Here is a 142163-nt window from a genome sequence, read left to right as displayed (position 1 = left end):
CCCAGCCAGATGTTATCTTCTCCTCGCCGAAGACCCCGGCATCAGACCCTCTCACCCCCAGACCCAGGCATCAGCCCCCTTGCCCATCAGTCCCAGACTACTGACTCTTCTCGTCCCAACCTGAGGTCCCAGAGCCCCTCACCCTAGCTCCAGAACCCAGCCTTACTCACCTCAGAAATGGAAAGTGGGCTGAAACTGCCAGGGACTGAGCAGCCAAGCCCAGGGCAGGCCAGCTTCAAGTACTTGCCTCTTCCCAAATGTACCCTTGGACAAGGTCACACCCACCCCAGGCTCAGCTCTTGGAAGCTCACTGGTTTCTTAGACAGCTCCCAAGATTGTCAGTGACCTTCAGATTCCTCAATCTGCTTGCTCGGTCCAGCCTCTGCCTCCACTGGGGCTCCTCCCAGATCTCATATTCCTGTTCCTTCTCCTTCCCAGACAAGATTCTACCTCCTCCTGCAGGCTGTCTACCACTTAGGTACACACACATACACACACACACACACACACACACACACTTGATTCCATGCTAACCCACTCTGCTAACATCCTGTTGAGCACATACATGTGTCAGGCTCTCTCTGCCACTGCTGTGGCCACTGGCAGCAAAGCTACTTCCTTCACCCTCTAGCACCTTCCCATGAACCCAACATCCCCAAACTCGAGCTCCATGAAAACAGAACCTGGGCCTTGCTCACCCCTGGACCTCAGTCCCATAGCTATAGCATATAGGCACTCAGCACTAGTGAAGATGTCCCTGTCATACCTGCGGGTGGGAGCCCAGCCAAGATCCCTGGGAGTAAGATCTGTCTGACCTCAGAGCAAGGGGTCCTGCACCAGTTCTGATCTCCAGTAACAACCCAGGAGCACCGCATCCCAGCACCCCTCATCTCGGGGAGAGGGTGGATGGCTCTTGGGTCACTTGTGTTGTTCATCTACTGCCTGCAGGCGATGCCAGGACATCTGCCCTCCTAGTGGTCCAGCAAATGTGGTTGGTGGGCAAGCTGGGGACCTTTTCTGCACTGGGCAATCCCTGGAGGCAGGCTGAGGCAGGCTGGGGTGGAACCGGGAGCTGCGCAGCTCTGGGATCAGTTCGGCAGACATGGGGTTGCCTCGTCGGCCATGGCTGCTTCCTCTTCCCTCTGATCCTCTGAACCGCACAGCTTCTGAGAGGCCTGTTCTGCCAAGGCCCTGGGGTACCCATAGCACCTAGCCTGTGACAGGCACTTACTGACAGGTGACAGAGAAGATGGGATGCCAGAGAAGAGGTGTCGTTTGTTCCCTCGAAAACCAAAGGGAGAGCACTGCCATGCTATTGTGCGAAGCTCCCAGCCAGGTTGAGTGACGGCTTGTTGGCGAACACAGAGGGCAGTGGCCGGCTGCTTGGGAAGAGAGAGCAAGCTGGAAATAGGATCAAGTGGGGTCACAGGGACTCCTACCCCTGAGGCAAGGGCCGGTGGAGGGACAAGGGCACACAGAGCCATTGAGCTCCTGCTCTCAAGGGGAAAAGGCATAGGAAGGAAAGGATCCGAGAGGGTTGAGTAAGGCACAAAGGGAGAGGCCTGAACCCCGGGCAGAGCGGGAGCTGTGTGGACATCCTGACCTCCAGGCCAACCCTTGCTTGTGTGTCCACAGAAGCTGAAGGATGAGATCGCAGACGTGTTCGCCCAGATCGACTGCTTCGAGAGCACCGAGGAGAGGTGAGGGGCCCAACCTGTGGGAAGACAGTTCCTGGGTGCATCTCAGTCCCCGTGTGCCACGGATGATACCCCAGCTCCATCTAGACGGTCTGAGCCACTCTCCACTGACTCTTAAGTGACCCCCACCCTCTCCCCCTGCACCCCACCTCCCCACACAACCACCCTACACATTATTGATCAGGGGCAACTGGAACCAGATGAGCAAAGAAACTTCCCTTTGGGTGAGGGTAAAGAAATACTGGTACCTGGGGACCAGAAACCTGGCCTGGCGTAGGCTCTACTGCCTCCACCCCATCCCCAAGTCCCCCATCCCTCACACAGGACGGCTCCTGCTGGCTCTTTGTCCTAGGACAGGGCCTTCTCCCTGGGCCTCAGTTTCCCCATTTGTATAAGGAGGTTAGGTTCTCACACAGTCTCCTAGACCACAGCCTCTCAACACTGTAAAACCAATATAATGACATTTCAGCTACAAACTGGAAAAAAAAAACCCTCAGTGTTTTAAGTAAATTTATCTTTGTGTTGGGGGACATACATTGCTCTCCGGGGCCAAATGTAGCCAGGCGCGGTCAGTAGGCTGGACAGACCCACTAGAACTCTAAGATACTGAACTAAAGAACTCCATATGGTTTGCCGGATCCCTGCCCCACCCGCGAGGCCTCTGCTTCTCCACCATCCCATGCCCATGCATGTATGCACATGAACATACACAACCCCTGGGTGAGGGCAGCAGACGGTTCTTACAGTGAAGGAAACTGAGGCCTGGGAGGGATGAAGCGACTCCCCTCTAGTGGCCAGGTCCCAGAGTATAGCAAGACTTATGCTTGGAAGCAGCCTCTGGGGCCCATGTTCTCGCTGCTCCCATCATTCCCCAGCCTTCTGCATCCTCCCCAATGAGCTCTGCTTGCTCCCTCGATGCCCCCCACCCCGTTCTTGCTCTCCCAGGTGGTCCAGACTCAGGGGCTGGGGATGCATGTAGAGTTCCAAAGGCATGTTGACCCTCCCGAGGAAGGCCCCCTGAGGTCTTGTGGGGGATGGCAGCAGCCGGAGCCACCATGCTTGTATCTCCCCGTTCACAGCCGGATGGCGCAGAGAGAGAAGGAGATGTGTATTGGGAGGAAGAAATTCAACATGGACCCTGCCAAGGTACACATCCAGGGGAGGGGACATGGATCCCACCAAAGTGGGCATCTAGATGACCACAGGAGGGGGGCATGGGCCTCACCAATGTGTCCAGCAGAGCTAAGGGAGGAGGCTGTCTCCACCCAACAGAGGAGACAGCTGAGACCCCTCAGGGCCAAGACTTTGGTCCTCAACTGAGGCTAGTCTCTGTCTACACCACTACAGCACTGCAGTCCCAAAATGGGAGGCTGTGAAGTCCTGTCCCCCGCCCCCCCCCCCGCCGCAACTTGAACCCATTCCCTTTCTTCCCTGGCCCTATGCCCTCCTCTGGAACAGGCTTGGGCAGTGAGGCCCTTAGATGGTAAACTCTGTCCCTAGCATGTCTTCCAAGCCCCGGCTGTAGAAACACTTTCTAAAGCTTGGTTGCTCATGATCTCAGAGCCAGCCTGCAGCCCTTCACTCTGCCAGGTGGCCATGGGCTCGCTCTCCAGCAGGGGCAGACAGAGAAGGAAGCCACACACTGAACTAGGACAAGGGTCCAGGCAGCCACAGGGAATGCCGAGCTCTGGCTAAGACTGTCTCAGCTGCACACAGTCCCCTGGCACAGCCACAGGTCCTGGACCACTGCTCCCCTTACTGGCCCTCATACAGACGTGCACATATGTTCCCAGCTCTGGCCACAGGATGCCCAGCATCCTCAGCCTTCCCTCTGGGAGCAGCAGGGACACAAGGAGCCAAACACCAGAGACCACCCCATATCCTCCACACACGGGGCAGGGTGGTGACTCTTTGGGCTTGGGCAGCAATGAGAGGGGCTCAAGAGCCTATCATATGACCAAAGCTAGCTTCAAGGAGACAAGAGACAAGGGTATGCCCTCCCATCTCCTAGAGAAGGGGCGTAAAGGTCATTGCCATGGAAGCTGGCTACCTCCCAGGTGGGGTCTGTACCGTCTCCTCCCCTTCTGATTTAGCTGGTTTGTGTGACTTTTACACAAAGGGCACCGACTGCTAGTGTGATGAAATGAAACTATTTGAAATAATATGCGTTTGGAGGAAACAAAAGGAGAGGCTGAATCACCGAGTCTTAGCACTGCGACTCCTGGCAGCCACGGGAGGTTGTAGTCTAAGCGTGCCAGGCTAGAGGGACCCTGGGAAGCACATGGCACGAACCTATGTCACTTAGCACACCTCCAGAGATGGGGAGGCCACCACCTTCCAAAGGCAGCTCCAGGGCACCCCTCCTCCCCAAGGAACCAGGGGCCTATGCTACTGGGGGCCACACGTGATCTCTGTGTCACCTCCAGGGCATCCAGTATCTCATTGAGCACAAACTGCTGACCTCTGATGTCCAGAATATCGCCCAGTTCCTGTACAAGGGCGACGGCCTCAACAAGACAGCCATTGGCACCTACTTGGGGGAAAAGTAAGAGGACCCCAGACAGGGAGCGGGAAAGTGGGGGTGTGCGGGTGGAAATGCCACTCAGGGTGCTTGGAAAGAAAGCCATCATGCTTAGGACTGGAAATGAGCACCGGCTCCAAGGCTGGACCATTCATTCATTCATCCATTCAGTATGCTGTTTGCGTCTCCTGTGCTCTGAGCTCTCTTCCGAACGGCAGCTGTATAGAGGAGATGGTCAAGCTCCTGTCTTCAGGGCCAGGAGCTTCCTGCAAGAGAGAGGGGCAGAAATGAGCAGCTCTGTGCGGTACACAGAAGGAAGAAAAGAGGCAAAGACGGGAGGGTTCTGAGCTGGAGCTCTGGTTTCTGACCACACGGAGGTGGAGGCAATGCACACTGGAGGATTCCAGGGAGTGAGCTCTGTCAAAGCAGAGGCCCTAAGGCAGAGCAGCCCATCTCACAGCAGGCTGAAGAGAATGAAGGAGTGTGAGGGAGGAAGGAAGGAAAGGGACGAGGCAGGGGGATCCATAGAGACTCTAGACAGGAGCACCTGACTGGCAGAAGGGATAGGCCACAGGTGAGGAGGCTCAGGGAGTCACAGCCCTTCTCCCACACTTTCTGGGTGACGTGGCACACAGGTTCCTGACCCGAGAGCTGCGGGGAGAGGAAGGAAACAGAGAACCCTACTTTTCCTGCAGCTGATGAGGAAACTGGGGTGTGGGGTGTTCAGGAACTCGAGCAGAGTCACCAGGCAGGAAGTAACCAAGGGAGGCCCAAGAGGTCCAAACCCAGAGCCTACGGTCACTCAGAGCTGACTGTGTGTGTGCAAGCTGACAAGTGTTCCCCCTTCTCCTGTCCCCCTCTAGGGACCCCATCAACTTGCAGGTCCTACAGGCCTTTGTGGACTGCCACGAGTTTGCCAATCTCAACCTCGTTCAGGCCCTCAGGTGAGTGGTAGGGGTGGGGGTGGGGATCCAGCCTAGGGCTGCATGCTTGAGTTGGGGGAGCTTAGAAGCCTACAGCTGCCTCTTATTGCTCTGCCACCATTATTAAGGCCTGAGAGACTTGCAATGGCTTTTCCTCCCGCCCATCTGGGGACTCTAGTACCGTGTTCTAGCACTTTCTAGGCTAACACATGTACATATGGACTTTATCCCCGCACCCAGCTCTGTGCTATGTGGCTGCCATGGCTTGTGATTGCCCGATTCCAATGCTCACCACTATTTGTGTTTTCGCATCCCTGGGCCCAGTGTGGGGCCTGAGTTAGCAGCATGAGCCCCCAAACCATAATATCCTCGTTCCCCCATGTGACCCAGGGCAAGGCACAAATAAGAAACCTCACAGCTGGGTGTGGTGTTTCACACCTGTAGTCAAGGCACTCAGAAGTCTGAGGCAGGAAGATTGCTGTGAGCTCCAGGCCAATTTGGGTTACATAGTGGATTCCAGGCTAACCTGGGCTACCCTCTCTTTAAAAAAGAAAAAAAGAAAGAAAACAAGACACAGAAAAGGAAAAGGAAGGAAGGTTCCCTGAGCCAAATCAGTACCAAATCCAGACGGCAGAAGGACTAAATGAGGAAGGACTTGTCACCAGCCATAGCTGGCCACTTCCACGAGTCAGTTGTTAAGTCTTAGTAAAACTTCAGGCCTCTTAAGGAGTCCTAAAGCTGCTGCTGAGAAGGCTTGGAAGTCTACTCCCAAGAGAGTCATTTGATCTGGGCTTTGAAGGCGAGAAGGAAGAGGTCACTACCATCCATCCAGAGAGTATGGCTTCTTGGAGGAAGAGTTTAGGAAGCACTCATCTCCAGCCATTCATTCATTCATTCCCTCTTTAACTCATTCGATAAGCTTTAAATGAGCAGGTTTTAATTGACCTGTGGAGACAAAAAAAATATTTAGCTGACACCAAATCACAAGCTTCCAGAAGTGAGGGAAGATTAGGTCCCAGGACAGGGAGGTCCATCTAGGAGAGGCGCTGCCCAGGGCCCCACAGCCAGAGCCTGTTGCTCCACACCAAGTCTCTGTAAGAAGTGCGACTCCGTGACCTCCTGTGCTCCTGGCCCCTTCGCATCCGAACCCATCTGCCATGTGTTGGAACCTAGAGGAGGTTCCCATTCGCAGGGGCAGAGGCAGGGCACCCCGTGTTAGGGCATAGAGGAGGTCATGGGTTCCCATTCACAGGACAGAGGCAGGGCACTGCCTGTATCACTGAGAGCCCCATCTGCTTCACTGACCATGGCCCTGTCCCCCTAGGCAGTTCCTGTGGAGCTTCCGGTTACCTGGTGAGGCCCAAAAGATTGACCGCATGATGGAGGCCTTCGCTGCTCGCTACTGCCTCTGCAACCCAGGTGTCTTCCGGTCCACAGGTGGCAAAGCTCTTCATATTCTCTACCACGTTAGCCGTTCAGGTCCTTACTAAACCCTCACTGAGCACAGACTCCATGCCTGTCTAGGGCGTGGTCGTGGGGAGAGGCAGCAGGGAGGACAGACCAGCGTGTGGGAGTGTGGAGTACAGGAAGGCTTCGCAGGGGAAGGCCGGTCTGGGTGAGGTTCGCAAGGATAGCTAGGAGCCCTCTAGGAACTTATGCTAAGGGAAAACACTTCCGCGTCTCACTTAAACAAAGGCCCCGGGGCATCCTTGGAAGGTCAGATAAGGGGCAAAGAGCAGAGCACCTGCAGGTGACCAGCAGGCTCAGCCACCCGTACCTCCGCCTCCAAGGGTAACCACAATCAGGACAGGGACAGGATGAGGGAGGGGCCGCCACAGCCAACTGGCTGTGCCTCTTCTTTTGGCTCTGGAGTTACCACGCAGTAATAGAGAAGGTTCCGGTTTTCGCAGCGCTCTCTATGCGCAGAGCCTTTAGATCCTCTTGTCAGGAGCATCAGATCCCAACATCACTCTCTAAGCTCGGCAGCAGATTGTCCCTGGTGAAGCATGACTCAGAGTCTGACAGGAAGCAACTTGTCCCGGGCAGACTGTTCCCTTTCTGCTACATGGAGGGCCAAAGCCCCTGGAGCTCCTGACACACTTGGCCACAACCTGAGAACTGGCATTTGCTTGCCTGCAGGTTTCACACACCTTAACCATTATCTGCGACTTTCAGGGGTGGTGGCCTCCGTCTCTAACATCAGCCTTAGGGAAGCTGAGGCAGGAGGATTGCTGCCAGTTCAAGGCAGGCTGGGTTTTAAGTGAGACCCTATGTCTGACAATACAGTCAATCAGTCTGGGTAGAATGGAAGGCATTTAAATCAATCAGTTTGTCACTGTGTGACCTGGAGCACGTGACTCGACCTTGTGCCTCAGTGTCTCGTCCTTAAGACGGAGGTGTAGTCGCACCTGTCTCCCGGAATAGGCCTGGGGGTGCCGAGAGCTGAGCACAGGTCGGGACCCCGGCTGTGGGAGGGAGAACCATCGCTTCCTAGAACATCAGCTTTCGAGAGTCACATGAGCAGGCTGAAGGTCAAGGGGTTGGAACTGGCCCCCTCAGGTTCTGGATCCTCAGAAGACCCAGAACGGCAGCCACACCCCTAAGCCTGTGGTCTGCCCAATGCAGCAGGCTGCTGGCAGCGTGACCCACCAGGCAGCTCAGAACAAGCTACTAACTAGCAGGGCAGCTAACAATGAGCTCCCGTTCCCAGGAGGCAGAGAACAGAGTGGGCGGGCCTGGAAGGGCCGCAGCTGATGGAAAGCTGGATCTGAAAGGGAAGGAGGGCGCAGCCGCAGGGGGGCAGAGCTGCAGAAGCTGCAGCTGAAGTTCACAAGGGTGGGAGGGGGAGGCTGGGCCCTGAATGTCTGCCAGCCTCAGCCAGGGACAGGGTGAACCTTCAGGGCCTTGCTAGGACTGGGATGGAGGAGGGGACGGTAACCTGGGCCCGGATGGTGACCAGCGCTAGGTTCCACAGACACCTGCTACGTGCTGTCTTTCTCTGTCATCATGCTCAACACTGGCCTACACAACCCCAACGTCCGGGACAGACCGCCCTTTGAGCGCTTCGTGTCCATGAACCGCGGCATCAACAATGGCAGCGACCTGCCCGAGGAGCAGCTGAGGGTGAGAATGCTACCATCTTTCTGGTCCTCTGGGAGTCCCACCCCTCTGAGGCACAGCCAAGGCAGAGGGCATGAGGGTCCACCAGGCTAGTCGCTGTTGGGAGGTGGGCCTCATCTCTACAAGGATAGCTGCAGGTGGACTGCAGGAAGTCCTCCAGATACAGAATTTGGGGAACCCTGGCCAATCGCTATTCATACTTCCCCCAAATGATACTTCGGGCCGGGAGTGAGGTTCAAAAGCCTGCACAGGCCTTAGGATCCATCCTGAGCTGCCCCCCCACCAATAAAAGGGGGCAGTGCCTCCTAAGCTCAGAATCCCAGAGTCTCTGCAAGTCAGGAGGAGAAAATGCTTGGCTGGAGTCCTCAAAGGAAGTCAGTTAGTCTCCCACAAGCCCCCACTAGCTCTACCTCAAGGCTAGGCCCAAGTCTCGTGTTCCATTATCCCAACACCCCATCCTCACTACACTGCACCAAACTCTGTTCTGGGCACAGGGACCCAGGGATGATTTCATGCTGGTCCTGCCTAGAGCAAATCAGAGGTCTGGTAAGAAGGGATCTATCTACATATAAATTGCATCAACAGTCAACTCCCGAAGCTCACTGATGTCATCCATGCTGACTGTGAGAGCTTTGCTACAGAGAGATCTTAGGGGACAGGCAAAGGTGTCACCCCAGTAACTTGGCCAGAGCAGGTGACTTCCGCACTGGGCTTAGACACCCGGATAAGAATTGTCTTAGGACTTCTATTGCTGCAACTGAACACCATGACCAGAAAGCAAGTTGGGGAGGAAAGGGTTTATTTGGCTTACACTTCCACATTGCTGTTCATCACTACAGGAAGCTAGGGCAGGAACTCAAGCAGGGCAGGACCCTGGAGGCAGGAGCTGATGCAGAGGCGATGGTGGGGTGCTGCTTACTGGCTTGCTTCACATGGCTTGCTCAGCCTGCTTTCTATAGAACCCAGGACCACCAGCCCAGGGGTGGGCACCACCCACCATGGCTTGGGATCTCCCCCATTACTCAACAATTGAGAAAATGTCTTACAGCTGGATCTCGTGGAGGTATTTCCTCAATTGAGGCTCCTTCCTCTCTGGGGACTCTAACTTGTGTCAAGTTGACACATAAAACCAGCCAGTACAAGAGTCTTCCTGGAGAAGCGGGGCAAGGGCGTTCTGGGAGGAGAAAGTAGGGTTTAGCTGGGAAGGGTCAGCATCCAGTGTAGTCCCCTGAGATGCAGTATACGTGAGCAGGGTGTCCGAGTGGTGAAGGCCAGCCTCAGGAGCACATGGAAGCCAACGGCTGGCAACACCAGACGCTTGGCCTGGTGAGAAACAGTCATACTGTTCAACAACGAGAGGCACCCTGGTACTCAGAGCACCGAAGTCTCCCCAGGATCAAAGTCCTCAGAGAGGTGAGCAAGGACATAGCCCCCAGATCAGAGCCTGGCCATCCCCTCAGCCCACAGAACACAGGTCCTGAAGGAGGCACTCAGCGTATAAGAATTGCTACAGCGCCACCAGAGCACTGGTCAGCCCCATATCCCCTATCGCCTGCTGAGTAGCCTTGGGTGGTTCCCTGGGGTTCAATCCACCGTGCCTTCTGAGACTGGGGGTGAGCAACCTAAATCACGGCTGCTGTAAGCAGTCTTTTAAAAAAAATGTTTAGGGTAGGGCCTGCCCTGTTCAAACCCAGACTTAAAGGCAGCTCGTGTCATCAGAAAGAATAATTCAGAATGTGCTGACATTGCGGCTCAGCTGGTAGAGTCCTTGCCAAGCATGCACAAGGCCCTGGGTTCAATCCCCAGTATTAAAACAGGCTTTGTAGCACACACCTATAATTCCAGCATGGAGGAGTTAAAAGGCACCATTGGTTACACAGCAAGTTTGAGGCTAGCCTGGGCTACAGAAGATGCCATCTCAAAGCAAGTAAGTAAAAAAGAAGTCAAGAAACAAAGAGAAAAAAAAACAAAAACAAAAAACCGGAAACAAACAAACAAAACCAACCCTGAGAGCAGGCTAGAAATACAGGCATTTCATCACACTTGGAGGCAGAAACAGCATGTGTCTGACATGTGCCCTGAACGTGCAAGGCCTCCCGCTGACCACTGACCGACCATTTCTACCTTTCACCCAGAGAGCCTTCCTCCACCTTGTCCCCTCCTCATGCCCTCAGGCTGGAACTACTTGGTCATCTCCACGTAGCTTCCGCCCTGCCCAGGAGGCCTGGGAAGGGTCCCATGTTCTGGTCAGCAACACAGAGCCAAGCAAAGAGCAGAGCCAAGCAGAGCCTCAGCCAGCTGGCTGCCTGACTTTCAGCCAGGAGCTGGACTCTGGAAGCCCTCGAGCAGGGAGGACAGCAGAGGGAGTGGCTGGTGGACAGGAATCTCCCTCCGCTCTGTCACAGGGTGCCCAGACCTGCTCTAAGAACAATCCCAGGTTTTCATAGGCAGCCACATGGACCCAGGATCCTCTCACTTTCTCCCTGGCTTCATTTGAATATTTTAGAAGCCAGAACCCAGGGTCATATTATCCCGCTGCAGAAGTGAGTTCTCCATGGACCACCGTTGCTCAACTACCTAGAAAGCCCCAAAATGCTTTAAAGTACACCAAGAGGCAGAATAAATTTACACAGATATATGTCCCAAGAGGTCACCCCAAGGTTACACAGCCCTGGAGGGTGTCCTTGTAGGATAGACTAAGAGAGATGCATTGTGGCAGGCTGGGACACAGTACTTAAAAGGTTCTAGGTACAGAGGAGATGAACCCCAGCTCCTCCCTGGGCCATCCTGGGCCTCCCTGTCAGAGCAGGCTGTGTCCTAGGCATGCCGCCATTGTGTCCCCCCTATTCCCAGGGTCCAGCTAAGGTCACAGGGCACCACTGGAGGTAGCTGACCTGAGGCTTCGTGTTTGTAATAAGAGAGTCCTAGCTGCTGTCTGACTCTGGAGCTCTGCCTCCTGCAGAAACTAGAAGGTAACATCTCGGGGACAGAGGACCTGAGCATGCTACCTCCCCGTCACAGAGGAGGACCTGAATCCACAAGGCATATCCACTGATTTCCAGGCTCTTGTGTCCTGGAGCAAAGAACTGGGTCAGGGACACAAGGATAATGGGAAAAATAGAGTTTATTAAGGAAGAAAAAAAGCATTTCTGAGAAAGGAGTGGGGCTGGAGATCTGAGACAAGACTGAGAGTCACGAGCTGCCGGACACCGGTCCTCATCCTTTGGGTGCCTTTGTGTTCCTCACACCTTCTCCAGCATTTGGAGGTGGGGGTTCTTCTATGTGTTGTGTCCCTTACGTGTTGCCATAGTTCACATGTGACAGTCATAGGACAACTTGCAGGAGTTGGTTCTCTCCCCCCAAAGACTCGAACTCGGGTCATTAGGTTTAGCAGCACCTCCGCCCACTAACCCATCTTGCTGGTCCATCATACGTAAATTTTGATGTCTCTTTCTTCATGCCTTTCTGTCCTGCCACACTGGGTGGAAGAATCACAACTAATATCACTAAAAAGAACAGGGATCCCTTTGCCCTTAGACTGTCGGCTTTGGGTGTGGCTAGATCTGGGAGCTTGATGGCTCGAGGGGGGTTCAGGTCACAGTGAGCCTGTTCTGCACAGTGGTTATCTCTTAGACCCTAGCTACTGGTACTGGTTGGAGTCACGCACCTTTTCTAAACTAGTTTCTATAGCACAGAGGCTGAAAGGCTCTACACAGCCAAAGGGGAGTTACTGTCCCTTCCTGGAGCCTGGAGATGAAAGAGGGTACCCAATTCACTGAACAACCTAGACAGAAAAGAGAGGAGACGGGATCCTGGGACAGGGCCCCAGAGCCCCGGGTAGACAGGCCATGCTGTATACCCAGGGCCCCGAGAGGTCTCTATGCAGTGGTTTGTTTGGTGACAGGGACTTCAGGGTGTTTTCAAGACACAGGAAGTGCGGGTGTGCTGCTGTTTGTACGCACCATGATACTGTGACCACAGAAACTTCCAGGTACCCCTGTGGGTTTAGCAGAGGCTGAGGCCCCATCTGCCACCCCGACGCCTCCTCAGGCCTCCCTAATACTTGTCTGAGCTGGCAGCTCAGCTTCTGCTCAGGCCTTCCTGTCTCGGATACTCATTGTACCAGTCAGCCACCTGGGGATTCCTAAGGCAAAGCCTGCTACCCACGCAACCACGCGGTCCTCCCTCCACCCCAGCCCCAAAGAAGCTGGTCCCCACATTTCTCTCACCCCCACACCACAGTGAGATCGAGAGGGGATGTTAAAGGCTTAGCTGGAGGGGGCTCCAGCCCCACCTCCATAGACTCAGGAAAACTAGCATTAGGTCTGCTCCCCGTGGGGACCCCTGGACAAAGGACAGGATGGCAGTAAATAGTGGGAGGCAGGCATTCATTCATCTGCGAACCCATCCATCTACATGCCCACCCACTCATCTATACATCAAGGTGTGAAATCATCCATTACGGTACTAGGAGACATCACTGTAAAGCCAGCTGCAGTGAGAGGTAATGGCTGCACACTGCCTTCTGTCTTTAACAAGCAGGAGAACGTTAGGATGTTAGAAGTCTAGTTTCAGCACTGAAGGAGACCAGTGCCCTAAAAAGATTCAAAACACTCTGGGGGGTCTGCACCCACACCTTGCCCTAGAGTGGGAGCCATCTTATCTCTGGCTTGCGTACCTACCCTGACAGAGAGTGCATCACCCTCCAGGGTCATTTCTTGTATACTGAAGCAGTTGTTTTACAGTCATCTATGAAGGACTGAAATCAGCCCTTGGGGGGCCCTCTCCATCCCAATCCCTGTAATCAGAGACCATGCTGGATAGAAACTATGGTCAGCACCCACTACGGACCTCCCCTGCTGGGCCTCTGGGCCTGAAGCTGTCAATTCCCTCCTCCCCAGGACCTCATCTATTTTCACCCAGCATGTGTTATCTAGAAGGTTCTACAGTCTGCCTAAGTAGAAGAGGGGTGTCTCCCATCATGAGCACTGCCTGAAGTAATCCCTACTCCCGCTATTGTTCCCCTGGGAGGGTGGGTACCTGCGAACCTAAGGCAGGAGTCCACCCTGCTCACTCTGCCCTGAGGCCACACGGGGGAGGGGACACAAAGGTATGGGTGGGGCCAGTGCAAAGGAGAGCCCAGTCACCTAAGGGACAGGGAAGGATTTCCTAAGAATGGCCCGAGAGGGGGTTTACCAGGAGGAGGACAACCTGCCCAAGGCCACCCAGGCCAGGCGGCTCAGGCCCCAAACTCAGTGGACTGAACCCATCTTTCCCATCTTCCTGGACAGAACCTCTTTGACAGCATCAAGAGCGAACCCTTCTCCATCCCTGAGGATGATGGCGGTGACCTCACCCATACCTTCTTCAATCCTGACCGTGAAGGCTGGCTACTCAAGCTGGGTAAGACCTCTGTGCACACACTGATAAGTTCACTTGCACACATGAGGCTGACACACGCACATATTCCTCAGGAGGGGACCTGCACAGCACTGGGTTACCTGAGCCCCGGCCCAGTAGTCTGCTTGCCCATTCTACCCTTCCTCTCACCCACCCTCCCAGTCATCCAGCTCCCCACCCATTGCCCTGCCCATCCATTCATCTGCCTGCTCATCCATCCACCTAGCCAGCCACTCACCTGTCTACCTACCTGTCTCATCGTCTACCCACCTATATGCTTATGTATCCATCCATCCACCCACCCTCCACTCATTCGTCCATCCACTCATCCATCCTCCTACCTACACATCTACCTATCCCACACACCTTTTATCCACCCGTCCATCCTTTGATCTGCCCATCATCCATCCATCCATCTATATATGCTCACCCACCGATACATACATAAAAACACCTACCCTCCGGCCCATCCTTCTGTCTTGGGATGCAGGTGGTGGGGGAAGCTGGATGTAAGGGAGCAATGGGAGGCAGGAGGTCCATAGACATCTCTGTTTCCTCCCAGAGGGTTGGAGAGAAAAGTCTAGCAGACTAGTAGTCTATCAGGACTACTGAACATGAGATGCTGGTCCTCCAACAGCCTGACCTTTGGGTGGCCATTCTTGGGAAGCCAAGACTCAGCAAGGTTAGGGCGACTTCTCAAGGCCGCACAGTCAACAAGTGTCATATTTAGGGCAGCAGAGGGCTGGATGTACCTGAAGTAAGAGGAGGGAGAGATGGGATGTAGCTCGGACAAAGGGTCATGGGAAGTGCAGTGGTGGATGCGCCTTTGGTTGAGGGAGGCAGCCAGCCCTGCCTCTTCCAGGAATACTCCCAGGAGCCTCCCCAGCAGGACCAGCCAGTCAGGGACTGTGGTCTTCCAAGGTGGGGGAGGAAAAAATGCCTCATGTTGGGGGAAGGGCCTCAGCCAGGCAGCTTCCATTACTTACCATGTACCTAGACTATGGCAGACTCACCCGGGTCCCAGATGCCCCCCAAGCCTTCTGTGTGCCACTGTACCCCAGCCTCTCTTCCTATAGGCCTCAGGGCCTCACATGCTGCCCCAGACACTAGCTCCCAGCCCCGCAAAGTATCTCTAAGCCACAAAGCCAGTCAGCAGCGGGGCATCAGGGCCTCATGGCAGAGCCCACAAGCCACACTTCAGCATCCATTTCTGCAGTTGGACGGTGGAGACAGTGACCCAGAGAGTACCAGCCACACAGCAGCATGGCTGAGAACCTGGGTTCCAGGGCAGTGGCGCTGGACTTTGAATGGACAGGACACGGACATGGCCTAGCTTTTCCTAGCCTTGGTTTCCTCATCTGTAAAAATGGGGTCGCCGGTGGCCCCCCTCCTTCTGGATGGCCGCAGGGATTCACTTCCTCACTTTTTCCCTTGCCTGGTGAATCAATGCTAGAATGCTGTGTCAGTTACTGTTTCCAGGGCTGCACCTACACACCCAACAAAAGCAGCTTCAGCAGGGAATGGTGCGTTTGGCTCTGAGGGAAGAGCTCCTCCTGGCAGGAACTTGAGGTGGCTGATCACATGGTGTCCACAGTCAGGAAGCAGGGAGCGATGAAGGCAGTCTGGGACCCCAGCCCCTGGGATGGTGCTGCCCATATTGAAAGTGTGCCTTCCCACCTCAGAGTTGACTCAATCTAGAAACTTCCTCACAGACAGGCTCCGAGGCCCACTTCCAGATGGTTCTAGAGCCTGTCACCCTGACAGTCAATACTAAGCACCATAAAAATAAAGAAAGCCTGAGTCTGGGTGGCTTCCAGTGGGGTCAGGTGACAGCGATCTGGAAGAGCAGGGAACTGTGCCACCGTACCCTCTATCTAATCTCTGAGAACCCAAATATGAGTCAACGGGGTGATGGAAGCCACTAACACTTGGAGTATAGAAAGGATGGATCTGGAGGCTCAGGGAATGGGGGGTGCGCGCATGGCAGCCCAGAAGGAAGACTGACTTACCGGGCTGCCGGCGTCTTTCAGGCGGCCGTGTGAAGACATGGAAGCGGCGCTGGTTCATCCTTACGGACAACTGCCTCTACTACTTTGAGTTCACCACGGTGAGTGTGGGGGAAGGTGGGGCTGGAACACAACCAGCCACGACAGGCCCTCCGGCTGCCGCCGCCACCTGAGAGAGCCGGCCATTGCAGAGTGCTCAGCTCCTCTCTACTCCCATGTCACAGAGGAGGAGAACTGAGGGGCAAAGGGGAGGAGGGGCTGGGCAAGAGGGAGCACTCACTTAAAGTTGGGTTTCCTGGGCTGGGGCTGTAGGTCAGGGTTAGAGGATGGGCCTAATATGTGTGAGGTCCTGGCCAAATCCCAGCACTGGAAAAAGAAATAATTGTTCAAAGATGGATATATCACCTAAAGGTTAGGCATGGGGACTCATACCCATAGTCACCACACTGAGAAGGCAGAGACAGGAGGGTGCTAACATGTTCAAGGCCAACCTGAGCTACACAAGACTCTTTTTTAGAAGATAGATAGATAGACAGACAGACAGACAGATAGATAGACAATAGATAGATAGATGAGCTGGAGAGATGACTCAGCAGTTAAGAGCACTGGCTGCTCTTCCAGAGGACCTGAGTTCAATTCCCAGCACCTACATGGCAGCTCATGCCTGTCTGTAATTCCAATCCCCAGGGGAGGGGATCTGACACCATCTTCTGGTCATTGTGGGCAGTGCACACATGTGATGCACATACATGCATTCAGGCTAAACATCCATACACATACAATAAAAATGAAAAAAAAAAGTTTAATCGTGTCTCCTAGATCCCAAACAGGGTTCTAGTGCTGTATCCATCTGTGGCTGGGTAGTTTGGAGAGATGGTCTGGGGAGGCCCCAAGCTCACACATCCTGTCCTTGACTTCACTTCCTCAGGACAAGGAGCCTCGAGGGATCATTCCTCTGGAGAACCTCTCTGTGCAGAAGGTGGATGACCCCAAGAAGCCGGTGAGAATCCGTCTGGGGATTCCCAGTACAGAGGGAAGGTGTCCACAAGGTGCCCTCCACGAGGCCGGGCTATTCTGTAGGGTCGCTCCAGGAGTTTTGGACACAGGACGGTCAGTGTCATTTTAGCGGCAAGCCTCAGTTGTCTTGTGGGGCTGGACTCTGGCACTAACTGGGGGACTTCTAAGTCACAGCTCTTTAATGAGCCTTGGTTTCCCCCATCTGCTACATGGGATTCTAGGGAGCCTGGTATATAGTAGGTGCCTGGGGTCCTCTCCCCCTGAACAGTTGGGGAAGGGCATTCTGCGGGAGTGCTGCTCTTGCCTCCAGGGGTGGCCTAGTCTTGCTCCCCAACCTTGCCCTCATCTGGCACCTCCCACAGTTCTGCCTGGAGTTATACAACCCCAGCTGCCGGGGCCAGAAGATAAAGGCGTGCAAGACTGACGGGGACGGCAAGGTGGTGGAGGGGAAGCACGAGTCCTACCGCATCTCAGCCGCCAACGCCGAGGAGCGCGACCAGTGGATCGAGGCCATCAGGTGAGGGCAGCCGGGACACTGAACACTTCCTGTCATCTTCCTGCCTCTTTGGGGTCTTCTATCCTTGTCTGTAAAAAAGCAAACGCCAGGTCTTTCTCCTATTGGTGGCCCTTGGTGGGCAAGTTCTTGCCCAGTCTCCATGTCAAGCCTAGGGAACACAGAAGGAAGACACCAACTTCATGGGTGCAGTGGGATGCCCCGCACTTGGTCCTTGCAAGGAGCTCAGTCAGAGGGGAGACTTGGGCAAGTGGTAGACCTGTCAGCCAGAAGGTACGTGTGGCTACTGGACAAAGACCATATCCTAGGAGCTGGAAGAATCCGAGGCCCAGAGATGGCAGAGCCTTGCCCAGAGCCACACAGTGAGGGGCCCAGCTGACTTCAACACTAGCTCTCTCATTACTCCTGGTTCTCTAAAGGGGCCAGAAAAGGAGTCTCTGCTGGGCTCTCACCTCCAAACCCGAGGTCTTGCTCTTGCTGGGTCTGCCTAATGGACAAGGCTATCAGAGTAGGATTTCTCTACATCAGTCCCTGGCCTTTCCCGTGCAGCGGGGTGAGCCACCACCTCCCTGGAAGTCACACACCCCAAACCACAAGTCCAGAGGACCTATGCTCCAGCCAACCCTGAAGTCTCATTTTCTCCCATACCCCCAGGGCCAGCATCACCCGTGTCCCCTTCTATGATCTGTTGTCTGCTCGGAAAAAGAAGATTGCCAGCAAGCAGTGAGCTCCCAGGAGTGGCTCTGGCAATCCGGTGGGACCTGTGGTATCTGGAGCACACCTCTCACCCACTGCACCTGTTCTTGCTCACAAACCTACCCCTCCCCATCACTGGAACTGGCTATGGGGATGCAGAACCTTGAACGACCCAGAGCTCACAGGGAAAACCCTGATACCAGGGCTGCAAGCCAGGAAGAACCTCTGAGGCTCCACCCTGGACCACTGCAGCCGAGGGTAAAGATGGGGAGATGAGCCAGCCCAGAGCACACTACCAGTGTGCCCCACCCTCTCCCTCTCTGTCCCTGGAAGCTTCCAGTTCAGAGGCATCCCACCCCTCAATTGGACCAGGCTCTCCCTGCCAACACCAGGTATCAACAGACACCCAAATCCGAGCCTGAAGCTTCAGACACACCCTTCTGCTGAATCACAGCCTTCTCTGGGTCTTACAGAAATTCAGGGTTTGGACAGGAAACATCTTGGCCTTTGGTCAGCTTGACTTCTGGGGGAACTGGGACACCAGGTGACTGAACCAGACAGACTGTGCTGGAAGGTTCTGAGGACACCACTGTCACCATTCTCAAGGCCTTTGACCTGAGAAGAGATGCAGGGGAGCCTCTCCAGGCAGCAGCAGTACCTGTGGCTGGCAGATCTGAGCTACAGCTGAGAGAAATGGGAGAGGAGAAAACGTTGTAGGCTCTGCCCACCAGGAGGGCTGCCTGCAGGCCACGGTGAGCCAGCTGGTAGCAGGGGACTCACACTTGAACAGACTCTTGCCCATGGCACCACTACTAGTTGCCTGGCCAGCAGAGCTGGGCTAGGGAGGGGTTACAGAATGGGCCCTTGTTCCCGAATCCTGCCAGAATGAAACCAGCTTCCCATGCGCAACAGGCCCCCGTGTCCCCATGGAGCCCTCACCTGGAGGAGGCTTCTTACCCAGGGCACATGTTTGAGGAGCACCCTGTCCAGGGAAAACTCCACAGTAAAGTTGCCAAAAAGTGGGGGGGGGGGCTTCCTGTGCTCTGGGCCAGCCTGGGCCCTGAGCAGGAGCAGGTAGCCAGGCTGCCTCATCCCCCGAAGCAGCCCACACGTGCACACTTCTTACAGGGTGTGTGTGGCAGGAGGGGTGAGACTCCTGTCTCTGATGGGCACACGCCTGGGAGCTGGGGCAGCAGCAGACAGAGCCCTTGCTGGACAACTGGGGGCTTGAGCTGAGCCCACTTCAGCTGCCCCCATTTAGGAGTTAAAGGACCCTAAAGTATTCCTCTGCCTCTGGCATGTGTTGTGCACAAAGGCTGTGGAACCATTGTTGTCCCCCTGCCTCCCATCCTCAGCTTCTTCCCCAGCACCAAGATGGTGGGGTCAGGGTCATCAGTTTATTTCCTGTCCTGACACTTAGAAGCAAGAATAAAGCTCATGATCCAACTCCTGGGCAGAAAGCTGTCCTTCTGCGATTGTGTCTGCCATTGCTAACTCCTCCCTGGTCCTCCCCCTTCATCCAGGAAGAGTGAGCACCCAGGGGTCCCTTGAACCTTATTTTCAGGACGCTGGGGGAGGTGCCAGGCTGGGCAGAAGTTCCCCCAGGATTTGGGCTTTCTCTGGGCTTCTTCGGGGCAGGGTTAGGGGCTAAGCTGAGTTAATTCTGCTATGGCCAGGGAAAGATAGAATTTTCCAGAAAACAGCACTGTCTACAGATTGAACAGCTGACATGGAAGATAGGTACTGATCCCCCTGCCTCTGGAGGGATGAAAGCACAGGCTGGCTCAGGGACCAGTGTGGGCAGGGTTGTGTAACCTTTGCTGACTGTCTTCCCACAGATGTTTATATAATGTCCCTGCTGTGCCGGGCCCTGTCCCAGGCACTGGCAGGCCAAGCCAGAATCCCTGCCACCTGGGCTCATGGTCCAGCGCTCCTGAGTCCCAAGGCCACCTCTTGCTTCCTTCACACAGCCCCTGCCTAAAAACCAACCATTGGCGTCTTCCTTGAGGATCCTTATGGCTGAACTAGCTCAATTTGCCTATGCTTTCCTTCTTTTCACCCATGTACTGAGTACCTACTGTGTACCAAGATCTCTGTAGCAGAGCCGGGGGTCAAAGAGCCCTGGGGCCACAGTCACATCCTTGTCCTCAAAACGAGTTCAAGTCTGGGGGCTGGAGAGATGGCTCAGTAGTTAAGAATACTTGCCGCTCTTCTCCATTCTGATGGGAGAGACAGGTGAGATGGGCCCAGACTGGCATGTGCAGGGTCAGTGCGGAACTGGGCCGGGCTGACAAACAGTCGGAGAGGAAGGTGCCTAGGCTAGGCATCCAGGCCTGTACCACACAGTCACCTCATCCCGCCAGACTGTGAGATCCATGCAGGTCTGACTGTGTGCTTGCTGAGCACCTGGCACACACTGGGTTCATAATAATTGTTTGTTTGACTGAAGTTACTTGATTAAATACAAAACAAAGCACCAGGCCTCAGCATCAATAGGTTCCAGGGTCTGGCAGTCCCTGAGACTCTGAGACCAAGAAGACAGATATTTCGAGGGACAGGAGAAGGCCCAGGACCACATCGTTCATTTGGGAGGTCCTCCAACTCTGGTCCAGATCTCCCTAGGAGAGGGTGGCTATCGTCCCTTCCTGCTTCTGTGTAGTACTAAATATGGCCAGCAGGGAGCGCTCACCACACATAGATGAGCACTTTTTCTCCACAGCTGGAGGGACAGTTTGGACCCCTATCAGCACAGAACCTGGTGTGGGCATGGTGTGTGGGGAGACACCTGATTGACTAGGGCCTGGGGCCTTAAGCAGTCCTATAAGGGCCTCCTTCCTCACAGGGACTCCCTGCCTCTCCCAATGTCTTTCTGGCTGTGCACCTCAGAACAGACTGCCGCTCCTTTGGATTAGATTTTCCTTGCTGAGAACACTTTTAATAGCACTAACCTTTAATGAAGATATCTATAGGCAAGGAGGTCTCAGGCATGGACCTGGTCCATAGTCTGGAGCGGTGGGAGTGGGGTGACAGCAGGTCACTTACTGTGAGAGGCTGTAGGGGCAGCCATGAGAACCACGCAGGAGGGCTGGCTCTCTCCATGTCTTAAGTAATTTCTTCAGCATTCAGAGCTTCAGACTGCCCACTTGTAAAATGAGAATAACTGAGCATATATGAAATGCTTAGTCCAGTGTAGCTAGCAATGTATCTTAATAGATAAAGCACTTGCCACCAAGTCCGAGGGTCTGAGTTAGATCCTGGGGACCCACACTGTGGAAGAACGGACCAACTCCTGAAAGTTGTCCTCTAACCTCTATATATGCTGTGACACACATATATGCCTATATGTGCAAGAACACACATGCACACATGCATACATGCATGCATACATGCATACATACACAGAAAGCTGAAAATAATGGTATGCAGCTCCTTGGAGTTATCCTACATGCTGTTTATTGCATTGCCTGCATGCTGTCACGGGGAGACAAAGGTCCCCTGGAGGAGGGGAGACCCTCTAAGGAAGGGAAGGAGTCAATCAGGAGACTTCCTGGGAGAGGTGTCATGAAATACAAGACCAGTAAAGGCCTGGAGCCCTCCAGCCAACCTGACCTCTAAGAGACAGGATGAGATAAGGTGTTTGGGGAACTTCCCTGGGCCCCAACACAAGCCCCCATGGGGCCGAGAGGGCACTGGGTCACAGGATAGCCGGGGTCAGGGCTGAACTGTGACGGATGTTGCTAATCCCTGCATCCATGCCAGGCAGCTGCTAGCGGCAGGAAGCTCTGAAGGGCTCCAGGACCGCAGCTGTTGAATGCAGGCCAGGCCAGCACGAGGAGGCCTCGCCTGGCCCAGAATGCTTGGGGAGAGAGAGGAAACAGCAAAGGGACCACTGCCAGGAGCCTGGGGGCTGGAAGTCTCTGCAGTGCCCAGATGTCAGGCGACAGGAGCTGGGGGCAGGCAGCCTGGAGTTGGAGGCAGGTATGAGAGACCTGGAGAAGTTGATTTATTAGGGACGATGAAAGAAGCTAAATATGTTTGCAGCTCAGCGATGACTCAGTCGTTCCCCAGGGGTTCGAGAGAATGAGCATCAAAGAACCAAAGGCAAGCCTCCTCCTACCAGGGCACTGCCAGGTTCCTCCCTCCCCCGCCTCCCAGCAATAGAAAACAGCCACTCTGGCCCACAAAGCCCAGGCCCAGCTGACCTCATCCAGAATGACTGAAGGAAGACCCCTCAGATAAAGAGGCAGTTATGTCCAATCCTGGATTTTCCCCAAACTGCTGTGTGTTCTTAGTCCAGTAGCTGACCCTCGCTGTACCCTCGTTCACCAAAATGCACTCATCCACAATGGACCAGGCCCTGCCTCCTTCTCTCTTCCCATTGGCTTCTCCCAGAGGCTGACGGATGTTTCCTTTACCAGAAAAGCTCCCAACTGCTCTCCAGGAGAGAAGCCAGACTCTACAGAACCTGCAAAAGGGAGGGCGGCTTTTCAGTGCCAAGATGCAGGCCTGGCGCTGGGACCCAGGATGAACTGTGTGCAGACTAGATGTCACAAGGGTGGAAGAGCAAGAAGGGAGTGGTTGGGGGGGGGACATCCCAGCCTGCAGGAGTACCCTAGGAAGTGTGGAAATACCCCCAAACAGCGGCTGGACAAGGGTGAGAAGTAGGGAGTGGTTTGGTGGTCAGTAAGGACCTATCTTAGAACAACAGGATGTGGAAGCAACAGAGAGGCCTGTCTAGCCAGGCGTGCACAGTCTTAGACTGTTGGGTAGTGTCCAGAGCCTCTCTGGGGATGCTCCATCAAGACTGATTAAGGAAGACGCGGGGAACTGGCAGGTATGTAAGGAAGCTGGTGACTAGGTTGGGCAGCAGCCTGAATGTCAGGGGGCCCCCAGACTCCCCAACAGCCTGGTACCGGGCTAGGTTCAGGATGAACAGGTCACAGTCAGTGGAGGGAGCTGCAGGTTCCCGTATTGGGACTGATACCTAGGCTAGACCAGAAGACCTCCCCTTCCTTCGCTGTACTCCCTTTTGCCTTCCTGCTAGTCCCCTCTTGATCCTGTCCTGTCTCCCCTTCTTGCTTATCCTGCCCTGGCCCAATGGCGTATTGTAAGTAATTGCATACCTGGGTTTAAATTCTAGCTTCTCAATGGTCGTGTGGCTCTGGGCCATGTCAACTCATCTCCTGCCACTGGAAGCTGGGGATTCCCAGCTGTAATTCTGGGACCCAGAGCCCATAGCTGGCCAGTTGGCTCGGGACAGCTCCAAGAAAGAAGTAGAATGTCTATGGGTCTCAGAAGTCCCTGGCCCTTCCCAAGCCCACTGGCTTCTCTGTGATGTAGCCTTAACGACTTTGCCACTAATGATCCTAGAAGGTCCCTTGATTTTCATTTTATTACTTAGGAGAACTGTTTTGTGGTTTTGGTTGCTTGAAACAGTCTTACAATTCTAGACAGGCCTAGAATTCATGGGCAGTCCTCCTGCCTCGACTTCTTGAATACTGGGATTACAGCTATCTGAGACAGGGCCTCACTCTGTAACCAAGGCTGGCCTCAACTCATGGTGATTCCCCCTCATCAGCCTCTGAAATTCTAGGGTCCCCAGTATGCATCTACTCATTTAGCCTCCCCTTCGTTTCTAGAAGACCCAGTGTTCTATAGTAGGCACAGACAGCCCAGCCCACCAGGGTCAGCACTGATGTCACAGCCCAAGATGCCAAGCTCATACCAGCCACTCTGCCAGGGCCTCTGCCAGCATGTCCTGTTCCTCCTCCTGCATTCTCCAATGCGGGGACAGTTATCCTGTGCCATAGAGTGCCAGTCTAGCTCTTCCCAAAGACTCCGGGCTTTCTCTTGCCCCAATAATGTGCTCATAGCTCAGTTTTTAGTGCAATAGCATGGAGGTTTGGGACTTCCCTCAAGAAGGGTGAAAGCACTGTGTGGCTGGCTCCAAGGCACTCCATCCTATCTCCTGTTTAACCACAGCCCCATCCAAGGATGTGTTAGCCAGCAACAATAGCCTGCTTTCCATCCTTCCTTCCTTCCTCCCCTCATTTCTTCCCTCCTTCCCTTCCTCCTTCCTCCCTTCCTCCTTCCTTCCTCCCTCCCCTCCTCCCCTCCTTCCTTCCCTCCCTCCCTTCTTCCTTCCTTCCTTCCTTCCTTCCTTCCTTCCTTCCTTCCTTCCAGAGGAAACAAAAGCTCCTCATTGTTAAGGCACCAACACACAGACCCCCTTGAGGAAGCCAAATGCAGAAGATTGGCCCATCTTCTGAACACATTGCTTTTTCCCAGGAGCCCACAGGGAGACAGGACCATTCCCATCCAAAAGATGACTGTTGGGAATTGATTGCTTAATATAACTGTGCCAGCCACATACGGACTGGGAGGAAGCTGAGGGTCAGGTCCCAACCTCCACAGCCTGCCCATACACTGAGACTTAAATCTATCCATCCCTTCTCCCTAAAGCAGTGGTTCTCAACCTTCCTAATGCTGTGACCCTTTAATTCAATTCCTCATGTTGTGGTGACCCCCCAACCATAAAATTATTTTCATTGTTACTTCATAACTGTGATTTTGCTACTGTTATGAATTGTAATGTAAATATCTGTGCTTTCCAATGGTCTCAGGCAACCTTTGTGAAAGGATTGTTCAACCCCCACCCCCACAGGGGTTGTGACCCCACTGCCATAAACGCTATCCCCTGAGTAAATAAAGGCCCAGAGAGGACCCATCTCTGCTGCAAAATTATCACTTTAATAAAATATCCACCATCCAAAAACTAATGACATTCTCCATTGAGAAAACTGGACAGTGTAATAGAGAAGAAAATAAAAGTCATGAGACTTTAGTACGGCTGATATTGCCAGCATTTCCCAACCTGTCCAGCACGCCCACACGTGTAGCAAGTTAGGTCTCCGAAGTGATACTGCGGATACAATTTAGTGGTCTGTATCTGCTTTAGTCCTGTGGCATTCCCACATCCCAGAGCATCCTGCAGTAACAAGCCCTAATGCTTGCTATTGTGTAGTAATTTCCTTTCATACCAGCGATACAATGTTCCATCGTGGAGGGCAGCTCCTTAAGACACAGGTTGTTCTAAGTGATACAGTGTTCCATCCTGGAGGGTAGCTCCTTAAGACACAGGTTGTTCTAAGCGATACAATGTTTCATGCTGGAGGGCAGCTCCTTAAGACACAGGTTGTTCTAAAGGGAGATCAAAGGTTCCATTCTGCCAGGACGACTCCTTAAGTTCAGAAATAAACACTCAAAAGCTTCAGGAAGTCCCTGAAACCAGCCAGATTCCCTTGGCCCCTCCTTCAGCATCTCTCAGCAGTGAGGACTGTCCCCCAAGCTGAGCTGTCTAAAAGAGGCAGGTAAATGACTGGAAGAGGCTTAGCCCAACTGAGCTACCTGGAAAGGACACTCTCAAGCCCGATCAGCTGCCTACCGACTGTGCAGTGTGTTCCAAGTTGTCAGTTTTTGTGAGCTGTCACCCGTGCTGGAATGGACTCTGGTGAGGCGGCTGTCTTTGAGTCATTTCTGTCCCTGTAACTCTTCACCCACACTTCTGTAAATAACCACGATAAACTCGTTGGCTCACCAACTGGACTAGACTTTGGTGGTAGCCATACTTTGGTCTGTCATTGGTTTCCTATCTGGGATGAATAGGCCTTTGTCCATATCTTCGCAGGAACAGTATCACACAGCACTAGTGATAAAGGGTGTGTCTAATGCTACCATGCAGGGAGTAGAATAAGGGAATCTGTCACAGGAATTTGGGAACCCAGTCTGACTCAGTGCCATCCTGGCACAAACCACCAGGAGCGTTGTCTGGGAAGGACAATCATTCCCTATCATTTTTCACTGGCAACCGAAGGTCATATGGTCACCTAGCTTCAAGAGGAGTGAAGTACCATACATAATACTCCCTGCCCAGAGGGAGGACAGAACGGAACAATTCTGCCTGCAGCATTACCAGCACTTACACCTCGGGTGGCCGTGTGTCCGCATTTGCTCAGGACTGAGATGGTTCTAGGATCAGAATGCCCTCTGATAACCCTGGGGAAAGCCTTGGGCAGAACTGAAACTCACTGTGCCATACTGTACAGTCTTCACAAGCCGCCTCTTTACTATACAGCAACCATACTACCCGACCCCAAAGCTCTCATGGCTTGAGACTTAGGTCGCTTCCAGTCTTATATGTTTCTAAACCCAGTGCCAGGCTACAGAGATGGCTCGGCAGGTCAAGGGATGTGCAGGAGAGAGGGAACTAAAGTAATCAGACGGGCATTGTTTAACCCCATTGCACACTCCCCCAGAAGGCAGAGGGAGCCGTCCCAGCCACATCACCCAATGAGAGCTTGAACAAAGAGATGCGTGGTCCCAAGGTTTCCACTCAGTCTTGGGCAGAACCTACCAACATGGTTTCTAACATGTTCCTAGGCCATGCTGAGGGTTCTGAGTCTAAGACCACACTTTTGAGAACTACCAACTTAGCCATTCTGTGCCACCTGCTTGTCACCTGACAGCTGATGGTGAGGTGACTCATCCCTTCTCAGTTTCCTCACCTGTGAGTTGGGGCCCAGCTGGGAAGTATCACATGGCAGGCTTTGAGGGGACGCCCAGGCTTGTGACGAGCGGTTGAAGACAGTGAGTGTTCTTCAGTGGTAGATTAAATAACTGCATGTTTTAAAATATTTGTTCATTTGAATGGAATTACATTTATTAAAATTTCCATGGCTTTCAGAGCTGAGTGGGAATGAATTATCTCTGTGCCGTGGCTAAGCGCGTGCGTTCCCTCTCACGCGTGAATCACCAGCTCCTGCCTTTTGCCCGTTGTCTGCGGAGCCCCTGCCCTTCCCCACCTGCTCCATCCAGAGCAGACAACCCACCCCCACAGTCTTCCTGCTTGCTGAGATGTGCACAATGCAGGAAGCCAAAACCACTCGCCCCGCGTCTGTGTTTATTTCCCCTGTCAAGGTTAAGCTTAGTGGAGGACGTGGTCCAAAATACGACAAAAAGAAAGAAAGTGGATTTGAAGGATGGGGCTTCCTGACTCATGATGGCAGAAAGAGGAAGAGGGTGCCCTCTGACTCCCTCCAAACTATCTGGTCATGACAGAAGACTAAGTCAGGAACTGGGGTCTCTCCATTCTCCACCCACCCCCACAGTAGGCTCTGCCGTATACTGCCGTGTCTTCTCTTTCCCCCCTGGAAGGTTCCTTCCAGAAACCTCCTGGGAGGTCCCATTGCCCATTACCAGCTGGAAGCAGGGGCACAGGCTTTAAGAACAGTCTCCAATTGTTCCACATTCAGAAGACAGAGGCAGGCGGATCTCTGGGGGCTCTGGTCAACATAGTGAGTTCCAGGCCAGCCAGAGCTACAGAGTGAGGCTGTCTCAAAACAAACAAACAAAGAGACAACTGGCCTCCTAAGCCAGTATGGTGCTGCATGCCTGTAATCTCAGGAGACGAGACAGGAGGTGGTGGAGAATTAGAAGTTCAAGGTCACACTTAGCTACATAGCAAGTTCCAGACCAGTCTGGGCTAGAGGAAACCCATCTCAGAACAAACAAGAGTGGTCCCAGTTTTAGACAAACCAGTTGAGTTAGCTGACTCTCTAGGTCCCTGTTCTCTTGTGTATACTATGTCCAAGGGGCTGGAGAGATAGATGGCTCAGTGGTTAAGATCACTGGATGCTTTTCCAGAGGACACAGGTTCAATTCCCAGCACCCATGTGACATCTCACAACCCTGTTTGCAATTCCAGTTCCAAGAAATGGGATTCAATGCCTCTTTGGCTTCCGCAGACACCAGGGAGATAAACATACAGGAAAATTGCCCATACACATAAAATAAAATAAAATAAAATAAAATAAAATAAAATAAAATAAAATAAAATAAAATAAAATAAAATAGTAAAAAATGTCCAGGTCAGCAGAAGGAGTTAAATAGATCACAGCTCCACAGCTGCTAAGTAGGGTTTGCTGCTCTGTCCAGTTCTATTCCCAGGGTGATGGCCTTTTCCTCTATATGAACTGATAATGGCCAACCCTCCAGGCTCCCACAGGGTTCCCTGCCATGCTGCCACCGCTGCCACTGAGGGAGTCCCGTGTTTAAAAGCATTTGAAACGCCACCCAGAGGCTACAGAGAGGATAGGATGCCATTCTTTAGTCATGAAGGAAGACAAATGAAAAGATGGGGGGGCTGAGGCACTTGGGAAGCGGGCAGTTTCCCAGGCACACCTCTGGTGAGAGCTCACAGTGACCCTGCAGATGGAGTAGTCTTGAAGCTCTCAGGTTCCCCACTGGGGAGCGGTTGGGGGAAAACCCTCTTCTAGATGGGGGACTCGGGTTGATTTTCTTCTGACTGAGCTGGGTATCCTCTGAGCAGGTTCACTGTGTATACTTCCCAAGGCAAGAGAAGGAGCTACCCAGTACAGACAAGACTAGGGAAGGGGACTCAACCTTGGACAACACTTCAGACAAGTCTACTCTGGGAGACAAAGACACCTGTGAACCACCACCCAAGGAGCCCCAGTCCTGTTGCCAATTCCTTGGGATAACCACCAATCAATCATTCTTTTTAATAGCTTGGCAGTGGTGGTGCACACCTTCAATCCCAGCACTCGGAAGGGATTCTAGGTCAGCCTAGAGGTCTCTTTGAGTTCTAGGCCAGCCTGGTCTACAGAGTGAGTTCCAGGACAATCAGGGCTACACAGAAAAATCTTGTCTTGAATAAACAAAAACAAATCATGCTTTTTTTCCCCTTTTAAGACAATTTGTTCATTTGTTTGCTTTGGGACAAGCCATCACACTATAGCTCAGGCTGGCCCCAAGCTCACTACATAGCCCAGCCTGGCCTCGAATTCAAAGTCATCTCCTATTGCCTCCGCCTCGCAAGCAGTTTCTTTCATCTTATTGCATTTATTTGGGGGGGGGGGGCGCCACAACCCAAGGCCAAGCTTTGCTTTGTTTTTTCTTTTCTTTCCCTTTTTCTTTTTAGACTGGATCTCATTATGTAGCCCAGGCTGGCCCCTATTTTTCAGTTATTTCTCCTGCCTCAGCCTCTGCATGTTGGGATTACAGGTATGCACTGTTATGTTCAGCTCAGAACCTTTGTAAAGAGAAAGAAAACAAACAATTCCTGCCTTGTGGAATTTGTATGAGATTGGGCTTTCTGTGTTCGGGCTCGCACCTGAGTGACTGTTTTGCAATGCAGAGGGTGGAGCCCAGGACCTCTGTGGTGCTAGGCTGCCACTGCCCACTGAGCTTCATCCCCCACCTACACACACACACACACACACACACACACACACACACACACACACTCCATGGCTGTGTTTAAATACAACCCATTTGGTGGTGGTGGTGTTTCCATGACAATAGCCAAGCTGGGTAGTTTAGCCCACAAGGTATAACTCCAAAACCCAAAATAAGAATTGTCCAATCCTTTCCAGAATCTGGCTGCCATCCCTCACTAATGGCACAAGTGGCTCATTTCCAGCCTCAGTTTCTCATCTGAACAAATGGGAATGCTGGTCAACGAGAGTTAAGCGCGAAGTCTAGGAAAGAGACCAAGACTGAGCCCTGTGCCCTTTCAACAACTCCCTTGAAAACACCTGTGATCTCCAACAGGTGCCAAGCACCCACTCATGGGCGGCCCTCACTCCTGACCACTGCATAGGGGTGAATATCTTTCTCAGTCCCTGCTCCCTAGCTCCATCATACTGTGCTGAGCCTCCACCGTGACGTACCTCGTCTATGGCCAAGCCTGGCTGCCTTCATCTCCAGCATCCAGCATCCAGCATGCATTTCCTGGATGGTGCGGTTGTGAGAGGCCTGGCTGGCTGCCCTCGTCTCTGCTCACGGCTCTTCCTTCTCGCGTGTCTCTTGTTTTGGTGGTAGTGGTGGCTGGCCGGTGTTATTTTGCTGTGATTGCTTTGGTCCCATGTAACCCAGTCTGGCCTCAAACTTGCTGGGTAGCCAAAGATGACTTTGAACTCCTTGGCCTCCTGCCTCCACCTGCCTAGAGTTGGAATTATCGGTATTCACCCCTACATCTTATTTATGTGGTGCTGAGAACTGAACCCATAGCTTCACGCATGCTAGGCAAGCACTCTACCAACTGAGCCATGTGTCTGGTCACTTTCTTTTTCATCCCAGACTCTCAAGATAGATGGCCTGCAGGCTTCTGGCTCCTCATTCCCCTTCCCATGGAGGCCACAACCTCAGTCAGTACCTAAATGTCAAAATACAATCTTTCTCTGATCTAACCACTACAGTCTGCTCTTCCTGCGCCAGTGGATGGGTCTTTGTCCTTGAATTCTCTTCCTTATCCATAGTCCAGTGTGGGCCCACATCATCTGCTTGCCCCTCCCCCAAGTCTCATAGCAAACCCCAAGTCCTGGACACCTCTATAGATCTGCTGCAACCTCTGGCTGCCCCTGGTGAGATCTTGCTGTCTTTATGAATATGCATAAGCCTCTCCTGTTGCCCTTATGAATATTCATGTGTATCTACTGGTGCTCCTGTTAGCCCAGGGAGCACCAAGACTTGAATTGGTTTTTCTGAACCTTCAGTCCCAGCAAAAGTGTGGACCAGACTTAGCTAAATATGTAATAAATGAAAGCCAGATGGGGGTGGCGCATACCTGTAATGCTGCATTCCGGAACTGAAGAAAAATGTGACTTGGAGGCCAGCCTGGGCTACAGAAGCAAGGCAAGCACTCTACCAACTGAGCCTTGTCTCCAGGCACTTCCTTTTTTATCCCATGCTCTCAAGATAGGTGGCCCACCCCCTGTCTCAAAAAGGAAAAACTAAATGAAAAAGGATGAAATAAGTAACTAATACAGCTAGGATCCCCACTCCCCCTCTTTGGCTCAACAACCTTCCGAATCTTCTGGCTCCTGCTCTGAAGGCTTCAAGCTCTATGCTTATCGTCCTTGTTCACCCCTGTTTGTACCTGTGGGGGCTCTGGTGGGGGCTCTGGTCATCCTTGGAAGCTTCACAGCACTTCAGGAATCCAGGAATATCAGAGAGTATGAGAATATAGAGAGCTGTGCTCCCGTGTCAGGATGTCAGGCTGGGTGGATCCTGCCAGCTCTCCCACTAGGAATGGGCCTCACCTCCCCAAAGAAGACCAGGAGGGCCTCCCTGGCTGCTGGGTTTGATGAACAGAAGTTTGAAGTTCTGGGTCGGCAGTGCTCAGCAGAAGTGTGATGTGCTGTCTGGCCAGATCTGGACTAACCTATCCTTCCCCAACCCCAGACTGAGACTCAGGCAGCCACCCCGGAGAACCCCCACAGCCCCCTCCCAGCCCTCAGCCTAACCTCTCTGCCTTGCTCCTTCACCCGAGTAGCTCCTGCAGCTAGCCTGCGACTGAGGCCGCTGTGGGTAGAATGCCAATGAGGCCAGGCCTAAGGCGCCCATCTGGAGACCAGAGACCAGGCAGAGGTTTAGAATGAAGAGGGTGAGGAGGCGGGGCCAGGACAGAGGGCAGGGCTGGGGCGGGAACCACAGTCCAGGAAACAGGTTGGGACCAGGACCAGGCTCCCTGTAAAACTGCCCCCAAGGTCAAGAAAGGAGACGGAGGAGAGAGGGGCCTGTTCCAGAACAGAGGTGGGGGGGGGAATCTTAGGGGTTGGGGAGACAGAGGGATGCAAAAGCATAAAAAAGCAAAGAACCATACCAGTGTCTGAGTATCTGAGTGTACCAGCCTTCCTCACCTGTGGTTAGGGAGGCTAGAGATTCTGCAGGCCTAGGCAAAGGAAACCCCATTCCAGGCCTGGAGGAAGCAGGGCAGAGGACAGGACAATTAAGAAAGCAGGTGTAGCCAGAGCAGGCAAATCAGAAAGACACCAGCCTGCCATGCTCACTGGTGACCTTATGACAGCTCGCGAGAGACTCCTGCTGGTCACCCGCCCTGCCTTTGCCTACCCTGGTGCCCTGCCTGATCCCCTCCCCTCTCACCCCACCATTCTCTCAGCCAAGATGTACCCTGCTTCATCCATCTCTCCAGCCTAGCCTCCATCAGCAGGGACTCTCTTTCCAACCTTAGGGTTCCACGATACTGTCGTGATGTCCTGGTGGGACAGAGGTGTAAGCTTATCCCACTGTTTTAAGAACTCACAGTGCCTCCCCAGAGAAGCCTCTGGGCCTACTGGTGAGGCGTCTAGGCTTGGGATGTGCCTGGGCCAGGTTCAGTTCAAGGCCTTGGGACTCCAGCCGCACACAGTAGGTGCTTCACACATGCCAGGGCTTTCCTCCTGCTGCATCTTCACATGTGCACCTAGCAGGTGCCAAAGATGGCTCTTGAGCTGAGCTAAGGTGACTCCACTGGGGAGGCATAGGTGCCACCGCTCTTGGTGGTCTCCCAGGCAGCCCAGCTTGGGAGGCAGCTCATGCTCCTTGAGTCTGCAGCTGGGGCAATCAATCGGTTGCCATGGAAACCGGCCACGAATCAGAGGCAGGCACTTCTTGGCTAAGCCAGCACCACCTACCCACCCACTCAGGCCTGGCTGCGAAGGTCCCTCACTCAGATCTGATGGAGAAGGTACAGAAAGGGAAGGAGTCGGGCTCTGATATGACTCAGAACTTCAGTCTGCACCCCCAGTCTCCGCGACCCCCAATGACTAGGTGGTATCTTGCAGGGACTGACTCTCCCAAGTAGTTCCCTCCCCTCGGGATTTTACAAGGCTCACCCCTTACATTACAGCAGCAGTTCTCAACCTGCGGGTCATGAGGGGGGGGGGGTGTCTGTATGTCGCAAGGGTCTGTATGTCAGATATTTAGATTATGATTTATAACCGTAGCGAAATTATAGTTATGAAGTAGCAACGAAAATAAGTTTATGGCTGGGGTCCGCACAACATGAGAAACTGTATTAAGGGGTCACAGCACTAGGAAGGTTGAGAACCATTGCATTATAGCCATTCCCGATGTTACTTAGAACAAGACCTGAGGGGAGGGGCCATGGGCCTGTTGGGCAGAAGGGAAAGCTGAGAGACAGTTCCGGAGTCCTGGCAATGCAGGTCTGAGCCCTCTTCCTGAGCCCCAACTCCCAGTCTCCCCTCCCCAGCCTGAGAGATGAAGGCAGGGAAAGAGGAAGGGACAGAGGAACTCTGCCTTCCCACCAGATCAGAACTGGAACTTAGCACTTCCTGTTCCCATTCATGTCAGGCCTACCAAGGGCCATTAGCCAAGCCTGTGGGCCTGCTCCCTCCTGCCCACCCACGCAGCTGCAGCCTCTGACTCCAGCAGAGAGGCCAGAACTGGACAGAGCCCTGGCTCCGTGTCAACCCAGTCAAGCCCATCCCTAGGCTCCTCGCTGGGAGAAGCCTGAGGTCCTCCCTTTGCAAAATGGGAGTGATTGTCTCTGCCTCACTGAAGAGTAATGAGAAGCCAACTCAAGGGCAGAGAAAACTTGACACGGTATCAGGAATGTCATCTAGATTTCTTGGACACGAGCATGAGGCCAGTTCACCCACTCAGAACTGTCCCTGGGAGCTGACCTTCCCCAAGGCACCCACCTCGCTGGAGGGGCAAGGAGATGAACACTACCACTATCCACAACCAGCCAGGGACAAGGAGAATGGCAGGTCCATGTAGAGATGCCCAACAAGACTCCAGGCACAGCTAGCAAGGGGTCCGATGCCACACGAGTCTGTCTGGTTGCTGCCACTGCTGAGCCGTGCACAGGTGACAGGAGGGAAGCTGAGTGGAAGAGGCTAACCAGACTCCTAGAGAACTGCAGAGGGTCCTGTTACCCGGGGGTAGGCTGCAGCCTTGTGCCTAAAAGCCATAAACCCCAACCCCAGCTCTGTCTGCTGGGAATGACCCAAGCCTTTCTCAGCAGGGTGCTCGGGCCCAGTCCCACCCTAACTGACAGCCCTTTCCTCTTCCCCTCAGCACGGACCTACTACATTTTGGAACAGTCAGAGGCACATTTTCAGGGCATGGGGCAGCCTCAAGCTGCGTTGTCCCCTTCTTAGACATGAGGCTGGCACAGAGACCTGTGGATTTCTCATGGTCATGCTGCTGGTAAATAAATGGCAGAGGCAGGGTTTGGACCAAGGTATGAGAGGCTTCAAAGCCAATCTCTAAGGAAGATGCTGGGGTCTTCTTCCTGGGGCTTTGCTCTCTCTGTTCCTCCTCATGGCTCCCGTAGAGCAGGACCCAGCAGCCGCCCTCCACGTCCTGCTCCTTTCCTTCAGAAAACAAATGGATGCACCAATTATACTTTAGTCTTTGCGGTGGGGGTGGGGGGTGCTGACTGGCACTCCGGTAGGAAGCAGGTCTGTAATCAGCCCCAGGGCCAGGTGCCCTCCCCAGCCAGGGCACTTTTCCACATTCTAGAACCTCCCGTGATTAAACACTAATTGCTGCCACGCTCTCAAATTGAAGACTTTAATTTTCCCCCAAAACGAAAAGTACATTTCAATCAGTTCCCTCTCCCAAACCATTCCTCCTCAGGAGCCAGGGTGGAACACAAGCCCCCGGGGACCAAGGAGGAAGCTCACCCCTCCTCACACAGCTTGCCAACCCCCCCCCCCCCCGCACCTTTCCCCTGTCTACAGCAGGGTCCTATGCACTTGGAGTGTAGGAAGAACACTAGAGAGACCCGGGAGCTGTTGGAGGTAGCACAAACCTGTGACCCCAGCATTCGGGAGGATGATGCAGGGAGATTGGTTCTAGACCAGTCTGGGCTACATAACCAGAAACATCACCTCTGGCCTCTAAGAGTAAAGCTGGGCAAGGGATTCAACAGGACAGAGAGGCTGGGCCATCCTCACCTGTCAGGGCCGAAGCTGGACCCTGAGTCAATAGCCTGGGATTCTTTGTTCTGCAGTTTCTGGGCCTGCAGATTCCCTGAGGTGGGGGTGGGGGAGTGAGTGTTCTGGCTCACATTGGGTATGAGGAGGGGTCAGGAATAGGCATGGTGCTGACATGCAGTTAGGATTTTAAAACTGCTAAACTGGGGGATAGGTGTGAGTGAATGTGAACCCAGAGAGGGTGAGTATACATCCCAAGGTCACACAGCAAATCAGAGGGTCAGGCCTGATGGAGGCTAACAATCTCTTTCGTTTCTGGACATTTTCAGAGAAGCTGGTGAGCAGAAAGAATGACCAGGCATAATGGCAGGTGCCCAGTCCCAGCTGTTCCAGAGGATGAGGGGGGAGGATCCCTGGAGCCAGGAGTTCGGGAGTCCTTCTGATTTTATATGGTGTAGGCATCAGGAAATTAAGAGAGAGCTGGGAATTCCTAGTGGTCTCTCCAAGGGTCTCCAGCATCAACCACAGCAGCGACTGACTGGGCCCCTGCTAAAGCCAGGAACCACACTGGACGACCATCGTTCAAGATCACTTCCTCCCAGACACTTCTCCTTCCTAATCTGGCTCTCTTGCTCCTACCCAGTTCACAAAGAGGAAAACATCCCTGCAGGAATCCAAACCTGCAGTGACTCTGTCAGACCACTGGCTAGGACCCAAGGTGGGCTAGCCCAGGGCCCAGCTAGGTCCCAGCATGGGTGTGCCCAGAACTCAGCACTCAAAAGCTGTGCTCTCACACTTCAGTGAAGCTGTACTAGGTCAAGGGATCCCGGGACCTCCACAGGAAAGGACAGAACGTTCATGGGAAGGGCGAGGATGACGCCACCTCTCGATTTTCATATTCTGATACCGTCTGCCCCCACTATGCACCCATTTTCCAGACGGCACATGCCAGCTCCAGTGGCCTGCCGGGGAACTTGAACAGGGATGGGGTAGGCGGGGTGGGAGGTGTGGTCAGCCTGTACTCTACTCCGGGGAGAAGAGGAGAGCAGAGGAGAGCCCACCCTCACCCACCTCCCCACCCTCAGCCATCCCTCTTGCTTTTCTTTTTCATCCCTTACCTCTCTCTGGAAAATTACCCTGACCGTGCTAGCCCACACCATAGGTATATTGTGATGGCTGAACATCCTGCCAGCAAGCATTGTGACTCCAGACCAGTGTTTTAACCTCTCTGGACTTTTAGTAGTGTTCTTGGTTATTAACTTAATGCTGATGGGAAAACTACCCTGGAAGCCCCCAGTGATCGAAGGCTGCTCTCTGAGTTACAGGGGAGAACATAAGGTCCTGTTTGCTTTTCTCTGCCTGTGTTTGTTCCTTTATGCGAACACCTTGGAGGGGAAGTCGTTGGCAAAGCAGGCTGCCTCCAGGGAGGGAGTCTGGTCCCTAGGGGAGGGGAGGGGAGCCTCCGTATGGCACACTTACCTTTTAAATATTGAATGCATAAATGCGCCGGTAATTCCAGTGAATAAACAAAGCACAAACGTTTACAAAACGCAACTTTAAAAATAACACCAGTAACAGGAGGGTGTGAGGATGAAGCCAGGTAAAGGTGTCCTGTGAACGAGACAACAAAGACAGTGGGCATGGCCCTCACCACACCCCCACCAGCTCCTGGTGCCCCATCCTGGGGTGCAGCACCTGTCACTTCCTTGAAGAATGGCAGGATCCCTTACAGGGAGCAGCTGATCCTGTCACTGGCCCCAGGACTTGAGAGGGGATTCCCAGTCCAGCTTCAGGGGTCTGCGGGTAACAGTTCGCAGAGGACCTCAGAACCCTGCCCATTACCCAGCAGGCCCCTGATGTACACAAGTCTGCTCCAACATCACTGGGATGATCAGAGGGCCCTTGAAGTCATCAACTGTTCCCTCCCTCCAGCTCTCCCTTCTTAATCTTGTCTGGCATATCCTCAGAACCTACTATCTGCCAGCGGCCTGAGAGTGGCGGGCAGGGCAGGCTGCCCCTGCCTTAAGCATCTCCCAGGGCTCTGGATAGGGAGTTCCAAGACGAGCATGGGGCACTTTGGGGACCCCAGAAAGCCTGCCCAGTGGGTGGGGCTGACTGGGACCCCAGCACCTCCAGGCCTCTGTCTCTGAAGATTGTGCATAGCCTGTTACCGGTTCTCCAGCACTCATGGGCCTGGCCTTTTAATCTCAGGAACCATCCCTCTCAGGCTGGAGAGTTGGCCAACAGGTAAGAGTAAACATTGTGCTCCTAGAACACCTGAGCTCAATTCCCAGCACTCACCTGTAATCCCAGCTCCAGGTGACAGGAGACAACACTTCTCTTTTATTTGTATTTTTTTATTGATTTTATTGAGCTATACATTTTTCTCTGCTCCCCTCCCTCCATCTCCCTTCCCATTCAACCCTCTCCCATGGTCCCCATCCTTCCAATTTGCTCAGAAGATCTGAGACAACACTTCTAACCTCCATGGATGACCCCACTCACACATACACACACATAAAAAATATTTTTAAAGAATATCTCCAAGAGTCGCAGGCTTAGATTGACACTCAGGCCTGTTACTTGGCCCTGGAGGGCATCCTTTCACTGTGCACAAGAGTCTGTGCCCACACCAGCTCCTAGAACCTGCCCACTGCTTTCTCTGCCTCTCTGACTTGGAAAGTTCTTGAGGGTCCAGCTTCACCCATGCCTGCTCTCCTCTCCCCGCTGGGGCTGAGTGCCAAGTCTTTGAAAGGGGTTCTGTAATTTGCAACCCCAGTTCAATCCCCAGTAGGGACCTGGAGGTCAGAGAGATCCCTGAAGAGTAAACAGTCTGTCCCCTCAGGCTGAAGAGGGCCTTGCAGGGGCCAGGCCACACTCAGGGAGCAGTGGGCAGCATCCAGCAGAGAAAAACAGCCCCCGTGCTGCTGCTGGCGGAGGAGTGAGGCTGGCAGGACTGGTCTGCCCTGCAGCTGAAGATGCCTGGGCTCAGAAAGCAGCTTCTTCCGGCTCCATATCAATGACTTCCTGTGGAGTTGGTGCGATGGGCAAGCAGGAAGCCCTGGAACAGGCTCTTGAGGGAAGCTGGGAATCTCCCATGTTTGCCCCACAAGAAGCTTGGCCAAGTCTACTGCTGCTCCCACCAATTGCACCATGAGGTTCCATGGTCTTAGACTATGGTGATGCCACTTGCTTCTTCCCAGGACCTCCGTTAGTTTCCTTCTAATTCCTAACTCTCCTGTGTTGCTAGGGACCTCAGCTTCATCCGGTGGTCTCCGTTTCCTGGTACGACCCCGTATGCTGCTCCTGTGGAGAAGTGTCTTCTGGAAGCACGGTGTGGTGGCATTGTCCACACCTCTCACCTGCGGCTTCCTAAGACAGCCCACTTGAGGGCCCTCTCCAAGTGGTGACCTGTCCTTCAGAGAGCCTTGGGTGTGGCTGGCACACTCAGCCTGCCACTCCGTACACTGGGCTGTATGGATTCCCAAAGAACAGCTGAGTGAGCTAGCCGCTTTTCCAGTTCAGCTCTGTGTCCAGCACCGTTCCTGGGTACAGCTACCCTTGGTCTTCAGCCAGTCCCCACTGAAGGGACAGATCTGCAGAAGTGTCACTAAGCCTATGGCAGGACCTGCTTGTGAGTGGACACATGGACACACATCACACACACACACACACAGACACACACAACCACACACACACAGACACACTTAACCACACACACACAACCACACATAGACACGCACAACCACACACAGAGAGACACACATAGCCACACACACACACACACACACACACACACACACACAGAGAGACACGTTCCTGTCAAATGACAGGTCTCATAAGAAACCTTCCCTGGTCAGAGACCTGACTTGTTAAGTCCCTCGGCTCACACTGCCAGCACAGCGAATGCTTTGTTTTGTCTTGAATGATTCCAACTCCCAAAACACAAACACTCATACACACTCTCATGCACACTCATACACGCACGTGTACGCGCGCGCACACACACACACACACACACACAAACTGTGCACACATACTGAGCATACTGAGCCTCAGAGGCCCAGACATGGGAGTGGGGGTGGAAGGGTGTCAGTCAGTGGAGGTCACCTGGAGGCCAGGACCACAGCAAACTCTTTTTTGCCTGAGGTGTCCCCTTGGGCCATGTCACTGACTACCAGCCTGTCCCCTCCCTTAACCACATAGCCCAGGAGAAGTGATGTCAGCATAGCCTGGGGCAGCCCGCAGGGCCTGATCTCGGGGTCAGCCTCAGGGAAAGAGATGCTGGAACCAGCAAAGAGGCGTGACCATCCTTGCTCCTGTCACACGACACCTGGAGAGGAGGGAGCGACTCCTCCAACATCTAGAGTCAGCTGGGGCTCAGAGCAACCCCTCCTCAGAGCTTCCATCTCTTCTCTCGGCACAATGGGGCTTGGCAGGCACACAAGGGAGCAGAAGAAAAGGTACAGGAGGGACATGCAGCTTAGGGAAGCACCAGAGTCTCTCTGTGCCTCGGTTTACCCATCATTGGAACATTCACTGAAGGACAGTCTGTGATTCTACTTTGGGGGTGGGGTTGCTGGAGAGGAGCATTGTTTTTGATGAGTACAGAGTTTGGCTGGTAATCAAGGAGGTCTCCAGAAATGCCCAATACAGTGAATGCATGCCATGCCACTGAAACCCCCCCAGGGGGACTTTTATGCACGCAGACACACACACACACACACACACACACACACACACACACATACATGCTCCTCTTCTGCTCTTCCAGGGTTAGCCGGGTCGCTTGTCACAACAGGGAAGAGCGGATAAGGCTTGAGGACTGGCTGGAGTAAAAAGGCCTCTCAACCTTGGCCTTCCTTGCCAAATGCCTGGGTACAGATCGGGCATTAAGGAGGAGCCAGGACCCAGTGTGACCTGGAGGACTGACAGAAGGCAGAGTTAGGGTGGTTGCAGGGTGAAGAGTGCTGGGGTCCCAGGACTGTCACCTGATTGGAAGGCGTGTACACCTGCGGGCTCTCAGCAGGTAACCAGCCCCTGGGGATCAGAGCCATAGGTGTGAACCCAACGAGGTGTGCCAAGTGGTCACCAGCAAGGTCACTAGGCTGAAAAAGGCCTGGGGGAGACTTCGAAAAGTCACTGTGAAGCTGGTCTACAGGGAGGGAGAGAAAGACAAGACACAAAGTGAGAGCCGAGAAAAGAGGGGGTGATAGGGAGAGGCCTCCAGCCATGCTGGGCAGCATCTTTGGTAGAAGCGGGGCACTAGGGAGGCTACGGAGAGAGGCTGGAAGCTGAGGCCTGGAAGGTCCTCCACTGATGCTCTGCTTGCTCCGTTGGGGGTGTGGAGAGCCTGAAGAACGTTAAGGGGGCTCAACCCCTGCTGTCCCATTGACAACCACTTTGTATTGCTGTCCAGAGCACTAGCCTTCTATCCCTGCCCATCCTGCCACACAGCCATGGAGTCAGGGAGACTTCAGCCCAGTTGGGCACACTTTGTTTGGCTCATACCCTGCATCCCTGGGACCCAACTAAGTGAAAAAGTCCCAAGATTTGGCACCTAAAGTGGTACAGTCACGTAGCCTGGGTCAAGTCAGTTCCCACACCGGAGCTGTATTTCCAAAGTGGATGACTTCGCCTCTGGTTTTTGCTGAGGACAACCCAGTATGGAGAGGATCCTGGGGCTGTTTAGCCAGGAAAACCTCAGCCACTCACCCCGTCCCTGCTTTGAGCGCTGCCCGGTGCCCAGAACTGACTCAGAAGCCAGGAACACTGATTGCTTTGATGACTTCCTCATCTGAAAAATGAGTTCAGTGCAGACAGATCCCCCACCCTCAGAATAAGGAAGAGGCACAGATGAGACCATGAGGGGAAACTCTGCCACCCCCTCCATCCCTGTCCCCCCTCACCCCTACCCGCAGGCCGGAGCTCCTGCCAGACTCAGGCTCTGCGACCCGTCCTTGAGATCACCTATCTAGAGAGCCACACACCAGTCCCACTTCCAGTGTTCTTCACGCCCCTCGCCCTTGATGGAGAGAGGCCTCCCCGACCCCAGAGGCTGTCTAGACCTACCCTGAAAGCCCCATGCTGCAGAGACCGAGAGACAAGGAGGAAAATTGCATTTCCTCCCATCCGTCCTCGGCTCACAACCTTTCATGGCTCCCTGTTGTCCCGCAGACAATCCATCCCTTCCTTCTCAGGCATTTCAGGATCCCCTTCAGGATAGGCCCTGCACCCTCAGAGCATCCTGAAGGATGAGGAAGGAGGGAATTTCCAGGCTGACTAAGAGGGTGATGAGAGGGTGGGCCCCTCCCGATGCACCTGCTGAGGGTGGCAATCCCTCCAGGCCCCACCCCCGGAGCCCCTGGGTTTTTTCCACTTCGATCTCCTTGGATTCCGCCAGGGCCAGGGAGCCCTGGACTTCAGTGTTGATTTGTCACAGGAGATTATTGGCAGCAGGGTCTGTCACCTGCACAATGAAAAGAAAATGAACCTCTCATCAGAGCAGCCCTCCAGGGTTCTGGGAGCTGGGGAGAGGCACAAAGTTCAGGGAGGAGAGAAGAGGGAGGGACAGCACTCAGCTGCCCTGTGCCAGCATGGCCCAGGAAGACTGGGGGTCCCCATGCAGGAGGGAGACCAAGGCACAGACTATTTGAGAGTAACCAGAGGTCCAAAAGTTAAGAGGCAGTTTCTCTGAGGCCCCTCCCTTTTCTCTGAGTGCTAGAACCACGGGGTTAATCACAAAAGATGAAAGCATTGACAGATAGCCTGAGGCAGGCCCCATTTCACTGCCAAATAGACTGAGGCCCTGGGACAGTAGAGACTAAGCTAGTCTGCTTCTCCTCAGGTATCCTCCCTTTCTGTCCAAGGATTCTCTGGGGTGGGGCAGATGGGGGTCCCGAGCCCTAAGGGCCTGTCGTACCCCCTGCTGCCCTCTTCCAGTGCTGGGCTCTGGAGTCCCAGCTCTGACTGACTGGCTTTTGGACAGCTTGCTCTCCTGAGCCTCAGTTTCCCCACATGGATGGGCAACCTGCCAGCCCATTTCTTGGTGTGCTATGAGGATGGCCTTCACAGAGAAGGGCATGCTACCAATCCCTGCTCCAGGCCACCTCCAATGTGCTGCTCTGCCTCGCTCAGTTGGGCCCCTGAGGCCCTGTTTCCAGAGGCTCCTCATCCGCCCCCACCTTGGTCAACTTCCCCTCCTGCTGCCACCACTGCACTGCGCACCCTTCGATCTGCCTTGCTCCCTCCCCAGTGCTCGCTGCTCAGCTGAGCAGTATTCAACACCCACGGCTGCCAGCCAGAGCTGAGCCAGACAGCGAGCAGGCGGGGCCTGCATCACTTCCTCCCCTGGCTCAAAAGCCACCAGTCACAGCCCACCCCAGCCTCCCACCTCCCCAACGGACGGCCAGGTCCCTTCTACTCCACCCAGCTGCCCAAACCTCTAAGTCTCCCCCAACCTATTCTGGCCTCTTTCTCTCCAACCTATTTCTTGGGCTGTCCAGCACCAGCAGCAGCAGCTGCTGCAGTGGTGGAGGAAGCAGTGGTGGAGGAAGCAGTGTTGGGCGGGAGGGAGGGGCCAGTAGAATGGACCTCCCACCTGACAGGGCTGAAAGTTACATTCAACTCCTACAACATAAAGGTTCATCGGTGACAAGGCCAACCCCTGCAGAGCTCTGCCCCTAGACCCTGAGTGACACCCTCCTAGGACAGACACCTTCCTTCACTGGGCCATCTGCACCACATCTATCACACACACACACACACACACACACACACACACACACACAGAGAGAGAGAGAGAGAGAGAGAGAGAGAGAGAGAGAGAGAGAGAGAGGTATGTTGGAAGGAGAGGAGGCCACACACACTCAGGGTGCTGGGAAGTCCATCCTGAGAGTTCACATCCAACAGCCCTTGTCTCCCCGAGTCCTCGACCGCCTCTGCACCCACTGTGGCCACGTGGTCAGTCACTGTGATTCTTCCAGAGGACGCCTGCCGCCTCCCCACCATCCAGGAAAGGCTAGTACTTGCCCTGCCCCCCCGCCCTTTCCCCTCCCCCTCCCTCCTTCCTCCTCTCATTTCTCTTTGGAATCGCTTCACCAAAAGTTCATTTTGAAAGAAATCGATTTCCAAGCTCTCGGAGATGCAATTTGGTTTTTCATTTTGAAGATATGATGGTTAAGGAAAAGTTTCGAGACTTAATCACCGTGGAAGGCAAGGCTTGGGAAATAAAAGAATTCACTGCCCCCAGCCAGGGTGATGGGCAGCAGGCATCTCTTGCTATAACAGCAGAACACAGGTATGACAGGCAACTGCCGCCATGTGATACCAACAGGCACGCTGTACACTCATACAGCTGCAAATATACATATACCACGCTCTCATACAACCACATATAATTACATGCATATACATATGTATGCACACTCATGCTCTTACAACCACACATGCACACATGACATTCACACATATGCATACACATTTGCATATATACCCATGTATTCGCACGATGACAAACGTGTCACACATGCTCCGACATATGCATGTACATACATGCAACCCATGTACTCCCACAACCACAACACACACCTACACTCATATTCATACATACAAACACACATAGGTAAATACTACACATAACATATGTATTAAATCCCAACTTTCACTGAGGAGCTGATGCGGGAACCGAGCCCTGAATCTCTCTGAGGGGATCGACCTAAGGTCTGTTCAATGGACGAGACCCAGACCAGCACAACTCTGCCACAGCAACCATGCTCTCCTAGGCACAGGATAAAGCCGTGTCTGAGCTCCTGGGCAGGAGAAGGAAGGCACAGCAACTGACTGAATCCTGCCTCCAGGGAAACCCGTGAGCAGAAGGGCTCCAGAGTAGATGTCCTAGCAGGCAGGGGACAGAACCACATTTTCTTGGGGAGGCATCAGGAGGTTTCATGAAGGAGTCGTGGTGTGAAACAGAGCCCTGAGGTTACTGATATAGCTCCTAAAAACTTGGGTCATGGGCTGGAGGATGGTTCAATAGTTAAGAGTGTTGATGGCTTTTCCAGAGGACTGGGTTCAACTCCCAGCACCCACATGGAAACTCACAACTGTCTGTAACTCCAAGATCTGACACCCTCACATGGACATAGATGCATGCAAAATATCAGTACCAAAAAAAAAAAAAAAAGGTTTGAGTCATTCTCTCTGCTACCTCTCTTCTTCTTCTGGTTATGTGACCGAGCTGGAAGACACGTCATTGGGCCCTGCAGTCCTCCATGTCCTCCAGCTGCTCTGTCCCTGCAGCTTCCCCACACAAGGAAGAGGCTGAACTGTAGTCTCGGGGAGGCTGGGCCCAGACCCCAGCCCTGCTCTTCGCTGTGTAGCCAGAGTCCAGTAAGGGTTGTGTACTGTGAGGCTCAGGACCGACTGGCAGTGGCGGACCTCCAGCCTGCCCAGCTCTCTCCCTGAGGGCAGGAGGAAGAAAGATGTTGGAGCACGTGGTGTTACCCCAGGGACCAGTCAGGTCCTCGGCCCAGATTCCTCGTTCCTGCCCCAGTTTGGGGCCACTGCATTGGCAGGGCCAAATCCGGCCTACTTCTCCAGGAGGCCTGGGGATTCCTGGGAGACCCCAGGCCTTGCCCACTGCCACATTTAGCCTCCCCTCCATACTGAACTCACACAAGGGCCATCGTCAGCTTGGCACAAGGTGAGTTCAGCCCAAGGGTCCTGCTCCATCCCAGGGAAATGCAGTCCCCCCTTTGAGTCTGAAAAACAGTAGTGTTGGCTTCTGTGCCCTTGTAGGTATTCCATCCTAAATCCCACTCTCCCCACTAACCTGCCGCTCACCCCTCCAGCCCAGAACAGTCTCATTGCCTTCAGGTGGGGCAGTGGCCAGGGAGGCGGAGTCTCAGCTGTCTGTCTGTTTTGAAACAGTCTCCCTAGATGGGCCAGGCTGGCTTTTAATTTACTTCCCATGGTCCTCTGGCCTCTGTCTCCGAAAGGCTGGGTTTACAGGTCCATACCGTCAAGCCCAGTCCCAGTGAAACATAGACCTTGAGATTTTTGTTTGTTTGTTTGTTTCAAAGCTAGGGGTGGAGCCCTAGGCTGTGTGCTTGCTTAGCAAGTGCCCTCCAATCCAGATCTTGAGATTTTTGTCTCCCCCACCCTTTTTGTTTCTTAAGTGGGGGCTGTGAGGGAACCAAGAACAAGGTCTCATATTGTATCTTAGGAATTTAGGCTGGCTTTGAACTCACAGCAATCCTCCTGCCTCAACCCTCCAGAGGGCTGGGATTACACGTAGGAGGCGTCACACAAGCACGCTACAACACTCATTCAAAACTCGACCCTGAGAGTGCAGCGCCTCACAGTGGTGAACACCTTTAATCTCAGCACTTAGGAGACTGAGGCAGGAGGATGGTGAGTACCGGGGGGGGGGGGGGCAGGGTACTTAAAGAACAAGAGAGCTGCCCAGGGGTATGCACTTCCTGAAGACAGCAGGTTTGGTGGGTGCATCTCTGGAGCGCTGGGAGAAACCAGAGAGTCCTCGAGCTCAAAGACAGTGCCCACCAGAGGCCAGCAGGCAGCATCTGGTAGGTCAGCGGGACAAGCGTGGACTAAGGGGGTTGCTCTTAGGACAGATGCAGCATCTAGAGGTACCCTTGCTAGCGAAGGGCCACCCAGATCCCAGCCGGCAGAAACAGGGCTCTTGGAAGCAGTGGTGGAAGGAGACCCAAGGTGACAACACCGTCTTACGTGAGCAGGAGCAGGACTGAGTCTAGGGGGCTTGGCTCTCCTGCATTAGTTACATCTCTACCACCTGAGTTCCCAGACTGGATGAGGTCCCTCTTGTCATGAAGCATACTTTGCCATGAGGGGACAGAGTCCAGTGGCTGCAGGGAGCACCGAGGCCTAGGTGAGTTCTGAGTCCTGGGTACTGAGAGGCACACCTCCATGGAGAAACTTGAGCAGACCCAGGGCCCCCGCTTCTTCCTCCCTCCCTATCCACCTGGCTCTCTCCCTGGGCTACCTGCCAGCCCCTTCCCACCTCCTGGGCCCTGAGCCCCAGTAGGGCTGAGAGTGTGTGATAACACAGCCCCCAATCCTATCATTAGTGCTAATGACTCCAGTCAGCGCCACGGGTGGGTGGGTGGGTGGGGGTGACACATGGCCCACTCCAGCTGCACAGACAGTATCAGAAATGGCAATACTGGCGGGGGGGGGGGGATGGTTCAGTCCCTACCGTGCTGGCTGTGTACACGAGCATCTGAGTTATAAGGAGCATAGCACCTAGTACCTGTTGTCCCAGAGTGGGGACACAGAGACAGGAGAATCCCCAGTGCTTATTTGCCAGCCAGTTTAGCCAAGTAGAGGGCTCCAGATTCAGTGAGAGACCATGGCTAAAAAAAAATAAAAATTAAAAAAAGTGAGAGTAAGCTGGAGAGATGACTCAAAGCATTAAGAATCCATACTACTCTTATAGAGGACCTAAGTTTGGCTCCCACAACCTATGTCAGGTGCCTCACTGCTGACTGTAATCCAATTCCAGAGTTCCGAACCCTCTTCTGGCTGCCTTGGACAGCTTCAGTTATGTGCACATACCCCTACACGCACAGAAACACACAAACACAGTTAAAAAATCAAACAAAATCTCACTTTAAAAAATTGAATGTGAAGAGCCAGCAAGATGGCTCAGCAGGTAAAGACATTTGCTACCAAGCCTGATGACCTAAGTTTGAGCCTTGGGACCCATTTGGTGAAGGGAGAGAACTGATTCCCACAAGTTGTTCCTCTGACCTCTACGCTCAGGCCATGGTGTGTGTGTGCACACATATACAATAAACAAGCAAACAAACAAACATTTTACTTTTTCAAAAAGATGTTTATTATTTTTTCAAATGTGTCTGATGTTTTGCCTGCATGTATATATGGCCTGGAGAGATGGCTCAGTAGTTAGGAGCACTGACTGCTCTTCCAGAGGACCTGAGTTAATTTCCTAGCAACCACATGGTGGCTCTTAACCATCTGTAATGAGATCTGGTGCCCTCTTGAGGAAGAGACCTGGTCAGTTGTCCTCATCAACTTAGACCATGAAACCCGATATGGACAAATTCAACAGAGTGCCATACACAGGCTGCCCATGCATGCTTCACCATATCCGGGCTGCCCACACATGCTTTACCATATACGGGCTGCCCACGCATGCTTCACCATATACGGGCTGCCCATGCATGCTTCAGCATATATGGGCTGCCCATGCATGCTTCACCATATACGGGCTGCCCATGCATGCTTCACCATATACGGGCTGCCCATGCATGCTTCACCATATACGGGCTGCCCATGCATGCTTCACCATATACGGGCTGCCCATGCATGCTTCAGCATTACCAAGGCATACATTTCAGTTTTCAATTTCACGTGTGTGCACCACACGAGCCTGGTGCTTGTGCAGTCCGGAAGAGGGCATGGAACTGGAGTTACAAACGACTGTGAGCTGCCATGTGGGTGCTGAGAATCAAATCTGGATTGTCTGCAAGAGCAGCAAGTGCTCTTAACCACCGAGCCAACACTCCAGCCATTACTTTTCTTATGTGTGTAGACGTGTGCGTGTGCACCTACAGACAGGTGCCCTCAGAGGCCAGAAGGGAGCATCGGGTACCGTAGAGTTGTTACAGGCAGTTGTGAGCTGCCAGACAAAGGTGTTGGGAACTAAACCCAGGTCTTCTGCAAGAGCAGTGTGTGCTCTTAACCAACTAAGCTCTTAACCTCCCTAACCCATTGAAAAAAAACATAAAACAGTGAACATTCAGGAAATCATCTGATTTCAACCTCTGGTCTCCGTGAGCCCATACACGGGAGCGTGCTCACACATTAGTCTGGGTGCCAGTTATCGCCGCTGTGGCCACAGAATGGAGGCAGGCAAGCAAGGTGGCATCTAGAACTGTCCATGACCAGGAATCTCGTTAGACACATGCCTCTTGCCGCTCCTCTATGCCCTTTGCTCTCATGGCCACCCTAAAGTCAGGAAACAGCTCCTCCCTCTGATCCTGCCTTCCTTCCTGGGCTGTGTGTCTGCAAACAAGATGCCGCTGCATCTCTGAGCCTGTGCTCTTGTCTAGAGGCACAGCAGCTTTTCTTGGTTCCCTTCCAGCCCTCCCAGCGCAGCCCCCTCTGTGTCCCCTCACTCTCTCTCCCCTCCCTCCCTTCCTCCACATCCCCCCTCCTTTGGCTCACCTCCTCTTTCTCTCCTCCTCCAGTTCTCCCTTCCTCCTACCTCCATCTCCTGCCTCTGTCCCAACTCCAGCAGCCTCCTCTCCCTGTCAATTAGTTGGCTCTAGCAGCAGACACTGCAAGTCAGCTAGAGCACCCAGCTGGAAAATTGGGTGTCGGCAATAGTCAGGAATACTAATGCCCCACCCTGCTGGCTGGGCCTAGGTCTCGGAAACCAACTGGATGCTGGTGCTGACACTCCTCCCCATCTTCTTCTTCCCACCCTGCCCAGGGACAAATCCTGCCCACCCTAGCTCCTCTCCCCTTCCTTGAGCCCATCAGCCAGGCTCCTTCTGTGGGTCTCATTGGCTACCTGGCCCCACCAGCCCTGTTCTGCTGGAAGGCCCCATTTAACTATGGTCAGGTCTGCTGGTTCCCTCCTCTTCAGATCCTCATTCCCTCCTCTGGGTGGAACCAGCCTCTCCTTCCATCTGGTCCGTGGCCAAAGTCAGCCAGCATTTCTACTCTTGGGATATCTTAGTTTGCTTTCCATTGCTCTGATAAATAGCATTGGTCTGATATTGGTCTGATAAATACCATGCCCAAAAGGAAATTGGGGAGGAAATGGTTTATTGTGCTCTCCTGTCCTGATCACACTCCATCCCTGAGGGAGGGCAGGGCAGGAGCTCAAGGCGGGAACCTGGATGCAGGAACTGAAGCAGGAACCATAGAGGAATGCCGCTTTCTGGCTTCCTCTTCATAGCTCGTTCAGCCTGTTTTCTTGTAGGACTCAGGACCACCTGACCAGGGCTGGTACTGTCCATAGTGAGCTGGGCCCTCTCGTAGAAATCAATAAGCAAGCAAATGACCTACTGACCAAATGACTGCAGGCCAGCGTGATGGAGGTAATTCCTCAGTCTTGGTTCCCGCTTCCTAGATGACATTAGCTTGTGTTGACAGAAACAAAACAAACAGATTGAACCAGCCCAGGGTCCTCGGGTAGCTTCACTCTGAGTAGATGGCCACCAGCGCCAGGAGGTCTTCTAGGTCCCCAGGCCAGTCTCCCTCCTAACAATGCCCTGGACTGCCTAGTCCCCATTCCCAGAGAGGGAAAGCTGCCTGTCTACCCAGGCCCCGGGTCACCTAATCCCACCTCAAAACTCCTGAGCTGGTCACAAGGGTGGACATGGGTGGGCTGGATTGAAAGCAAGCCCCGTGGCTGCCTGTGCAGTTTTCTCCCCATAGTTCTGGCTTATTTAATTCCTGCTATGGGATGGGGCAGTAAGGGAGAGTGGTCCACAGGCAGTGTTCTGATGGCCTGTCCTGAGTATGCCATCTGCAACAGGTGTAAGCCACAGGGTCCCAGCAGTGACTCCAGCACCTCCAGGTACCATCAGCACCCAAGCGGCACCGGGTGTGGACTCGGGGACACCGCAGAGGAGCCTCACCCAAACCTCCTCCCTCGCCTCCTACAAACAAGTGGCTAGAGAAGCAGGTAGGTCTCCACCTACGTGAAAGAGGGGAGGGGAGAGGCACACCCTGGAAAAGGCTCCGAGGGTGGAGAACCTGCAGGTGTTTAAATGACTCTGGTGTCACCGGAGACGCTTGTCCAAGCCACTTCCCTGTGAACTTCCTGAGAGGTGCTGACAGGCTTCCAAGGGCAGGAGGAGATTTTATTTGACGGACAGTGTCACCACGTAGCCCAGGCTGACCCTGAACTCAAGCAGTTCTTCCTCTTCAGCTTTTCTAGTACTGGGATTAGAGGCCAGGGCCACACCTTCTTTTTTTGTGTGTGCATGGGGGTGGGTTGTTGTTTCCTTTTCTTTGTTTTTCTTCCTTTTTTTTTTCTTATTTGGTGTATGTGTGTTTATGTGTTTTCTTTTCAAGGAGGACCTCACTGTATAGTGTAGGATGGACCATCCTGTCAGCAGTCTCAGACTCCTACTGGGACCACAGGTCCCATTTTTTCGTTTTGTGTTTCTTTTGGGAGGGTGTTCTTTTTGTTCTGGAGTTTTGTTTTTTGTTGCTGTTTGTCAAGACAGGGTTTCACTATGTAGCTTTGTCTGTCCTGGAACTCATTGTCTAGACCAGGCTGGCCTCCACCTCACTCTGGGAGGGTTTTGTTTTGTTTTGTTTTGTTTTTGTTTTTTGTTTGTTTGTTTGGGTTTTTTTTTGGGGGGGGGGTTCGAGACAGGGTTTCTCTGTAGCTTTGGAGCCTGTCCTGGAACTAGCTCTTGTAGACCAGGCTGGCCTCGACCTCACCTTGGGAGTTTTAAATCCCCTTGATGCTCTGGCTGCCAGCTTGCAGGTGTGGCGGTCGGGGGTTGGAATGGGGTGTGAGGCACAATGAACATGGCTGTTGGTTCTCCTCAGCTCTTGGAGTTTTGACACTGACCAGGTTGGCGAAGGGATGTGAACCAGTAGGGTTCAGTGAGAGGTGGAATTTGGGAAGGGTGGGGCTGGGCTTAGAGAAGGTCAGGATTAGACTCAGGGAGCAGGGTGGGCTCTGGAGAGGCTGGGCTTGGGAAGGGACAGGGAGGGGCAGACACCCTCACAGGTCTGTCTCAGGGTGGTACAGTCCACCCTCCAAGATTAGCTTTCAGCTGTGTTTTTATCTGTTCCTGAAGCAAAGAGTGCTCACTTCTCAGGTGTAGAAGTTTACAAAGCCCTTTCTGTACTCAGCAGGTACACTTGTCACTGCCAAGCAAGATGACCTTTGATATCCGAGACCTGCAAGATAGAAGGGGAACAGACCGCCCCTCCGTGATCTCTGACGTCCACTTAAAGGGAGATGGGCCTCTGGGGGATTACATTGATTGTGTTAGTAGATTTGGCAAGATGCATCTCAATTGCGGGGAAGACCATTTATTTCCAGGGTGCCCTAGACTGTTTGAGAAGTCAAGCCGAGCACCAGAAATGCAGGCCGCATTCGCTGTTCTCGTTAGACAGCAGATGCAACGCTCCCACTGCCTTGACCACCCCCACACGGAGCTGTGACCTAAACTCAGCCCTTTCTGCCTTAAGTTACCTTGTTCCAGCCACAGGAAAAGCAAGGCAAAGAGATTTACTCAGAAGGCCATGCAGCAGGTAGTCATGCAGGGAACAGGAGGAAGATCTTAAGGGACTGGAGGGGGGTAGACGGGGGAGGGGGGAGAGACGGGGGGTGGGGAGACAGAGAGGAACATGAGATGCCAATGCAAAGGTCTTTGTGGAGAGCTTCCTGCTCCTTGGGGCGGGGGCGGGGGGGTGGTACGAGACACAACTCCAGAATTGCAGCATGCTTCCTAGAGACTGTGGGCTACTGGGCGCTTATGACCTACACAGGTCTCTCCATGACAGGAGGCACCACAGGTACTCCCTTCCAGACTACCCAGGCTGGAGACTCCATGGCACCTGCTGCAGAAATATTTCAGAGTGGGAGAGTAAAGAGTGTCAATCCTCATCCCCCAATGACTTCAGTTTTCTGGGGTGCAATTACTGCACTAAACATTCTCATGGAGCCAAAGAGCTCTCTGAAATAGCAGTCCCATAGGGACCATGCACTGGCCACATCCACAACCCAGTGACCACAGTAACAGGTACCTGGTCCACTCTGGACCACCTTAGCTCTGTTTTTCATGGTGACTCTGGGCAACTTCCCTTCTTCTGCCTTCATCTTTCATGAGGAAACTGAGGCACAGGCGCCACACCCTCCAGGGCAAAGGCCAGGCATTAACCACCCTGACACGCTATTTCCAGACACAATCTTTTTAATGTTTGCCAGTCCTTGTGAGTTAAAGTGACAGTTCACGGTCTTTTGAAATCCTGTGTCAGTCAAGATAAGACATGGGCACTGGGCACGAGTGGCCCACCCTGATGGGAAAAGGTGTTCCATCGCTCCAATCTTGTCTGCTTGCTGGGATTTAAAATCAGACTGAGCTCAATTCTAAAATGAGTTCATGGGGTGAGAAGACCCGCCCTACAGGTAGGCAGCACCATTCTGTGGGCCCAGGTCCCAAACTGAATAAAAAGTAATCTGAGCATAGGAAATCTCCCATTCCTTGCCCCCTGACTGCATATGCAAGGCAACCAAATTTCTTATGCTCCTCCCGCCAAATGCAGTGCTCCCACCCCACGACAAGCTGTTGAACCAAAATCCTTTCTCTCTCTTGTGTCTCATCAGGCATCGGTGAGAAGTGTATCACATAAAATTGATTCCAAGGAGTGGATGGCAGTTGGAACTCCCCTGTGATTAAAGAGCTGAGTGGGCAGTTAAGAGTTCTCACTGCACCAGGTGGTGCACACCTTTAGTCCCAGCACCTGCGAGGCAGAGGCAGGCAGATCTCTGAGTTTGAGGCCAGCGTAGTCTACAGAGTGAGTTCCAGGACAGTCAGGGCTACACGGAGAAATCATGTCTCAAAAAAACCAAATCGAAACAAAACAGCACTTATTGCTCTTGCAGAGGACCTGAGTTTCGTTTCCAGAACCTACTTGGTGGTTCTCAAATAATCATGAGAGATGCCTGCAGTGCACAAACATCCCTGCAGGAAAAACACTGATAACCTTTAAAAACAAAAAAAAAAAGTTCCCTATAGCCATAGTCTCCAACATTTGAACACTTGGCCCCCAGTTAATGGCACTGTCAGGGGAGGTTTAGGACGTGTGGCCTTACTGAAAGGACAGGTTTTGAGAAAAAGCCTCACCTACATTCAGTTTTCTCTCTTGCTGCTCTGACTGCTCCTTGCTACCATGCCTCCACTCTAACACCATGGAGCCTTCTCCCTCTGGAACCATAGACCGTCTTTCGTTATGTTTTATTACCACCAACAGAAAGGGAATTAGCACAGCACTGCTGTGATAAGCGCGGTGGCCCCCAGGCTTGTGGACCTGCTTTGTGGGAGGAATGTGGAAGAGTTGGGGAAATCAGGCTAGAAATGGCCTTGAATACCATAAGCAGGGCTCTGGGGGAGCTGGGAAAGGCATGTCAAAAGGCAGGCGGGCAGTGGAGGCCTGGCTCAGGAGGTTCCAGAGGCATCAGATCCCTGGGAGATTGTGAGCCACCCAGTGTGGCTGCTGGGAACTGAGTTTGGGTCCTCTGTGAGAGCAGCACATGCCCTCAACTGCTGAGTTGTGTCTCCAGCCCCTGGTGTTGAGTTTAAAGCTAGCGGGCTCCACAGCCATGTCTTCAAAGGATCACCCCGTGGCAAAGCCCTCGAGGCTTTGGTGCCCAGCTACTTTGCCCTCCTTGTGACCATCTACCTCACACATACCCATCAGGCCGTCACCTCCTTTGGCGTCTCGCTCATGCCTACTGCCTTGACTAACAGACGGCGGTAGCATTCCTGTCCAGGAAGCCACAGTAGTTTACAAATGGAATGCTCTAGAGAACTTAAAATCAAGCTTCGCCACCACAAGGAAATTTCACTCTCTGCGCTCTCTGAAGGAGAATCTGATTCATTAGGACCCAGCCCACTGGCAGGAGACACCAGGCCATCTTGACAACATACAGAACTGACCAAGTATTAAAGTCTCCCTCACTTGGGACGGAGATCCCTCAGACCAGAGCTTGCTCCCTCTCTCTCTCTAATCTGGACCTTGGTAGCGTCTACCTGGAATAGCTCTACAGAGCTCAGAGTCACTTCTCTCCATAGTTTACTAAATGACACACCACGGTCTCCGTCTTAGACGGGGCTGCAGGGGTACTAGACTCACTTAGCAGAGGCAATGTTGGCAGAAGAACACACAGTTGCGACATGTCAAAGTATCTAATTGTTAAAGGGGCTAATGTCATTGAAAACCTGGCTCTGGTGCTCTGCACTGGGCACGAGCAAAGGGGCCCTGAGGGCAAAACTCCACCCATCATAGGTTCTGTCTTGTGAAAATGAAAATTTGTTTAAAAAAACCTGCAATGAGAACAAACGGAGAGCTTCCTGTTCCTCGGCAGCTCGACAGCAAGAGAAATGGTCCCCAAAATCCTTACACAGGAGGTGATTTAGATGGTGCTGGTCCAAGCAAACTGATCGGCACTGGAACATGGCAGCAGAGTTCACGTGATACCTGTTTTGCAGGCATGAAAGATGCAAGATTGAGAGGGTCATGGAGTCTTGCCCTCCAGTTCCAGAGAGCCACTCAGACAATGTGTGGTAGGATGTCAGAGTCCCCACACAGAAACCCTGAGAGGCCACTGCATGAAGCTGTGAAGGTGAAGTTCAAGTGGTAATGGAGACTGCAGGATGCTGGGAAACCCCAGGCCATGACACATCCACTGGGGGAAACTGTGGCCATCCAGTGGTGCTAGCCCAAGAGAGAAGCCATGTTTGCTTAATCATCAAGCCCTTTGCAACCCAGACGGTTCCGTTGTGAGTCCTAGATGCTGGACATGGAGATAGCTGCAAGATCTGAAGCTTTCCCTGCTGGGGTTCAGTCTTGCTTTTATCTAATTATTCTTTGCTGTGCCCTAGTTATCATTTCTGGAATGGGAATGGGTATCCTGACCCATAGTATATTAGATCTATGTAACTTGTATTTTAAAAATCTCAATTAAAAGACTGCCTTGATCTTGGTTGAGGCCTGGGCTTTGCTATTTTAAGCAATGTTGAACTGTTAAAGACCAGGGAACGGTTTTCCTGAATGCATCTTGTATTAGGCAATGGCCGTGAGTCTTAGAGAGTCAGGGGATGGAAGGTCGTACCTTAAATGTGGCCTGTTTGGGTGTCGGGTTGACAAGGGGTGAATTTGTCAGCTTGATGGGATTTAGAATTACAGTAGAGAAAATGTTAGACTTTGTTTTGGCAAAGTTAACTGAGGTGTGAAGAGCAAGGGTCCCTAAACATGGGCTGCACAAGTTCACGGGCTGAGTTCTGGACGGTAAGCATTCGGGGCTCTCTGCATCCTGACTGTGGAGAGAGACGTCCCCCCTTGCCCCCCTCACCCCGCCACACTTTCCCCACCGTGGGGGACTCTAGTCTCATTGAGCTCGGAACCCTTCTTTTGTTAAGCTGCCTCCAGACAGATATTGAGTCACATCTATGAGAAAAGTCACTCATACAGATACACTCCTCTCTCCTCAAACTCTCAGCAATCCTCCTGCCTCAGCCTCTAGAGTACTGGGATCACAGGCCTGAGCCACTATGCTTGGCCAGAAATGTACTCTCAAGGAAAAGCTGGAGGGTGGCATTCAGAGCTGTCTTCATTGTGTCAGCCAAGACTTGTTGCTTTGTTAGAAGCCAGCTCTGTTCCTGTCTCCTCCATTCAGTGTAGGGCTGAGAATCCAACCAGCTATGCCCCTGTCTCCTCCATCCAGTGTAGCGCTGAGAATCCAACTATTGCACCTTACCTCCTAGTCATGGGAGGGAAGAAGCAATAAAGAAAGTAATACAGAATACCAACCAACCATTAAGGAAGGTTTCTGGAAGCTTCCCGTTGATCAGAGAACTTGGGCACAACCATCTAGATTGGAGGCTGGAAAATGCTTTTATTCTAGGTGACCAATTGACCAGCAAAAATCAGACTTTTTTTTTCCTACGTGGAAAAGAAAGTAGATTTTGGAGGGACACATGTGGCGACCTCTGCCCCAATGCAGGAGCATGTTTGCATGGGTTTGTTGGTCATTTTTATCCTCATCTAAGAATTCTCTCCACACTCGTCTTCCCTTCTTCTCTCGCACAGTGTCCTCTGCGTTTCAAACAGTCTCAAGGAGAACCTCTACCTGCCTCAGCGATCTGTGAGAAGTGAGAACAGTCCTTGGCTCGATGTGCCTGTGTCAGGTAACTGAGCACACAGAGCAGCTCAGTTCAGGACCTGTGTGTGCTTTGTGGGGTCTGAGTCAGGGGCTACCCTGTCCTGGCACGTGTCAGCACCCTTAGGGAAAACGGACCTGCTGGATTATACCCTCATCCTCCCCGGTCAGCATGCTGGCTCTATCCTGTCTGTCACCCACCTTCTTCCGGACAGAGTGCCACACATGGCCACTCATTTCTCAATTCAGCTGTCCCACACGCAACTTCAAAGACTAGTGAGATCTTCATGAGTATCCTCTAAGCCCGCCACAATGGCTCCCATTTTCTTCATGAGTCCTTTGTGTGCCAGGGTTTCCCAGTCTTTTTCTCAGTTGCTCTCCAGGGAGTCAGCTTCCCTCCTGGAAGTCACTTCGAGTCCACCTAGCCTCCCTAGGTGGAGTGGGGACATCTCAGAGGAGTGCAGTCCTCTCAACCCCCACCCCAAATCCTGTGCTTCTATCGAGGTGACCTGTGACTGTATCCTATCTAGCAACAGTGCTGTTGCTCTGGGACCCCACACTAAGCCCAGTTTTCCACTAGTGGGAATGACATGCAGATGGTGTGGTGATGGGGCATGGCTGTAAGTCACATGAGATACACTAAGTGAGCTCCAAGAGTTGTTAGGGCCACCCATGCTTTTTTTTTTCTTTTCCCTTAGTCAAGGTAGCAAGTCAGATGCCTCCCAGAGATCACTACAGCAAAGGCTAGGAGCTCCTACATTTCAAGGACATACAAGGGCATCCAGGAGAAGCCCTGGCTCCTCTCCCCTCAGTACCCCTTTCATACTTTGATGGGACAAGGGTCATGCAGCCATTCCTAAACCAATCATGGTAGGTGGAGCCACCATGTGGGGCTTGGCCCAATTCAAATGCCACAAACACCATAGCAGTGTGTTGCTGGGATGTGCAGGGAGAAACAGAGGTTCGGGGAACCCCACTGGGAGAAGAGCAGGTACCCAGAGGCTACAAAGACAAACCGATGAAGACGATAGCCAAGCCATGTCCAGTATTGCTCATTGGCCATGGGGACTGACTTAGTGATCATGACTTCTGGGATGACACAGAAGACAGTTGGGGGCTGCCACAGCCACCAAGGGGCTTGTACCCTGGGGCCAGGGGTTCCTAGAGTGGTCAACTGGACCCTATAGGAGTTGCTTTTCTGGGAGAAACTCCTGGGAGGTGCTGCAGCATAAAATTTGGGGAACAAAAGCAGAGACAAGGGTGACCCCAAGCAGCCCCCGGAACTTCTGATAAGGTAGCAAGCACTAGAAGGCTGAAGGCCACTCTGGTCTCATGTCCTGAGAGCTGTCAGCCTATAGGTGGTGTTTAGAGCCCAGGGACTTAAGGAACAGAAAGCCAGAGAGTGGCTGCTGAGTGTCCTGTGCTTTTCTCTACCTACTGCAGGTATCAAATACCAGCTGTCAGAGCTGGCACAGATGCAGTGAAAGTAGACAGTGGAACTACCAGGCACAGCCCTATGAGCTGGGGGGAATCCATTGGGTTCAGAGCTCAGAGAGGAGTCCTTCTAGGGATGTCCTTCTGGGACACCTCCCTGATCAGGCAGCAGAGTCCCCTCCCCATCCCCCCGTATTGGCTCTTTTGTACTCTTTTTTGATAAGTTGCCATAACCCTCGTGTGGGCAGTGCCCTCAGCCAGCTTTCTGGAACTGCCTGGTAAGCCACGCCCAGGGACAAGCACCTTGGCTCTCAGGCCTTCAGCTCCACACTACAACTTGGCCAGAGGACATCGCTGGCTCCATTTCACAGATGTGCAAATGGAGGCTCTGGAACTCAGATGGGCAATCCAAAATCCCACACTCCCCTTTGCAGATCATCCTGGTGGGTCAATCAAACCATTGGTTCATAACCTAGTGAATGGCTCCATCTGTTTATGTGTGTGGGTACAGGAGGGACAGTGGGGCCTGAGGAGGTCTAGTGTGGTAGAATTCAGGAAACCCAGCACTCGGCTTGGACCACGGCTAAGTCCAGGGTCCCTGGGGAAGAATCAAAGGGTGCAGTGTCCTCAAGCCACCGCTGAGAGCCTGAAGACTACCAGCACAGCCCCTTGCTTCAGGAGCCCCATTGCAAAACAAACCCTCAACGCAATCAGCATCGAACCTGAGTGTAGAAGCTTTCATCCTCCAGTTGTAGCCCCAGAAAAGTCCTTAGACCACAGAGGCTGAGAGAGCAGAGTGACCGCTGAGGTGGCGGAATGAGGTGGAGGGCTGGATGTGGGGAAAGGAGAGGAGAATAAGAGAGGCCTAGGCCAAAGGATGCCGTGAATCAGGCTTAAACCCAGATTTCCTACAGCGGAGCAGCCAACAACACCCAGCCCTATGACTCCAGGAGACTGGACTGCACTTCCTCTGTGGCTTTCTCGGCCGAATCTGGACCCCACGAGGTCCTGCCATCTGCTGGTGCTCGGGACCCCGAGTGAAGTGTGTCGGAGGGTAAAACAAAGAGCTCAGAGGTGGCCACAGCAGTGCGATTCCCGGGGACAAAGGTCCTGCCCGTGTCCTTTAGGCTTCACCATTTAAGAGGTCAGCTAGGAAGGATGCCTGGAGAGTGCTCAGAACAAGCCTCAAGTCTAGAAAGTCAGAAGGTGGCCAGGCCCTTTATTCCACCGGGGACAACAGAGGGAAGGTGTTCCACAGGCCAAGGGACTGACTACCTGGGCTTCCCACTGCCTCGCTCCTCCCCTATCCCAGATTATTGGCTGGTCCCATCCAGCTCTGGATCCTAGCACTACCTGCTCTGCTGGGAACCCACTATCCTCCACCTCTACCTGGGGCTTGGCCTTCAAAAGCCATCTGCTCCTGACCAGACACCTAAATGCAAAAGAGGGCTTCCAGTCTATGGCCACGTCCTCTTCCCGCGTGTGGACCACCCATGTCACCACGCTAGTGTCTCCTCATCAAGTAGAGACCCAAGGTGGCTGCATATCATGGCAGTAAATATTGAGAAGTCAGAAATCAAGCTAACAACCTGTTATAGCGCCCCTCCCCGCCCACAACCCTTTCTTGATAAATACACCTCAGCACGGCCTGACAGGTTTCTAGCTCAAATTGGCAGACTCCCTGATGCAGTGGCCAGGGAGAGGTAAGCCCCACCCCTTAGCCTGAAGCATACCCCTTTCCTGCTCTCCCAACACATCCCAAAACTCAGGGGACAAGTGTTTGCACACACATACCCAGATCTATTAAGTTCTGTCTGCAGCTCTCTGTACATCTGGACCATTGCACATGCAGAGGACACCCACACAGGTGGACACAGGCCATCCTCGGGAGGACAGACCCTGGATGTGGGCCTGAGGCCAACTGAGAGATCATCCTGGGGTCCTGGCTCTTTTAAGAATGGGCCAAGTGTGGAAGCTCTGAGAACACGCGTGTTGGTGCTGTGGTGAGGAGCTGGGGTGGGATTGGGCCCATGCAATCCCTTCTTGTGTACACAGCCTGGGTGAGGGCCATGCTTGACCCAGGAGACCCAGTATCGCCTCCTTTTTCCATCTCAGGATCATGGCGCCATGTCTGGACGCATTGAAAACAGCGAAGAAGCCACCTACCTCTTGTGGTGCTTTCTAGAACCCAAGGTGGCTCTCCCAAACCCTAGAGTTTTTTTCTCGTTCTTATCTTTGGATGAAGAATGTGTTCTTTGAACTTAATCTTAGACAAATTTTAATCAGCTTAAATCAAGGTCCAGAATCCAAGGCCCAGGGCTGTCACAGGCTAACACTCCTCCACTTGTTGCTGGCCTCCAGATTGGTGTGCTCTGTAAGGCCATCCCCACTGAAGGGATGTCAGAAAGAAATTGTATAGAAGAACAAGAAAAGCCTTAGGGTCAGATGAGCTGGGCTAGCTCAAGGAAGCAACCTCTGGCCTCATGTTGTCTCCCCTCCCCCTCTCAAGGCACAGCAGAGCTGAACAGCAGGCCTTGCCCCTATCCTGCAAGGGTCCCTGGGACCACAGAGGTTCACAAAACTTGGCCAGACCTGTCACACTCCTCCTAGGGCCAGGGTTGGGGTGTCTTGTCTGTAGATCAGGTGGCCTTTGTAAGACCTGCACTATTAGGCTCTACCCTAGGTCTCTAAGCCACCCGGCTTCCAGATCCTGGCCATCCAGGCAGTGTCAGGCATGGGCTGAGTTTGAGCCTCAAGTTAGACCAGTCATTGATTGGCCGCACCCACTAGCTCTGAGCCACCATCGTTCCAGCGCATCTTGCAGGTCAAACAGGAAAATGTGGTCTACAGAATTAACCAAGCAGGGCTCATAGGGGCTCTCAGAGGCTGAAGAGGCAATCACGAAGCCTGCATGGCCCTCTACATTCATGCTGTGGGTTTCCAGCTTGTGGTTTTTGTTGAATTCCAACAGTGGGAGTGGGGATATCTCTGACTCTCTTGCCTGCTCCTTTCCCTCCTACTAGGTCACCTTGTTCAATCTTGACATGAGTTTGTACCTAGGCTTACTGCATCTTGTTAAGCCGTGTTCAGTTGATAATCCCTGGGTGGTCTGCTTCTTTCTGAAGAGAAACGGAGGAACAGTGGATTTGGGGGAGAGGAAAGTGAGGGGTGACTAGAAGGAAGGGAGGGAAGGGAGGTTGTGGTCAGAATGTATTGTATGAGACAAGAGTAGTGGCAGCAATGATCCTGGAGACAGCAGCCAGGGGCCTCAGGGTGGACCAAAGGGACAGTAGTATCTACTGCAGCCCAGCCATGTGCAAGTGTGACCTCTGTCCGAGTGTCTGCCTCCCAGGCAAACCGTCTGCCTCCTGGTCTCTTCTGAGTTTACTCATGCCAAATCAACTAGGAAAGTTTGCTGTCTGCAAAAGAACAGGGGGTTGGGGGGGGAGTCCCACAGTTGTGTGTGTCCAGGTAAGTCGGAGGGCAGGCTATAAACCCTATGTACAAATGCAGGTAAAAGGAGGAGGGGGTGCCTTCCCAACAGAAGGGCCTGTGCGTGAGAGGAGCTTGCTGGAGCAGGTCAAAGAGTACACTGAAGGTCAGGACACAGAGGACGCTGACAAGCTACAGTATCCTGAGTCACTCTGTGTTGCTCTGTTAAAACTCATCCTCACGTGAGCCTGGCAGGGTCCCCAAGGACCAAAGACAGGCCACCAGAGTCTGTTTTCTAGGAGCCCAAGACAGGGGACGTGGCTAGAGCTGAGTACAGTGTGGACGGGTCAGCTGCTGAGGAGACCAGCCCTGGTGTCCTACCCAGGTTGTCGCTTGGACCTCAGGAAGGAGGCCCAGGCCTCGCCTGGAGACCATAGGAACAAGCCTGAATCCCTTAGGCATTGTGTAGGGGTTAGCAAGGCCTGTTTAAAAAGAAAGGGGGGTCTCTTCTGAAATGCAAAACCCAAGGACACTTGAGTGGGAATGAGCCAGGAGTTGGAGGGGTAGAGGGCAACCCACCAACAAAGACAAAGGCAGGAATGGGAGGGAGTCCAGACCCTTCCTCATTCTGACCCAGGCTCACCTTCCTGTGGTCAAAGGGCTGGTGAAGCACCAGGTGCTACCTGTAAGAGCAGAAGAGCAGGCTGGGAGCTGAAGGCAAGGAAGGGGCAAAGTTCGTAATTATTAACAACCAGTATAGACGAGGTCCAAGAGAGAGCCAGACCCCACAATGGGGAAAAATTTGAAGAAAATGTGAACTGGCAGGTCACCCACAAAGTCCTTGTGGAGTAAAATGCTAGACCCTTTCCTGAAGGAGAGAGCCTTTGGGGTTCTGCTCAAGGATGGACCAGAGAGAAAGGTGAACTGGATACAGGTGACCCCAAAAAGACAAAAGGTAGAGCCTCTCACCAGCCGAGAGAGGGATTTGATGCGATAAAATTTACTGTGAAGATCGTCCATAAAGAGACAATGCTCCAGTCACATAAACCCCAAATAAAACCACCAGAACAGGCACACACGTGGTGCACAGACATATATGCAGGCAAATAACTGTACACAAAATGACACAGAACAGCAACAAACCACGCTTAAGGCCTAAAGCCTCCCTCCCTCCTCTCCCATGAGAATGGCTTGAGACTCACACAGCAACATCAGGAAGCAAGAGTCTCGGCTTCTCTTGTGAACTAACATAGGAAGGGTTCCCTTGACCCTTGTGACCTATGGCTTCACTATATCAACCTGCTATCCTATACACTATCCCTCAGAAACCACCAGAGGACCTCATTTACTAAGAGAACAAAGGTCCTTAGAAACCCCTTGAACAATGTAACTCCAGAACGCACCCAAACTGTATTCATGATTACTATTAAGATTTTAAGTGAGACTCTCGTTGGAAGCCTAGAATGTATGTACTATTCTTTTCTGGACTCTCTTTCTTCCTCAATGTCCATGCTTAAATGTATACTAAAACCTTTCTCTTCCTCCTCTTCTTCTTTTTTTTTTTTAGACAAGATCTTGTCTATCCCAGGCTGGCCTTGAACTTCCCATATAGCCAAGGCCTCCACCTACAAAGTGCTGGGATTACAGGCCTGTGCTGTCACGCCTGCTGCTAGGGATGGAACCCGGGGCTTCCTGTGTGCTAGGCAAGCACTCTACCAACTGAGCCACATCCACAGGCCCCACAACCTTAGAAGACTCCGGCTCTGCTTTGTGTGGACACATACTGAAGTTCTCTTCTGCAGACAATGAGTCTGGGCTGCCCTGAGGGCTGTCTCTGAGAGACGTCTCTGGCTTTAGGCAGCAACTCTGGACTGTCTTTCAATGGCCACTAACAGCACTCCCATGCGACAGCCCTCACAGGGACTAGCTTAGTCCTGGGAGCCCACTTTAAAAAGGTCTTCAGTAATCCAGCCCAAATGGAGGTGGGGCACACTTCAGACAGGAGGAGTCTGAAGCAGTTGGAGGAATAGAAGGAGTCTGAGGGAAGGAAAGAACCTCTGGGAGGCAGGGTCTGAGTGTTGGCGGGTACTCTGGCCCCAAAGGGTAAGCCTGAGGCTCCACCTAGCATGGTAACCCACATTCTGTCCGACTACAGACAGGAACCCGTAGGAAGTCTTGATTCTTCAAGGCAGGGATGGTTTGCAGCTATTAGGAAAAAGTGGCTGACGGTAAAGAACATGGAAGAGGAGTGATCAGCGAGTGGCCAGGGTCCAGGGATGGGTGCCCAGGCCAGGTATAGAGGCAGCCTAGGAATCCCACCTTGGCAAGAGCGAGGAACGTGGCCTGGAACAAACTGGACACCATGATCACTGTCTAGGATGGTTTTCCTTCTGCTGCCCATGTGCCTCCCCAGGGATGTGCACGAGGGAGGCCAGAACCACAGACAAGGCACCAGGTCATGAGTACTGAGTGACTTCCAGGTTCTTGTGACAGAATGGGGTGTTGGGAATGCACGGCCATCCCACGTTCCCTGCTAGGCACTCGATGATGGCACTACCCACTCAGTTCTGTTAGCCAAGAAGAGAGGACATGAGACGCTGGGGATGCAGTCAGTGCAAACCTTGGCCCCGTTGTTTTAAATAAGAAATTTATTGCAAATATAGAAATTGATTCTCTCCATACAGGAATCTCCAAGGTGAGGAAAATGATTTCGTGCCATTCGGTTTAAAAGAGGAAAATTGGGGGGGGAGCAAATGGAAGGAGGAAAAATAAATGAAGTTACCCCCTAAAAGAAGACAAGGAGAGGTTCCGACGCCCCCAGGAGGAGGCAAGTTCCGTACACAGCGAAGGGTCACAGGTTCAGAGTCCAGGGCCCAGAGCCCAGCTCCGCAGAGCTCAAACCAGGTGCCAGGCCGCCATGCCTCCGGGGGCTGGCAGCTCCTGAGGAGGGCGGGGGTGGGAAGCAGGGAGGAGAGGTGGCCATCAACGCCTGGACCTCTACTGCAACCCTGTGCTTGCCTGGCTGAAGAGGGAAGAAGAGGAGGAGGACACTCCTGTGGGAACCTCTGTTCTCCCTGCCGCTCATCGGGGGGCAGCTGGCATCTGGGGGAGGGCACTGGGGAACTAGCGGGAGATATTGGTTCTTAGAGGTGGATGTAAAATTCATGGAAGGTGTCAGTGTGTGACATGAACAAGGACACTGGGAGAAGACACCCTCTCCTGGGGCTGAGGGGATCCCAGAGAGCAAGCCTTGTCAAGAGGGACAAGCATCAAGGGGGTAAGGTCACCCTACAGGTAGCTAGACACCCTATAACTTCCCATATTTTTTCCCACCCACCCACACCCTGAAGAGGCCCCCAACCATGTCAGGACCTGCTTGGGCAGAGTGATATAGAGTAGCCAGAAGAGGCTTGGGGACAGCCAGCAGGTCCAACACCTCTCCCTCCTAGTTCATTTTCAAAGCAATGGATCTTCTTGTCTGTTTCTGTCATCTCCTTGGAGGGATAGGAGACCGCCTGCCCCGCCTTCCCCCATCCCTCCATTCATTCTCTGCAGGGGCCTAGCACTGCTGGGGAGCCTGTATCTCCCCCCACCCCCGCAGTTTCAGCCTCTCATGAAGTGGGAGGTTGGGAGGGCCGTTGCTTCCATCCCTGTCTGTTCATTCTCCTCTGGGCCTGTCTAGGGGGTTCCCTTTGCCTGTGCTTTTTTGCCCACTTTAACTCCTTAAAATTTCTGGATTTTCAGCACAGGTGACTTCTGATCATGAACTTGGAGGCCCACGGGCCAGCCCAGACCACCACCATTACTAACTGCCTCCTCTGCGCAGCCCAAGTCCTCCTAAGGTAATCAGGGTTTTCCTCCCACCCTGCATAGGCTGCCCCAAAGCTTCCTGCTCTGTGCTCAAGAGGAAATAGAGTCATAGGGCCAAGGAAGTGTCAAGCTGATACAGGCTCCCCTGAATCCAGCGAATACTACGCTTTTTATTTCTGAAAGCCACATGTTCTAACAAAGGCAACTTCACAGGTTCTTCTCTGCCAGGACAGGAAAGCCCAGTTGTAACTTCCAACCCTCAGGTCTCCCAGATGACTCCATGAACCCCCTGTGTTCCCGCTCCCTGTGCCCCTAGAACTACAAAGTCACGGGCTTCACTTGGACCCAGGGAGGAAGTATGCATTTGTCTTTTGTGACTATCTCATTTCTGCCCAGGGACATGCCAGAGGGAAACTTCAAGGGCCTACCCTGGAGAGGACTGGCCAGGGCAGCTGGAGGGCCAGACCAGTGGAAGTGCCTGTGACCTGGACCCCACTGTTGAAATAGACCTTCTCTTTAAAGTCCTTCCTGAGTGGCATCTGAGGTTTTCTAAGTTGTCTTCAATCAGGAATGATGGCCGAATAGTGGAAACAGAGCCCAATCCATGGTGGGGACCCTCCCTTTGCATGAAAAGGCCCACTCCCCTCTTGCAGGGCCCCAGGCGTCTCCAGGAAGCCCCAAACTCTTGACCTCCTATATTCAGTATAGTTGACAGTTCTCCCCATCCTGTGCAGCCAGATAAGGTGCCTCTTTATAGAGGGCCCCAGCTTCATCTCCAAATGGGAACAGGTGGACAAGGGTCCTCTCGTAGCCCCTTTCACATGGCCTTGGGGACACTCTTCCGAGACTGCCTTCCCTGGTGGAGAGGGAGGAAAAGGACCAGCAGGGACGGAATTGGACTGAGACGGGAAGGGGTGGTGACGGAGGAAGGCAGGCAGCACTTGTGGGCCCAATGCCCAGAAAGATGGGAGAAGGATATGGGAGGGGGGAAGGCAGGGCTAAGTTGGTGGCACCTGTTTTGGGTCTTCTGCAGAGCTGGCCCTCCCTGGATTTCAAGAGCTGCTCGGATCACATGGAGGGCGGTAGGGGTGGGGAGGGGAGTCTGGACAAACTGGCACATACACGACAGATGTTTGCTCAGAAAAATACAGTAAAATCGTCATGCAAAGATAACAGGGGTCTGCTAGCTCACACCCCTGGCCTCTCGGCCTGCCTGCTCTTCTTGGGTGGTGGGTGTAGGGTGGGGTGAGGACAGGTTTGTGGCTGGGGGAGCGCTGCTCTTCACATCCAGGCTGGCCAATCTCCTCCTCTCCCCAGGAGAACAGTCTTTTTTTTTTTTTTCTTTTCTTTTTTTTTTTTTTTTTTTGCAAATGTCACCCCTGAGTGAGCCCTGGGCTCGGCCCACCCCAAAGTCGATGTGATAGAGGCGTTCAGTCAAGTCTCCCACCCCAGTCCTTTCCTGTACCCCACCCCCAAGGATAGCCCTAGCTTTCCTGGTCAGAGCCCTCCCTGGTCAAGTGAGATGCCACCCCTATTCCCCCACACACACTCCACAGTCACACTCTCCCATCTCAAGAAACCCAAAAGAGTGACAGGAGTGAGGGTCTCTGGAAGGGTTGGAGTAGAGCCAATGAGGTTCCTCCCTATCTCAATGACAAGCCAAAAGGCACATGGGCAGGGGGCAGAACTGCCTAGTGCGACTATCCCCATGCTCCATAGGCCCACTGCCTACTCAAAGGCAAAGACAATGCCATAGGCCAGCCTCAGGTCTCCAGAAAAACCTCCATGGTTTATCTCTAGAAGCTGCTGACTCTTGAGAGAGCTGCCACCTGGCCAGGCCTCCTTTACCACCCTCTGCTGCCACCCACACGGAGAGAACTTCAGAGCCCAACGGTTGGTCAGTTAGTCCCTCTGGGCACCAACTGCCAGGCACTGGGTTGCCGTGGCAACAGACTAGCTAGGGAAGGGGAGGGGCCAAGAACCTGGCCTGCTCCCTGACCAGGGCAATAGGGGGCACCTCACTGTTTGTGCTTTGATTGGTGTTGGGAGTGGGTCAGAAGAAGGACTGTGGTCATTGCCATGGAAACATGGGAGCCCCTCTAGCCAGGGGGTGAGACAGGGTGGGGTGGAGGCAGATGCCTTCCTAGGCAGGCCAAGATGCTGCACACAGCAGGGGCCAAGCAAGTGTGGGTACAGGGTGCAGGGAGGAATCCCCACATTCCAGATTGCCTCCACACTGGCCCCAGGCCTTGCCATTCACTGTTGCCTCTCTGTAGTGGGTAGGGGTCCGGGAGACCCAGAGAAACTAGGGGCTGTGGCATGGGAGCCTGCACCTGAGATACCAGTGGGGAGCAGGTCGGCCCACCACCCCAACCCCAGGCAGCTCCCTGGGGCTACTTGGAAGACACGTGAAGGGAGTTGGTGGCACCCTTTGCCTCGGCTTCTCTCTGGTCAGCAGGACATTCCTCACCCCTGACCATCTAGGGCTAGGGACCACAGCCTTTCACTTTGTGAAGGGCTTTCACTTTTCACTTTTCACTTCTTCTAGAGAAGAAAAGCACCTGCCTACCTCAGTCCCTAGAGCCCTGAGACCACAGATTTGGAAGGGGTAGTTGGTGGAGGGGGTGGGGCCCAGAGGAGCAGCTGGAGGCGGGGCCAGCACTGGGCCAGGAAGCTGGGAGAGAGCTGTAACCTGGTGGGTGAGACCCCTAGGGCTTTTCCTCTCTGGGCCATCCATAAAGTGGGAGGAGAGGATGCCCAACATCCACATGCTGCCAGATCTCCAAGGGAAATGTCCCCCAGCTTGGAGGATACCCTCCCTGAACAAGAGGGCTAGCTATGGTTTGCTTCTACCCCAATCTCTTTTTCCATCAAACCCACCTGAGTCCCAGACCCCACACCCTCTCTGGTCTCTTTCCCCAGCCCCGTGAGTCCCTTGGGCAGCACAGTAGAGACAACTGGTTTCGGTAGCAGGTTGTAAACTTTAAGGAAAATGTTTGTTTTCCTGCCCGTTATTGTTGGGTGTTGCTTCACAGTCAGGTGGTGGTCAAGTGTATGTGTGTGTGTGTGTGTGCGTGCGGGTGTGCGTGTACGTCCACTCCTAGGCCCGGACCCCTTGGTCCGGACCCTTTGGCCTGTCCCCCGCCTCCCGGCCACCCTGGCGGGGCCCATCTCCCAAGTGCCCCTGCCCTCCCCCTCACCTCACCGGTGGGGGAGGAGAGGGTCACAGCTTCTGCTGGGCTGAGACCCCCTTCCAGTAATCAAGGATGTCATGCAGGTCCTCATCCTTGGCGAACTGGACCTTCTTGCGCAGGGCATGGCCAGCAGCCATGTACACCTCCTCACGGTGGTGCTTCTTGTAGGGCCGGAAGCGCTCCCAGATCTTATGTGTGCTCTCAGACGAGTACTCAGGGCTGGAGGAATACCCTGAGTAGTAATGTCTGGGGGAGAGCTGAGAATAGGTGGAGTCACGCTTGGAACGGGTCAGTGGCTTGAGGAAGGACACGCGCTGGCTCAGGCTGTCATTGCCCTCCTCGTAGTAGAGCGCAGGAAAGCTGTGCCGGTGCTCGCTGCAGTGGTAGGCCGGCTTTACCTCCAGGTGGTGAATGCCACCACCCCCACCACTGCTACCACTGCTGCTCGTGGGCACCAGTGGAAGCCGGTCCAGCGGGCTGTTGAGTGGGCTGCCTTTCTCTATGTACTTGGAGTCGGCCTTAGTCAGCCCGGGGGTACTTGGATGGTCTGGCACGTCCAGGCTGAAGACCTTGGCACTCTTGATGGAGCCACTGGATGACACACTGCAGGTCTTGCGGGACACTGCGGCGTCAGCACTCAGCTGGCGCTGCAGTGGGTGGTGGGAACTCTCCTTGTAAGGGGGTGACAGGAAGCTGGGCCGCTCTAGAGCCCCAGGGGTGGTAGCGGAGGGGGCAGCAGTAGCTGCAGGGAGGGACTGGCACTCGAAGGCCAGATCAGAGTCCCCACCACCACTGCCACCCCCTAGGAAAGAGGCTGAGTCGAGCTTGAGGGCATCGATACAATTGTTAATGATCTGGTTGACCTTGTCCACTTCCTTGGCAATGGTGGAGATCTCAGTCGCTGAGCCCTGGCCATTTTCAATGTCTGGGAGCTCTTCCTCAGGCCTGGCCAGGCTTTCCCCTGCAGCACCCGTGCGCACCTCAATATAGTTGCCTTTGGTAGCTACCTTGGGCGTTTCTAGCCCGGCCTCCAGCCCTTTGGAAGTGGGCAGCTTCTCCCCGATTATGGAGGGAATAGAGGACATGCGGGCCACAGGCAGCACGGGTGGCTCGCCCAGCTTCTGGGCAGCATGCACAATGGAGCCAGCATCCACATCGGCCCCATAGCGCATCTCCAAGATAGTCTTCTTGACATTGACAGACTTCTGCTTCTCCTCCTGCATGCGTCGCTTGCGCAGGCAGTAGTAGACGGCCCCCAGCACGATGACCATGCCGAACAGGCAGCCCAGGATAGTCATGATGTAATGCGTGGTGGTGGAGGTGCTGGGGGCCAGGTCCCCAGGCACGGGGTCCCGCGTGGTGAAGGTCAGACAGGTGTGGTTGAAGCGGCGGCTGTTACGCAGCGAGGTGACACAGAAGGTGTACTCAGTGTGCGCCCGCAGCTTGTCCAGCGTCACGATCTCTTTCTTGTTCTTGAGCGTCATGACATCAGAGAAGTAGCTGTTGTTGTACTGGACCAGCACGTACATCTTGCTGTAAGGATGCGGGATGATGACCACCAGGGTGGCCGAGGTGAAGGTGACTTGGTGCAGTTTGATGGCAGGTCCGGCAGACGCATCTGTGGTAGACGAGGCCGGCGGCTCCACCGAGAGAATCTCATCAGGATTGAAGCCTGAATTCTCATCGGGCTCCCTCTGGGCATCCGTGGAGTAGGGTGTGGGGTGACTCACAGGCCGGGCAAGCATCGAGCCATTGCGGCACTTGGCCTGCAGGACAGTTATGGCATTGAGGCTATGGTAAGGTCGGGGCACAAGCAATGGGTAACCCGCAAACTCCCTCGGTGACTCACACTGCAGGCGGTCATAGTTCTTGGTGACATTGTTGAAGACCACAAGCCAGGCAAGGAAGCCGAAGAGGTCACACTCACAGTTGAAGGGGTTGCCGGCCAGCTCACACACCATCAGGCTGGCAAGGCTGGCAAAGGTGGCGCCATCAAGACGGCTGAGGCGGTTGGAGGACAGATCAATGCTAATGAGGCTGGGGCACTCCGAGAAGGCGGTGGGCGTCACCACCTCGATGAGGTTGTGCTGGACAAAGAGGAACTGCAGGCGGCTCATGCCACGCAGCATGCCCTCAGTCAGGTTGCTGAGCCGGTTATAGCCCAGCTGAAGGACCTGAAGGCTCGTCTGGCCCAAGAAGGCACCGTCCTCAATGTAGGAGATCTCATTCTTGGTGAGGTTGAGGTCCGTGAGGTTCCCGAAGCGATTGAGAGAGGAATAGAGCACAGCCTTGAGCTTGTTCTCGTTGAGCCGCAGGTCATGCACAGTGCTGTTGATGTGCTGGGGGATGGTCTCATATGGCGGCTGGTTCTGGCTGCAGATGGCCAGCCACACGTAGCCCTTGTCCCCCTCAATGAGCCAGCAGTCAGCATGCACAGCACCCGGCTGGCACACGCACAGCAGTGCAGCCGCGCACAGCCCCAGGCGCAGCATGGCCCACGCTTCAGCCCCTTATAGACCCAGCTGGGGTGAAGGGCCAGAGAACAGAGGGACCTAGCAGCTAGAGGACGGGACCGGTAGCACAGTCCTCCCTGGAGCCGCCACCATCTTGGGGGTGACCTCCTGCACAGGAGCCCTGGGCAGGATGGGCACAGCTGGCACCTGCTGTTGTGAAGGGCTACAAGCAGGCACCAGGCGATACTGTGGCTCTAGGTCACTGTTGGAAGTGCAGGTGCCCAGGCTTTGACTTCTTCTTGTTCTTCCTCCTCCTTCCCGTGGGGTTCAGGGGATCAGAACTTCAGGCAGTTCCCACAGGAGCCAGGAGTGCGACACTGGGGGCCGGTGAGCGAGGTGGAGACAGGGAGGAAGAAGCCCATCTGTCACCTAATTCCTGAAAGGTGGCACCAAGAGAGAATGGCAGGTCAGTGTGGGGGCCCAACCTCTCTTGTTCTGATCAGTGTGAGCCTCCGTCCCTTTTTTATCCTCCTTCAGGACCAGGGACTCTGCACCAGCAAGGGTCCCAGGTCCCCTGCTACCTCAAAGCAAGGGAGGGCTGGGGTAGTCAAGGCAGGGAAGAGAGAATCAAGGAAGAGTTACAGTAGGGGTGGGGATAGTCTGAGCAGCAAGACAGAGAAGGAAAACTGGGAGGAACGGGTGGGCCCGAGTGCCCTGACACCCTCCAGGGCACACCCGGCACACGGTGTCCACAGGCAACTGCTGGCCTGCACAACACCTACAAAATCAAAGCTCACATGGGAGGCACACACACACACATACACCCCTAACATCTGTGTGCATTGACAGACACGTTCACACATCTTAGTGGGCACTCCCAAATCCAGATGAGAATTAAGAAGCCCAGCAAAAATGCCTCATTCTCCATGCCCAAAGATAAATAATTCATTGTTGTGTAACTGCTCTTGTTCCAAAAATAATTCCCTTGTCTCAGCTTCCGTGGGGGAGGGGAGCAGAATGTGCTGGGTGGGCCTCCCGTGTTGTGGGGTGCAAGGGCCAGGATCTCTGCAGCAGGAGAGCTGGTCCTGTTAGCATAACTAAGCTAAAGGAGAAGGGCTAAGAGTTAGACACATTCCCTAGTAGGGTACTCCCAAGGACAGCATGCTGCCCAAAGTGGGGGTCAGGACTTGGGACCAACACAATTGGATCCCTCCATCCCCTTCCAGAATCAGAGGCTCAGAGAAGGACAGGGCTTTGCCCCAAGTAACACAGCAAAGCCTGGGCAAGGATCAAGGCTCCTGAGACACTCAGGGTCAGGAGTCAAGAGGCCCTCCCCACACAGCCTGACTGTGGGTAAATCACTCTGTCTCTTAGCTACTGCTCTTCCGTACAGTGTGGGGGAGGGAACCCAGCCCTTTCCTGGGCAATTTGATGGGAAGCAGCAAGGTGACTTGGCTGCTCACCCTGAGACACAGAGGACAGGACAGCAGCAGGGGTCACAGCCCACAGCCCATCTGATTCATCCTTCCCTTTCCCACGAGGAAACCACGTCCCAAAGTCTGCCCTGGGGAGATCTGGCTAGGTCCTCGGCAAGCTGCATTCGGCCAGACCTGGCTCAGGCTCACACCCTATGCTCCAGACTCCAGAAATTGCAAAGGCCCTAGACAGTTGTGTTCCAACAAGGACACAAGATGGTCTGAGAAATCCACATTTGTCAAAGAAAGCCTTGAAACAGTGTCCACAAGAGCCACCTCCACCTCGGCTCCTCCCCCAGGGAGACTCCAGGAAAGAGAGCTTTGAAAAAAAAAAATGTCTAGACTTTGTGTTAAAGTGAAGCCAATTTAAAACTGTGACCAGCAGAGGGAAAGAGGGAGGGAGGCGGTGGGGACACACTGAGAGGACGCTCCGGCAGTGCGCGCTGAAGTGCCAGGTGATGCGGTCCAACCTGGGTCAGAGGCCAGTCTGACACACCTTTCTCCCCACTGCAGGGCCAGAATGGCTGTCACAAGGCTGCCCAGGCAGCCGACAGCTCGTCTGTCCTCACCTGTACCATACAAAGCTGTCACAGCTGCAGAGTTCGGCTCCTGTGACACAGGGCCTCAGTTTCCCCTCCCACAGGCAGACAGATTGTCCCAGAGGGGGTAAAGTCCTTCCGCCTGCTGTCTTGAGAAGCAGGAACCAGCCTGTCCGAGAACCCTCAGTCTGTAACACAGTCCCTCCTCGGTCTGGGGACCACATTGGCATGCAGGTGCACACACAGGTGTGTGGCTGACTCAGTACGCAGACACAAGGGTGCTGATACATGCGCCGAGACAGCATGCAGGCAGGCACATAAGCATGTGTGTGTGTGTGTGTGTGTGCGCGCACGCGCATAGGACATGTGCAGCTATGATCAGCCAAAGGGACCCATGCTGGTGTGTGGAGGAGTGGCAGGCATGCATGTCTGGGGCCTTGGTAAGGCAGGCAATTACCCACCCCCTCTATGCCATTTAAGCACATGTGTATTGCTCATACAAAACCAGCCACACAAAGAGTCCCTCCCCCTGCTTAGATGTGAGCTAAACGAATATCACCTTAGCCAAGACCAGGCTGGCCGGAGCTGTGGAAGATACCAGCAGGCAGGGGATAGGAAGAGGCAGAGGGAATAGGTTGAAGGGGGCCCTGGTTTGGAGAGGGGCTGGCCCCACTCAGCCCTGCCCTTCCAAGACAGGCCAGGGTAGGCAGAAGGCTCATAGTTCCCCCAAACCCACAAGGTGACCCTGCAGTGGCCCTCTCCTGCTTCCCTGCTCCCAGGATGGCTTGGGCTGAGGCCCGGCTCCTACTCTCCCTGTGACGCACAGTGGGGAGGAGGCTCCCATCACTGTGTCCCGTGTGCGTCAGTTGCCCTGTCCTCATGCTGGGCTGTCTGCCCACCACCCGTTGAGGCCCCGTACTGGCAGGGAGAGGACAAGGCCACAAAGATGCTGACAGCAGCACCTGGCCCCCTGCCCAGCCACTCACCCGATCAAGGTGCAGGTGTGCAAGGGGTGGGGGTGAGGGTCTCAGGGGTCAAACAGGCAAGACCGTCCTCCCCTGCCCCCCATGAGGGTGCTCCTCAAACACACAGACACGCCTGGGAGGAAGGAGAGACAAAACCATAGCGAAAATGAGCAGGGAGACAAATGGAGAGCCCTCCACAGAGGGCTGGCCACAGGGAGAAGGGGGGTGAGTTTGGGTGTGACAGTGTGGCACAGGTACCTGCCGCCTGGCCCGAAGGCTCAAGGGGACACTTGAGACTGGACTCAGCTAAGCCCTGAAACACATCCCAGAGCAAGTCAGAGGGAGGACAGAAGCATGAAGGGCAGCTGCCCGGAGCCTAAAATCATGATAGGGCCGAGTCCCTTGGGAGCCATGCAGCAACGCAAGCAAGACCGCACCAATCCTTGCAGCATTGGCAAAGAGCCGTCCAGCCGACTTCAGGCTGTGTGATATCCCTTCCCATGAATCCTTGGATGGAAAGGAAGAAGAAGAGTCAGCAACACCAGTGGGCACCGGATACTGGGGAGTAGACGGGGTAGGTCAGAGCTGGAGAGAGACCATCTGAGACACCTGGGCACTGTTCTTCTGTCTCAGGCTTAGCTTCAGTGGCCAGGTTGGCCCAGCTGGGGTTATGCCCTGACCTTCAAGGACTCAGAATCCTGGCATATCCAAAATGAAATGATGAGCCCGGGCTCAGCTGGGTTCCAGGCTTCCCATGAGGGAAACTGGGCCAGGACAAAAAGAGGGAACACGGTCCGAGTCCTACATGGACTCAGGACCCAGGATGCCAAGCCCAGGGCCCCAGTGGGATCCTCTTCATGGCAAGTACTCACTCCCTGTAGTACAGGCATTGGGCTGTGTGGTTCTCTCACACAAGAAGCTGAATGGAAGCACCCCACAGGCATGGCTGGGGCAACCCAGGCCTAGCAGTACGGCTGATGTGACTTCCATGACATCAGCCTGTGGTGGTCTGGATGGGAAAGGCCCACTCTGAGACTCTTGGGGAACCTCAGTCTTCTCTGAGTCTCAGTTTCTTATGTGGCAAGATGCGAGTAGGCACAGCGGGACATGCCAGTCGTGTCAGAGTGAAGAAGTGTCACCTCAGTCGTGCCGACCCAGGCTTTCACCCCCATGAGGATGCTGCTTGGCTCAAAGGACAAGGACAGGACATGGGAACGTGTGGCTGTGCATCCTGGCCACCCATGAGAGATGAGAAAATCAGCAGGTACACATCACTGTAGCAGTTCAGGCCTGGCAGATTCCTCTCAGGACCAGGCTGGCCAAGCCTCCCCCATGCCATCGTAATAACCACTCAAGACCACGCTGGTACTCTGGATGAGGAAGACGGGGATGCCCTAGGCCAGCCAGAGCTCCCAGCACTCACAACATCACCACCATTCTTTTCTAGAAACTAGCAGTGGGCCACCAGGTCACTACCCATCCTTCCGCCTTCAGGAACAAACCTGGCTACCTTCTGGGGCTGAGCCTCGGAACTCAGGACCGGACACTAGGGCTTGCTGCTGCCTTCAGTGTCCAGGTCTTCTAGGGCGAACTGCCCTGGTCTCTGCTGCTCCTCTATGGCGTGGGACATTTTGCCAGCACCACTGAACTACCTGGTAAGTCACCTGGGTTTCAAGGGTGACGTGTCTGCCCCCAAGGGAGACAGAAGTGTGCAGGCACCAGAAATAAGAGCTTCTGGGGTCCAACACAGAGCTATGTGACACAGGCTGGCTCACCACCCTCTCTGGGCTCCAGTCTCTTCACCTCAACCCTGTGTGATGGATGCCTCCACTAACAGATAACAAGACTGGAAGGCTGGACTCATGGCAGTGGGACGGACACACACTGAACATCTTGTGGGTTTCCTGACCCTCCGTATACCCTCTCCTAACATAAGGAGCTGTCCCCAACCCCTCAACCCCTGGGAGGTTAACTTATCTGTCAATCAAGAAGTCCTTAGTTAAGACCACTGTGCGTCTCTCAACCTCAGGACCTTTGCACGTGAGTCTACCTGGTATCTACTTCCTCAGCACACCGCAGCCCTCTGCCTGAACTGCTCCCTACCCTCACCCTGCTTTGTCCCCAAACCTGAGAGAACCCCCTTATTGTCCAGCCTAGCTTTTGCCCCCTCGCTGTACTCACCCATGACATCTGACTCTCCCCCACCACCCACTCCCTCACCCACCACCCAGCCCAGCACAGCTGGGCTCTGCCTTGCTCACTGCTGTAACCCCAAGCTTGCTGTAGGCTCAGACACACCAGGTGCTGGGGTTACCATGTGCAGAAGAGATGGGGAGTAGCAGCAGGAAGAGGGGCTAGAACCCCTGACACCCTCGGGGCCAGGGTGTCAGAGCTCAGAGCTCACCACCAGTGGGCTCACCATGTGCAAGGAAATGCCCTGAGCCTCCTGGCCTTATAACGCCTTACACTTCTCATTTCAGTCAAAAAGACAGACGTTCAGAGAGACATAGCACTCTGCCCAAGGTCACACAGCCAGGAACCTAGGCCAGCCTGAGCGCCTGTGTCCACCCCGGGACTCTCAGTCGGTGCCTGTGTTCTCCATCTCGTCCTGAACCAGGGTGCCGGCTCTTCCCTGCCCTAGGTTCAGCCACTCCAGGTCACCCCCATAGTTGGGCTACCTGGAACCCAGCGTCAAGACCAGTGTCATCTGCGCCGTCGCGTCCACCACGCTTAGCTTCCTACGCCTGCCCACGCAGCGGGAGCATGTGTCACTGTTGTCCTCACCTTGTCCTAGATGTCACCCAGGCCCCCGGCCCTGTGTGTACACTGCCGGACACCCTCAGAACACCCAGGACAGCTGGGGGGCATTCCATCTCCATCCCACCCGAGGTGCTGGGTTTCATCTACCCCATTCAATCACATCTCATTAATCTCAGCCCGCATGCCAGCTGCTCAGCATCCCCAGGGAACTGGCCTCGGCACCCACTCCGTGTTACCCACGCTGGGAGCAGTCATGGCTTGTGCCATGCCACCGGGAGCCCTCCAGCCACAGTCAGGCACCACGTCACCCTGCAGGGGTTCTTCTGGTACCTGTCCTGCCGCGGTAGACACACTTGCCATCTCTGAGCTTTGGTGGGCCTCCAGAGACTAGAAAGACCCACACACATTCGGAATATGGAACTCTTGGCCAGAGACATAACCAAGAAGGAGCTGCCATAATCGGAGCTGGCATGGAAGAGTGTCAGCAATGAGGCAATGAGGCCCGATGGGTGGGGTCCTCAGGCAAAGCCTGCAGTCCAGGGCCTTTCGTCTCTGGGCCTCAGTTCCTGTTGGACTCAGAGAACAGCAGTGTGCACGGGTCCCTTGGGCTCTGCCATTGCCCCCCCTCCCCGAGCTCACAGGTCTTCTACATCCCTGTCCCCAAGGAACCCAGTACAAACCACAACTAATCTTCGATGCAGGAAGTCAAGGACCTCTCTAAGGCCTTGGACTTGGCTACTGCCCACAGCCTGCCAGGGAGGCCCAGCCCTGGGTTGTAAGTGGTTCTGTAATACCTGGCCTGGCCCAGCTCCTTCCCACCCGAGCCTCAACCAACCTAAGACACCAGGCCCAAGGGCCCTTAGGTGCCCACCTCAAGGATGCTCTGAAGGGAAGTCCATCCTAGCGCTGACTCTTACAGAATCCCCCTACTCAAGGAACTGTCTTTGTTTCCCCCCCTCCTCATAACATCTCTCCTCCCCTGGACCCACCTCTAGGACTGACACTACCCCCCACCACTCTACGCTACCCTCTCCCCACCTAGCCTCTCCTCCCCCCACATGAGGCTGCCCTTTCTCTACTTATCTCTCCCCCACCAGTCTTTCCTCTCTCCCCACCTGGTCTCTTCCTCCTATCACTCCTGACCTCTCCACCCATGCTGCCCCTGCCCTCTCCTGCCTGGCTCTCCTCCCCCACTTGGCTCAGCAGCAGTCCCTGGGCGCTACTCACCGGTCTCCACTGGACCCGCTCTTGCACAGTGCCTGCGCGCGCACGCTGCCTCTGCCTGCATGGCCTCCATTCATTCATTCAATAAACATTTATGGAACACCTACTATGTACCAGGCACCGGCTAGGCCCACCCTCTTGGTTCTGCCTGCACAGCCTGCTCCTCCTCCAGGGTCCCAAGGGTGGGCATTTTCCTGCCTTCCAATATCCTTAGGGTTGTCCCAAGGCAGGGCACTGTAGCAGGGGACCTCTGGGGAGAAGCGGAGGCTCCAGGTCGGAGCATACAGCCCACTGGAGCAGCCTGGCCTGTCAGGGGAATACATGGGCAGAAAAGGCATCCGTTGGGCCTGGGAGCTTCCGGGGAAGCAGCCTTTGAGCCTGCGCTGTTCCAGTCACCAATACAGAGGAAGGGACTACGCCTCCAGCTGTTGTGCGGTGGCTTTCTCCTCCTCGGCCCCAGGCTCTGACTCATGCAACGCCAAGGGGCCCTGCTTCATCTGGACAGTAATTAAATTTTGTTTTTAGCTAGCTGGCAATGTGGAAAGCTTGGGAGGCTTTTATCTTTAAAGCATTCCTGTTTCTTGAACCCAGTAGCACCCACAGACAATGGGGTAGCCGTGGTACTGTCCTCCCTGACTGTCACCCTGACCCCTACCTGGGCACTGAAGTTTATGAGGCAAACAAGACAGGGACTCTCAAGAATGGGGGCAGTTACGCCAGCTTGCATGGGGGCCCACGGGCAGGCTGCTCCTGGCCCACATACTCAACCCTTGCCTCCGTCCCTACCCCTCATTGATTCTGGGTCTCAGAACTCTAGGACGTTAGCAGCATGGATCTGTCAGGTTGGGAATCTCCAATGATGAGTCTAGGGCTGTGGCTCTTTGGTCCTACCAGTCTGCAGCTTTTAGGTCTGGGCTAGGAGTCATACATTCTCCAGGACTTTCAACTGCCCCAGCCTTCCCAGGCCTCCCCTTGGCTTTCAGCAGGGGAATCATCATAGAGTTTCCCATACCTGCTGCCCCTCCAAACACCCACAACTTCTTGCCTGCCCTCCAACACCACTACCTAGATCTCTGGGTCACACTGGGAGTTCCAGCTGAATTTCTGGAATAAGCCCTCTTTTCTGCCCCCTGGCCTCTGTTGAGTTCCTACTCAAGGTTGCATGGACATCAAGCCCAAGGCTGACTCCTGAACCAAGTTTGAACCAAACGTATGTGGGATCCTGAGCAGCCGGACTTCGGGATACTATGCCCTGACTCACTGCCTCTCACCTGCCTCTCCCAGCTCCAGCACCCAAGGTCCCCACCAAGGCTGGGCTGAGGATTCCTCCCAGGGCTGAGCTAGCTGTCTGGATCCTTCCTACCTCCAAGCAGGTGGTCGCAAACACCAGCATGGGGGCCACCCAAGATCATGTGGAACACCCTCTCCTGGCCCTGAGGGCAGTTGTTCTGGGGGCTGGGGGCCAGACTGGAGGCTGCCTTGGAGGCCGCAGGGGGCCTGCAGCTGCAGCCCAGAGAACAAGGAGGCTCTGTCCGCATCCAGGGCCCCGGAAACGCCACTGGGGGAGGGCCACCCGTGACCACGGTGATGACATGCCTTAAACCATGGAGGCTCCTGTGTCTACCCCACTCAGTGGGTCCTGTCCTCCTGGCTATCCTGGAAGTTGAGAGCTGTACTCAGATCACATGGGGCTCTGACTCTATCTCACCCACTAGTCCTGGCAAGCTACCTTCCTGTGTGTTTCCTCTGCTGGAAAAAAAAGAGAGAGAGCGAGAGAGAGACCGGAAGGGTTCTGACTATAGGTAACAGCTAGAGGGAGCAGGGTCTGGCACATAGTAACTGCTCAATAAAGTTAACTGCTCTGGAAGGTTCCAGCAACTGGCTCCAGGAGCACAGTGCCAGCTGGCAAGTTGACCTTGTCACCTCCATGCTGGCAGTGGCTGTGCAGAGGCTGCGGCCTGGTCCCTGCCCTGCTCTTTCCTCTGGTCCTGAGAGCCCAGCACCCCTCTCTGCCTCTCTCCCTGCCCCCTCTCTGAGGTCCTGGACCCTCAAAGGCCATTTCCCACCCCAGCCTCAGCCTGTACCCAGCCTCGGTTTCTCTCCCATTGCCAGAGCACAATGGCTGTTATAATTAACGGATTATCTCAGCGCGACAGCTGTGCCCCTTTGAAAATTAGGTTGAATAACAAGATCCTGATGTATGGTAATTTCCTCTCCTCGCCCAGCCCTGTTACGCATGCAAATATTTTACTCCACTCCCAAACACCTTCCCTTCACCACAGCCTCCCCTTCCTAGGACTGTGAGCAAGGGTTCTGCCTTCTCGGCCCCTCAGGGCTCTCCTGCCACCCATGACTTGGCATCCATTATGCCTCCCTCTGGGGAAACACAGCCATCCCAGCCTGAGGCCCCGCATGGCTGCCTTTCCCTTTGCCCCTACTTCTCAGAACCCTTCCTGGGGTCCCATGCCAACTCTCTGCTGCTCCCAAGCCTACTTCCAGTCCCAGAGCACATCTTGGTCCTCTCCGTGGTTCCTAATAGATGGCTTTGTGCTGCCCACCATCACCTACCCCCCTCAGCCCTGTTCCAGCTGCCTGTCTCCTCCCTGCCACCTAGAAGGGCCCTCTTCCCCCCAGCCACACACCCTGTCTGGCTTCTCTCCAGCTTCCCAGCCTAGGGAAATCCGTGCCCACCAGCTCCACTGGGCCTGCTGAGTTCCGCTCCTTCAGCATCCTCTCTGGTCTGCCTCCAGGCTCAGCAGCTATCACAGCTACCCTCCACCCGACAGGGAGAACTTGCTAGAACATAAATCTGAGCATGCCTTCCCCTAACAGAAAGGCTTCCCTGGCTCCTGACTGATCTGGGAAAATTCCAGCACACTCACAGCCCAGCCCCTGTGATCCCTTGGGAGCCGGAACCTGCTCTCCTCGCCTGGTTGGGGTGCCCCTTGTGGGTCCCTCCAACCCCTGGGCTTTGTCTCTTTCCAGTTCTACCAGGATCCTAACTGCCACTGGCTTTTCCCCCTTAGACTCAGTTCTCCAAGGAAGGCCCAAGTCTGAGCCTCCCCACCGACCCAGCCAACACCAGGCCTCAGTAGGTGCTCAATAAATATCTCCCGCTGCTAAGTGGGTAGGAAAGCAAGCCCTCCCGAAACAAAGAAACCGAGGCTCAGAGTGGCTAATAGTCTCCTACCATCACACAGTCATGCAAGGCAACACCAGGACTCGAACCTAGATCTGAGGTCTCAGTCCTTCGCACTCCCTGATGAGGCTGTTTGGGAGCAGCTCCTCCACAGTCAGGAGTGGGACAGTGTCAGCATCCCCAAAGCCTCAGCTGCCACTAAAGAGTCAGGATCTCATCACGGGCTGTCCCTCCCTGCATCTAACCTTGGATCCGAGCCTCAGGCTACTCACATGTGAAGCGGGGAAGGAGCCACCTCTACTACGCTGGTCTAAGGGTGGCTGCCAAGCCCAAAGTCTAACTAGAGGCTTCTGGGTATCTTCCTGCTATAGCTCTTGGGAATACCTCAGGACGTTGGTATAGACAGGATGGGAGAAGTCACACAGCGCAGACCCCTTCAACAAGAGGTAATAGTAGAAGCATAGGCAGGTGGGGTCAGATCAGACCTTGGACGAGAAGCTTCCCTCTCTGGGCCCAGTGTGCTAGCTTCGGAACCAGGCCCACGAATACCCACCTCTGGGGGCAGTAGTAAAGACTAACAGGGATATGCCCAGCACAACACAGATCCCACACTAACTAGGTGGCTGCTGGTTCTAGAGGAGTTCCAAGGACAGGAGAAGGAGAAGGGTGAGGCCAAACAAGATGCGTCCCTGACTCCCTCAACAGCCCGGCAAGACTGCCACTGCCCCCACACAGGGCTCACACCCTCAAACCTCACCTTCTCTGAGCTCACACCCTGCTGTGTTCTTTGCTAGCCCCCCCCATGTCCTCCAGGTCTTTGTCCATGGTATTCCTGAGCCTGGGGGGCTGTTCCCCCCACCCACATACACATCTTGGGGCCCAGAACCTTGCCCCTTCTCTGAGGAGCCTGCAGGAGAAGGATGGCCTCCCTGCTCTACCCCACTCCCAATGAGTGGCCCATGGAATTCTGGAAAAGCCTCACCCCACCTTGCCCTCCCATGTTACAGGTGGGGAAACTGAGGCATAGACAAACAGTAGCCCTCCCATGATGCACTCGAACCCCAGGCTCTGCTGCTCAACCCTCCACGGGGCTTCTCTCTTGGTACCCAAACTATCTAAGAATGGGACCCCCACTTTCCTCTCTGTACTCCCCAGTGCCTAGCCTAAGGCCTGGCGCATAGTAGGCACTCAGTAAATGTCTGTTGAATTGAATTGCACTCAGGGCGGCCAGTCGTCTCTGCTCTGGAAGAGAAGCATAGAGTTAGTGGAGCTGTTTCCATGGCAACCAGGGACTGGACCACGCCGTTGGGGGAGGAGTTCAGTCACCCCCCATACACACACCAAGGACCCCATGGGCCCTGGAGAGACTCCTGGGGAGAGGGAACATTCAGACTTAGGTGAGTCTGAATTTAGGTCATGCTTGCCCCTAGGGCCTCATGGGTCCCATCTAGAGGTGACACTTTGATCCCTCCAAGCACGTGACAAGGACCGCAAGAGATGTATAAAGCATGCACGTGGTGGCCTCCAGCTTAGAGGCTGTGAGTGCTTGGCACCTGATGCCTGTAAACTGTCTGGGAATCATGCCCATTCTACAGCTGTGAGGACTGAGGCTTGGGGGCTGCCCTGCGGGGCTGCCCTGGATCCACACTGTAGAGTTGGAAGAAGCAAGGCACGACAATCCTCAGACAAAGATACCAACCCCCCAAACCCGCCGAGGGTGGCCTCAGCCCAGCCCAAGCAGCTAAAGACTGTGCAAGCCAAGGATCCAGCAGGAATTCCCAGGCGCAGAAGGGTAAGGTGAGAAGGGGGCTCACCCCTGTTTGCCTCTCCCCAGGGGGTGAGCTCAGATACATCAGCACCCCCCAGAGGGTTCAAAGCAGTCCTCAGATCCCAGGCTGCCAAAGCCTGAGCAGGCCCAGAGTTAATATAGATCAGTGGGGTCTATAAATATACAGCTAAGTGGGCCCCGCAGGGCCCCAACCCCAGCCCTGCCCCATAGCTGCTTTCCTTCTGGGCTTCGGTTTCCATGTCTGTCCCAGCAAACTACACCAGAAAGGGACCACCAAGGTCAACGGCTCTACCCCAGCAGGACTGGCCCAGAGAGGCCCTTGGGGCCAAGGCCAGAGCCCCCAGGAAGCATAAGAGAAAAATTAGGCTTCCCTGGCCTCCTCGCTCTCTCGAAGCCGAAGGTGTCCAGGTTTTGACTCCGTCATGGCCTAGGAGTGTGCAGCCATAGTGAAAGAGGCCTGGGGACCAGAGCTCTGGCCCTCACTCCAACAGCCTTTACAGCCAGGAGTCACAAGAGCTAGTCTGGGTGGGCCAAGTCCTGGGCTGCCCTTTGTCCTCTGGGTCCACCTGACTTCAGGGGGAGGAGGCAAAGCTTTATAGGAAATGAAGCCAAGGGGACAGTCTGAACCGCCCTGCAAAACCCAGGGTGCAACAGTACCCAGTGTGGCATCCATGCCCCCACTGGATTCGAAGGATAAAAAAGGCTCCACAGGCTCACGCCAAAGGGCCCTGTCCCCACAGGCAGACGTGGATCAGAAGGAGATGCACCTCCTGGCACTAGGCCCTGCATGCTCAGGATGTCAGCCACACTAACAGGAATATTTGAAGGGGAAAACAAGCAAGGCCGGGCAGGAATCACGAAGTCCGCACCCACTGCTTCTGGGATCTGAGAGAAATGCATACGAACTCATAAACACGGTTCTGAGTAGCAATGGCTACAGAATCTAGGAGTCACGCATGGGGAAGGAGCAGGGTCTCACAGAAATCTCAACTCAGATGGACGGACTCACACGGCAGGCAGAAAAGCTGAGGGGCCCAAAGGCTCTCTCACCTGCACCCCCCGCCCCATTCCCTAGGCCCAGACACTGAGCGCCCTTGTGGGTCCTGTCTTCATGTACCTGAGTCACAGGAGGGCGGCGCAAGCCTGCCTCTCACTCTCTACCCCTCGCTGCCAGCAGCCTGGACAGTAACCAGACCACCCTGAACCTAGGCATTCCAGCATCCCCCAAGGATACCTCAACCCCATACAGCTGCTACAAGAAGCAAAGGGTAGGCAGAGTGCCCCTGCCTGTTTATAAACTGTGAAGTGCTGTTCTTCGCTGGTTTCTGTAATCTAGTCTACAGTCTATAATCCAGTCTAATAAATCCTAGCCCCCCCCCCCCCCGCCGCCACTCAGGTTTGAATCCAGGGCCTCACAGGTGCCCGCCTATCTCCCCTCCCAAAATCCTGCATCAGTTTGAATCAGCTGGGCCACCTAAGCCTGCCCTAAGCCTGCCTCAGCCCACAAGGCTTGCCTCACTTGGTCTTCTGGATCCTGGGAGCCAGTCACCAGTGTGTTTGTCTCATCCTACATCCAAGACGGCAAGACCCCCGAAGGTTAACTAACTTGCTCAAGCCAACTGTGCACAAACGTGAGACCGCTTGGCCATGCCTCTGCGGGCCTGCCTGGGGGTCTCCAGTGCTCTGGCCACTGCGGTCCCCCAGTTCACTCATGCCCACCTGCTCCCACTTTACACATTTTCCCAGATGTGTGCAATATTCATGGTTCCGCCAGCAACAGCTCGACACCTCCTCTCCAAGGCCTTCGGGAGCCCCATTAATCATCCAGACACACCTGCATATTCATTAACTTCTGAATTAATACGGGGTCCTTTATTACCTCGGGCCTGCTGCCTGCATTAGAGACACTTCGACTTCATTCATTATTAAACTCCCCTGATAAATGATCACATCTCTTCTTCACAAAGGAGGGGCACAGCACCCAGACCCCCTCCCCCCCAAGCCAACAGGTCTGCTCTCATCACCAGCTGCTGTGTGACCTTGAACAAAACCCTTACCCTCTCTGGGCTTCCCACCTGTTGACCCGGTAGAATCAGACGAGGTCAGTCTCCTCTGGCCAGCTTGGTCAAGATGGTCCTGCCCCGCCCTTTGTCCCTACTCTGTCAGTTTCGTGGAGGCACTCCTTTCTTGTTTTCTAGAAAGAGAGTGACCCTGCAGATCACCCACAGTGGGCTCTGTCACATAATAATAAGGGCAGATATAACGATATTCCGCAGGACCTCCTGAGCCCTGCCCAGTCCCAGGTCTTATGCTAAGCCCAGCACTGTCCCTAGCTTCACAACAACGTATACTTTTCTTGGTGTGGGGAGGCGGATGTGAGAAGACAGAGGCCAGCGAGGTCAAGGTCATCTCCCCAGAAAGGCCAGAGCTGGCTGTCAGCCCAGGTATTCACAAACCACCTGGTTCAGGCCAGATCCACCCAGTGCCTCCCTCCCTGCCAATTCCTTCCATATCCACACTTGCCTGCTGAAGCTGCACGTCCACTGGCTCCCCAGCAGACATCACATTAGTCTCCATTATGCCCAGTGCCCAGAGAACCCTCCAATGAAGCGTGAGGATACCTCGGTCTATGTCTCCCCCGCCCCACTGGCTACACCCACTTTTTGCCTCCACTGTGCGTGCACTCCAGGCGTCTCCAGGCTGGGGGTCACCAACATCAGTGGGGCCAGCTGTCCTCCCCCTCACTCCTGCCCAAAACTAAGATGCAGCCTGAAGCTTTGCTCTCACCCTCTGGCTGTATCGCCGTGGACTCCTTCCCAAACCTCTGGGTGCCTCTGCTCCACCATCATCCTCATGCATGGCTTTGACCTCTCCCTCGTCCCTCACCTCCAATCTGTCTTGACACCTGCCCAGGCCTCACACCTGCTGTCCCGGCCGTTCAAACCAGAAGTAGCTCTTAGGTAGATAGCAGCAAGACCTCCAGCATCCCCTGTCTCCTCCCCTCCCCCTGCCGGGCTTCCCAAGGACCACCCATCATGACCTCAGAACTGTCTCAGGTCTCAGGTTGAAGCCAGGAGCCATCCTGAAGGTCATAGCTCCCCTCCCTCAAGGGCCTAGCTGTACCTACTCTTCCCCAGGATGACTCTACCCACCTTGTCTGAGTACGGGTTCCTCTCAGGTCTGTGTGGGTCACATAGCAATCAGACCCAACCCACAGCCCCAGTAACAGGCAGCTCTGCACCTGGTACCCTATAAAGAAGCTTCCTGTGGAGTCCCTGGGGTCATTCCACGGGCCATCCCCTGTCAACAGGACCCCTGCTTAACCAAACCTCTTCTCAAATGAGACGAGGTCCAGAAAAACAAAGTGGCCAGGCCAGGACAGTAGCTACAGGATGCAAGCCCTGCCCTGTAAGAATCTGGTTCTAAGATCAAAACCAGGCCCTGACCACACACCGTATCGTTCAGTCACTTGCACCCTAAGGGGTGGGCCTGGTTGCTCTACCCATTGCGGAGATGAGGAAAGAGGCCCAGAGCAGTGAAGTCACTTGTCCAATGACACACAGCTAAGAACAGGAACAGGAATGAGGTTCCCCAAGTTGGACCTCTGCTCAGCTTGCTGGTTGGCAGAGGGGGAGGTCGTCAAGCATACAGCAGCAGAGACCTGAGCACGGCCCTCCCTCGGCAGACATCAGCTTCCTTCTTCTTCTGTAAGTGCAGGCCAGGACAGCCCAGGGACACTTCATAAAAGAGACCTTCTCTACCCACTAGTCACAGATCCTAAGCTACAACAGCATGTGGAAGGAATAGGGGGAAAGCATGTAGGGCCATCGCCAAGGGATGGGGAACTCAGGGAACAGTGACAAGGAGCTCATGGGACAGGCAGGGCACAGGCCCAGCACCACAGGGTCACCAGGAGGCTAGAAGAGAGGCAGGAGCTGGTGAATCTGAGAAGTTAGGGACCTCAGAGGCCTGCGCTCTGCCAGGCAGACAGTCCACAGGAAACAGCACCTGCCAAGCTCAGGAGCTGCCTGGCCGAGAATATGGACAAACAGAACAGAAGGGAGGAGGAGAAGGCAGGAGCTTCAAACGCCTGTGAGGCCCAGGCAAATCAAAACCCTCACAAACACACCCAAGTTTGGGAGTCTAAAGATACCTTCCTGGAAGTTATTTTGTAAAAAAAAAAAAAAAAAAAAAAAAAAAAAAAAAAAAAAAAAAAAAGCCAGCTCCTAACTCCTCTTGTGAAAAGCCAGCATGACAGGGTTTGCATAAAGCAAGTGGCCCTCCTGGCTGCCTGGGTGCGTCAGGTGACCCCTGTGAAAGGGTCATTTGACCCCAAAGAAGTCGCAGCCCACAGGTTGAGAACCACTGCCCTGGGGCTTGCTTCCTGTAGCCAATGTCCTGGCCAGACCACTTTGCCTCTCTGGGCCTCGTCTTATCTGAGACGTGGTCTGGTTAAGAAGGGGTCCTGTTGGCAGTGGATGCCCCCACTAAGTGGCCCCAGGGACTCCACTGGTGGCATCGGCTTGATAGATGCAACCACAGGCTGGCCAAACATGCTTCACACTCAGTAGACCTGTGCAGCTTCCCCTCAGGCACCCCCACACGTCAAGGTCACCATCATCTTCCATCCATGGACAACCCTGCCTCCCCCACCAGGTAATGAGACCCACGTCATGGTCTGGCTGCTTCGCTTACCTGCAACCTCTCTACACTACCCACAAGACAGAGCCTTCCAGAAGGCTGCCTAGGCTGCCTGTGCCTCTCAAAATCTGGGGTTTCTGCAGTCCTGGGAGCGGACCTAACTCTTCACAGCCACAGGAAGCAGCTGTGGTAGGATATCTTCCTCCCACCTCTGCTGAGAGTGTCCCCAGCAGTGGCCCTGTCACCGCCTTTAGGAAGTCCTTCCCAATCCCAGGTTTCTCTACTGAAGGGTCCCGCAGTAGGTGGCTCACCTAAGGCCCACAGTCTCCCCTCTAGGGGGCCAGGGCAGCATAGGTGTGACTTTGTTACAGCACGAAGTCAACAGACAGAAGGAACACTGGAGGGAAAAATGTCAAAGCACGTGTCCTCTCCAGCAGGTCCCCCATCAGTCCTGCACCCAGCACCGGGAGAATTCTCACGACACTACCCTACAGCAGGCTCCACATAGTCATTGTCACAACTGTGGAGACTTCCCCAACATCCTCATCACACGCCACCCTGGCTTAGACCTGTTCAGGACTGTCAGGCCAGGTGAGTACAAAGAGACAGGGAAAGGGAAGGACGTGGACAGAGCCTCTGACATGAGCCTTGTCGGCCACAGGCAGCTGACACAACTGGCCGTGCTGGAGAGCACAGCTGCCCTCTTCTCCATGGGCCCCCACTTACATACAGGCAAGCAGCTGGCCTAGAGCTAACCCTTGCCTGCATCTGCTCCCGAGAGGCACCAGGGCCTCTGGACAGAAGAGGGAAAGAACAGCCAGTTGCATCCTGGGAGCCATGGGCTCCAAGGCAAGGACAGCAAGCAGGCTCCTGCAGCCTTTACCCACACTCTTGCTCTGAAGTCCCCAGCTGTGTGACCTTGGGCTGCCTGTGCGGCTTCTCGGAGCTGGCTTCCTCGTGGGTCTCTAGGGATAAAATGTTAGATGAGATCAGAGCAGCATGCACTGCAAGCACCTCGTGAATCAGGCTCTTTCAGGGTCCTCATCACAAAAGCCTGCTCAGAGCCCAGCAGCCGGAACTGGGGCACCGGACCTGTTAGCCTGTGCAATGCCGCGCACAGTGACTTCGAGCCTTGTACAATGACCTCGCTCTACAGGTTCCCTCTGACTCTGCCCTTGCTTTTCACCCTTCAAAGGCAGCTGGGAGGCTCACCTCTAGCCCAACTGTTTGTGCCTGTGAGCTGTCCAACCAGCAGCTGCTCCAACCACCAACTGCAGCTCCTTCCACCTGGAAAGCAAGCCCTCATCTTTCCTGGATCTAACCCACCTTCCCCTCCCTGTGTACCGCCACCTAACAGTTTCACGGACAGCTACAGCAGCTGCCCCCAGGAAGCCCCCTCCTGACCACCAACCTCAGCCTGTCTCCCCTCAGCCACCTGGCACCATCCCTGGCTCCCTGGGGATCCGACAAGCCCCCGTGGCTTGAACCTGGAAGAACTGCATGCTCTCAGCACAAACCTCTTCCCGCCACACAAAGAGGAGCACGCGTGCGCACACACACACACACACACACACACACACATACACATATGCTTATTGCCATGAATACATGCACACATGTCACACAAACATAGACATGCAAGCCTGTGTGTGCTGTGCACATGCATATGCATACCCATGTACACATACATGTCACACATGAACAGGTATGTCACATACACATGTGCTCACCTCTACCTGCAGGAACACCACCTCCCCTCTCTTGCTCATGCTGGGCCCTCTGGATATATCCCTTGCTTTGACCCTGTCCCTCCTGACCATTCTCCCTCTCTTCCTCTCCTCTGCTTTTCCCATGGTTGTTTAGTTCTGAAACACCACACCAACAGCTCAGTTCAGCATGCCTGCCATGTTCCCCACTGCTAGAAGACCCTGAATCCAGGCTTCTCCCGGGAACTTCCTCAGGCTTCCCTCCTGTCTCTGATCCTAGGGTCTTTTCACACCTCTTGGCCTACCAGAGAGTCCTACAGTCCAATGATCATCTTGCCCCATTGTGCTGGTAACTGCCATTTCCCACCAGGGACTCCAAGCCGCCTCCTCCAGGAAGTCCTCCAGCCCAGCAGGCACCAGTCAGTCGGAAGGCTTGGTCTCTGAGTCTGCCCTCCGCCTTGGCCCTGAGAGTTGTAGTCTCACGGGCTGTGTCCATCGGCCTCCAGACCCAGCTCCCTGCACCATCTCCTTCCACATAGGATGCCCAGAGCTGTCTTTCCCATGCTGTCCCAAGCTTTGAGGGGGCTGCTCGGTCTACAGTGAACGTTTCAGCCATCGTTTCCTCCGTCCCCAGGAGCCCCCAGAGTCACACACCTAAGCTCCTGTCCTGCCCTTGGAGCCACTGGCTAAAATAAAAGCCTACTCCCATCTAGATTCATTACCTCACCTTTCCCTGGTCCCAGTCACCCCCAAGGCCTTCCTTAGCGGAGCAAAAAAATATACGGATTTAAAGACACTACTGAATCCTCAAAGAAGCCTCAGGGTACAGATAGGGAAACTGAGGCAGAGAAGCATTCCTCCAAATGCTCAGAGCAAGTCACTGAGGACAGAGCTTCTGATCAGGACTGCCTCCCTGCCTGCTAAAGCTAGACCTTGGGGGTGGGGGGCAGCACCCAACAGGTCCCTGACAAGCACATGTAAGGAAGGGTAGGGAGGGCAGGGATGGTTAAGAGAGGAGGGTCATTGGCCTCCCTGGTCAGCAACCTTGACCTATTCCCAGGGGCCCTCATGTGGAAAGCCGGAGGAAGACCCGTGGTTGGCTGGCACTGGCAGGAACCAACCCATACCTGCCTTCTCCCTCCCTGGAGACCTGGGCTCTTGAGACTGAACCACCTGAGCAGGTCAAGGCCTCTAGTGATAAAGTCTGAGATGCCCTCAGCCCAGAGGCACCAGAAACGACTCTAACTTTTGAATGGCTATCATTTCACAGACTTTCAGGAAAGCGAGGCCCACGGTCCTGTCACATCTCCCCAAAGGGGCCCAGTGTCCTGTTCCTCTGGGGCTGCCCCTGGGAGAAAGAACACCCATTCATGGAAGCCATGAGCCCCACACCTAACCAGAGCAGACGGCCGAGAGGGCCTGCTGCCAAACCACCATCTCCCGCCACCCTGTCCATCTCTAGGCCTGTCACCACGGCCCCCAGCCCCTGCCTGGCTTCTTCCTATCTTGAGAATATCCAGTGAGCGCTAAGACTGAATCGCTCTCAACTCATAAACCACCATACTTGCAAGGAAATTCTGGTTCCAAAAGCGAAAGTCCTTATGGTAAGTCACTCATGGCTTCAGTCTACTCCTCCAGGCCCTATTCTAGGCCACACCTTGGAGCAGGATGAGGGACCCATAGAGAGCAGACAGGCATGGTGCTACCCCGAGGAAGCTCACAGCTTCTGGAGAAACCTGCAGGAGACCAGACACTGTCAGTGGGACATGGTGGGTGGGGGTGGGGCTATGGCACCTTGGGCTTCAGGACAGCATCCTAGACCAGGCCAGAATGAGGCTCCAGAGCAAGGGTCACCTTCTTCTCCAGCTCATAGAAGACAAAGGTTGCAGAAGACATGAATCAGCCAGTAAAGGGGGGACGTGGTTGCCTGACAAGCCAGTGTCATCTCTACATTCTTCACAGAGCTAGGAGGTGTGCACTGTCATTGCCCCCATTCTAAAAATGAGCAAACTGAGGCTCAGAGACCTCAAGCAACCGGCCTCAGACTGTTTCGCTTGTAGGCAGCAAAGCTGGTGGTCTATAGGCTTTTCCTCTATGTCCTAAGGTCTCTGAAGTGGCTGGTGACAGTTACTAGAACATACTCTCTGATCTTAGGACCAAGTCACTGCTGGTGGCATTGAAGCCAGAGGCTCCCAGAACCAGCAGAGCAGGAGGAGGCCCAGCCACAGTAAGGGAGTACCGGGCCCAGTGAGTACTTGGGAGCCATGGCCACAGCTGGGTCATGGACTCACCTGAAATCAGTCAAAGCAAGCCAGCATTGGGCAGGAGCATAGACCAGCCTTACCCTTGACACATGCAAACGAGGGGTATGCATTTCTGAGCGCTTAACTTGCCAAATGTTAACAAGCTCCTAAAAAATCAAATATTCTTCCTCAGCCCCACAACACCCTGAGTCTGTTTAATTTGGTTTCTCCTCCCTCCCCCAGCATCCGCGAGCGACAGTGAGAGACATGAAAAGCTGCAGACTCCAGTGTTTCCCTGCCAAGTGGGTCTGCCATTCCCTCCCCAGCCCCTGCCCTGGGAGGGTACAAGGGAGAGCCCTCCCAGCACACACACACACACACACACACACACACACACACGAAATCAGAAGGCCCCAGGGGCTGGTGCTACTACCTCCCTGCTGCTGTGTGATCTCGGCCCCCAGACTTAACCTCTCTGTGGTATAATTGCCTCCACGACAAAGTAGGAACAGTGGTTGCACCCTGCCTGACTCAGGGTGGGTGTGAGGATCAAGGCAGATAATCCCAGTAAAGTGCTTAGTAGTCTCCTGGCCCAGAGCAAGCCCTCGATAAATGTTAGCCCTTGTTATTATGTAAAGGATAGCTAAATACCTCCCCCAGTTAATCCATTTGTAGAGTTTGCCTTCTGGGGCAGGCTGGCAGCTCCAAACACAGCCCAGCCCGCAGTTTGGTTGTGCTGGCTAGCTCTGTGGATTTATAAACTCCAGCTTCCACACCGGCAGGCAGAGCTGGCTGACTGCTGGAGCTGGCTGCAAGCCCCACCACACCCTACTGCCTGACTCAGGCCCCACGGGCAGCTGCACATGGCACAGCCTCTGTGGACAGCAGTGTCCGTCACTCACTGATGGATCTCAAAAGCTTTTTCAGAGCCGGGTGCCAGTGTGCATGTCATGTAATCCTAGAACCCGGGTGTAGAAACAGGAGAATCAGGAGTTCAGGGCTAGCACAGGCTACATAGCAAGTTCAAGGTCAGCCTGGGCTACATGAGACCTCTACTTCAAGGGAAAAAAAATTTAAAGATCAAAATGGTAGCCCAGACCTGTGATGTATGTCAGCACTCAAGATGCTGAGGCAGTGGAATTGACAATGTTTGAGGCTAGCCTGGGCTACAGTATAAGACTGTCAGAGAGAAAAAAGAAGGAGCAAGAGAGGAAGGGAGGGAGGAAAAGAGGGAAGGAGGAATGGAGGGAGTGATGTGTGTGTGTTCACCTTGGTAATTTCATTGTCATAGAATGCAAGCTAACAGCTGAACATGGTGGCCCAGTCCTGTGAACCTAGGACTCAGGAAGCTGAGGCAGAAGGATTGCCAGAAGTGCAAGGCTACACAAGGAGTTTTGAACTCAGGGGAAAAAAAAGCAGAAAAACAAAAACCACAGGAAGCCCAGTTGAAGGATGAGGAAAGCAGGACTCAGAGGGGGGATGGTAACCAACTCACAGGTCCCAAAGGAGGGGATGGAGGGGAGAGGATGGTCACCAGACCTGGCTCATTTTCTCCCTGTCCCACCAGGCCAGGTGGAGAGGTGCCTCCCTGTACCCAGAGGAGCTAGGCAGGCAACAAGGATATGATCTGTGACCTCCAGCAGTTCTGAGTATTTGGGGTCAGAAGGGTGGCTAAGCAAAAGTCAGCACTGCCAACTCAAGGTGACACTTGTGTGCCCAGACCACCACTGGGCACTTAGAAGATAAGAGCAGTGGGTCTAGGTGGCCCCTTCACCAGGGTCCCCATAGCCTCAGCATTGGGACTTCCACAAACAACCCAAGGCAGCAACCACCCACAGCGCCTGCTTCCATGGACCAAAACCAAACCTCGCAGCCTGGTCTGTTTCTGTTACTCCAACAACATCCTCCTCCATCTTCTAGACCTCGGGAGAAGCTACAGGTCCCTGCAGATTCACACAGCCACTGAGAGGACCCAGGAGCCTGGCCCTCAAAGTCCTGGCTGGGTACTTCGAACCTGCACCTTCCAGCAAGGGGAACAGTAGATGAGGGGGTCGCTGACTGTGATATGTCTCAGCTCCTCCAGGACCCTTCTCCTGGAGAACCCACCCCTTGGTTGGGCACAAGAAATATCCAGTGTCCTTACTAGGGACTAAGGTCAGGACTGGGTGACTCACTGTGACCCTTTAGAAGTACCCATCATGGCCTGCTGCCTGGGTGTCACTGTGGAACCTCCTGTATCCCGTGATACCTCAAACTTAGGCCCCTTCCACTATTCCCCTTCATCAGTCAGTGCCGCGACACTTGCCACCCCCAAACAGACTCAGCGTTCTCATCATATTCCCTACCAAGCCAAATATGGCTGACAGCTGTCCATGAATCTGCCCAAGGTCCCACCAAACCAAGAGCAATCAAGCAGGGACTCCAAGCCTGCTCACAGACACCCTCACCATTGCCTCCATGACTTTGGAAGAGGTCCCTAGGTCACCTTAGTTACTGCAGGGCTGAGGACCAGAGCCAGAGCTACAAGGGGTAGAAACATGAGAAGGGTCTGGGGAGGGAGGGGCGGGCCCAGGGAGAAGACTGGATCCCTGTCCAGGTCCCTGTTGCCTTGGCAACAGGACTAATTAATTCCAACTTGGGCTCCATCTGTGCCTTGGCTGGATGGGCGGTTTGGGCTGGCGGGTGTTTGTTTTGAAGAGAAGGGGAAAAGCGAGAGAAGCTGGGAGGCTGTGGTCCCAAGGGCTGTTGGGGGGCTGTGACACACTCCCCCAGGTTCTCACACAGCATCCCCACCAGCCACAGGAAAGGCAGCCTTGGTCCCCAGAGACAGCCTCAACCCTCCTTTCCTGGAGGAGGCTCAGCAATCCAGCCCAAACATGGCCTTGTGTAGACTGCAGTTAGAACCTCCCCCACCACCACCACATGAATGCACACGTGTACACACACCCGAGGAGAACTCAGGACAAAACAACAAAGGCTTGGGTCCCAGGGCTCAGATATCTGAGCCTCAGTTTCTCCATCTGCAGAGTGGGCAGATACGACCTGCCAAAAGAAGCCTCTTCAGGGTCACTTGTGGGCATTGTCCACCCTAGGGTCAGGGAGGATGTCACCCAGGAGGAATCCGGCCAGGGAACCATGGCTATGATGGCACCCAGAAGGTAAAAGTTTTGACGAGCGAGGCCAAGGCCTTACTAGATAGTGCATATGAGAGGGGAAAAGAGTCCTGAGGAAGGCACAGGCTGGGCCAAATCCTGGCAGGTCTCAGAAGCTGCAGCAAGACATCTGGGTCTTGGCCCAGAAGCAGTCAAGACCCAGTGAGATGCTGGCGAGTCGGCGCTGAGGAAGGGGTGGGGGGCCGCTGCACAAATACAGGAAAGATGGGGTAAAGTGCCAGCAAAGGCAGTGGAGGGGGCAATGCAAGGGCAGGGGTTGGATGCTTACCAGGGTGCAGGCCAGAAGCTGCAGTGCACACCCTGGAGTCCCAGGCCTCAGGAAGGGGCAAAGGACAGGGTACAGAGGGAGAGGCCAGCAAGAGATGTGTTGATGTGGGGCGGGGGTGTCAGAGACACCTCCCCAGAGGTCACTCTCAATCAGCAGGTGGCCACAACTTCACCTGACAGCCAGAGGCAGATCCCCAGATAAAGAATGGAGATTTGGATGTCCCCAGCACTCTGCTGTAAGGAACTCTAGGGACACAGCGTGGAGCACTGCCTAGGCAGTGGCTGAGGATGGGGACTAGGCTAGGGGAGGGCTCTTAGAGACAGGCATAGCGACAGAGCACACTGGTGTCCTAGCGCCTGTTATGTAACAGTTCTTAGAGCCAGACCCCTCCTGCTCGCGTTCCCAGCCTCCCCCAACCCTTGCAGAGCGTCCTGATGTTGAGCTCTGCCTTCCCCAGTGTCACAAGCAAGGAAAAGAGGCACTGGGGGCTGGGACGCCATACAGGCTCTATCACAGTTCCCCAGGCAGCTCCAGGGGCCTAGTGGTGATCAGCGAAAAGGCTAAACTTCAGTGAGCGCCTACTGTGTGCCAGGCACCTGCCATGCGCTGAGCACCTACTGTGTGCCGGGCACCTGCCATGCGCTGAGCACCTTCTGTGTACCAGGCACCTCCCATGTCCTGAACACCTACTCTGTGCCAGGCCCCTCGTCTGTGTCCCACACAGGGAGCACAGAGGAAAAACCGGCCAGAGCTCATCAGTAACTCCCTCACCTCCCTGAATCACTCCGTAAGCACAAGGTGGAGAAAGCAAAGGCACGGGGCACACGGCTCACAGGGTCACAGCGAGCATGAAATAAAGCATGCGAGTCACGAGCGGTGGTACACGCTGGTGACTGCAACACTCAGGAGGTAGAGGCAAGAGGAAGGCTGTAAATTCAAGGCCAGCCTGGGCTACATAGTGAGTTCCAGACCGTGGTCTCAAAAAAGCCTGTCCCCTGTCTGTACACAGCAAGCGCTAACTCACTCTACAGTCGCGAGTTTCACCTTCATTTCTCCTCCCAGCAGCTCACAGGATGGGACTATGAGGCTGCAGAGATCTGGGCTCTGCCCTGCCTCTTAGCTGTGTGACTTGGACAGGTCACCTCCCCTCTCTGAGTCCCACACCATCGTCCTGAAGACTGGATGATACCCAAAACCCTTCTCAGTGCACACAGTAAGAACTCAATAAGTGACAGAAGTTATAATCAATAACAGGCCATGGAGACAGGAACAAATGAATTCACAATGGTGGGGCTGATGGTGCCCCCCAGAAGCACCTGACTCAGGATCTCCCCACCAGGAACAGGGCAGATTGCTCAGGGTCCTGGGATCACGCTCCCATCCATACCTGCCCTCCCCCGACTGCCTTCAGACCCACTCAGCCACACTCATCACCCCCAGCCCAGTTCCCTACCTCAGGGACCAACCACAGTCCCTCCTCCCCCTCTGCATCTGCTCAGAGGAGGGGGGAGAGGGAAACAAAGACTTGATTTCTGCCTTCCATGTTTATTACCATCCTCCCTGACATCAGAAATGCTGTCCTCGGGCATGGTGAGGGGGCACTGGTCCTGGGGAATGTCATTCCCCCCCCCAGAAAAAATGTTTATGAGGGGTAGAAGTGGCAGGGTAGAGATGAGGAGGAAGCAGTGAGTCTGGGCTAGTGGGATTTCTGGATAACGTGGCCAGGAGCAAGACTGAAGCTGTCAGGCACCCAACAGATAATGGGTAAGGGTGAGGGTTCCTCTGCCCCACCTTCCCAGGACCCTCCCAGGATTCCTGCCCCATCCCCAGACAGCCACAGGCTGCAGGGGAGGCGGGTACCACAGCTGGTACCCAGCCCATGGACTTGGCAGAGAGATGAATCCTTTTAGGCTAATGAAACGAGGGAAGCCCTCCCGTCAGCACAGTGTGTGAGCATTCTCTTCTGCATGCACACTCAAGTTTGTACTGGACAAAGATGAGGGACAGGTCCCAGGTCAACCCCTGCTGGCACTCTGGGAAGCCCCTGCTCTTCTAAACCAGCTCCGCCAGGAGGGAGTTGAGGGTAAAAGTCACTTGACAAATGACCTTAAGAGTACCATTTGTTTGCTTATTTATTTTGAGACGGGATCACATGTAGCCCAGGCTAGCCTGGAACTTTCTACGTAGCTGAGAGTGACCTTGAACTTTTGATCTTCCTGCCTAACCTCCCAAGTTCTGGAATTAGAGTCCTCCCCCACTGTGTCTGCTCTGTGCAGTGCTGCGGGACTTCTACCAGCTGAGCAATATCCCCAACCCTGGGTCACTTCTTTATTTACAACTGCTGGTAGAATACCTACATCACAAACAGCAGGTTATGCTCCAGGCCAAGCCCTGGCAGAGGCACAGGTGGGCAGGTGGGCAGCCCTGAGGAGGAGTTGCCAGTGTGTCCACTAGACTCCTCCAACTCCTAGCTATCGCCCTGTGTCTAACACTGCAGCACATGCTCCATTCTGCCATGTGCCCCTCACACTGTCATAGAACCACCACAGTGCCCACTATGTGCTGATCTCCTACTGTGTGCCTGGGGGCCCGCAGGCGTCTTTGTGCCAGATTAACATAACAGCCCTACTAAAGGGCCACGGTTACCCCATTTTACACATGGGGAAACTCGGGCTCCACTAAGTTGCTAAATGGTAAACTAAGGGACTCAAACACAGCCTGGTTGCCAGCAGCCACTCCCACCCATGGTAGGGCCTTCTTCCCAGACATTTAAAGCCTGGGTCATGGCCTGGGCTGGCCTCTCAGCTCTTAAGATCACCAAGGGTACTTAGAACAAAAGGTGGTTAGACAGCAGCTGGAGATTTAGGTAGTTCAAATCCTAATTCCACCATCCATTCATTCGCTGTGTGGTGATGGGCAGGATCCTTAACCTCTCTGTACCTTGGCTTCCTCTCTTATAAAGTAGGGCTATAATAGTATCTATTATGTTGGGATATTGAAGGCTTAATGAACACCTGGGACCTTCTTAGATTAGCGCCTGGCACAGGTATTATTGAAACGGTTTTAGTAATAATAGATCCCCTCTGACTCTTGGGCGACCTTTGGACTGGATCCTGCAGGGGGTGAGAGCCAGCGTGACAACTCAAGTCCTGGTTCTGGCTTCCCTGCCCAGAGCAAATTCCCAGTTTAACCTAACAATAAAAATTCCCAGAACCCACCCAGTTCAGACCCCAAGAAGAAAGGAAGACCTCAGGACAGTTGTGGTAGACAAGGCAGGGGGCAGCATGGGGCTAAAGTCCCTAGACCCTCTCAGCCTCCTGCACTCCCTCCTTTGGGGCTCTCACTCACCTTCCTAATCCCATCTCGACTGTGGAAGACCACAACAGATTTCTAGGCATACCCTGTCACCACCACACAAAAGCTCCCCTGGGCACCCATGAGGCTATGTCAGGCAGGTAGGGACTGCAAGGGACATCCAGCACTCAGGAGCTCTGTTTCTACACCACCATTCTGCAGAATGGGCTCCTGCATATGCTCAGCCAAAATGATGCCCACACTCAGACCCGGAAGCCGATCTCCACGAACCACCACCTTGGTCTCAGGGTGCACCCAGGAAGCCTGCTCTATGAAGGAGGCAATGCCTGGCTACCCGCTGCAGAGAGAGAAACAGGCCCACAAAAGTTGGGGGTGCGGAAGCTCTTGCTATGCCTGAGGGGAACAGGAACCCCACCGGACTCGCTGTGTGGGTACCCAGCCAACTTTGTGGTGTGTCGCAGCCAGGAAAAAAGGCTGTTGTGCATGTGCTTGGAGGGACTGAAGACAGGCCTAGTGGTGGTCTTTGGGGGGGATCTTGGGGACAGCAGTCTGGTCCTTTCTATTCACGTTCCATGAGCAGGTGTCAACCCTTAAACGGGGTTGTAAACCCATACATTCTTTGGTCAGGATACCCTCCAACCCAAGTCCACCCCATGGCAAAACTGCCCAGGCCACACATGTATCACAGATCAACCCAGCTCCCTCCAGGCCAAGAGCCAGAGAGAAGGCTGTGGGGCCCAGAGCGACTGAGGCAGAGAGCTGGAGACCAGACATAGCAGGAAGGAGAACCCAGGAGAAAAGTTCTGCTCAGGCCCCCGTAGCCCAGCTCAGAACCTGCTCAAGGCCTCTTCCATCACCAAATCAGAAGGAGGAGAAGCAGACAGTCACAGGGAATGGCAGGTGAGTGTCCAGCATGTGCCCAGCGGACAAGGCAGAGGCCATCTTCAGTCCAAACAACACTAATCCTCTTTATAAGTGGAGAAACTGAGGTTGGGAGTTTGATCTTCCCTGAGCCACAGAGGGGCACAAAGCTAGAATAGACCCCACATATCTATTCCAAAGGCAGGGCCTTTGTAGACCCTGTTCCAAAGACAGTAAGGCAGGTGGGAGGAGCTACAGAGGCAGACGTGCCCGCCCACATTTCCCAGCCCTGGCCACCAGAGGCCATGCCAATCTCCAACAACCTCAGAGCCTTACTTACTCCCCCCAACAGGAATCTGGGTACAGAGCTGGCATTTGGGAGTCTTATTGAGTCAGGGGTGGGTCTGGGCACTGAAGAGCATCCCCTCGGGCTAGCGAAGAACCAAATCGGGCAGCCTGCTGCGGGTAGAACAGGAAATTGACTAGTGGGCCCACGTGCTTAACTCCTCCTGCATCATCGCACGTCACAGCCCAGGAGTTTCTCAGCTCTAATCTGTCACCCCTGCCAGCCCTCCTGAGTGTCTGGCAGTACAGAAAAGGCTCACCCGTGGCGGTTCTGCTTGTAACGGGGCTCCCGAGCCTTCATCTCTCCTCTGCTGTCAATCATCTGGGATGGGGCTGTTCCGGGAGAGCTCTGCCTCCCCACCCAGTCCTCAAAGCCCAGCCCTTTGGTAAGAGGGGAAGATCCGTGTCTACCCATTCATTTCAGCCACTGTTCTCAAGGGCAGGAGCCGGGTCTCATGCTGAGGTCCAGAGACACTGTGGGGCTAGCCAGGGTCACACCACAAGGTGGAAGAGAAGGCCTACGGCCCCTCCCCACTCTCTCTATGCCTATGACCATTAAAGCAGAATTAACTGGGCAGTGACTCAGTGTGGCCACCAGGTGGGTGGGAGGGTAGAGCTGCAGCAGCTTCTAGAAGCCGGCAGATGCAGGCCCTGGCAGCCCTGTGGTGTGTGTGTGTGTGTGTGTGTTGGTCTCCCTCCAACTCTACCTCTGTTTATCCCTCCCAGGGCAAGTCAGGCCCCCATTTCCCAGATGAGCAAACTTAAGGCATGACAGCTCTAAAGTGGACCTAATATATGGTGTCTAATTCCTAATACAGAAAACCTACCCGTGGCCTTTCTTCCACCACCCCTTCCGGTCCCTAGGGGCTGCTTCTTGCAAGGAGTCTTCCCAGAATCCAGCAAGCCTACAGGCAAGGGGGCCAGCCTCTCCTACACACAGAGAGCGGCCTAGCTCAGAACACCCCCAGCACCTCCGCCCTCAGACTAGGGATCCTAGAAGAGGAAGCCCTACCTCCTCACACTGGGAACTCCCTTTCCTCAGACGAGAAAGCCAGAGTGGGACGCCCACCTCTTGCCTGGGCCCTCTGTGCACATGGCCCCCTCCTTGAGTGCGGTACGCCACACGCAGTTCCCTCGTCTCTCGGCCTCCCTACTGGCGTTCCTCCAGGCCGGGCCAGTACCAGGCAGGCCACCCTCCTTGCCAGGCCCCATCCATGAATCCCACCTCTGTTGGGTACCACAGGCCCCCCTTTCTCCTCCCCAAACAAATGGGGTCTTGAGCAAGACACTAGGATGCTGCATACAAGGCCAGATCTATTCCCTGCCCGGCATGGCTGCCAGTGGGGTGGGCAGCCAAGCCAGGGAGCCATCTGTCTGTTTCAGAACCCCTTGTCCGGCTCTAAAATGGGGCTAGATGCTCAACAACCCATACTAAAGGCACTAACCCCACATCCCATGGCCCAGGAGACCAGGAAAGGCCTTTCCCATACCTGGGTTGTTCTCTCCTCTTCCTACAGAAGCTCTGAGCATTGTTCAACCCCTCCATGCCCGAGTAAAGAAGTGTTCAGACCTCAGTGGCTCAGATGCTTCCCCTGTGCTGTTTGAGCTGCGATAGCCGTAGGAGGGACTCAGGGGAAGTCCCTGGCACGCAGGAGGAACTCAATTAAACCAGCCTCCTACTGGATGGTGGTGGTGTACACATCTTTAAACCAGGCACTCAGGAGGCAGAGGCAGGTGGATCTCTGCGAGTTCCAGGACATGCACAGAGAAACCCTGTCTCCGAAGACAAAAACAATAATAATTAAAATAAAATAAACCCACTTCCTTCTTTCTCTTCTTTAAAATTCTTTCACCTCCTCCCCATCCTGACATGATGAGGCACAACTGAGCACAAGCTGGCAGGGGGTGTGGCCTGTCCCATACACTTAAAATGTCCCTTTTCAGAAACCAACACCTCGGGCTGGGAGGATAGCTCAGCTGGTAACACACTTGCTGCCTGAGGATCTGCGTTCAATGCCCAGAACCCTCACAAAAAGCCAAGCACGGTGGCTCTGGCTTATGATTTCAGGGCTGGGAATGAGGAGACAGGCAGATCTCTGGGGCTCCTTTCTGACTAACCTAGTCAAAGTGGTAGAACACCAGGTACAAGTGAGAGAACCCATCTAAAAACCAAAGTGGATGGTACCTGAGGAATGAATGATACATGATATTAAGTTCTGGTACCCGCATGTGCACATGTGCACACGCATGCTCTCTCTCTCTCTCTCTCTCTCTCTCTCTCTATCTCTCTCTCCATCTCTTTCTCTCCATCTCTCTCTCTGTCTCTCTGTCTCTGTCTCTCTCTCACACACACACACGTATGTGCACACACACAAGAACTCACGTATGCACAAGAAATCAAAGCTTCAGTTCCATGCTGTGTTCTAACTGTGAGGGTGGCTAGACTGGGTGGCTCGCAGATACTATCTTTCCGCTCAGGGGAGGGGGCCTCAAAGCCAAACCTGCACATTAAAGCCAAAAGTAGTTGTGCCCTGAAGACTTTGAGAGAGGATTCCCGTTTTACAGTCACATAGACTGGGGGCACAGAATGGTTCCATAATTTGCCTACGGTCACCCAGCTAATGAACTGTTGACTTGACTGCTTTTGACTATTCCAATGGCTACACCAACTCTCCCTCTCATCTTAAGCCTTCTTCATCCAAGAGCTTTCTGTGCTCTTGCCTCTGGAGCTTGGATTAAGTCCTAACCCTGGGACATAAAGGTTCTCAGCAAGACTCTGCTGCAGTGTAGCAGACAGACAAAAGCCCATCCGTCTAGGGCTCAAACACAGGACCCGTCACCAACTGCCCAGGCCCAGCCAGCCTCACTCTTCCCCTGTGTAAAATGGGATTGAAAAGACTGACCTGCCAGGTTGATGGCAGGGTTACTCTCCCACATGCTCATTACATAGTTAAGGAAGTTCTGTGTGCAAATCCCCCACAGGCACTGGGACAGGGCAGTAACTTGTTCTGGGGAGCCCATACACCACAGGGTTAGGAGGTCTGAGAGTAAACAGATAAATAAAACGGTATCAAAGAGTACTGGAGAGATGGCTCAGTGGTTAAGAGCACTGGCTGCTCTTCCTAGAGGACCCAAGTTCAATTCCCAGCACCCACATGGCAGCTCACAACTTTCTGTAACTCCAGTTGCAGGAGATCTGACACTCTAATGCGGACATACATGCAGGCAAAACACTAATGGACATAAAATAAGAATAAATAAATCATTTTTAAGAAAAAAAGTATCACAGCTGGGCAGCACACACCCATGACCCCAGTACTCAGGAGGTGATGGCAGGGGGATTTAGAGTTCAAGGTCATCCTCACCTTCATGGCAAATCTGAGCTACACAAGACCCTGCCACAATCAGTGTCTTAGGCTAGAGAAATAACTCACAGGGAGACATTTACCTCCAAGCAGGAAGACCCAAGTTCAATCCCCAGGTCATACATTTCTTTAAAATTTCAGATAAAAAGGTGCTTTATTGCAATCTTACTGCTATTGAAGTAAAGACAGAATGGTACCTGGACTTCATGGGCCAGCCAGTCTAGCCTACATGGTGAGTTCTAGGCCAGGGAGAGACCACATCTTGAAAGAAAGAGGAAGGAAGCAAGGAGGGAGCGAGGGAGGAAGGGAGAATAGAAGGAAAGGAAATTGAACAATGTCTGAGAAATAACAACCAAGGATATCCTCTGTTCTCCACACCAGAACACACATGTGCAGTGCGCATGCACACATACACACACACACACACACACACACACACATATGCAGACACATTCACACACAAACAATATAGACAAATCAATAGGCACTAGAGGGATGACCCTGCAGTTGAGTACCAGTTGACCTTCCAGAGAATCAGGGATTAACTCTCAGCACCACCAATTATCGATGGTGGTTCACAACTATCTATAATTCCAATTCCAGGTGATTCAACACCCTCTTCTGCCTCCTCAGGCATCAGGCACACATATGGTACACATACATGCATGCAGACATACACATATAATAATGACTTTAAAAAATAAAAAAGTGCCAGGCAGTGGTGGTGCATGCCTTTAATCCCAGCACTCAGGAGGCAGAGGCAGGCAGATCTCTGTGAGTTTGAGGCCAGCCTGGTCTACAAGAGCTAGTTCCAGGACAGGCTCCAAATCTGTGGAGAAATCTGTCTCGAAAACCCACCCCTCCAAAAAAAAAGAAAGAAAGAAAAACAAATAAAAAAGCACTATTAGTTGTGTTCAAAGCCACAAGTAGAAAGAGAGTGAGGAGGTCCAGAGAGACAAACCAGGCCGTAGGGAGACCTTTCCCAAAGAAGTGACAACTGGAATAGCCAGCCAGGAAGCAGCAATGACAAAAGGACCAGCCATTAAAGTCCAGGAATGAGATGAGACTCGGAACCCAGAGACATGGGGACAGGAGGTGCTCAACACCCAGAAGCTAGGTCACCGGCCTCATCAGTTGGGGATGTCTTCCTCGTACCCTAGTTCATTTAAAGATCGCCACATTGCACCATCCTGGCTCCCGTTTTACAGGCAAGAAAACTGCAGCTCCTGAGATCCTACAGAGGCGGACCACGTGAACCTGGCTGTCCCCACCTCTGGGCACCTGTCAGTCCCCCTGCCCACCTCACATCTGTTGAACAACCCTGTCAAAGTCTGGCATTGTGCCCAGCTAAAGTCGAGGGGTGCCTGGACCCTCTTAACACCAGCTGAGGTCACCCAGAACAGTCCTCTGTCCCCTCCCCCAGGCAATGCAAAGAAGGCTGACAGGATGAGAAGGTAAGGGGCAAGGGGCTCTCCACTGTCAAGGTAACCATTCTAGACCAGAACCTGAACCAAGATCCTTGTTCCTTGAAGATGGTCATCTTGCCTGTTCCTCAAGTGTGTCCAGTGTCGCCTGTAGTACCCCTTCACAGTCCCTTACCTTAGTACCCTGTGGTGCCACAAAAGTAGACAGGATAGACATTCCCTAAGTGAGTTAGGTGGGCAGTGCCCCAGGCCTGGCTGGTTTAGAAGTCTAAGAACACAGAACCCCAAGACAGAAGGCAGAAAACGGGTATTTGGGCAACAGCTGTGGGTGGGACCCTTTGCGGACAGTTCAGTTGCCCACGAAGCAGGCAACAGAAGACCCGATTAGAGAGCCTACAAGTACACGGAGTTCCATGCTGATTGGCCACCAAGAGACCCTGCTCCCACCCCTAGAGAACTAGGAAAAAGGACACAAGGAGGCAGATCTCTAGGGACAAGACCACTGGCCTCCCAAGAATAGCAGAAAATCACATTGAAGTCACCTTTAAGAGGACAGTAATGGTGTCACCTGCTGTGAGTCAGCTATGACCCAGAAACATGCTAGGTATCCATGTCATGTCCCAAACACAGCCACCCTGGGAGACAGATACCTCTTTCCCATTGTACAGAGCAGAAAACTAAGGCACAGCGTCAGAGGGCTCAAACCCAGAAGCTCAGCATTCTTCTCAACTACTTCCTGTTATTATTTCAAGGAAATGTTGCTTCCAGGGAATTCCAGGGAGTGGGAGAGACAGAGGCAGGTTCCCCAGGGAAAGGGGGTGCTGGAAAACTGGATATTCAGCAGCCAGGGGCCTGGACTTCTTAGGTGACCTCGGACAATGAACTGCCTCAGCTAGGACCTCAAAGGCAGAAATGCCAGATGCCCAGAGCAATGCACTGGGTTGGTGGTTCTCCAGCAGACACAGGAACAAGAAATGAACGTGTGTCCAGATGGGGACCCGGAAGAGCAAAGGCCCTGAGGGGAGAGGGTTAAGAGAGTCCCAGACAGGCCACGGTCCCCTCAGAAAGCAAAAGAAAGCTTTGGAAGGGCAGTAGAAGGGACAAGAAGCTCAGGCCTACCCACGGGAAAGCACCCCCCAAACATCCACTTCACCCCGTAACAACAACATTGAGTCCGCTGAAGCCCCCTCCCTGCCACTCCTCCACCACACCTTCCCTCTGCAGAAGCCCCTTCTGGGACCTGCACATCTCAGTAGCCTCGGCCCTCCACGTGGAGACCACCACACCTTAGAGACAGCATCTCTCTCTCTGCTTAGCAACCGCCAACACCGAGCCCAGCCAACCAGCCTCCTCACTGTCTCCTCCTCTCTCCATGGAGACCACAATGCCACAGCAACTGCCGTCACTCAGTGCCCGCCCGCTTGCCTGGACAACAGCTCCCTCCACGTGGCCACCACCAACACAGCCTTGCTGACAGTGACAGCCTCTCCTCTCCTGGGGCAGCCACCAACCATAGCTCGACTGGAACAGTGCCGGCTGCCTGCCTGCCTGCCTGCCTGCCTGCAGGCTCCTGGTGTCGGGCTGCTCTCCCTGCCACCTCTAAAATTCAATGTCAGGGGATCAGACCCCACATGCATACAGGAAGCATCTTCTGCAATCAGCTCTCACCTAGACCCTCCGTAAGCCTGCTCTTTGGTGAAAAGCCCCCATTGGGCGGAAACGGGGCCATGTTCTCCCAGGCTGGCCCCCGACTCCTAGCAAATGTAGACATCCCCTGCGCAGGCCGGGGAGTGTCAGCCTCTAAGCTAGGCAAAGAGGCTGGAAATGGGGGTTTCCTTCTCACCCACAGTGAAGGACTGTCCCAGCCCCCAACAGCCTGCCACTCTGCCAGGAGCATCTGAGGCCTTAGGGAAAGGGAGCCAGGAAGAGGCAAGGTTGGGGTGCCCATGGCTGGGGGCAGGGCCTGGGACGGGCAGGAAGAGACCTCAGCAGGCTGAAGCTGGGCTACATCACAGGTTTGCAAGGCCGGGTCATGTGAGCTGTGCTCACAAACAGCCACACACTCACAGTCATAAGGACCCTGTCCTTACCAGATGTCTGCCGGCAAAGGGGGCCCCTGCAACCAGTGAGGCTTTGTCCCTGACCCGGGTCTCAAGGAGGTCCCTTAGGCAACCCCAGCAGCAGCGGTGGCAATAGGGTCTTGGGTCCTGGCCCAGTGCAGCAGCAGCTCCTCAGTCCTCTGCTCTGCCAGGAGGCGAGGGGGAGAGAGGGAGGGAGGGAGGGAGGGAGAGGAGGAAGAGAGGGAGGGGACAGCAGGAGGAGGGAGGAGGGAAAATGCTGAAGTCTTGAAGGGTACACTCACTTCTTTCTTAGGTTTCCCATGGCAACAGCATATACCACAAATGATATCAGTGTGAGAGAGAAGAGGCCGAGGGAAGGGAGGGGTGGAGGGAAAGGGAGAGAGATGGAAACAGATCTAGAGACAGAGATTGAGGAAGGTGGTAGCTGAGACACGGGGAGAGACAGAGATAAAGAGATGCAGAGAGAGACAGATGAGGAGAGCGATGGAGAGAGACGGGAGGGGAAAGGGATTGAGGAGGATGGAGAGAGGAGAAAGATGCAGAGATACGAGGAGAGATGGGGTGAGATGGTAAGATGAGGAGAGAAGTCAGAGAGATGAAGGATGACGACAGAGACATATGGGAGGAGAAGGCAAGAGATAGAGGCATGGGGAGAGAGATGGAGAGACGTGGGGAGAGAGATGGAGAGACGTGGGGAGAGAGATGGAGAGACATGGGGAGAGAGATGGAGAGACGTGGGGAGATACTGAGAGATACCAAGGAAGACAGGAAAGGGGGCGCGAGCAGGGACAAGAGATGGGGGATTAAAGATGGATCATACGGCAAACTGGTTAGAGACAGAAGTAGAAAGAGTGCCAGTGGGAGAGGAGCACCGGAGGGGAAGGGCCTCGAAACACAGAAGGCAGGCTGGGAACTCCCCAAGGCATACCATGGGGTTCAGGGATACAGCCAGAGGCCAGGAGCCCCCAGACATCTTTGAAGCCCAGTGTCAGAAGAGTGATCAACAGATGGGAAGATTTTCTGTGAACAGTGGGTCTCCAACTCTGCCGCTCAATTCCTGACTCCCTGATGGGCACCCGAGTCTGAAGGGACCTCTCAAATTCCCTCATCCACAGTCACGACCACACATTGGGCATACTCACCGAATGCCCACTGCCCACAATACAGCCTTCACCTCATCTCAGTGCTCACCTGTCTCTCCTTCCTGCCAGTCATCCAAATCACCAGCAATGCCTAGCCCCTCTCATGGACTGAAGCCACACAGTGGGCTGCAGCCAGTAAGGACAAGCCCCCTGACCCTGCATGCCCCCTCTCACTCAGAACTCCACATGACTGGCACACACCCTTTGCCCAGTCCTGCCCTGCCAGCCTCTCACCACAGGCTGACATACCTGTCTGCCCTCCACCTCTACAGACATACTTGGGACAGGAACGACAGAGGCCAAGCCCAGTCTCCGAATGTATACACACGTGCTGTGCACACACACGGGCCCCTCGCCTGTCTGGTCCTACATCCTCCATCAGCCCAGATGGCACTCCCAGACCTCCCCCGCAGGCAGGGGCTCACACCTCACCCCCTCGCCAGTGCCATTCACAAACATATGTAGACCCACCAAGCACTGACAGCCAGTGCACCCAGAACATAAACACTGAGGCCCTGCCTGCCTGGGTTCCTTTACCCCCACCCAGAGGCAGGAAGGGTGAGCAAGACTGGGGGCTTACAGAATGGCTCCCAGTCCTAGCGGAGAGCCCACTGAGACCCTTGGCCAGCAGGGCTGCATCCCATGGGACACACTCTAGACACACACCCACACAGTGCACCCAGACAGAACCAACACGCCCACAGAGCCTGAACTGGGAGGGGGAGGGGGCTATACAGGCACAAGTCCTAACACACAGCCCCACAGCTGTGTCAACACTCCCGGGAACACTGCAGAGACACACACCAGCACACCCACAGACACACACTAGCCCCCTACTGTGGACTGCTCGCACATTCAAACTTGCCAAAGGCACCCAGACAAACACGCCCCCGTGCACAGGACACCCTACAGAGTTTCACACACCAACACATACATGTCCGCAATCCTGCCTACACAGGGAACCCCTCCCAGGCACGGGGACCAAAGCACACCTGCCACACAACCCCAGGACACACGACCATGCCTGCACCCTCTGCAGTGCTCCCAGGGTATGCGCACTGGATCCCAGTCTGACTGGGGCACGCTCCTGCCCCACCACCTTGCGGGCTTCGCTGTGTCCCCACCCCCACCCCGGCCCGCCCCCGCCGGCTGCTATCCATCCTGCGCACCGAACCGAGCCCAGAGCCCGTGAAATTGGCTGCGAGAGCGTCAGCGGCTGCGGCTGCAAATTCTAAGCACAGGGAAGTAAGGCGGAAAGCGGCGGCCGAGTCGGGGGCGGGCGACGCCAGGCGGGGACGAGAAGCCGCAGGATGTGTCTGGGGCGGCGGCGATTCGCGGGACCAGCCCCGGCCCACTGAATACGTGCCTCCTCTGGGATGCCTTCCTGGCACTTTCTGGTGCGCAGCCGCAGGCCCAGCTCCGTGGAGGAACTGGTACTCTGTCCAAGGTGCTGGGCAGTTCCTCTCCAGCTCTTTGCCTCTAAGAACTAGCCTTACCAGCTGTGTTTACCTTGAATACGGACCGCAGACTGTCTCCTCTTGATCATCTGCGCCAAGGAGTGCTACCAAGTGGAATCTAGGGGCTGTGTAAGGGGCTCTCAGAATCCATGCAGAATAGCAACCACAGCACGCTAAAGATCGCGGGTCCATATCCACCTGCGTCACACATGGCAGGGTTCTGCTCTTAGTTCAGGTTCCTCAGGAAGACCAGGATAGCCTTGCTGCCTCCTCATAGTGTGAGAAGAGTCTCAGAAACCCAAAAGAGCATGTAACATACCCCCCATACACTTCACTGTCATCCAACCACAAACACGAGTGAGTTGATCATCAAGGAAAGTGTTGAAGTGGGGTTCCTAAACCCTCACCCCACCCCACGTGAACTGAAGTCACACCAAGCATACAAAACTTGCATTTTAACAGGCCCGAGAGATCTGCATGCTCCAAACCACACGGACGACGCATGATGCATGGTTTCTCTGCCCGGCACTCACGGGCCAGCGCTGCAAACCCCAAGTCTAGACTTGCCTTCTCAAAATCCCCTCCAGGTTTCCCTACCTCCACGGCCCTGGCCTACTCTGCTCTCTCTACCTGGCCGAGCCCCCAGCTTCCACCACCAGACATCGGCAGCCAAAATTAAACAAGCAAAAGAGTCTCTCGTGCCTCTCTGGCATAGAGCAGGTGCTGGCTCAAGGGAGTTCTATGTTGCCCAGAACAGAAGGCAACACAGCCTCCCCCAGCCAGCCAGGGACTGCACAACACCAGCCCCCAGCCTGCAGCTCCAGCCCTTCCTGACCAGAAGACTCACTAATGAAGACTTCCTGTCAAGCAAGACCTACTGTGTGCCAGAGGCTTAGAACTCATCTCCAGAGGCGCTTGTCTGAGCCCTGGGGCCTGCTGCTCTCTCTGGGTGAACAATCTGAATACAGATGTGTGCACAATCTGAATGAGAACAACGTCAACCATCCTCAGAGAGATGAAAGCAATGTGAGTTTGATGAGTGTTTTCTGAGAACCTACGGAGTTTGGCAGGCAGTGGGAGACAGACAGACCAGAAATGGCTCAGCAAGTAAGCAAACCTGTGAAATCCCTCCCAGGTCGTGAAAAGGGCAGGGAGGACAGGCAAACAGGCCCTGCATCTGTGTCTCCAAGACCCCAGGAGGGCTGTAGTGGGAAAGTGACAACACTCAAGAGGGAAACTGAGTCAAGTCTGAGTCTTGAAGCTGGCTCAGAACAGACAGACCAACAACCCTTGGGAGTCACTTCCCACATCCCCTAGAGAGAGGGGGGGTGACAGGGAGGATGTGTCTTACCCTCTCCCAGCTCACGACATAACCCAGGGGGGTAGAATGTAACGCCCAGACCCTCCCCACTTCCTGAACTTATTCCTTGCACAGTTCAGGGGATGAGAAGTACAGGTTGGAAAGGACAGGATGTATACACACACACACACACACACACACACACACTGCCAAGTACCCACTAACACAATGCTGGAGACATCGTGGAAGGCCAGAATCAGAGAACAGCCTTCAGGAATGTCACAGACCTGGGGTGGAGACAGAGAAAGAAATGTTGAGAGAGTTGAGACCTGGGGGCTGGCCCCACAGTCCCTACAGCTATCACACAAGGTCCCCCCACCTACTGTTTCCCATATGGTCAGGTCCCAGTGCCCATTTACAACTAAGTGCCACAAGGCCCAGAGAGGGCGCTAGTAACAGGACACGCCAAGACGAAAGGACCCAGACCCACTTGGCAAAGGAGTTTAGCAATGAATAGAAGCTGGTTTCAGATCTACCTGTAAAGTTTTAGTCTGGATTCCCCTGCTCTGTGGCCCTGAGCTGGTCTGCAATTTCCTGTCTGTGAAATGAGGAATAACAGTTGCTCTTACTACTCAAGGATTCTGTGGGATGAAGCAAGAGCCATAGATTACATCTATGAGTTATATATTGCATCCCAAACCAGGGCCTAGGCAGGGACTGGAGAGACCTTCACTGATAGACTTCTTCAAATTACCACTGCATTGGTCAATGTTCTCTGAAGCCAACCCCTTCCTCTGGCCTGCCCAGGTGGCTCTCCAGTCCTCAGGGGCCCCTCGAGGGTTTCCCTGGGAACTGTGTGCAGGGCTGGGCTGAAGGAAAGGGAGCTCTATTATCCCAAGCCAAGACATGATGCCCAGGAACGGTATCAGAGCCTCTGCCCTGGGTGTTCACTGAGCCAGGAGAAGGTTAATTTGATCAGGGATAGGCTGGGAGGCAGACAACTGTGTTAGCCTTCTTAACTGTTCTCACCCAAGCAGCCTGATGGGTACGGAGTGTCAAACTTAGAAGCAGTGGACTTGGCTGGCGCAGCGCAGGGGGAAGGGAGAGGTTTGGGGCAAGGGAAGGACCTGGACTCTGGACTCTTAGCAAGTCCAGAGGTTTGGGGCAAGGGGTGTGCAGGGCCTGACCTCACTTGTCAAATCCTAAGGTACGCAGTCAGTTCTTCCTACTTACAGAATGTCATGCAACCAGGAATGGCAGAGGTGGTCCTAGCACTCCAATTTGCTTCCAGAACAGTACTGGGGTAACAAGTAGGCCACATGAAGGAGAAAGCATGGGGGTATCAGAGACCCTAGGCCCTCCCCGCTAGAGAAGGATCAGCAGCTGAGTGTGCCTGTCTCTATGCAAATCTGTGGAAGCCACAGGCAACCTCCAGTGTAGCCAGTAACCCAGCTTTCAACCCAGATGTCACCCTGACTCACCTCACCCCCTGTGGCACAAAGGTTCCCCTTCCCTGCTGATCTGATGTGTCCCTGCAGCCACCCTGCGGAGGAAAGAATTCACTGACCTCAGTTTGCCTGAGCACAGCCCTGTGACCAGCAGCCAGACCACCCACCTACAGGATGGCTGAGTGGACCCCAGGAAAGAGAAGAATAAAATTCTTTGCAAAGTTTGAGCAGGAGTTGCCGGGGAGGGGAAGGGGGGGGCTGGTCTAGGAAATGGAAGATAGAGCTGGCGTGGTTGAGCTCCACCCCATTGCCAGGCACCAAAGGGCCCACTGTAGTTCCTGTGACCCTATCCTTCACCTCCAGCCCCCTCCACAAGTGACAGGTGAAAGACCTGACAGGGAAGTGGGGAGAGAATGCCCAAATCACAGAAGTCAAAAACTGGCAAGCTGAGATTAGAACCCAAGACCCCAGGCTCCCTCGACATATGCCTGTGCACCCACATGAACAACTACAAACATGGGTGTCCACGGTGCGTGAGCTTCTGGGACAAGACCAACACAGACCTGAGAGGCTCAGAAGCTAGCAAGTGACATGGAGATCCTCCTGCCTCTGCCTCCCGAGCGCTGGGAGAGGTCTTAAGAAAAGGAGGACCACCGGGAAATGGGGGCTCCTTGGGAGAGACTGCTTGCTCTGAGGCTCCATCCGCTTCTTTTGTTCTTTCCCCTCCCAGGGGACAGGACCACACTCAGCCCCACACATGCACAGTGATATCACATGCCCAGGCCCATGAGGGTAGCCCTCACACTGCTGTCCCAGTGACGTCACCAATAGCCAGAAGCTGATGTCACAGCCCAAGGTTCTCACTGACATCACACACACTTCTTTCTCCCCAGTGTCTTCCTACTCTTCTTTTCCTGTCGAAGGGATGTTGGCCCAGGGGTCCCCCTATTCACCATGTATAGAAGTAGGGCCCATAGGTAGCTGAGACCGTGTGTTCACACAGTGTGCATTCACCCACATACCAGACAACATTTACAGGCATGTGCAAGCCCACATGCCCTGCTGTTGATCTAGACATGATATGTCCCACAGGTGTCCACAGGCTATAGAAGCAGCATGCGCCAAGCAACACACATACACATGCAAGCATGTCCAGCCCCTGCGGTGCAGCTCCTGGTGCTGAGATGCCCCTCCTCCGTCACTGAAGCCAACAGCCAGGGCTGCAGCTTCCACCACATTCCTCCAGGTACCGCCAGCAGCTGCCCCTTCCCCCCCAGCTTCTCCTGCCACAGCCTGACCTGCTGACAGTAACATCCGCAGCCGGACACAAGAGCACGCATGCACACAAACATGTATGAGCACTCAAACACCCAAACACACACACACACAATCAGTTCAACACCTGTATCTCTCAACAACTCAATAAGGGATCAGTGCCTCTGCAGCAACTGCAAGGCAGGAAGAGTCCAGAGCCCCGGCAAGTGCCCTTAAGTACCACATACCTCCAAAGCTGACTGAGATTCCCAGCAATGTTCCTGGCTCATTCTCCTTGGTCATGCCTAACACACCGAGGCCTGGCAGCCTACATCCTCCGTACAATCTCCCCAAGTGCGCAGATTCACACACAGGGAGACATGCAGACACACACACATCCCAGCTCTCCAAACATTCTGAGAAAGCCCTGCTGGGTCACAGACTGTGTGTGAGTGTGTGTGTGTGTGTGTGTGTGTGTGTGTGTGGCGGGGGGGGGTCTATCCTGAGTCAATACACACCCCTTCCCACGTGCATATACCACCCCATCAGCCAACACACCCACCCTCTGCCCCCTCCTAGCCAGTTGCAGTCAGACACACACACACACAAAACACGGGAACACACACACACACACAGACACACACATCATCCGGCAGTGGCGGGGCCCAGTCAGAGCTGCAGTATGTCGGTTTATGCTGGTGCCTCCGTGCTTGTCCCACACCAGCCCTTCTGAGGAAAAAAATCCAACCCCCTGCAAGGGTCCCCCATGTACCCTAACTCTGGTCCACCTACTAAATTCACAGTGCCCCCGAGGGGAAGGGGAACAAGCCGCACCCAGGCCCCCTCACCCTGAGCCAGCCACCTAGCCACCCCGTCAACCCCCCTTACCAGTGAGAAAATGAATTCCTTGACCCGCCAGGACTCAGGGAAAGGGAGATCGGAGCCTCTGATTTGCCAAAATGGGGGCCAGAGAGGTGCGGTGTGGCACTGGCTAGCAAAACCATCTTCCATCAAGCTTCTGCACCACCACTCCGAAAATGCTCACCTCGACGCTGGTCCTCCCTGCCCTCCCACCACGCCTCCGCCCAGCCTCACCCCCACCACCTCACGCAGGGTCTTCCCCTGGGGGTCTCACAGGGATCCCCAGACCAGGAGGAACCCGGAGTGACTCTCCCTGGCTCATCCTCCCCTCCGGAGTCGTTTTTCAAGCCCCACCCCCGCTGGCGGCCAGGGCGCCTTCAGCTCAGCCCGGATTCCCGGGGTCTCCTCCAGCCTCGGGCAGCTCTCGGATCTAGAGGAATTCACTCACCTCCAGTCCCGGCTGGGATCCGAGCAGGATGCCACCGCCTCCGGGCAGCGGCTGCTGCGGGGCCTGCGCCGGAGAGCGGGCGTGAGCGCGGGTGCGAGTGTGCGCAGCGGCCGGCCGTGGTTCTGTGCGTGTCGTGTGTCTGTGGCGTGGCCCGGGCGTGTGTGTCTGTGAGCGTGCGTGTGCGCGCAGACACTGCCACCCCCGCCTCCCGCCGCGCAGAGCTGCCGCCCGCAGAGGGCCCGGGCACCGGGCGGGGTGCCTCAGGGGCTGGAGATCACTGTCTGTCTGTCGGTCCGGCCCTTCAGCCGGCTCCCCGGCTCCCTTCACAGGCCTTTCCGCTGCAGACCCTCCCGCCGGCTGCTTCCACGGCCACGAGCGCGCTCCCAGACTCACGCCACCGGGCGGGGGCCGCTCTGGGCTTCGGCGCTGCTGCAGCTGTGGCGCCCTGTGAGGCGGCGGCACCGCGGACCGCCGAGCCCCGGGCACCCGCCGAGCGCGCCCCCCCGGCCCCGCCCCGCCTCGGCACCTCGCACCGGGCTGTGTCTCGGTCCACCCCACCACCGCCTCCACCAGCTCATTCAACAGCTGGAGGCAAAGTTGCCCGGGGTGCAGCGCCCGTTAGAGGACAATCCCATCCTCGACCCTCCTCTCCCAGGTGCACCCCTTTCTGCCTGCGCCCTGATCTGGGGTCTCGTGCGTAACCGCTGGCGAGCTCTGCGGTGGGGCTGCTGCGTTCCCATTTTACAGGCCGGGCAGCAGAGTGCTTGCCCCAAGGTAACCCAGCGAGTTCGCAGAGTCTCCAATTCTCTCTACCTCCAACCAGGGTGTGCGCTCTCTCTCTCTCTCTCTCTCTCTCTCTCTCTCTCTCTCTCTCTCTCTGCCTTAACCCATATCCCCTGGAGGATACTGAGCTCTGCGGCTACCCAAAGAAACTTCCTAAAGCCTTCCTGGCCCCATTTCAAGCTGTGCTTCACACACACACACACACACACACACACACACACACACACACACACACACACACCATCTTGCAATGGGTCTCCCTGCACGGCTGCGGTAGGGAGGGGCTCTGCACCCAGAACTGGGTAGGTACATGAGCAGCTGATGGGGAGTCTGGGTTGGTGTCAGGAGCCTCCTCCAGCCGCTGTGACCAGCAAACCCAGACAGTTGAGTTGTGCCGCCGCCGCCAGGCTTTGTGCTTCGCAATCACTTTTCCGGCCGCATTTCCCAGTGCCTGTCCTCAGGTGGTGCACAGCGGCTCATCTCGGCTGCTGGAACTCCTAACAAGGGCATCTCATGCAGGCCTGGGCTGAGTCTGAGTGGATGAATGGGGATTGATGGATAGGAGTTGCTCAGCTGAAGAAATGGAGAAGGGTATCCCAGGCTGCGGGAACAACATGTGCAAACGTCGCAGAGGCGTAAAGCATCCTGGAGTATTAAGTGCGCAGGGACCCACGGAGTTGGGTATTACTAGAGCAGAAAGAATTGCTTCTCGGAAACACCTCCCTCTTGCCATCTGAGGACAGGAAAGCGGCTCGGGATAGGATAGGACCAGAAGGGTAGGCAAGCGCTGAGATGCAGGCCACCTGTTATGTTATGGTACAGAGAGACTGTCTCACCTCTGGGTCTCCAAATCTGTATCTTTGCTTGACAGGCACACTCCTACCCACCTATCCTCAGGTTCCTCCTTGCAGACCCAAGGAAGCCATTATGCTGCCTCCACCCTCTAACCTAATCCCTTCCCCCAAAGAGGAAGCTGAAGAGCTCAGTCAGGATCCCCCACCACCGGAGGACTGGGCGCCAAGCTGGGTCCAGAGCGGTCCCCAACGCCAGCCCGGCCTCTGACAGAGACAGCTGCCCCTGCGCCCTCTGGCGGATCTCATGCGTAACTGCAGAGAACACGTGTGCTCTGGTTTGGGCACTGGGAGAGGCCTACTAAATCCGCTCCGGCCCAAGACACTGAGCAATGCACCAGGGAGCACCAGGCATCGAATGGCAAAGTAATATGTCTAGTTCCATCTGTTTGAATTTCCCAGAGTGAGAGCCACCCCTCCCGTGCCACCCAGTTTCCTCCTGTAGGAAATGCAGTCCTGGCCAGTCCTGAAGGCAACGCATCCTTAACTTGGATACTCCCTTCTTTCCTGGGGCTACAGAGCCGGCTAGACTCACTCAGCGGTAGTTTTGAGCTTACATCATTCCCATATTCTCCATGAAGACTGGCCACTGCTGAGCAGAAAAACTGTAGCCGGTTTCCCTCTCTGAGCTCTGTTGCTGCCCCACACAGAAGATTGTGGTGTTGACCTGGACTGGGGTGGGGGTGGGGGGATGTCACTGCCGACCACACCACCATCTGGCTCCTTGACTGGGCTTTCTCTACACCAGCACTGTCCCACTGTACCTTTCTGCCATGGTGGGAATGATTTAAGGAGCCGCTAACCGCATGTGGCTATTGTGTGGTTAAAACCAGGCCTTCTACAAGTGCAGACTTATCTGTTTTATTTTGATTGATCTAGGCTTAAATGGCCACGGGTGGCTTGTGGCTACCATGTTAGTGGAGATCTGGGTGCACAGCAACCTCCTAGCTCAGTGCGTGTGTGCGCATGGGGATCCTGAGCACCCGGACATGGGGGTGGGATGAGGCAAAGGTGGACCTCAGCATTTCCCAGGTCTAGGCCAGGCCTTCCCATTCTGCACCTGGTCTCTTGTAAATGGCCCCTTCTGCTTCTCCTATCTGCTTACACCCTCCAGAGGCAGCCCGGAGCCCAAGCAGGTGTGGGACTGTCTTCTCATGGCAAAGTCGGGGGGTGTGGCATCAACTGCCTAGGTGCCCACTCTGAAGTATCCAGATCAGCCGAAGATGTCTACCTCGGTGTGGCTGCTGGGCAGACTCGGGGTCTTCTAGAGAATGAAATCCAACTCCCCACTTCGCTCACTGGGTGGGCTAGTCTTATGGTAACTTGACACCAGCTAGAGTTTTCTGACGGGAGGGGAATCTCAATGGAAAAAAATGTCTTCATAAGATTCATTAGCAATTTTTTTTTTTAGTGATTGTTGGGGGCGGGCCCAGCCCATTGTGGATGGGGGCCACCCCTGGGCTGGTGGTCCAGGGTTCTATTAGAAAGCAGGCTGAGCAAGCCATGTGGAGCAAGTCAGTAAGCAGCAGCCCTCCATGGCCTCTGCTTCAGCTCCTGCCTCCAGGGTCCTGCCATGCTGGAGTTCCTGCCCTCACTGCTGCTGGACTGTTGTATGGAAATTAATCAAAATAATAAACCCTTTCCTCCCCAACTTTCCTTTGGTTATGGTGTTTCATCCCAGCAATAGAAGCCCTAACTAGGACATCCTCACTGGCCCTTCGCAGTTGGCCCTGGCAACCCTTCAGCATCTCTCCCAACACCCGCACATGCTCTAGAAGCCAGCAGCACGAGGTCAGTCCTTTCCAGAACACGCCACGAATCTCTCATTCCAGACTTCTTTGCCTGAGAGAACTTTCCTCCCCCTAGAAGCCTCCCTCCCTGCCTCCTGCCAGACTATCTGGCACAGGGCACTAGTCAAGGCCCACCTCCCCTAGGAACCCTGATAACCTCTACTGAGCTGACTCTGCTTCCTCCTCCTCCCTCAGGTCCCAGAACATTCTGGAGGCCACAGTGACAGCACACAACATGCCATGCTGTCATTCGCTCCTGTCATGCCCACTGGTGAGGCCTTCTCTGTTATGATCATCGTCTGTGACCCTTCCCCAATTCACTTCTCTCCAGGAGCCCAACACGCTTTTTATATGTCACTGTGTTTAACAGGCTATAAAAATGGCCATTAAGGGCTTGTCTTTTAGGCAACCAGCCTCTCTCCCTCTTCCCATAACACCCTCATTCCTTCTCTCCTCGCAGCCATGGGCAGTCTTAATGGTATATGAATAGAGGCGCCTCTCCCCCAAGATGAGCTAATAGCTCACAGGTGGAGTGATATGTGGGCAGAAGGAACAGCTGTACGAGAATCATCCCAGAATCCCAATGTCCGAGATAACACGGTGGACACTTCCAGCTGCCTGGATCCCTGTCTTACATCCCATACCTCCACCCACCTTGGGGTCTTCTCAGGATGCTGAGGATTGGTCCCCACAGCCCACCAGCAGTGTGCCCTCCATTCCTGAGCTGACTAAACGTGGCTCACATTCTAATGACCCCACTAGCTTGACCATATCATGAGGCCATTTTCCCCCAGAAGGTCTTCTTTGGGGGGCCTGGAAAACAGTGGGAAGGGAATCGTGGGAATGCCAACGGCCAGGTGCACTTAGTTGCATAGCGAGATGTGCCCTTTAGACAGACATACATGATTTTTCAGTCACTGGTCTTCATGCCATTTGGGGTTGATGCTAAGAAATTAGGTTAGGCGATTCTCAGATCACAGATATGTGCACACAGAGCAGGTATCATAATCCTGTCGGGCCTCTGGTCCGGTGCTGGGGCAGAACGCTCCACTCACTGGAGACGGATCCACCATGAGAGGCGGAGTCTAGAGAGCACGTGTGAGTGTAGGAGAATACCCTGCCCTGTGCCCAACGTGGATGCCCTCCCCCAAGAGTCGTGGAGCAGAAAGAGGTGAGTGCAGGGGACAGAGAAGCCTTCTCAGCAAGAGGCCTTCAGATCAGAGTTGTCTTGCTTTCCTGGATGCCGTGACTGGTCCAGGAAGCAAGATCGAAGGCCAGGGTCAGGGATCAAATACTTCTGGGTCCTAAGAAGGGTGAGAGACCTTGAGGGTGGGCTGGGGAGAATCACTAGGAGGAAAAGAATAAAGGGAGGCCCCCAGGGAACTAAGGCCCTCTCCACTCCCACCCCTTCCTTCCCCCTCCCCATCTTCTCTGCCCCACTTCCTTCAGGAAAGCCTGCCTGTTTGCCATATCCGTCATCTGGTGTTGTGTAATGAATTACCTCCCAACTTCATCGCTGAATCAGCACAAAACAAAAAATCAAGTTTGCCACTCATGTGTTGGGGTCCAGAGGAGGAGGGAGGAGTGTTCTCATAAGGCCATTCCTGCCCTCTGAGGCCAAGACTGGGGACCTATTTCATAATGCTGGCTATATATGGCAAGTAATTGTAGGCTGAGGGGTGGGGGGCTCAGCCCCTTGTCTCTATATGACCACCTGTGCACCCTCCAGACATAGTGACTGCTTCTCCCACAGCCAGACAAAGGCAAAAGCCAGAATGGCTCTCGTAACCAGTCTCCAGATGACACCATGGTTAGGGCCACACTGGCTCTACACAGAGTGTGGGTTCTAGAAAGGCCCCATCAAGCTGCCCCAAGAACAGTGGGTCTGATGACTGACACGGGGTTGGGGGGGGCAACCTGAGGAAGTTCTAAGATCTGTGTCAAGATAGCAAGACGATAGCAAGAAGATACAGATGCTGAACCAGCCATCATCTGATCGTCATCACAGAAGAGGTGCATTCTAGGAATCTGTGCTCTCTGCCTCAAAAACAGCCTTGGGGCTGACCAGACAGGGGAACGACCATGAAGTCCTTCATTGAAATAGCAAGAGTGAAGAAGGCCAGGGACATGGCCCCAGGGGGAGGCACTGATAAGGACAGAGCCCAGCACCACATTCTGATGTCTGCTGGAGTGGGCCATCTGACCCAAAGAGACTGTTGCAGAGGGAAGCCCAATAGGGGTGTAGATGGCCCCCTGCTTGCCTGGATTGAGACTGAAGTTACTAAATATTAAGGTTGCCAAGCTACTTCCCCACAACAAACCCCAGGACAGGGAGGGCATAGGAGTGTCCCTGGTGGTGCATACAGAATGCAAGTGAGTCTGTAGGTGACCGAGGCCAGTGCCCTTGCCAGACACCGAGGAGGCACCGAGGGAAAGAGCCTCCTGGTGAGAGGCCCCCTGATGGTGCACATGGTAGGTTGAGGCTGTCCATCAGCCCTCCTCTGAACACTCGCACAGAAGAGACATCTGCATGGCCCCGTAGTAACCCACTTCTCCCTCAAGACCTCCCAGGAAGAGCTGGCTGAGGGGACAGGAAGCTGGGCTCTGAACTGGCCTGCTGTGGGTTGCCTGAGAGCCAAGGCTGTCCATCCTGGTGTCAGGGACTTGCCACCACTCCTGAACCCTATGCACAGGGCTCTACAACGCTGCTGTCCTGGGTCCCATGGGAGGTCCAGCCACTGAATGAGGTTCCTCGAGCCAGGTCACAGGTCCAGCCTGCCTGTGTTATTAGACCATCTATCTGTCTGCCTGGAGGGAGGCTGGGAGCGGTGGCACTCCCCACTTTTCTCTCTGGTCCGGAACTGGGGCTGCCAGGGTCTCCAGGGAGCTGGAGGTCACTGGCTTTGTGGCCAGGCTTGTGACCATTGACCCGCTGCTGGCTCCAGCCCCAGGTGCTGCGGGGACCCGAAAGCTGCTGAGCGGCTAATTTCTTCATCTTTTTTCTCTGCTGAAGAACACGCAAACTCAGGCTTACCAGATGGCTCGGCAAGTAAAATCATTTGCAGCCAATCCCGATGACTTGAGTTCAATCCTCAGGGCTCACGTGGTAGGAGAGGACCAACAACTCCCACATTTGACCTCTGACCTCTGCATTCCGTACACTGTAGCACACATATACACACATGGTACAATTAAATAAAATGCAATAATTTATATAAATAAAAAAATTAAAACTTCCCAGGCTCCTATCCTTGCAATAAAGCGTCCATTCCTTCCCTTGGCGCCGGGAAAGTCCTGCAGCCTGGCCGCACTCCACCTCAGCCAGTAACATCAGTAATGGAGGCAGTCCCTAACTTTCAGGCTCTGGGCCAAGCACGCCACGGGAATGAATGTCTCTGTGAACAACAATAAGCATCCTACGAGAACTGCAGAGTTGGTCCCACTTTCTTCATGGGGATCTGCAATGTTAAGTGATTCCGCCAAGTCATATAGGGAAGAGGCAGCATGATTCATACAGGGCTTTTTGCTGACAGTCAGAGCATGGCCCCAGGCTTCATGCTTCACCCGAGTCTCATCCCTGGCCCTGCTCACACCCAGTCATTTCCCAGGGCCTTGGCTTTCCAGCATTTCCTCCATCTAGAATTGTGTGTCTGAAGGTCCCTGCAGGTGACCGAGTAGCTGAGCATTCCCCCAGCTAGACACGTGCCTCTGTGGCTGCCACCAAGTTACTCAGTGACAAACTCAGTGGCCAGCCGGATGTCCCCTGGACTCCTGTCCCTGCCATCCATCGGAATGTCCACTTATACACCACAGGTAACTGTACACCACTGTCTGAGTTGTTCCCATTGTCCCAGTGCCTGTTTTCCATTCCAGGTCTGACCCAGGACACCACACTGTGTTTAGTCAACCCTGTCTCCTGGGCCCTGTGACAGTTTCATGTCCGACCTTATTTTTTATGGCCTTGGAGTTGTGAGGGACTGACCAGGTAATGCGTGGAATGTCCCTCCGTCTGTGTTTGTCAATCCTCTTCATCATTGGTCTGGATTGCAGAGGACGGAGCAGAGCTGGGGGTCATGATGGCCACACAACACGGGTCTGTGGGTGACTAGTGTTCCTCATTCCTGTCAACCTTGATCTCCTGGTTAAGGGAGGCCTCCCTTTACTTAATAGGGAAACTGGACAAGGAGAGAGTTAATTCTTGACTTCAGAGGAGCGTCTCAGGCAGGGAAAGTGAGGAGAGTCCCCAGCTCTAGGAAGAGGGGGGCGACACAGTGTGCCATGGCGTGTTCATAGAGACTGAGCCCAAACTTCTTAGAGGGCAAGACCCTGTGGAGATTGACCCGGGCACTAGAAAGCCACAGAAGATCTTGCCAAGCTTAGCTGGGAGAGGAGACAAAAGCTGGCACAAGGGTCTTGGGAAGGAGACTGGAGGAAGGAGGGACTGGCAGGCAGAACTGAGCTGGAGGAAGGGGGCACAGTGCAGGAGCCGCGAGGCCCACGAGAGACAACAGTCCGGTGCCTGTGATCTCAAGCTCCAGTGTGCCCCAGCCTGGGTTCAAATCCCCAGGTCCCTGCTTCCCAACACAGTGGTCTCAACAAGCCATTACTCCCCAAACTCATTGCAGGTTTCCAGATCCAAGCTTGGCCACCCTGTGCCCACGTGCAATACTATTCTAAGTCAGCGCCACCTCTCAGCCTGTCCCCGCTGCAGACTGTGAGGCCAAGTGAAACTGAAACATCAGTAGCTAAGCACTCACCCAAGCATGGGGCCTCCAGGCTGGGAGCAGGAGAACTCTACACTGGGCACAGGTCTTGTCAATGCTTCCCCGCCCAGCCTTAGGACCCACCTACTCCTGTGGTCCGAAGCCTGTGCTACCCTGCATCCCCACTGGCCTCCATCACCATTCCCAGGCCCACTCTGTTGCTGCAGCCGTCATACCCAGAGCTGCCACTTTCATGTGGCTGTTTCTCATCCTGCCCCAGGCGGCAGGCAGCACGAGAGCAGCTCAAGGTGCTGCCTACAATTAAGCTGCACGTCCTTCAAGTTTATGGCTCTAATATCTTTGCCAGGAAGCTCTGAGAACCGAGGTTCAAGATGTTCAGAGGTCAGCAGTTGGGTTTCCCCAAAGGCTCTCAAGCCTGCTGTCCACCCACAGTTTGGAAGTTTTATAGAAAAGAAGAAGCCTTGTTAGAATTTCATCTACTTGTTTCTTTTTTTCCCAAATTTGAAATGAAAAATTAGAACCAGTGTCTTTTCTCTCTCTCGTGTGTGTGTGCATGTGTGTGCATAGATAGATAGATAGATAGATAGATAGATAGATAGATAGATAGATAGATAGATAGATAGAAGATAGATAGATAGATAGATAGATAGATAGATAGATAGATAGATAGATAGATAGATAGATAAAAATAGATAAAAAGATAGGTGGGTAGGTAGATGGATAGATAGATAGATAGATCAATGGATAGATAGATAGATAGATGGATGGATGGATGGATTATAGACAGAACCAACCATTTTATTCCACTTCCCCATTTTGGGTCTCCATGACTTCTGAAGAGTTTAGCTTGGCAATTTTCATGTGTAACCTCAGGCTGTCTACTGGAGTTGCCCCTATTTGGGTTGGGCATCCAAGATGGCTCAGCCACACAATAGCATTAGGTGCCCACTGCTGACTGGTAGGTTTGCCAGACCCAGTAATGTCCTACCCATAGGATGGCAGAGAGAGAAATGAGGTTTTGACAGGAGGCAGAGGAGAGCAGACCCAGAAGCCTGGCTTCAGAGGCTTCAGAAGACACTTCCACTATGTTTTGGTTGTTTTGTTTTTGGGGGACCCATGTAGCCCAGCCTAGCCTCTAACTCATGGCAATTCTCCAGCCTCAGGCTCCTGTGTCAGGCTCCAGGTGTAAGCCACCATGCCTGGTACTTCCTCTGCTGTCTACTGACTATGTAGGCAGAAGTAAAGGGAAGGGACAGAGACCCGTTCCTCAGCAGGAAGTTTGGTTTTAAAATTGGGAGTTTGGGGCTACGCATGTGGCCCAGGGATAGAGTACCCAGCATCACAGGCATGTCCTGAGCCTGGTTTTTTCAGATTTTACACAAGTAAAGAGAAAACACAGAATTGAAAGTAAGCCTAAACCACCAAGTCACGGTATCTGAAGCTGGTTTAGACCCCTATGTCATATGTCTGATAGCCTTTAAATTTTTATCTTTCCTCAAAAAAAAAAAAAAGGTGTCCCACAGGAGACTTCTTACAGAAACTCTAGAATGATGGTCTCAGATGTAACACTGACAATCTCTGTGATTGAGGGCAGAAAAGAGACCGAAGCAGAGGTGGACATCCAAGTGGCTTGATGTGTAGGAAAGTCAGACACAGAAATCTACTCCAGGGACACACCGGAGTGAACAGGTTATGCTAGTGGCAAAACTCTGTGTGTGTGTGTGTCTGTGTGTCTGTGTGAGAGTGTATGAGTGTGTGTGTGTGTCTGTGTCTGTGTGAGAGTGTATGAGTGTGTGTGTCTGTGTGTCTGTGTGTCTGTGTCTGTGTCTGTGTGAGAGTGTGAGTGTGTCTGTGTCTGTGTGAGAGTGTATGAGTGTGTGTGTGTGTCTGTGTGAGAGTGTATGAGTGTGTGTGTGTCTGTGTGTGTGTCTGTGTGAGAGTGTATGAGTGTGTGTGTGTGTGTGTGTGTGTGTGTGTGTGTATGTGTCTCCATGTGTGTGTGACAGAGAAGGACATCAGGGGTCCTCTATCCCTCTCCACCTTGTTCCCTTGAGGCAGGGTCTCTCACTGAATGTGGCACTAGGCTGACAGCCAGCAAGCCCCAGCAATCCTCCTGTTCCCACCCCCCACACTCCCACAGTGCTGGGTGACAGAGATATACCACCACACCAGGTTTTCACATGGCTGCTGGGCATCTGAACTCAGGCCCTCGGGCCCACACAGCGAGCATTCCTACCCACAGAGACGTCTCCCTAGCCCCAGGTTTTCCTTTTCTACCAAGTCAGAAGCCCATACAGGTGAAGAACATTCCCCCATCTTCTCCTGGCCGCCCCTCTGGCCGAGAGCTGTGGCCAGTTGTACACCACATCATCACACCCAGTGTTTCTAGTCCTGTGAAGAAACAGCCTCCAGCAGCAGCCGCACACCTCGGGCACCCAAGCCTTGGCTCCCATCTTCACACGAGCCCTGGATGACCTTGCACCGTAGCAACAACAGCAGCACGTGCAAGAAAGCCATCTTGCCTTGTGGTAGCCAAAAGGCAGAAGAAAAAAGAGGAAAGGGCAGGGACAAGGTGCACCGTTCAAAGACACGCCCCAGTGACCTACTTCCCCCAACTAGGCCCCACCTCTGCCTCCCACCACCCCAATAATGCTGTCAAATTATGAAGACGTTAGTGTACAGCCTGGAGACAAAGACCGAGTCCTCAGGATCCGGCAGTTCCCGCAAAGGCCACCTCAGAACGGTGCTGCATCTAGAGCCTAGCCCTTCAGGGGTGCCTCGCCCCAAATGAATCACCACAGGACTGCTGAACGTTGGTGCCTTTGGACACGGAGGAGGAACAGCTTAAGAAGCCCTTCTCTGTGACACAGAAAAGCCATGGAAAGCCACTTTGATTTGGGGCGGTGTGCCTCGGCACACCGTCCTCTCGGCACCTTGAACAATCTGCGTGTCTCCTTGGATCCAGGATATAATCCTCACATTCCATAAAACGATGCCAGGATGTCATGAAACCAGACCATGGGGCAAACTTCTTGATCCCCGCGAGGCCGACTCTGAGCCGCTCCTTGATGTTTTTCTCCGCTGCTCAGAGGGAGAAATCGATGACACAGTGGCGAGCGTATTAAAAACCACAGCTGAGTGCCAACCGCAGCCAACAAGCAGGCATTCTCTCTACTGTGAAAGCAACCCGAGTGAGGCTTCCCAGTGGCCTGCCACGTGCCAGCTCCTGGGAACACTGCACACACTGAAGGAGGCCACCCTGAGAAATCCCTTCTGTGTCATCCCAGTCCCCAAAGCCTAGGATGCCAAACGCTATGCTATATGCAGGCACCTGCAGGCGCCCAGCCACAGAGTCATCCCCCTGACCTGGTGAGATAGAGGTATAGGGAGGAGCTGGAGAGATGGCTCGGTGGTTAAGAGTGTCTGCTGTTCTCACAGAAGACCCAAGTTTGGTTCCCAGCACCCACATGCCCACAGCCATCCAAAGCTCCATTTCCAGGGATTCAAATCCCTCTTTTACCTCCACAAAGACCAGATACACATACACACACACATGTGCACACACACAAAAAAAAACCACTTATACACACAAAATTACATTAATACGTTTATTGTTTTAATCTTGTAAGAGGTAAAAAGAGGCATCTGGCATGAGGAGACACACTGGTCCCCAAGTTCATAGCTCAGCATTGATGCCCTGTAGAGCATTCTGCAAAAGGAAAGAGGGCCTACTATGTGCCTCCCACTGGCTCCAGGAAGCTTAGTGAGCAGATAACAACAACAGCAAACAAAACGATTAGAAACAAATTCACCCCTTTGAGGGCTTGGCAGTTGATTCAGGTGGTAAAGTACTCATCATACAAGTATGAGAATCAGGGTCCAGTCAGCACCCCATCCAGCCCTGGGGGAATGGAAACAGAAGATCTCTGGAGTTCCGTGACCAACCAGCCTATGCTATGTGGTGAGTTCCAGGTCAATGAGAGACCCTGCTTTAAAAAGAAAAAAAGGTGCCGAAGGAATAGCAGCTAAGGACATCTTCTGGCCTCCACACACGTACACCCATGAACACGTGTGTCCATACGAGTGTATGTGACACACACATATGTAAAAGAATCATCCATCTTGAGTCCTACAAAACTATTTTGTGCCGGGCGGTGGTGATGCACGTCTTTAATCCCAGCACTCGGGAGGCAGAGGCAGATGGATCTCTGTGAGTTCGAGGCCAGCCTGGTCTACAAGAGCTAGTTCCTGGACAGGCTCCAAAGCTATACAGAGAAAACCTGTCTTGGAAAACCAAAAAACAAACAAACAAACAATTTTTGTGTGTGTGTGGTTATATATGTACTCACATCTGTGTGCACATAAAGACTCTTCAGTCACTCCCCACCTTGTGTTTTGAGGCAAGGTCTCTCCCTGAAACTGGGGCTCCCCCATTCAGCTAGACTGCCTGGCCAGTGAGCCCCAGCAATCTTCCTGTTCCTCCTCTCAGAATTGGGATGACAGGCACACCACACAACACGGGTGCCAAGGATCCAAACTCGGGTCCTCACGCATGTACGGCACACGCATTACTGAAGCACCTCTCTCCGGCCCCTGCAGAGCCATACATGAAACCATGGCGCATGAAACAGGAATCCACTGGTCTGGTCATCTGTAAGTCTCCAGCACGGTGTCACGAGGCTCGCTCACGTCACCACCAGCCACCGTCTCCACTGTCCTTCCCCCAGCTTTGCGTCAGCCCAGTGTAAAGCCTGTGCCCACCAAATAAGAGCTCCAGGTCCCATCTCTCCATATGTGAATTTGACCTTCCTGGGGACCTTCTGTGAGTGGAAACACACATTTGTCCTCCTGTGGGTCCTCTCGTTCAACGTGTTTAAGGTTCACCAGGATTGCACACGTTAGCATCTCTCTCCTCCCCAAGGGTGACGGCTGTGCAGCTGCTTGCTCTCCTCCTGGATCTGGCTGTTGTGACTGAGGCTGGACTCTGCAGAGCTCTGCTCAGGTCCTCTCGGCTCCTCAAGTATGTCCCTAGGACTGGAGGAACAGGTCACACAGTGACTCTACCTTCAACTTCTAAAGTTACTCATCGTGCGTGTGCGTGCATGTGTGCACACGTGCACAGATATGCACGCCATGGTGCACAGATAGCGGTCAGAGGACAATTTGCAAGATTCAGTTCTCTCCTTTCACCATGTGAGTCCCGGGGATCAAACTCAGGCCTTCATGCTTGGCAGTAAGTGCCTTTGCCCTCTGAGCCTCCTCAACAGCCCTCTACATTCAACTTCTTTTATTTTCTAATTTATTTTTTACTTTGTGTGTATGCATGTGTACCATGTGCATGCCTGGTGCCTGCAGAGGTCAGAAGAGGGCATCAGATCCTACCCTGGAACTGGAGGTACGGATGGTTGTGAGCCATCAGTGGGTGCTGGGAACTGAACCTAGGTCAGTGCTCAATGTCTTAAGGGAATGCCAAGTTGTCTCCTCAGCACCCACACTACCTTAGTCTGTGATTAATTGTAAACACTCAACTTGATGAGTTTTGTTTGTTTGTTTGTTTGTTCGTTCGTTCCTTTGAGACAAACAGCTTCTTATATACCAGGCTAGTCTTGAAATCACTATGTTGCTGAGAATGACCTTGAACTTCTCCTGCCTCCATCTTCCTGGTGCGCAGATTGCAACTGTGCCCCCAGATAATGTGGTGTGGGACAATGTAGATCTCTGTGTGATTTCTTTGGGACTTAACAATTGCGGGAACCAAGCAGCACAAGGACAGAGCTGGACAGAAAACCTCAGTCAACAATAATGTCAATTTATTTTACCTCATTTTGGTTTTGCTTGTTTTTTTTTTTTTTTTGCTATGCAGATCTTTTCCTAGTTGACCCCAGGTTGGAGGCTCATGTGGGGTCCCTGTGTTTTCAGGCAGTTGGAGATGTCACAGATTGTAAACACACTACTATGGAGGTTTTGGTCCTAGGATTCTCAGACTGAATACTGAAGGTCCAAGGCAACTTTTACACCAACACAGACTCATGACATTCCTTGCTGAAGTCCCATGGGATGGGGTCTGTGAGTGCTCATTGAGGCCTCAATGGTAAATATGGGGTCAGGTAGCTATGACCCCCAGAAAACTGGGGAGGGTGAAACAGCTGAGAAAGCCAGAAATTCCTGCCAAGGAGTATGGTTTGGGCAGCGGAAGTGGAGAGGAAGAGGGGGACAGACAGTCAGAGGCAGGGGTAAAGAGCAAGGGTTAGGAGCCCATAGGAGGAAGCTCCTGAGTTCTAGGCCCCTACCTGACTGCTTGGGACGGGCTCTGAAAGGCAAAGAGCCATTCCTTCATCCAACTAACATTCCCTGCTCTGCACCAGTCAGGCGCAGGCCCAGAGGAGAAGTCCAGCTTCCATGTGTTTGTGCCTTTACGTCTGATCAGCTTTCCCCAGAACTACAGAAGCGCTGGAACCGACCCCCAGCTCCCTTGCTGCAGTTGGAAAGTTGTCTGGCTGCAGACAGCACCTCAGACATGTGGGTCACAATGGGACGGGGACAAATTGCTTCAGGCCTGGCAGGGAGGAAACCAGGTGAAATCCCTGGCCCTTTCCTTAGTCAAGTGTCCCCATAGATGACCCTTTAGTCTCAGAAGACCCAAGAATCCACCCTCAGAACAAGACTACTTCACCGATTTCTGAATACACAGCTTAGGCAGACAGACAGGAAGTTTAAGTCTGCAGGCACAGACCTGCCATTACGTCATTTCCTCCTACTCCAGTGGCTTCTCACATACACCCACCATCAACCCCCTAAGCACCCCAAAACTTGACTCTCAGGGAGATGATTTGAGCCTCCCACCTCCTTCAGTTTGGTCAGTTCATGAATAAGCTCTCTTCTGCAAAGCCTGTCCTTCTCGTGACTGGTTTACGGCACAGCGAACAAACGGGGTCCCCCCACAAAGTCTCCCTGACACTTAGTAACAGCCGACATTCATTAGGGGTTCCCAGGTAATGACTGCACTCCAAGCCCTTTTTGGGATTAGCACTGAATCCTTACAATAGCCTTTCCTTTATAGCACAGAGAGGCTGAGCAACTTCCACAAGAACACACAGCTGGGAAGCAGAAGAATCCACATTCATGACCCCAAGTTGTGTCTCTAAATTCCAGACCCTTCTCCGAGGTCAATGAAGGTGACCTGAGGTGGGGGTTGACATCACACAGGCACAGGATCTGAGGTCTCTCCAAGTCCCAGGGTGTCTCTGAGGAGTCCCACCGTCGCCTCCCCAACCCTGTGAAAGACAAATGTGGCACTGGCTGGCATCCCCAGTAGCTGCAGAAAGCTGCGCCCAGGACTGCAGCCCCGCCTCGCCGGAGCCCGGAGCCCGCAGCAGCTGAAAGCAAACGTGTCTCCTCTTTGTCACAGAGTAATAGACTCTTGAAAAATCACATCCTGGGAGGATCGCCGCTGAATCTGATACTCCGGGTCTCTCTGTCAGAGAGCCATGGAACCATAGACTAACGATCTCCATGCAGGAACCCTGAGTGCCACCTCTCTCCATTAGGGTTGGGCTGTGTCTGGAAGGCTGGGGGCTTGGTGTGACCAGGAGGCCTAGGGGTGCAGAGAGAGGGGTGCGGGGGTGGGGGCTCAGCCTGTCATTGTGCTAGCGCACTCGGTCGGTGGGTGAAGCCTGGCTCTGTTACTGATGGTTTTTAATTATGTAAATCAGCCGAGGGCCTGCGCCTGGCACAGGCTCGGCATCCATCAGCTGGCAGCAGAATTAATCAATAAATAACCAGCTGGATGGGGCCTGGGCATGAGAACCAGCCACTCCCCACCCCCACCCAGCTAGAAGGAATGGAGAGAACATGGGAGCCACGAAGGGCCGTCAACACAGGTGCACACCTGTGTGCTGTGAGGCTCGCCATGCTTGCAAAGGGAGTGGTTATTATAAACTTGTACATTAGCACAGGTTAGACACGCTTGTGCAACACAGAGGCATGATATGCAACACACACACACACACACACACACACAACCTTCTAGTACCCTGGCACACCCAGGATCACAACAGTAAGGGGCAAGGTCCCCATTCCAACCTCACACCTGTTCACCTAACTGTGCTCACAACACTCTGGGAAGATGGCCCGGCTGAGCTGCGGTCTGTATCTAACAAGCTGAATTGCAGAGAGGGATGCCCAAGGTCATGGCCAGGGTCCTCCCTCCTTGTCCCCAGCATTGCTCAATAGCTACAAGGCTCAAGGAAACTGAAGAAGAGATGGGGATGTCAGGGGCTCTGAAGAAAGCCCCCATCCAGCTGGCAGGGTGGTGGCCCGGTGTGGGGGGAGTGCAGGCAGGACAGGCAGAGAAACTGGCGTCGGCCTCCCTGCTCTCCAGCGAGCCCTGATGGATGGCTTCTCCCACGGCTGTGCTGGCTCCCTGGCATGGTCCATAAATCAGACCCTCATCCCAGCCATGGCTGCTCCTTTGATCACTTTCCAGCGTTTAGGGAATGGGGCTCGGCATCCCTGGTGGCAGGAGGGGTTGGCAGAGGGGACAGTTAAATTGATGGACAGGTTTCCTCTCCCTCTGTTCCTCCTCTCTGCACCCAGCTGTCTGCCAGTCTCTGTGCTCTGCAGAAATCATTAAATAGTGAGGGAGAAATGGGCTGAGATGTGGGCGTGTCTCTCCTCGATGGGTTCCTGCCCCTGGGCCCGAGAACTGCTCAGCAGCAAACAGCCCCCAGGCCAGGTTCTGTACAGCAGCTCAGGGAGTTCCCAGCAGAGGTGGGGCAGCAGAAGGTAAGGTGCCCTTCATGGCCATTGCAAGTTTCACAGGGACCAGGAAAAGGTTTTGAGAACCCTGTATCCTGAGCAGTCAGTCTTAGCCCATACCATGGAACAGCTGAGGGCGTGGGGACTTGGAAGCCGTACAGAACAGCCGTGGATAGTGACTCAGCCTCAAGTCCTAGCTGTGTCCCTTGGTAGCTGTGTCACCCTGAGCAAGCAGCTTTGCCTCTCTGGTTCCCACGTGCCCCATGTATAGAGTAGGGTAACAGGTCCTATGTGGCCAATGAGCGCAGGCATCACGGTGAGCAGAGAGTCAAAGACCCTAGAACATATCCACTGTCACCATCAAAAAACACACAGGCTCTCACAAGTCAGCGTCTCTTGGAGCCTTTAAAACCCAGGTGCTGCCCCTACCCCTTCCCCAGCACACCCCAGAATCCCTGGCTGATGCTGGTAATAGGGCCACACTCTGAGAGCCTCTAAAGCCCACACACGGGCTTGCAGAGCCAGCTCAGCTCCCACCCACTCTCCAACCCGAAATAGGAAGCTATACCCAAGGCCATGCAGGGTGAGGGTGGTGGCCTGGGCCTCAGTCTCCCAGGGCAGGGCTTTTCAGCGGGTAGGGGGAGGTTCTGCAGTGGGTGGGGTTCCATGCCCACTCTCACCTCTCCTCCCCTGCCCCCAGGAGCAAAAGGGCAGAATCTGCCTTCCCAGCCTAAGGTAATCTTTTAATCTCTTTGGCTTTAATCTTGCAGCCCAGCATAAACCCAAATCCTCCAGGGGAAGGAAGGGGTTGGGGGCAGTCCCCTGTCCTAGCTGGCTGTTAATCTAAGCCTTAGGATCTCACTTCAGGACAGATCTCCCCTCCTATTTCTCCCTCTTCTCAGGAGACACGGGATCAGGAGGTGGATCTAGGAGAGAAGGCAGGGAGCACAGCCAAAGGAAGGGATAGCGTGACAGCTGATAGGATGATGGGGTCATGGGGCCTGGGATCATGGGTAATGGGGTGGTACAGTAATTGCGTGGGGTGATAGGGCAATGGGGTGATAGGGTGAGGCCCAGTGGATTCACTGTGATCACTATGGCCTACAAAGTCTTTTTAACCAGGACACCAAAAACATTAACAATGATAGAAGAAAAGTATACATTAGGTTTAATTCAAATGAAGAACGTATGATTAACTGGAAGAAAGGAAGGGAGGAAGGGAGAAAGGAAGAAGGGAAAGAAAGAGGGAAGGAGGGAGGGAGAGAGGGAGAGAGAAAGGAAAGGAGGAAGGAAAGTGAATTCATAGATGCAGACAGAACATCCCAGTACTACACCCGACAAGGGGCTAGTATCACACATAAAGAACTGCTAGGGCTGGGGAGATGGCGTCAACAGTGAAGTGTTTGCTATCCAAGTATAGGGACCTGAGCTCAAGTCCGCAGAACTCATGTGAAAAAAACGGTGAAATATTATGCACCTGTAATCTCACAACCAGGAAGACAGAGACTCAAGAGTCCCTAGGGCCACTGGCTAGCCATTCTAGCTAAACTGGGGAGTTCTTGGTTCAGTGAGATGCTCTGTCTCAAAAAGTAAGGTGAAGAGTGTTGAGCAAGATACCCAATGTTGACTTCTGGCCTGCACACGCACGCACGCACGCACACGTGCACACGTTAACATATGCACACATGCACTCACTAACTCACACGTTTAGGAGTTTGCGACCAGGCTGGCCTGTGAAACTGGGTCTTATCTCCAAAACTATAGAGGGTGGGGCGTGGGTTAAACGTCTGTGTCCCCTTTCGAATCCACAGTGAAACTGTCACCAGCAGGACTGGAGTAAGGAGCGGGGCCCTTACAGAGTGATCAGTCACAGGGCAGGACCCTCTTGAATGGGATGGTAACCTATGGAGGAGCCTCGGGGGAGTTCTGCATCCCTTCTGGAGGATGAGGCAAGAAGGCTCATGAGCTCAACCATCTGAGGACCCCCGCCCTTTGATCTTCGGTTTCTCGGCCTCGAAAACTACGTGAGATAGATTTCTCGTCCTTGTGAACGACAAGCCTCAGGCACTTTGCTATAACAGCGGGAATAAACTAAGATACCTAGCTAAATATACAGCTGCTCTCCGACCAAACCATCCCTCTCCCTGGAAACGAGCCCAGGAAGAGGTCTGTCTGCACAGTAAGCATGGATGCTCCCGGGACTCAATTTGTCTCCACTCTGGCTGGGCCAGGGAGATGATTTGGGCATTAAACACACTTGCCAAGAAAGGCTGACCATCTGACTTCAAGTCTCAGCACCCGTGTACAGGTACAAGGAGAGAACCAACTCCACAAAGATATCTATGGCCCCCACGTCTGTGCCGTGGCATGCGTGCCCAAGCATATACATTACACATATACATGTATATACATACACAAAATCAGAATTAAGATTAAAATATAAAATATACACTTTGGGGACTGTGTTTAAAGACAAGACTCTCACGACATAACCCTGACTGGCCTGGAACTCACCAGGTAAATCAAGCTGCCCTTGAACTCATAAAAGGTGTGTGCCACTAAGGCCAGCAAAATATATACTTTTAGAGGCTTTAGTCTCCAAAACAAAAACAAGACTGTCTCGGAGGGAGTGGCGAGGGAAGAAGGCAGGGGTGGGGGTGGGGGGAGGAAACAATGGGTTGTCGATGGCATCGTTGCGCGGCCACCTCCCGCCATGCTCTGTGTGAGAGACACGGGACTCCGTCAGGTTGAAGTCACTCTTGTCCCAGCCTCTGTCGTCACAGTGGATAGCAATCCCTCGCTGTATACTCTGCCTTTCACACTCGCACTTTGCACACACACCCTCAGCCCTCCCTCCAGATATCTGTGACGCCCAGAAGACCAGCGTGCTATGCCTCCCGTCCAGGTGCAGCAGCTCGTTCTTGGCCAACCAGTGGCCCATGGCTGCCTGTGTAAGTCTTGTCCCTTGAGAGAGCAGCCACTGGGGGTTTTGACAGGGGCATCCATTGGGCAGCTGGTGGTAGCCTGAGAGACATCCCACTGCACTGAAGACGAGGGGCTGGGAGTGACCCCTCTTCTGTCTCACCTCACTGGACAAGTGGCTGGTCACTCCGGCCACCGTGGGCAGATGTTTGTGAAGCAGTCTTCCACCTTCAGGGATGGAGTGTGCTTTTGTGGGACTCAGGCTGGAATGGAACCCAGGGCCCGTGCATGCTAGGCAAGTGTTCCACCGCTGAGCCAAACCCCAGGTGGAAAGTCATGATTCATTCTGCATCCTAAATCCTCAAGCTTCTGGTGCGTGAAATGAAAATGAGGCTTCTCCTTTCATCTAAAACCTCCAAACGGTGGGCGGACAGGAGGCTTAAGAGCCCTTGGGGGGAGCCCGACCCCTGATCCCTGACATCTTGTGTCTCAGTGCTCAGAGCTTCCTGGCAAAGATATTAGAGCCATAACTTAAAGGATGGGCAGCTTAATCGCAGGTGGCGCCATGAGCTGCTCCCATGCTACCTGCCACCTGGGGCAGCCTAGGGAGCAGCCACATGAAAGTGACAGCCACTGGGCATGGTGGCTGTAGTATTTGGGCGGGCCTGGGAACAGCAATAAAAACCAATGGGGTTGGAGTGGAACAAGAACATTAGATTCTAGGGGTAGCTGGGCCCTGAGGCTGGGTGGGAGGTGCTATATAGACAAGCCCCACGCCCTGTGGACAGTTTTGCATCCCCTAGCCCCATGCTGGGAGAGTGCTCGGCTTCCTGAGTTCTTAATGCCATGGACATGGGGGGTCCTACAGTTTTAGTCTTGCCAGACCCTATGAAATCTATAGCAAGACCAGACTGGGAGGTGGTACCAGTTCAGAATGGGGTATTTCAGGTAGGTGCTGGGCAGTCAGGCCTGGGACTGGAGAACCAATATCAACGAGTACCAACAACTTGCTAGGACCACCCCAGCAGAAGTGGCAACCCGGGGATTTGAACCCAGTCTATAGGACTCTGATATTATCAACACTCCATTCTGCTGACTGCTGTTGGACCCACAGCTGAGCAGTTCTGCTGTGTCTCCCTCCTCCTGGGAGGTTCTGGCCAAGTCCTGATCAACATGCCTTCCTACAGACTTCCTTCTCTAGGCCAGCCCCTCACTACCTTCCCACTCTGGAAAATGGGCATTCATGGGTGGGGTGGGGTTCCAGAAGCTTTTCTGGCAGCAACCAGATGTATATGGGGGGGTGTAGAGCATCAGTCAGCCCTGCTGCTTTGTGAGACCACTTCCTCATGGTGTGTTACGTGCTTTCTTGGAGAAAATCACATTCCCTCCCTGGTGCTGGAACATTCCATAGCTCCCCTCTCAGGCTGCTCTCATGACAATTAACCCGTGTTTGGTCTCCTGGCATCAGGAAAAGCAGACTAGCGCTTTTTCCTCTTGCTTAGTTTGGAGATGGAAATATGTGCTTGTGATCAGCAATTCATTTGTCAAACACAAGGTCAAGAATCTTAATTTGTCTCATCATGGAGGCAGCATGAGGCGGCTCTGTGCATCCCACAATATCTCCCCTCTGACCTTGGTAGAAATTCCACCATCTGATCCAGAGAGCCTGGCAGGGGAAGGCACAGCATCCCAGAGTGCGTGCACGTATCCAGGTCAGCCGGGAGAGGGACCAGGGCAAAGAAGAGAACAGCCTTGAGCGCAGGGTTTGCAGGGTGGGGGGACAGATGCTCTCCAGGTACTGGGGAATCTGCAGCCACTAGAGCTGTGCACTCAGTCAGACACACGCACACACACACAGGGGGAGCGGGCGGTATGTAATCCCTTGGCCCCCAGCACTAGGGACTTAAGCCTCTATCTAGGCTAGCCAGGCTCATACCCCAAGCTGCTCTGGACACCTCTGCCCCAAGTCTAGGTTTCCAAAGGCTCAGCAAGGATACCCTACATGGCTAAAAGCCAAAACCCAGTAGAGGCAGCTGTTACTGGTGGGAATGTCACCAGAGCCACACACCGAGCACAGGTGTACACATGTGCTCATGAACACAGATGAGCAGCCAGGGCAGCACATTAGACTCAGGCACACACCGATTTGTGTCCCCAAAGGCAAGACAATCCCAGAGAGACACAGAACCTGCTAAAAAGGATGCACACAGCACACACACAGACACTCTACCCTGTGGGCATTCTCCACCTCAACTCTGGGCTGCAGGGAGGAAATGACACACCTATTCTTGTCCCTAGCTGGGCACTTCATCCTGAGGCTCCCAACCTTCTGCCTCTGTGAGCTGAAATCAGTCTGCCCCCTCCCTCTTGCTCTTGTTGCTTTCCTCCAAGTCTGTTAGCCCTCCCAAAACCTCATCCCTGCCTCCTGCTTCCTGGCCTGTAGGCCTGAACCATGAGGATTGGGGTATAAGGAGAGCTTGTCATTGTCCTGCTGCCTCCCAGCCCCAACACAGGGGTCACTGCACAGAGAAATGCCAGACCCCAAACCTCTCACCCCCTGACTCTGGCTCCCTCCTCCTCTGCCCTCCCCAGAGGAGTTCTCCAACTCTTCCTTACCAATGAGTGTGTGAAAATACAAATTAGAGTGTAATTAGAGCAGAGTCACCCCAGATGGAGGCAGAGCCCCTACCGCACCATCGCAGCTTCAGGCAGGCCGAGGCAGATGCACCCAAACGCTCAAGTAGGAGGGGCCAGGCAGCTCCCTTGCAGATCGGCCTGTCTTTGTTGTTTTTGTTTAACCTCCTCTCTAATGCCTTCACGCCCTCCCAGAGACAGGCAGTGTGGGCCTGGCTTCAGATCCATCTCTCAAAACAGGAAGCAGGCACCCAGGGTACTGTAATAAATAGCTTGCAGAAGGCCCAGTATGCCCAGACCGGCCTCAAGATAGATAGGGATCAGGGTGGCTCCAGGCCTCACGGAGGCACGTTTGTTGATCTTGCCTGTGAGCCTGTGGTCTGGCCCCCTCCAAGCCTACCCAGTCCCAACTTGTTCAAGCCCCGGAAAAGAAGCCAGTACTGAGGCATGAGTGCCCCCTGCTGGTCATGGCCTGCACTACACACCAGGACTCCCTCAGTATGTGGAGACCACCAGGACACAGCCTAGGGCTGCCTGGAGGGGTGAGGGGACTCACGGAGTCCTGAGCAGGTGTCTCCATGGGGCATGAAGATGGTGAAGACTCCTGCTTCAGTAGCCAGGAGTGTGGCTATGGGTGACAGACACCTGGGTAGCCAGTGGATGCCAAGTAGGGCCAAGCAAAAGAACAGAAGTAAACAGCTAGTGTAGAACATGGACCGTTAGCGGACCAGGACAAATGAAAGAAAACCCACTGTTTTCTAGAGGGCAAGACAGACAGCACTAGAGGTACTATGTCATCTGGGGAGAATAGTAATGTTCTTGTTCTCTGCTTGAGTATCTTGGATATAATGTATGTGGCCCATCACACACATGGCATTGAAAAGTAAGGGTTTAAGGTACAAAAAAAAATTGTAACAATGTAGCAAGTCCCCATATACCACACTCCCAGCAGGGAACTCCCATAAATGCTGTCAGGGAATGAATGAAGGCTGAAGGCGCAGGGAGAATGACTACAGATACATTTACAGAGCGGTGGGGTCCACAGTTCACCGTCTTCTGAAGTCACTTGGTTAAGTCTGTGACCTTGGCTCCCAGGGGACTGCTGATGTGTGCCCCACACAAACCTCCAAGGACACTGATAACCAACTTAGATCAGGCCTGGGTTCACTTTTGAGACGGTGAGACTGATGTCGCTGGAGGAGCCGCCTAGCTTGGTGACAAGAGACTCCTCTAAAGTCTCATGTAGAAATGGGGACATGAGCTGACACTGACACCGCTCCCATGACAAATCGCGGCTGGCCTTGAGCTCATAGTCATCCCCCTTGTCACAGCCTCTCAAGTGCTGGGATGACAGGCAGGTGCCCGTCCCACCCCCGGCTGGCATAGGTTTGTTATTAATTTATTTTGTGTGTATGTATGAATGTATGTATGTCTGTGTGTCGCGTGTGCAGTGCCTGAAAAAGCCAGGATAGGGCGCTGTATCTCCTGGAACTGGAATTACAGATGGTTGTGAGCCACCATGTGAGGGCTGGGAATTGAATCCTGATCCTCTAGAAGAGCAGCCGCCAATACTCTTAGTCACTGAGCCACCCTCTTCTACCTCTGGCATATGTCTTTATTACCAGCAGATATAAATATTGCATCAGCCGCTGTGCAGAGCACAGAGGACTTGCCATCCTGAGTGTATTTATAAGTTAGTTCATTCACAAGACTTTTCTCCCTGTGGGGGGAGAAGGGAAAAAACCTTCCATGACTGCCTAATTACAAGCATGTATTAGTGTGATGTAGTTAAAAGTGGCTATAATCTGTGCATCCCTCATAAGTGTGGCCCTGACTCACTCATAACAATTTTATTTTTTCCTTGATTAAAGTTAGAAGAGTGTGTGGTTCTCCGTGGGTTTGGAAGAATGATTGCCACTCACATCTTTAAGCCCACAGGTAGGACACAGCATGAGTCAGGACAGTATTTGGCACCCGAGCTGTTCCGTTATCTTGCCAGACTCTTGAAAAGAGAAAGGGAATTTCCAGTCGTAGAATCTCATGGCTGTACCCCTGGGAGAGAACTGAGAAAAAGATGGACATTGAACTCCTTGGGAAAACTGGCAGATGTTAAATTTATTTGTGTGTCTGTGTCTACATGAGTAAGTGTACTATGCATATGCAGGAGCCCTTGGAGGTCAGAAAGGGAGCTGGATCCCCTGGAACTGGTTACAAGTAGTCTGTGGTCCACTCCATCTGGATGCTTGGGACCTCTGGAAGAGCAGCAAGTGCTCTTAACTGCTGAGGCATGTCTCCAGCCTGAGTCTGCCTTTTTGAGGTGGGGAGGCAGGGGGCTGAGACAGGTTTTCTTTGTGTAACAGCCCTGGCTGCCCTAGAATTCACTCAGTAGAATAGACAGGCCTCAAACTTACAGAGATTTCCCTGCCTCTGCCTCCCAAGTGCTGGGATTTAGTACATGCTCCACCATGCCCAGTTCAAAAGGATTTTAAAACAAAACAAGCTAGGAGGTGATAGGCCAGTTTTGACTGGTATTAGGAAATGTCAGGTCTATGTCCCTGAGAAAGACAAAATCTTTGGCACACTGTGGAACACATATGTGCTTTGCTTCAAAGTCGGGCCTTGTGCTTACAGGACTAGAGGGATTCAAAACCAGTGCGCCTGTTCTCAGGGGTGGCTGGACAGTGAACCCTGAACCACACATACGCCTTTTCTTCGATGCTCAGCCTCACTCCTCAGACTTACCCATCAGTGTGCTCACCTGACATCCACCGTGCACTAAGACTCACAGAGACTAGTGCGAGGGGCATGAGATTGGAAACAACTCCACTGCCCACCAGGAGAAAAGTGATCGGTAGAAAACCGGAAACCGTGATGGGCACACCATGGAAAAGAATGAGGGCGCAGCATCAAAACAAAGAACTGGAATAGACAGTCACTTCTGCAAAGGAGCCCTACAAGCAACCAATAGGGGGAGATCAGGTCCTCGGTGTCACTGGTCACTAGGGAAACGCCACGGCACAGCTAAAATGAGGCACCACATCATAGCCATGAAAGGTTATTGCATTAAAAACACTGGCACACACAGGAGAGAGAAATAACAGGGTCAGTGGGCTATGGAGAAATGGATGTGGTAGCCCACCCTCGTAATCATAGCCCTTGGGAGGCAGAGAGGGAAAGAGCTGGAGTTCAAGGCCAGCCTCAGCAACATAACAAGCTCGAGGTCACTCTGAGCTGTAAAAAGATTCTAGCTCAAAACATCAAAAAAAAAGGGGGGGGAATCATGGTGCCTTTCTGGTGAGAAGATAAACCGTGTGACTGCTGTAGAAAACAGTATGGTGGTTCCTTTAAAAACTTTAGTACTTGGGCCAACAAGATGGCCCAGAAGGCAAAGGCACTGGCCACCAAACCTGACGACCTGAGCTCAATTCCCAAGACCCACATGGTGGAAGGGGAGAACCAGGCCTCACAAGCTGTGCTCTCGCCTCTGCATACACTTCGTAGTGTGCTCACAAACATAAAAAGTGTTCAGTTATGATATGGTCCAGCAATTCCACTGTTGGAACCAAAAGCAGGGACTCTGGTATTTGCTCCTTCTCCTTCATAGCGCCATTATCCACACCTGTCAAAAGATGGGGCAGGCAGGATGTGGTGGCTTACGTCTTTAATCCCAGACTCAAGAGGCAGAGGCAGACAGATCTCTAAATTCCAAGCCAGCTTGGTTTACAAAGTGAGTTCCAGGACAGCATGCCTACACAGAGAAACCCTGTATCAAAAAAGAAAGAAAGAAAGAAAGGATGGAAAGAAGGAAAGAAGGAAGGAAGGAAGGAAGGAAGGAGAAAAAGAAAAAGGAAGAAAGAAGGAAGGAAGTAACCCAGGTGTCTGTCAACAAATGAGTAGTTGAACCAACCACAGGCTATACCTAAAGCAGAACACTGTGCTGCCATAAAAAGAAATCGAATTTTGATGTATGTTCCAACATGGATGAACTGTGCAGATATTATGCCTTAATTTAATGAAAATGTTTTGGTGAGGGCTTCACACTGTAAATAAAACCAATGCTGTGGAGCTGTACACTCAAATATGATTAAAATGGCAATTTTATATGATACATACATTAACGCAATTTTCAGAGATTAATGACTGAGAAGCAGAGGGTGTGGCTCAGTGATAGAATCCATCCCTGGAGTGCACAAAGCTTAAAAGGTATAATTTCTCCTGTGTCTAATCTCCTCAAAGACACAACTGACTGCTGGGTGAAGCCTAGACCCAGGGGCCAGAGAAAAAGGACAGATTTGCAATGACACTCTCAGGGCTCCTGGTCACAGGACCTCAAAATAAAGCCCAGAACATGGAGTGTTAGGAGAGCCACCTGCCTATCGGATCAGGACTGCAAGAAATTTGGGTGAGCATTATTTGACCAGAACAGGAGGAACACCAAGAGAGGACCCTTAAGGACTGGGGGCTTGTTTGGATTTCAGGTTTTACTATATGTACATATGTATGTGTGTGCTTATGTATCTGTGCTGACTGAAGATGGACGCTGAGCATCTTCCTCAGTCGCTTTCCACCTCATTTTTTGAGACATGGTCTCTCTCTGAAACTGGAGGTCTGGCTGGCTGGGCTGGTGGCAAGCAAGACCCAGGGATTCTCCTGTCTCTGCTCCCCCTGTCCTGGGATTACAGGTCTGAGGGATCAAACTCAAATCCTCGTGCTCACACAGCAAGCACCTACTCACTACTGCACTATCTCTAGATTTATTATGAGGCTTGGAGAACCTAAAAGTAAGCATGGAGTGTGCTCTCCCACTCCTTACAAGACCCTCTTGCTGCTCACTTCCTTACCCAGCTCTCGCCCTTCACGTCACTGCTTGATTTCAGCGGTTTGTTACCTGGACCGAGTGATAAACTCCCCCTGAGCCGGCCCAGCTCAACACAGCCTCTTCTGGTGTTCACAGCAGTTCAGAACTGTTCTGTTGGTGTTTGGTGAGCAAGCTTCATCCGAAGACCCTGAGATGGGGCCCCATCCACCTCCACTCACTGCACCTCTGCCTTCTCCCCTCCATCCTATAGGCATGAGGACAAGATGGAGCTGTTTACCTTATGGCATGTTGGGGACTGCAGACCCTCACACCCTGAATTCTCTATGACCCCCTTGCCTGCTGGAGTAAACAACATGATTTCCTGTTTGCAGCTGCTCTGAGCATGAGACCCTCATGAGTGCCTGATGGCAAGGGAGTGAATTCTGGTGGGCTTGCAGCTGAAAAATCCCAAGAGCTAGGCCATTAGTCAAGGAGAGCCCTATATAAGATGCCCTGGAACACAATAAAAGGGGCATTCTTGTTTCAAAGATGACCCATGTCTGTGTGTGCATGTGCAAGTGTGTGTGTGTGCGTGCGTGCGTGTGTGTGTGTGTGTGTGTGTGTGTGTGTGTGTGTGTGTGTGTTTCAATCTCCAGCCCCTTGCCCAACTCGTGAACCATTGCATGGTTGACAGGCAGGACAGTACAGGTGGATGTGAGATCAGGAACGAGGGATCCCTGAGAGATCGCCCTCGGGAAAGGTGAAGAAGAACTGAAGATGGGTATGTGTCTATGTGCTTTTTATTCCCCAGACCCTTGCCCGATAGTGGTTCTGGGTGGTGCAGACACCACAGGAGACACCGCTGAGGTCGGGAACTAGGGACACTCTCAGGGATGCCCTCTAAAAGATTGACCAGCAGGGAAATAATAGAGAAAAGACGAGAGGGTGAATTGAAGGAGGAGGGCGGATTTTTTCAAGTCCACTGTGGTAGTAAAGATAATAAAAATAAGCCACATAAAGATAGAGTGTGAACAGAGAACCTGGATTATGAATATTACTGTGTTTTCTTTTTTGACTGGAGAGAGACATTTGATTCTGGGGATTGCTAAGAAAGGTATCTTGATTTCAAATTATGGGTCTAAGGATTTGTTGTTTTGGAGAAGAGGTTCTGTTTTTGTTTCCACAGAAGATGAGAACCTGTGGAATCCTTCCAGACTAATGTGGTTTGATGGATCAAAACCCCCTGGAAAGTCACTGTAAACACCCCCAAAAAGACTTTGCCCAACTAAGAGCAGGAAACACTTTGGAGAGAACTATGCCCAAATTCCCTAAATGATTGTTTGCTGAAGGTTGTGGGGTCGGGGAGCAGCTTGGGAAAGCCATTGGGACACTGGAAGATGTCCGGGATGGAGAGTCCCTGGCATTGCGTGGAGGGGATCTAGAGTGGGGGAAAAGCCCCATTTGGATTCATGAACAGATTGTGTGCCCTAAAGACGGTTCTGACCATCAGCCATGGCCAACAGCTGTTGGGTGAACGAGACACCTGCCACTGTGGTCCGGGTTCCAGGCTTGCTACCTATCCCAGTGAATCAGCTGGTGCTGAGCCATCCCTGCTGAGACTTCGGGATCACTGTGGCTGTAGTGGCTGCTATTGTCATCTCTGTGGTAGCTGGAATTGCCATTAGCCAGACGGCTGCTGTGGCTGTCTGGTACAGTGACTATATCATTCATGTAAAAATGAGCATGTTTACTAGGGTATTTTCCAACTTATTGCT

General features: G+C 53.8%; 2 protein-coding genes across 16 annotated transcripts in view; one reads left to right on the top strand and one right to left on the bottom strand.

Moving 5' to 3' along the window:
* The window catches only part of Cyth4 (cytohesin 4), a 26253-nt gene extending 6913 nt beyond the window's left edge, over positions 1-19340 (top strand). For 3 of the 9 annotated variants that reach the window (XM_087899006.1, XM_087899004.1, XM_087899010.1), the window contains 11 exons: positions 1639-1700; positions 2777-2843; positions 4124-4242; positions 5082-5162; positions 6466-6620; positions 8116-8264; positions 13553-13664; positions 15692-15768; positions 16596-16667; positions 17047-17201; positions 17853-19340. In XM_087899006.1, the coding sequence (XP_087755132.1) occupies positions 1639-1700; positions 2777-2843; positions 4124-4242; positions 5082-5162; positions 6466-6620; positions 8116-8264; positions 13553-13664; positions 15692-15768; positions 16596-16667; positions 17047-17201; positions 17853-17925 (1122 nt within the window). In that variant the 3' untranslated portion in view covers positions 17926-19340. Of the gene's footprint in view, positions 1-1635; positions 1701-2776; positions 2844-4123; positions 4243-5081; positions 5163-6465; positions 6621-8115; positions 8265-13552; positions 13665-15691; positions 15769-16595; positions 16668-17046; positions 17202-17852 lie in introns of those variants that run through there. The other 6 variants (XM_087899005.1, XM_087899009.1, XM_087899003.1 and 3 more) reach the window with 3 other exon arrangements.
* A 43739-nt stretch (positions 19341-63079) lies between these two features.
* On the bottom strand, positions 63080-113554 carry Elfn2 (extracellular leucine rich repeat and fibronectin type III domain containing 2). Of its 7 annotated transcripts, none has more exons than XM_048454826.3 (3): positions 113130-113554; positions 76873-81250; positions 63080-70342 (listed from the first exon to the last, which is right to left on the bottom strand). In XM_048454826.3, the coding sequence occupies exon 3, from the start codon at positions 69943-69945 to the stop codon at positions 67483-67485; it is 2463 nt and encodes an 820-aa protein (XP_048310783.3). In that variant the 5' UTR covers positions 69946-70342; positions 76873-81250; positions 113130-113554; the 3' UTR covers positions 63080-67482. The 7 variants fall into 7 exon arrangements, with proteins under 7 accessions (XP_048310783.3, XP_085534488.2, XP_085534486.2 ...); XM_085678362.2 differs by lacking the exon at positions 113130-113554 and adding an exon at positions 112709-112881; XM_085678360.2 differs by lacking the exon at positions 113130-113554 and adding an exon at positions 105229-105392.
* Positions 113555-142163: the final 28609 nt, after the last annotated feature.

Source organism: Myodes glareolus, chromosome 19, assembly GCF_982192425.1.
Source record: "Myodes glareolus chromosome 19, mMyoGla1.1, whole genome shotgun sequence".
In the NCBI taxonomy this organism is placed as follows: Eukaryota; Metazoa; Chordata; class Mammalia; order Rodentia; family Cricetidae; genus Myodes; species Myodes glareolus.
This window is presented reverse-complemented; position numbering and strand designations above follow the sequence as displayed.

Bases quoted from the DNA above. Each gene is read 5' to 3' on its own strand.
- Elfn2 (XM_048454826.3), bottom strand. From the start codon at position 69,945: ATGCTGCGCCTGGGGCTGTGCGCGGCTGCACTGCTGTGCGTGTGCCAG.